The sequence below is a fragment of the Theobroma cacao genome, chromosome 6, assembly GCF_053813885.1.
Source record: "Theobroma cacao isolate CCN51 chromosome 6, ASM5381388v1, whole genome shotgun sequence".
Classification (NCBI taxonomy): Eukaryota; Viridiplantae; Streptophyta; class Magnoliopsida; order Malvales; family Malvaceae; genus Theobroma; species Theobroma cacao.
Window position 1 is genome coordinate 1,631,890 of NC_142644.1, and position 134,742 is coordinate 1,766,631.

The 134,742-nt window shown below is 31.8% G+C and overlaps 6 protein-coding genes and 1 long non-coding RNA gene across 11 annotated transcripts; 4 read left to right on the forward strand and 3 right to left on the reverse strand.

The window, feature by feature from the left end:
* Positions 1 to 979: 979 nt before the first annotated feature.
* MAD1 (mitotic checkpoint family protein) lies at positions 980 to 20,607 on the forward strand. Of its 3 annotated transcripts, XM_088807728.1 has the most exons (17): positions 980 to 1,292; positions 1,383 to 1,482; positions 2,319 to 2,479; positions 4,951 to 5,148; positions 5,237 to 5,329; positions 5,661 to 5,777; positions 6,453 to 6,700; positions 7,450 to 7,621; positions 8,433 to 8,543; positions 8,698 to 8,901; positions 9,589 to 9,751; positions 10,803 to 10,893; positions 10,986 to 11,055; positions 17,927 to 18,055; positions 18,325 to 18,363; positions 19,174 to 19,264; positions 20,209 to 20,607. In XM_088807728.1, the coding sequence occupies exons 1-16, from the start codon at positions 1,104 to 1,106 to the stop codon at positions 19,261 to 19,263; spliced, it is 2,175 nt and encodes a 724-aa protein (XP_088663854.1). In that variant the 5' UTR covers positions 980 to 1,103; the 3' UTR covers position 19,264; positions 20,209 to 20,607. The 3 variants fall into 3 exon arrangements, with proteins under 3 accessions (XP_088663854.1, XP_007023121.2, XP_088663855.1); XM_007023059.3 differs by lacking the exon at positions 20,209 to 20,607 and having other exon boundaries at positions 19,174 to 19,527; XM_088807729.1 differs by lacking the exon at positions 20,209 to 20,607 and having other exon boundaries at positions 2,361 to 2,479; positions 19,174 to 19,527.
* An 11,441-nt stretch (positions 20,608 to 32,048) lies between these two features.
* LOC18595212 (Major facilitator superfamily protein) lies at positions 32,049 to 35,734 on the forward strand. The gene is made up of 5 exons (XM_018123961.2): positions 32,049 to 32,339; positions 32,708 to 32,925; positions 33,205 to 33,645; positions 34,170 to 34,327; positions 34,579 to 35,734. Exons 1-5 carry the CDS (start codon positions 32,216 to 32,218, stop codon positions 35,474 to 35,476), a joined length of 1,839 nt encoding a protein of 612 aa, XP_017979450.1. The 5' UTR covers positions 32,049 to 32,215; the 3' UTR covers positions 35,477 to 35,734.
* A 5,138-nt stretch (positions 35,735 to 40,872) lies between these two features.
* LOC18595213 (CLP protease regulatory subunit CLPX2, mitochondrial) lies at positions 40,873 to 50,555 on the forward strand. The gene is made up of 15 exons (XM_088807561.1): positions 40,873 to 41,530; positions 42,290 to 42,351; positions 42,518 to 42,609; positions 42,706 to 42,789; positions 43,684 to 43,730; positions 44,385 to 44,459; positions 44,542 to 44,619; positions 46,543 to 46,605; positions 46,883 to 46,953; positions 47,035 to 47,134; positions 47,298 to 47,402; positions 47,619 to 47,681; positions 47,846 to 47,968; positions 48,345 to 48,503; positions 50,177 to 50,555. Exons 1-15 carry the CDS (start codon positions 41,018 to 41,020, stop codon positions 50,183 to 50,185), a joined length of 1,644 nt encoding a protein of 547 aa, XP_088663687.1. The 5' UTR covers positions 40,873 to 41,017; the 3' UTR covers positions 50,186 to 50,555.
* A 4,432-nt stretch (positions 50,556 to 54,987) lies between these two features.
* Positions 54,988 to 64,048, reverse strand: LOC18595214 (TMV resistance protein N-like). 2 transcript variants are annotated; one of them, XM_018123370.2, is made up of 7 exons: positions 63,521 to 64,048; positions 60,219 to 61,308; positions 60,009 to 60,118; positions 58,425 to 58,665; positions 57,050 to 58,306; positions 55,423 to 56,107; positions 54,988 to 55,268 (listed from the first exon to the last, which is right to left on the reverse strand). In XM_018123370.2, exons 1-7 carry the CDS (start codon positions 64,003 to 64,005, stop codon positions 55,264 to 55,266), a joined length of 3,873 nt encoding a protein of 1,290 aa, XP_017978859.2. In that variant the 5' UTR covers positions 64,006 to 64,048; the 3' UTR covers positions 54,988 to 55,263. The 2 variants fall into 2 exon arrangements, with proteins under 2 accessions (XP_017978859.2, XP_088663298.1); XM_088807172.1 differs by having other exon boundaries at positions 59,943 to 60,118.
* A 6,952-nt stretch (positions 64,049 to 71,000) lies between these two features.
* LOC108662406 (uncharacterized) lies at positions 71,001 to 72,848 on the forward strand. Its single transcript, XR_016027021.1, has 3 exons — positions 71,001 to 71,110; positions 71,264 to 71,423; positions 72,526 to 72,848. It is a non-coding gene; the product is annotated as an uncharacterized LOC108662406 (long non-coding RNA).
* An 11,078-nt stretch (positions 72,849 to 83,926) lies between these two features.
* On the reverse strand, positions 83,927 to 91,919 carry LOC18595216 (TMV resistance protein N-like). Of its 2 annotated transcripts, XM_018123372.2 has the most exons (8): positions 90,742 to 91,919; positions 88,861 to 89,956; positions 88,704 to 88,747; positions 87,196 to 87,433; positions 86,980 to 87,082; positions 85,826 to 86,838; positions 84,297 to 84,847; positions 83,927 to 84,184 (listed from the first exon to the last, which is right to left on the reverse strand). In XM_018123372.2, exons 1-7 carry the CDS (start codon positions 91,242 to 91,244, stop codon positions 84,308 to 84,310), a joined length of 3,537 nt encoding a protein of 1,178 aa, XP_017978861.1. In that variant the 5' UTR covers positions 91,245 to 91,919; the 3' UTR covers positions 83,927 to 84,184; positions 84,297 to 84,307. The 2 variants fall into 2 exon arrangements, with proteins under 2 accessions (XP_017978861.1, XP_017978860.1); XM_018123371.2 differs by having other exon boundaries at positions 85,826 to 87,082.
* Positions 91,920 to 118,059: 26,140 nt separating this feature from the next.
* LOC18595222 (disease resistance-like protein DSC1) lies at positions 118,060 to 124,136 on the reverse strand. The gene is made up of 6 exons (XM_018123351.2): positions 123,067 to 124,136; positions 122,923 to 122,966; positions 121,367 to 121,607; positions 119,993 to 121,249; positions 118,457 to 119,007; positions 118,060 to 118,344 (listed from the first exon to the last, which is right to left on the reverse strand). The coding sequence occupies exons 1-5, from the start codon at positions 124,114 to 124,116 to the stop codon at positions 118,468 to 118,470; spliced, it is 3,132 nt and encodes a 1,043-aa protein (XP_017978840.2). The 5' UTR covers positions 124,117 to 124,136; the 3' UTR covers positions 118,060 to 118,344; positions 118,457 to 118,467.
* Positions 124,137 to 134,742: the final 10,606 nt, after the last annotated feature.

Sequence of the window (134,742 nt, forward strand, 5' to 3'; positions counted from 1 at the left end):
TACATACTACCTTTAAAGAGAGCCTCTTAGCAACAATTTCCTTTACGATTGAGAAGTCAATGAGTATGCTTTATCAGAACATCCGTAAGTACTTGATCCAATTATATAGGGTTCAAATATTTTATATTCGGATTTGAAATGGATTGAAATATGAATTTTACTATCCATGTTGAGTTAAGGTAAGGTATAGGTATCACACTTTAGATACTCGATATCAGAATTCGATTATATAAATGACTCAATATTATCGAGTATGCTATATCCTAAATTCGATTATATATATAAATTATATAATATATATAAAAGAATTTGTGAATGATGAGAGTCAAACTTGTATGAGAACATAATATTGATGTGGAGGGTGAAAATATCATATGGTTACATTGTTTTATCAAATTAGCATGTCACATAATTTTCAGTTGCAATATGTTAATTTATTACATTATTATCAATTATAATATGTTAGCCTATTACATCAATGACACGCTACATAAAATGACAAATAACATTTTGACTAAGTCAATCATTAATTATAAGAGCTTGATTCAAAATAAAAATATAAAAACTTATTTGACATAAAATAAAAATATAAGACCTTAATTAAATGTAAAAAAAGTATGCAGATTTATTTTAAATTTTTTAAATAATTTAAGGGTAATTTTAGATAGTACACCTAAAAGCTTCAATTAAGTTAAACACATTAAATATGTAGAGAATATTTTAAAAATAAAAATTTATAATGTTAAAAGAATTGATAAAAAAAATGAAGTTTAAGGGTTTATAGATTAGATAAAATTTAGTTGAAATGAATTAAATAAAGTTTGTTGAGTTCTTTTATTAAAAATGAATAATAATTAAATTTAATTTGAAAATATAATTTCATAAAAAATAAATTAATAATATGTAAAGAATTAAATAAAAATAAAATATTTATATACAAAATATTTCAAGGAAGTTCTTATGTAAATTTTTACTCAAAAATTAAACGGAGCGTTGTCCGAAGAGAAATGCGCCAGTTTCCTCTCTTTCGAATTTGATTTGATTCTAAACTGGTGAGAGACAGAGAGAAACCCTGGAATTTTGAAGTTGTGGGGCGAGAGAAGATGATACTGAGGACTCCACCACCCAAGAGGCAAAGAGGGGAAGCCATAGTTCACGAGAGTCCATCAACGGTGGCCGCCTCCGAGGGACGCCTTGTCATCTACGAAGACAATCCTCCGGCGGCGCTTCCACCGGAATCATCTCAGCAGCCCTCCGATCACCTCCTCTGCACTTATCAATGCCGCCAGATGGTAACCTTGTGCTGTCGATTCATTCAGCATTCAACTTCATACTAGGATTTGCTTTTTTACTTGTTTACCTTATTCGTTTTGTTTTCCTAGGTTAAAGCGGAATTTCTAGATACCTTGAGCAATGCAGAGAAGCAAATTTGTGATTATAAGTCCAAATTGGAGGCATTAAATGAAAACTTTTCCAAAGCTGGTAGATTATTTCTACACTTTGCTCTTATATATCAGTATTGAGGACATATGTTTGTATGGTTGTGCAAATTTTGTGTAATTTATGAAATGAGGGATAGCTTTAGTTTTACTCATCTACTATTTTCTTACCACGTGATTTTCCATGTATCATAAACGTTTCCTTCATATGCTTGTTAGCTTTTGCTGCTTGTTCTTCTTGCTTCTAAGAAAAGAAAATATAGTAAAAGCAACAACCAAACAGTACCCTACTTCACAAAATTTTTTATAGCAAAAGGCTCACTATTCAATTTTTTCATACACAGTAATTTATAATTCAGTTTCTTTTTACTTTTACCAGTTGTGCTGTAGTGTCAGAGGCTTATAGAGTTTCCATGAGGGGAAAAAGGATAAATTAGGAACTGTAAATGGGGATAGTTTTGAACATCTTAACATTGATACTCAGCCGAATTTATATAAGCCTTATCTCAAACTAGTTGTGTTTGGGCCCATTAATATTTTTTTCTCCATTCTTTATGATAAAATTCAATGCTGTAATCTGAAATTTGTACAGAAATAAGCAACTAAATTCTGTCTGGATTTATCAACAGAGTTTTATGCTCAAATTCTTTGATAGGTGTTGGTTCAGAATTTTAGTTGAAATTTTGCTTCTTTGAGTCCATACTATTTGAAAAATGGGTAAAATTGGGCCTCTTGCAGAGATAATTATCAGTGCTGTATGGTTATTTGGTATTAAGTCTTGCATGATGCATTATTTTCCCTTGTGAATGTCTGAATCCTTTAGTTTATGTTTGTATTGCTTTTCATAATTTTAGCCCAAGATAATTCTAATCTTAACAGAGGCTGAGAGGAAAAAGTTTAGGGATCAGTTCCTTTATGCAGAACAAGAGCTAGCGGCTGCAAAAGGACGTGAACAAATGTTGCATGACCAGCTCTTGAACGAAGTTGATGATTCACAGGAAAGATTTAAAAATCAATTAGAATCATACAATGAGCTTCAGGTACCATTTCTCAACTTTGATGAGATTGACTGAAATATCCTTTACTTTTTGAGAGTTTAATTTCTTTTTGCTTAAATTATATATAGCATACACTAAGAAGCCTTTTAGAAAATATATAACCATTACAGCGCAGTCAACTGATAGGAAAGTTCAGCAAGTTGCGATACTTTGCTAATTGTGATTCAGGCATAATTAGTTTTTCAAGGTACAAATGTGCTAGCAAGGCATCCCTTTGCAAGATTACGTGGCCTAGCTAGAAGCAGCTATAGCTATGTTTTCCATTTATAGAAAGAAACAAACTAAAAAAGCTTATGACAAAACCTTCTTGGTATCTGGACATCCAGCATCTATATTAGTTGCACAAACCGGAAGAACCTTGTTTTGTTATATAGTAACACAAAAAGAGATTAATCTTTGAGTTCACCATCTTTGTCATTATCTTTTTTATCTAAGAATGGTCTCCCCTATCTTATAAATATAAATTGATAAACTTGCAATTTCTATAAACCTTGTCATCATAAAGGGATCAAAGACATCTCCTTAGATGCCTTGCATTATTACTTTCTCCTTGGTTGTAAAGTGTACTATTTCTTAAAAGAAAATGGAAACTAATATGTACAAATACAAAAGCCTTGGCATCTCATAGTTGTATCTTGTCTTGTAGTATTGAATTGATGAAAGAATAGGTGCTTTAATCTTGTGCACTACATGATGATGAACATGGCTTCCCAAGAAACTTTAGAGCCACATTTTGAAGCATCGGCCTAGAAGATCCTTGCTTTAATTGCCAAAATTTAGGATGCAAGACCCACTTATTTTGTAAAAATAAAAACTACCAAACACCTTCTAATATCTTGAGGATCTGGCAAACTCTTGAAGTATGACTTTCTTTCTTCCTTACAAGTACCATTTATGATATGAATATGTAATTTTTTATCTCTAATGTTTAAGGAGAATAGATATTATATCACAGCACATCTTTATTTATATGTGCTATGTTGTCCTTTATTTTGTAGATAAATAATAACAAGGATCGGGAGAATGTTGTGTAGTATCTTAGAAGAGACTTTTATTACTTAATAATCCAAATGCATCTAATATGGTATCTTTCAAGATATTATGTACACAATTGCTCGAGTTACATTTGGAATTGACCCCCCATGTATGGAATAAACCTATCTAATAGGATTTTATTTCTTGAATATCTAATAAACCAATCTAAATGAATTTCAATTATTTGTTAGAACTTAGAAGATGACATATCTTGTCACACTTGATACTTTTAATCTTGTCACTTTGACTTGGCTATGGGATGTGAAGTGAGGGTCCTTGTCAAAGCCTCAGATTGTCAATTGCCTTAAATCTATGACATGGGATATGGCTAAAAAGGGTCTGAAAAGAGGATACAAGTGAGGGACTTGTTTTTAAATTAATAATTTAGTCAATCACTCCCTTGGTATCAAATTGAGTGTAAACGTTGTAGATGGTGCAAAGTTTTATGCTTGAGGTGTTTTGTGTGTTCTAGTTTCCAACTTCTAGCCCTTAAAAGCTAAAAGGTAGCCCACTTAAAGAATTTTTTTTTTAATAAGTTGGTCAATATTTTGATGACATGTAGTATTGAGAAAATTACAACCATTTTGCCAAAGTGAACATTATGTCGAAACATCCTAAAATAGTAAGATGGACATTCAATTTAAAACAGAGGGAGTATATAAATTCAATTTGCTTAACTATAAGTGATTATGAGTGATAATTTTAATTTAGTGAAGATGTTAAAGGAGGATAGTAGTTGTTTAGATCAACAATTATGCAAGTCCTGCCATTGGCAATGGCTTTATATTGAAAACAAAAGAGACCAAATTGGAATGGGGCCTTCTTTTTTCTTTTAAATTAATAAATGGGCTCTCCAAGTATTAATTCATAAATGAGCTTGCCAAGTTTTTATTCCTACAGGGGTTTCCAAATATTAGAAAATGATATTAGACTTTAAAAGATTAAATAACCCTTAAAAAGCCTAGTTAGGGCCCAGGTTTTCGAAGATGAGGGATGACTTGTTAACATTTTGTAAAATAGAAAAAATTAATTATATTAGAATGACCATTATCAATGCTATGGTAACATGCTTTATCATCTTGCTTGAATGTTTGGATCACAGATGAGTTGACCCCATTTTAATTGGTTCACATGTCTTAACTGGACTCTTAGTGTGTGTTGTTCATGCCTTATGCAAAAAGCTGTTGTTTGTATGTGTGTTTGTGATATTTTTTATTGACCTGTCCCAGCAATGTCATTTCCTAAGTTATTGGAAATTTCCATATTGCTGTGTTTGTATCTTGTTGCAGTCGTATCATATGTTGGTATAGGTTCTTCACATTTTTGATAAATGGTTTATGCTTCATATCTCTTCAGTCTGTCAAGTCTTCTGTCTTTGAAGGCATGTTCAATGATTACCATTCTATTTTGTGTTACAGAGAAAGCTGCAGAATGAGATGAACCTTCGCAAGAAAGCTGAGTCCTCTGCAGCATCTGCTGAAGAAAAAGCAACTGTTTTGGAGGGAAAACTTAGTCAACTTTCTCAAAGCATAGAAAGGGAGAAAAAGCGACTTCACAATGAGCTTGCTCAGCTGAAAGGAGAATCAAAGCTTTCTGTTTCCAGAATAAGTGCTGATGTGATTACCTACACTTGTTTATTTAATTGATGAAAGGACATGAATTAACATTCATGTTAGTCTAACCCATGCTTTGTCTGGTTTGCAGCTTGAAAAAATGGAATTTAGAGCTAATAATGCTGAGAAGGAATCAGATATTTTAAAAGAGCAGCTGGAGGATCTTAAGAAACAATTTAATGAGGTTTATTTTCTGGTGTCCTGATTACTTACAATTCTACATGCTAATTGATTTTTGTACTTGACTTTGACTGCATATCCATGACATCAAGCCCCCTTGAATATAAATGCCTGTTGTATTTTCTATTGTCATACCCCTGTCTATCATTTTTTTTTTGCTCTTTCTTGTGATTGGTGAATTACTTAAGATGTTTGCTGTTATCATTACTCTATTTTATGATTGAGTGTTTGATTCTTGAGGTTTTGTTATTTAAGATGCAAACTGTGCATGTTCTGCTGGTTGTATATTTATTTTTATTTCATTTTGATGAACCCGTCAATTCTGTGTTCTGCAGTGCTTGCATCAAAAGAGTGAACTAGAGAAGAAGTTATCAAGTTTCACATTTCCAGAAGTTACTTCCACTGAGAGTAATATTTTGATTAAGCATTTGCAAGAGGAGCTTAGAAACTATGTAAGTTATTGTTTTCCATCCATATTTTTTGTCCGTTTTCTATGATAGTTGTCATTCTTTTAAATCCTCTATCATCTATTACTTACACTTTATGAGAAATTTTCTTATATATGTACAAATGTACTCATATATATGTGAAAATTCTCGCACTGTAAATTTGAACATACGGAGTGGTTTGCCTTTGTACAAACAAAAACATGTACATGCATCTTCGTAAAGCAATAAGGGAAATTCTGCTTGTCTACTGGTCATTTGCCTGAGTGGAGGAGGCTCTTTACTGTGCCATACAGTACTGCTTGATACATGTAAATTTTCTCTTTGGACCTGTTAGTCAACAATTTCTGTCAACTTTGTTTTTATCTTGTTTTTTTTTTCTGATGATTTTTGTTGACTTAATCTTGAAAAAAATTATATAAAATAAGTACTGTAAAAGGTTTAGAGTATGAATATAAGCCCTGTTTCTAAAGCCTAAATCAGACTGCTCATTTTAGTCAACGCAATATGGATGAGAGTCTTAATTCCTGTATGGCATATTGCTCCCTCTATATATGCCTGTTTGAACTTGCTTAGATTGGTGATTCACCTTTGATTTCATATCTGGTTTCTAAGTGCCATAGTTTTTCATGAGTTCTTTCATTACTGTTGTCCTTTCTTTCTTGGTTCAAATTTCATCAGGAGTCTGAAGTAAGAGAGGCTAGAAAGTTGAAATCATCTCATGAGAACATTGAGTTATTGAAGGCAAAATTACTGGAAGAGAAGGGTCGCAGAGAGAGGGCAGAATCAGAGCTATCTAAGTTGCAAGAACTACAGATAAGTTTTAACAAGTTGGAGGATGAGTTGTCATCGTGGAAGCTGATGATGAAGGACATACCTGGCGTGTCATGTCCTGAAGATATACCTGTCAAATTTGCAACCTTACAAAAGTATGCTAGCAGCTTATTTTGGATTCTCTTTGTTTAATATTGTGGTCCATCTTGTCAGCCAAAAATGAAAACAGTGACAAAATTGTGAAGAGAGTGTTTTTTTTTTTTTCTTAAATTTTTTTGCCCCCTAAATTTTGACTGTTTAATTTTTAATAACTATCTTGTAACTTTCTTCTTTTCATTAGGTTGGGGTGTTAACGTAGGAGATGACATAGAGTTTTTCCATTTTTTTTTTAACTTCTCCAGTGAGGGCTTTAATTTCAGAAATCAGAAAGATAGTTTTACTTGATGGTTGTAGGTTGAATTCCTCTAGGGTGAGTGAAAGCTTGTTGGAAGAATCATTTGCTACTTTATGTCTTCATCTGCCATCTGTTCCTCTGTTTAGTTTCTGTCCTAGTTGGGACCACTTGGAGTTCCTTAGCTGGCCTTTCGAGCCAACAGCCCTTTTATTTCTAAGAAATGGTTATGCTATGATATTTTCCCCTGAAATTATTTGTTTATTTTCCTCAATACACTTCATTTTGCGAGAACCAGATGCACAGGCTATTTAGTTTTATCATCATACTTTCTCGTGTTGAATGATATATTCAAATACATGCTTATTCATTCTTGAAGTCACTTAAATATTATGCATTCATGACTCTTTCTGCTTGCATGCCTGAATCATTTATCAATGAAGCGATTGTTGTTTCTTGTGTTTTATTTGTTACATCTTGTTTGTTGATGTTGGGATTTTCTTTTCAATGCAGGGAAGTGATTGACAGTACAATTAAGATAGGTGATGCAAATGCACGCTTGAAGCAAATTGAGGTAGCACTGGATGCTGCACAACTTGCTAAACATGATACTGAAACTGATGCGATGTTGGCTAAAGAGAAGGCAGAAGTCTTAAAATCAGAGGTCAAGCGGATTGAACTCATGGTAAGTGTTATATGTGAAAGCTAGATGTCATTATTATACAATAACTATCTTTTTTAGCTTTTTATTGATTACTTAATAATTTCCCACAACAGAGCGGAATCTGAGGGATATTACTTTTGTAATATACAGTTCATTTAGAACACTAGTAATATAAGGGGTTAAATTGCTAAGAAAATAAAAGGTGGAGGCCTATGGAGATCTATTCAAATTGTGGTAGGCCAGCTCACTTTGGTTTTCCCTTGGAAGCACGTAAAAGTAACTACAAGATGAAGGGCTTAATTGCTTATAGTCATGTTATTTACTTATTTATGCCCTTTTTAGGGTAAAGGGGGGTGTAGCAGATAATCCATGATTGCCCTTGGTATACTCTTTCAGTAGAACAAGTGAAGTGACTACAATCAAGGCTTATAATTTGGCGTTTAAATTTAACTTTCGTCATTGAAGGTTGATCTTCTGGCCATGTTTTACAAACTATGAAAGCATGTAGCTTCCTCCTTTGCAGATACCACAGCATATCAGGGAAATGCAAAGAGTATATATTTTTAAATATGTAAGCACATAGGCTTTGACCATGAATACTTGAGCCAGGATAGTATATCTGCTTTCACATGTATGGGGGATTGATTTGGAGCAAATGATTCTAAAATGTATTTTCTTTGGAAAACTTATTTGTTGGTTGTACCTGCACATGTTGACAATGACTTGCTGGGGTGATGAATGCAGGCTTTTCTAGTAATTTCCTATATCTAACAATTGCAATAGATAGTTTTTATTGTTGTTTTATTTTAAAAGGTGGACTGTTATATTGCAGCTTTCTGTGGTTACTGAAGAGAGAGATAAGTTGAGAAATGTTATTGATGAATTAAAGAGGCCTAAGAATGAAGAAGCAGGTGATGAAGCGGCCAGTGGAAATGTTGTTCAGGTTTTGAATTCTTTTGCTATTTCATTACTTTCAAGCCAAGTCTCCCCTCTTTTCTCCCTGAAACTAAAATAAATTTATAAAGTATCCCTCACTCTTAAATTTGTTGTCTTTCCTGATTGTTTTTGACTATATATTCCCTGGTTTTAATGTGCAGGAGCTTGAATCATCTCTTGCAAAGAAGGAATCCTGTATTAAAGAACTACAGAGTAATTTACATGAACAAAAAGAAGTTAATGATCGTCAACATAATGAGATAAAATTGCTCCATGATAGGCTAAATAATGAAGCAAGAAGAATAAAATCACTAGAAAGAGAGAGTGATCGACTTTGTTCAGAGATTTCGCTACTGGAGTCAAAGGTATGTAGCTGAAATTTTTAAAAGATTTCAGGCAGCATGATTGATCAATTATGCTTGTGTTTCTTTTATTGTTGTTGTTGTTGTTGTTGTTAATGTTGCTTTGTAAAAAAGGTTGGTTTCCTTGAAAATTCTTTTATGTGATGATGTTGGACAAGATCATGCCTGTCTATTATTAGGGCATTTAGGATCACATATGGTATTTTCCTATATATGTTAGGGTTTCACAGGTAGTCTGTAAGTACCTAGTAAGTTTTTGGTAGCAAGTCGTCTATTGAGATATTGAATATTGGCATTGGATTTTCTCTTCCTACTTATTCTCTACATTTTTTCTTTCTTCTTTTTCTTCTATTTCTATCCCGCAGCTCCTTTATTTCTTTTCCTTTTCTCCATGATTTTCGAATATTTTCTGCATCTTTCTTCCCTTGTTCTGCACCATTTGACCTTTAACTGATTTTCTGTCCCCTAGCGGGTTGTGCATTATTGATGTTGTGGTTTGTCTTGCATAGAACTCCTTGGAGTGTACATACAGCCACACAGGCAAACTCTCTCATTCCTTGATTTCTCAATAACATGAATAAATTAGGAGGGAAATTGAACATATGGTACATACATAGTGAATTGGTAAAGATGCTTGATTTGTCTTTTGGTCTTGACAAGTGGTAATAACAATTTGGTTTCTTTTAATAGCTGGGTCATGGTGATTATTCTGCTGCAAATACAAAAGTTTTGCGAATGGTAAATACTCTTGCTGTTGATAATGAGGCAAAACAAACTATTGAGGCTTTACAAACTGAGTTACAAAAAACAAAGGAGAAGTTACAAGCTCTTGAAGAATTGAAAAGTCAATCAGGTATCAAGCGTTGTTCTTTGAATTCAAAATTTCAAGTTTCATAGTTCTTTTTTTTTTTTTTTGAAAATTTCTAGTTTCATAGTTATGCTTCCATATTTCATTTCTTTTTTGTGGTTCTTGTTGCAAATTTTTATTTATAGTTGAACACTTTCTTTTTGTTTTTCCTAATTTCTTGTTGTTTATGTCAAATTTGATTCCTTTGTTGTAAAATCTTCAGTTGTGGAATTACTAGTTTTATCTTTTTGTTTCTTTTGATTTCGGGCTATTTCCCTTGAATTCAGTCCTTTTGGTGTAAAACCTATAGTTGTAGAAATGAACTTGTATTTTGTTTATGTTTGACTAATGTCAGACTTCCATGTGATTTCTAACAACTTTATCTGAATTCTATTGGCTTGGTCGGTTCATTCTTTTTCATTTAAAAAAAAAAATGCACACCAATATGCATCTCCAGGCTTTTTTTCTTTGAAAATCTAAATGATGTAATTTCTGTTAGTTTTCAAATGCTAGGAAATGTATTTCTACAAAATAAGGTAAAACAAGCAGATTGGGGCTGAACATATCTTTGTAGTCGGCAGTAGAGATGGGAAGTTAGAAATTGAAGAGCGAAGCAACTAATTCTGGCAGTTTGTTCTGGATAGGTTCTCTAGGAACACATAGGACACTTTTTCCCCTGACCAAAGAACATTTGCAATTTCTTGTTAGAGGTTAATGAACTTTGATGTCAAGTTAATCATATTCAATGAATCACTGCCCTCCATGACCCATTTATCTGCAGCCAATGTCTCATTGGCCCATAACTTTACCACCTTTTCTGAGATTCTATTTTAAGAGCCATGATCTTTTGAAGTGACAGTTTCAACACTTATTTGCTTTAGGGGAATTCATCTTCTATACCCTATGAGTCAATATCTCTATTGTTATAAAATTTTTAATAAACTGCTAGATGTGTTGCTTGGTTATGGGAATAATTTATTGATCCATATTGCAATCCGTTTCAAATACACCATTACATAATGAGGTTATCCATTCTCTGACTAGTTAATTTGTATAGGTGATACTGGGAAGCTGGTTGACTCCTATATATCTGAGAAGATAATGAAATTAAAAGAACAAATTGCAACACTAGAAAAACGTGAAGAGAGGTGAGTGGTGGAAACATTTTTGTAGTCATATTTATTGTTAATGAGTTGGATTTGTTATCACTGATGTGTGCAAAAATGCACTCTTGAAACAGATACAAGACTGTTTTTGCAGATAGAATTTCAGTTTTTAGGAGGGCATGCTGTGAGCTCTTTGGTTACAAGGTATAATGCATATGGCATTTTACATTTTAGTATTTCCTAAGCTATCTCTCACCCTTGTTCTGTTCTGAATCTGTTAACATACAAAATTTGTTTTGGTTGGTCGTGCGTGTGTTTTTATTTTTTCAGACTTGCTGCACCCTAGTGTGTTTAGACAAAAGCACCCTAGTCCTAGTGTGGGATATTGATGTAGAATAAGGAGGCAAAACAAGGAGAAAATAGAGCTTAGAGGGAAAGATTAGGGAATAAAAGAGGAGCAACAAGGGATATAGATGGAAGAGAACACTGGAGGGTGCCAAAAGGGAGGAAAAGCCTCAATACTTTAATATATCAAAATCTTAACAGTTCATATTCCAAGGCTACCACAAACTAAAATAACCTAGGATATTATGCTTAATGCTAAACCCTAATATAAATGCAAAATTCAAAACATAACATCAAATTAGAGATTTTATTAAAACTTTGATATAAATCTACAAACACTGTGTCATTCTCTTTGAAGACTAATGAAAGAAATGGGTCCCTATTCAAGTTTGGGCTTTGAGCCCATGAGTGAGATCTAAGTCAAAAACAAGAAAAGCAAAATGCTTATTTAACCTCCACAATGAAAGCAACAACTCAGCCAAAGCTGTAATAGCCAAATTGAGTTTCTTTGGTGTTATAGTTTTCCATAGCAAAGATTGAGTAATTTGTCATTATCTTAGCCACCATTGCCAAAAACTTTTAAAAGCTTAGTATTGGAAAAATGATAAAAATATGTATTTGTGTAATAATGATATCTATAGAACATAGAGAAATTAGGGAAGTCTTTGGCAAGCTTTAAGCCAATGTTGGCTACACCATAGCATTGAGCTTCTGCTATAAAATCTCAGTCTTAATGTCACGGGCTTGGAGCTTTAGCTAAAATCTATGTGGCACTTAGACTTATATATCGAAAACTAACCAAGCCTAATCTCATATTGATGTAGAATATTGTGAAAGTGTAAAGACGATTTGAAGAGAACAAGGAAATAAAAAGTGCATTATTCCTCAGAGAAAAACAAATACCTAAGATCTAAGCAAAGAACTAAATTGTTTGATTTGGTGAACTTGATTTGATTGACTTACAATGAAACATAAAGGGTTATTTATAACCCATCTTAAATCTAGAAAAATTCTAAACCTACTTGAAGTGCAAGTAAAGTAAATAGCATAAAAGAAAATAGCCTAATCATATACTTAATTGTAATGCAAGTAAAGTAATCAACAAGTAAGGAAATATAAATATGAAAAGTATTCTAATTTCTTTAGAATACTTAACTTAGCTGCTATTTTTAATAGTTAATGGACCACCCTCATATGTGTTGGCCTTTGTACACGAGCTATTGGTGTGCTGCCCATGTGCGTATTGCTTTCCTACATGTGGCCTCCCTTTGCTCAACTCACATTGCTATGAGGCTTTGTGGCGCTGTTTGCGATCTGATGGTGTGCAGTGCAAGGGTCTGTCCTTGGGTGTGCGACATTCTCGTATGAGGCCCTCTAGGGTGCGTTTTTCTCGTACGACGCTTTCAGGTATGCAGCCTTCTCGGTCGAGGTCCTTTGGTGTGCGGCCCACGAGTGAATCAATGGTGGCCTGATGCTAGTTTTCGAATGATTTATGCCCCTAGAGCAGTGTGGCACATTTGTGTGTTGCTGGTCTAAGCCTTCCATCGGCCCAAACGTGTTATGAATTCACAGATCGTGACATTTTCCCTCACTTGATTTAGGCAATGTCTTCGTTGCCTTGTGGTCTCGTTCCACCACAAGGCTTCTACGGGGTCCCCACTAGCTTCATGCGTTCATTTGAGGTAGCTCCTCGTAGCCTGTCTCATAAACAGCTCCAACTCTGGATGTGTTCGATTATGTGGATATTTGGCTCTCGACTGGCCTTTGAATCTTGCTTGGTGAGTCTGTGTAGCGTCCAAGTGCTCAAGGTCTCCAGTTACAGTACATGTAGGGAGCAAGGGGTTTGAGCTTGATATATGGGTTGTTAATCTAGTGCAAAAGCTTGGTGAATCAAATCGCCTCTGCCTAGTTTGGAAGTTGCGAGGTGCGGATTCTTGGTATTTTTCTGCTAGAAGCAACACCATCTGTTCGAGATCCTTGACATACTCTGCTAGTTGCTAGTGGTGTTGTATTGCTGCCATCAATCCATCTTGCCTAACATCTTGGTAAATTAATATACTTATCGCGTTGTACAATTTCTTGTGAAGCTCATCACTATTTGAACCTCAATTGCTCGACGTCGGTTTTGACCCATTCAAGGTTACTCCACACTTCTTCGATGGTCATCTTCATGTGAGATATGTGATCATCGAGTGCTTGTAAGATATTGTCAAACTATCTTAAACTATCTTAAACCAATGCTCATACTATCTTGCAATCATCGTGTGTGTGTAGTTATCCTGTTTACAACTCTCACACTATCTTAAACCAAGGCCTTCAAGAATGACCTGGTTTGATCACTAATCGATGTTATTCTTTTCTCCAATTCTTCAATCTCGTACTAAAACTAAATTGTAGCTCCGATATCAACTTTCCTCAAAAGTTGGGGAATTTCGCTATAATACCAACTTAGCGTATCAACAAGAAAAAAAGAAAACTAAGGATAAACTATAAAAGTTCCTTAAGAGAAAGACGCCGCACACCAATAGCCCATGAGCAAAAGAACAACTCATATGAAGGTGGTCCATTAACTTTTAGGAAGAGTAGCAGCTAAGTTAAGTATTCTATGAAAATTAGAATGCTTTTCATATTTAGGTTTTCTTACTTGTTGATTACTTTACTTTCATTATAAATAAGTCTAGAATTTGGACATTTCTTTTTATGCTATTTACTTTACTTGCACTTTAAGTAGGTTTAGAGTTTTCTTAAGTTTAGGATAGATTATAAATAACTCTTTTATGTTTCATTATAAGACAATCAAATCAAATTTGCGAATCAAACAATTTAGTTCTTTGCTTAAATGTTAGGTATTTGTTTTTCTCTGGGGAATAATACACTTTTTATTTATCTCAATTCTTGTTTTCTTAAAATTGTCTCTGTGCTTCCACAATATTCTACATCAATACAAGATTAGGCTTGCTTAGTTTTCGATACACAACTCTAAGCGCCGCACAGATCTTGGCCAAAGCTCCAAGCCCATGATAGTTGGTATCAGAGCTATAATTTAGTTTTGATACAAAATTGAAAAATTGGAAAAGAGAATGATATCAATTGGTGATAAAACCACGCCATTTTTGAATGCTTTGGTTCAAGATAGTGTGAGTATTGCAAAAAAGGAAACTGTGTACATGTGCAGCGGAGCATTACGACTTTAAGGATATCTTGCAAGCACTTGATGATTGTATATTTCGTGTGGAGATGACTATAAAAAAAAAAAAGTATGGAGTAACTTTGAATGGGTTCGAGGCCAGTGTCGAGCAGCTGGGGTTTAATAGCGATGAGCTTTGCAAGGAGTTGCATAATGTGATGGATCTCAAGCATGGGGCTAGATGGATTAATGGCAATGGTGCAACCACAATACTGACGATTAACATAGTACGTTAGGGATCTTGAGCAAACGTTGTTGCATCTAGCAAACAAATATCGGGGGAGCTGCACTTGTGACTTCCAAACTAAGCAAAGGTTATTTGATTTACCGAACTTTGACATTGGACTGACAACCCACGCGTCAAGCTCACACTTCTTGTTCCCTATGTGTGCTGTAAACAGAAACACCGTGCACATGAAGGTTGTGCACTTGGACACTACACAAGTGCACCAAAAAGGATTCAAAGGCCAACTATGAGCCGAATATTCGCATGACTGAATGCATCCAGAGTTAGAGGTTTTCACGAGATAGCCAACGAGGAGCTGCCTCAAACAAGGCCAATGGGGACTTTGTAGAAGACTTGTAGTGGAACGAGGCAATGATGGCATTGCCTAAATCAAGTGGGGGAGATTGTCATGATTTGTAAATCCGTGACACGTTCGCACTTTCCTCCCGTGCAGCACCCATGTGCATGACTTCTACGTGTGTAGTGTGCATGTGGACTTGGTGTGCAATCTTCTTGCGCGCGGATTTGGCCCACCAAGCTTGTTGGTCCACATTGCTCGACATGGCTTTTTTGTCCGTGCCTTGCTCATGTGGCCCAATGTTGCTGGCGTCTAGTGTGCCCAGAAACCCCCAATTCGATGCTGGCTCAATGGTAGTTGGTGTTGAACTTGTGTGCCATGTGGTCCTATGGCTGAATCGAGTCTCATTTGATTGTTGGGCATGCCCTTGTGTTGTTGGCTTGATGGTCTCATCAAGTTGGACTAGTCACGAAATCATGGACCGTGCCTAAGGGCCTATGGGACAAGTGATCATTTTTAAAATGAAAAATAGAAGAATGAAACAAATGCATGATATAACTTATTTTTCAAAGATATGATGTGTCACGTTGAATACTTGGGTTTAAACCCTTGTTTTCGATGCAGTTCCACTTGAATTCAAACTCTTTGATTTAATAGATCTGTTATTTATTTAAGAATGGTGTTGGTGAATTAATTAAAAGAAAAAAGTAAGCTTGGTCAACTTTTAAGAGCAAAGGTTTGAATCCTGGATGCTAGATTGGCTTGCTTTGATATGAAATTGATGTAAAACAGAGGAGGAAAAAGAGGGAAATAGTAGAGATCTAAGGGAAAATTAGGGAGAAATAAAGGAACTAAAGCAGAGAGAAAACTAGAGAGAACAATGGGGGAGGAATATTTCAAAACTCAATATTGAATCCAGTGTTTTTAGAAACTGATGTCATAGGTACTTAGAGCATGTTTGGCCTAACTTTTTTTTTTAACTTAAAAGCTATTATAAAATTCTTATGAAAAATAATAGCTTTTAAAATTAAGTTAAAGTTGTTTCGTAAATTTACTTTTTAAAAGCTTTTTTTTTATAGATAAGTTGTTTTAAACTCTAATTTTAGTTAAAATTACTAAAAAGGGTATTTAATAAATAATTTTTTATTAATCATGAATTTTTTTGTTCAAAATAATTTTTTTTATTTTTTTATCTATTTAAAATAAATTTTTAAAGATATTAAAATTTTTTTTATACAACATAAAGTTTATAATTAATTATAAATCATAAAAAAAGAGTTTTACAAATAATTTATAAGTAACACATAATTCATAAATAATTTTTTATTAAATAATAAATAAATAAATAAATAAAATCAAGAAAAAAAAATTGAATCAAATAAAAAAAATGAGAGATGAAAGAAAGCAATGAGACGACTACTGAAATTCTTAAATTTAATAACGGAGGAGAAACCAAAAAAGAAGAAGAAAAGTCTAAAGTGGTAATAATAATTCATGAAAATTACGTTTAGCTATTGATGTCCTTACTAACAAAGTTCACCTCTATAAACAATATTATCTTAACAACCATAATCAACAAATATTCTCAATTTTCATCTAATTTATCTTAATAATCGTTGACCTATTTAATTAATTATTTTAATCATAATCATCAAATATTATATTCATCATAAAGAAGTTAAGAATAAATAAACATCATATAATTGTCATATCAACTAATAAAGAGAGTTTTCAAAGTACAAAAAAAAACGATAGAAAATAAAATGAAAAACAAAATAGAAAGATAAAAAAAAGAAATAATACCTGAATGCAATTTTGAATTTTGGATTTTTTTTTTCTTAATTTTTGTAAAAACAAAAAAAACCTTACAATGATGATTTACAGAAAGGAAGAGAGAGGAGAGTAAGATCGATAAGGAGAGAGGGAGGGAGTATTTTTTGATAAAGAGGATTTTTTTGGAAAAAAATAGCTCTTTTAATAAGATGACGTGTTTTTTAAAAGAAAAAGAGAAGAGAAAGCTCCTAATTGGAACTTTTTTTTAAGCCATTTTTTTCAGATTTTATTCTTTAAAAAGAAGTTATTTTTTTTAAAAGCTTTTTACCAAACCCTATTTAGTCCAGCTTCTGCTTTTAAGCAGTAGATAAGTTAAAAATAAGTCAGGTCAAACAGGCACTTAATAAGTTAAATTTTAAGCACTAATATAAATAAAAAATGGAAAATACCAACCTTAAAATGGCATAAATAGAAATTACTGGAAAATTAACAAAGTTAATTGAATATAATCCTAAACAGTTTTAATTCTCTTCAATCAACTTTTTGTCCTGCAATGAGAAATGTGGTTGACACTTGGAAAAATTTCATGCCCCTTCCATTTTCTCAACAAACCTAAATTGGCTAAACTGAAAAGCTAATCTATTCCAAGGCATGGAGGAATCTTATGGTGGCTTACTCATTATTTTCTTTATTTACAGAAGTACTTTTGAAAAGTCTAATTCTTTCTACTCTCATCTAACCGCTTAACAATCTATTTCACAATCGTTTGTCCACTTTTCTCTCTCGTGGTTTCTTCTCATAACAACAGCTGCTTCTTTCAGCAACTGTACTTTGGTTACTGATTCTGACTAACATCTAAGTATGCAGAGATGTTTTTTCATTTCTTTTTTCTTTAAATTAAAGTCATTATCTCTCTTGTAATTTGTTTACTGAAGATTGAAGATTGATAGTATTCAATATTAGATGTAATCTGCAAGAATTTGGTAGATAACGTATCTGAGAGTGAGGAGAGGATAAAAAGAGAATTGGAATTTCTTTCCTAACTGATAAATCAAATGAAAATGGAATCAGTTTTGTAAGTTAGGTTTTGCTTTGGTTTTAGCTTCAGAATCCAATTCAACTAGATTTGGTATCATTTTTAATTTTTTAAAAGTGGAAAACCTCACTGATTGCCCCTAATTTGTACCATAGTGTGTTTTTGCACCTCACTATTTCATGGTTTTAATTTGATGATCTTTTTTGGCAGATTGTAATGGATGAGCATCAGCGTCCTAATGGAATCCCTGTGACACATTTTACCCTCCAATCAATTTACGCTCAAAGTGATGATGAGAAGCTTGAATTTGAATATGAATCTGGGAATACCAACATTTTGGTAAGCTGAGTAGTGGAATGAGATTGTTGGGTGTGAATGCTATATATGAATGGTGATAGTTTAATTTCACATTCCATCGACATGTGAAATTTTTTTTAAGCTTTAATTGACTGTCTTCAAAGGGTCAATTGCTTGCTTTGGGACCCTTAAACGGGGAGAAATTGCAATTGCATTTCCAGAGGCTGTGCTAATGTATCTCGATTATTCTATTTAAATTGATTGTAGAACCAAGAAGAAATATAAACTAATTTTGCTCTACGATCCAACAGGCAAATGATTATACTGCTCACCCTGAGATATCTCATCAGGTAACAAGTGTAAACTTTTTCTTCAATGCTTTGATGTCTTCTAGGTATAGGAAAAGTCGAATAAGAAATGAAAGCTACTTGTGAAAATGTGTGGATAAATAGCTTTATGGTTTTGCCTTGTCAACTAAAGTTTATGAGTGCAATGTGAGGAAGAAAGGCACATCTCAAATTCAAGGTGAGAGAAGGACAAATAGGAGAAAAGTGACATTAGGCTCCAGAATTTACCACATCTGCACTCCTAGTGATGTAATCAAACTGACAAGCAGATCCGATGAGAAGCTTGAGCTTGGTTTGAGATTCAATCAAGCTACTCGAGCATGATTTGATTAGGTTCAATTATCATCAACCCAATTAAAGAGCTAAAAACTCGACCTAAACTTGAGCTTGTGCTTGAGCTTGAATTTAAGAATGCAATAAAAGTTAATTATATGTATCTAAATATTACATTTTACCATGTGTATAAAAATTATTTATATATGTATAAATTATTTAAAAATTCAAAGGTTTAATACTCAAGCCAAGTATTAGAAAACTCAAACTCATCTCAGCTCATTCCTTGAGAGTCTAGAGCTTGAGGAGTAGATAGTTACTGCATTGGAAGATTCTTAACCTAAGTTACAACAGTTTGAAGTAGATTTCTTCTGGTACCGTATTTCAAAATTGTCATGTAAAAGATTTGTTTGAAATTGATAGATGTAACCACCTGTTGTCAAGAGAGTCGTGACTTATATTGAGGAAATTTAGAATGTATACTTTTTTGTAATTCTTGCTTGTGATCTTCAACTAATATAAAGCTTGTTCTTTTGGCAGGTTGATATATTTGTTCGGAAGATGAATTCGATCCCAGCTTTCACTGCTAATTTGACAGTGGAGTCTTTTAACAAGCGGACTCTTTCTTAAGGTAAATCAATGTGTCTAGATAGCATGTATAATTTCTTCATTGGGCTGGGGATGTACTCTCTCTCAAGCTGGGCATGAGTGTCGGAAATCCTAAAATTAAAGAAAGCAATGACAACAGATGTGCTGGTCTGGATTGATTTGTGGATATACTGTTTAAATGTCATTTTTGCTTGACTCTGTTTTTGTTCTCAGTGCATTTACTGTAATTGAAGAGTGCCCCGATTTTCATCAAGAAAAAAGTGAAAAAAATCACTTTTCTCCAAATTCTAACATGTAGTTGCATTTTCAACACATTTAACTTGTTTTTTGTACGTCACATGCAAGATCATTAAAGGTGAAATATTCTTCAAACAGGTTGACTAATGGTGTGTAAAAGTAAACTAGCGTGTACAAGTAATAGTGCCTTGGAAGGTGGCACTTTGTGATTCAATAATAGTGCATAGATACTATGCACGAGTAGGATATCAAATAAAAATTCTTAACTCACTGTCAAAACTCATTTTCTTTGATTCCTATTTTCGAATGTGACACTCTATTATTAAATAATAGTGCATAGATGCTACGTGTCATGGTCTTAAAGGGAATTCATGAATCTCACATCAGTAACTTATTAGAGTACGATTGAGTTTTGAAGTGTTGATATTATCTTCAACTTGTGAGGTGATTTTTATGAGATAAAATCGTGAGATCTAATAAATCAAAACGGATAATATTTTATAAATTGGTGTAAACCATGTTAGTATGCACTGTTGTGCTATCAAATATGAACTCTTAATTCGTTGTCAAAACTCATTCTGATAGATTTCTGTATAGACGGGTGAATTTGTCTAGAATAGTTAGAGCTGCAAGGTTGATAGAGTGGGGATTTAGTTTTGAAAGTGGACTTGAAATGTCTAGTTTACCAATGGGATTGGAACTGAGTGAATTAGAATTTAATATTGTCAGACTTACTAAAGCTATGTGCACGATGAACCATTGGGAGGATTCTCCGCAATGGTGGCAAAACATGAAGGCATGCCAGGTGTAAACGATATGGTGGTGCCTAAAGTGGAGGTGGTTAGAAAAAATATGCCATTTCACTCACAGCTTTTCTGACTTTCACCAGTGTAATAATCCTTTCCCCTGTCCAGCATTCGGTTTCTTTTCCTTGGTTCCATTATTAATAACATCCATCTCTGCTTGGACGTTTGCATATGCACAGTGCATGTGACACATCAAGCATTTTAAAAACAAAATAGTTAAAATGTTTCTTATTTGTATTAGACAAATGAAGAAATTCTAAAAAATTTATAAATGTGAATGTTATATGTTTATTAAATTAATCTTTCGAACAAAAGGTAATAGTCCTGTAACACATGTATTATACTAAATGGACGGATCAAAATTTGCTATAGGACAATGGCAATTGATTTTAAATGCTTAGAAAAGTTTTTTTTTTTCTATTATTTCAGTAATCTATATATATTTTATGAGGCACTTGATTGTTTTCATCTTTGGTTTTATTTTTAATAACAATAATATCCATTTTCGTTTGGAAATATGCAAATATATTATGTGACCCTTTAAACAGTTTAAAAAACTTAATTAGAATGTTTCAATCTCACGTCCAATGAACATAAAAAAATTTTAAAAAATTTATGAACGTAAATATTTTACATCATATTAAATTGATCTTTCAATAGAAGATAGTGGAAATTGATTCTAAATACTCAAGCCCTTTCTCGAATCTGGAAACACTATTCTCTCATATCAATTATATATATATATATATATTGAGGCGCATGATGGTTACATTTGGTCAAACTTTGATCTCTTATCCTTGTGCGGCGACAGTGTTTGAATTTTGGAAATAGGAAAAAAGCAGTTATGTTGACTTGTATCCGGCCATCATTGCCTGTAGAATTACAATGCTCGTTTACCTACTTTTTCTAGCCTTTTTGGCTGCTCAAACTTTCACGATTCGATTTAAGTAATTCAGTGGAATGTTAAAATAATTAACACACTGTTCAAACAGCTTTTTACTTGTTGGACTGCCGCAGACTACACCTCTTGTTTGAATTTTATGCAAAGCACCAATTTTCTTTGAACTACCTACGCATGTTAAGAGAAAAGAGAGTGAAGTCGTCTGTATGAATTACGTGGTCCAAATCTATTTTTGATAAGTTCAAGTTAATTATTACACTCAACGTAAACCTTTAAGGTTATTGGGTTTTGAAGTTGACAAAATTGAGTAAATGACAAAAAGATTAAAACTACTGAATTGAATCAGATAATGGATAAAGATTTATATCTTTGTATATCTATGAGATAATATTATGTGATTAAGTGATAATATATAAAATTTATACATTAAAATTATATAAAATGCAAATCTTTAAAAAAATATTATTTAATATATCATATTATTAATAAATTAAATACTAATATTCATAATTGAATTTAAATGCTGAATACTTATCATTATTCGAGTCTAACTTGAATTTATTATAAGTAATAGTTTTACTATTCAAATCCGAATATAAAAGTATTCTCTAATCTTCTTTTTATCGGATTAAATAATATAAAATATCCGGATACAAAATACCCAATAGCATTTCTAAATAAACCTTATAAAATACCACAAGAAAAGAGAAAGATTTCAATAAATTTGGTTCAAGCATTGGCCCATTCCTTGAATTAGCTTTGCACGCACATTTTGAGAAATCGAAGTAGCTTACGTGTCCCAATCGTCATCCTGCACGATGACTGGCCCCTAAAAGGAGATGGCATTGTACTCTGATCATGATCGAGAGATTTGATTTTTCTCCATGGGTGATCGAAATTTTTTAAAATTTTTTTGCTAAATAAATTTAATTACGAATTTATACTCAAAAAAGGAATGCTGAGTGCCAGATATAGTGAGGAGGGCAAATGGGGATGATCTTGACAGTTTCTTTGAACAAAGACAATGAAGAGGAGTTGGAGAATCATCATATGTTTAAAGACAAAAACACAGTGCAATCTTTCTGCTTGGCTTTGTCTGAAGCTGAAAGAGGTTGCATGATACTCTCGGATTTGTCCTAATTGAACATCCCGGTACTGTCAAATCAATCCCCAAGATATTCTTCTCTTCCATACGCCACAATCATCAATTCAAGAGAAGACTATTCATGTAAAAAACTATCATGTTTGTCCCTTGAAAGAATCATGAATACCCAAATCATACACAAAAATTATAAAAAAAAAATTAAGTTAAATACTAACAAGAAAGAAAAAAAATGCATATCAAAACTTAAATTTATACTGGATATATTATCAATGTATGAATTTTATATGTTATCAAAATTTTATACGTTATCAATAAATACTAAAATTTAAATAATAAAATTTAAGATTTTGGGTAAGACATGTACCACCACCCGTCACCATAACTGTTAAAAACGATAAATATTTATTTAATTATTTATTTATTTACTTTCATATAATGTAAAAATTAAGATGTCATTTAATGTCCTTTCAAAAATTATGGTTGTTGGATGTTGAAATTTTGGCAATAACATTCTCACTTCTTTGCATTTCTAAAGCAGCTCATAAGTTGAAAAAGTGTGACCTTTTCACTCAAAAGAGTAAAAAAAAAAAAAATTTCATTTTATGACTTCCTTACTCTACAGTTAGAGAATATTTAAGCCGTATTTTTGGACCTTGCATATGATACTATAATCCCAAAAAAAAAAAAAAAAGTTAAAAAACCAATGATGATAAGACCTTCACTTAATCCACATAGAGTATGCTAATGAATTAATAAACCTTATGTTTAAAAACTTTTTAATAATCAAACTACTATGTGGCTGGAAAAAGATTAAATATAAAGTAGGAACAACATGGATTTTTGAACCTTGGACGTTATGGCTGTAGGACTTGCATTGCATTGTATTTGTATTCGTACTTAATTTTTTATATGCTAAATTGACAACTTCAAATTCTAAACATTAAATTTTATAATTTAAACTTTAAACCGACCTAATATAAAAAATTTATTGACTACTTGATATAAAATTATGAAAGAGGTACTGAACAAAACACCAAACACGAATACGGGATTTATATTCCCTGCCTTAATGTAAGCGTTTTAACCATTTAACTTTATAATTTAATCATACAATTACTTCTATCTCATTAATCTTATCCCTTTCTATCTCACCATTTGAATTAAAAATATCTAAGTTACGTGGAAGTCAACTAACAAACACTTATATATGTGTCTAACCTCAAACAGAAAGGGGGGCTCAAACAATAAAATTTGCTCATGGAAACCAAAAGCCAAAGAATGTTGGAAGGGATTGCTGTTTGATTATTACATGGAAGACTAATTGCTACAAAAGTTTGATGTTGTCGGCAGACCAATGACACTTAACAACAATTACTGTCAGAGTGTACAAGATTGGAGGTGACGATATGGATGGTGGTAGACTCCATTGCAAACAACTGGTCATGAAGATTACTACGTGGCTTATAATTTTACTCTAAACTTGGAATCTTTTTGCTGCTATTGGTGGACTTTGAACTATTACTAAAAAAATTACATGTTTGGTACCCACTTTACAGTGCAATGTGCAAATTGTAATTTGAAAAAGAAAATTGTATAATTTGCACTTTCAACTTTCAAATAATGTATCATGTCTACCTAAATTTTAACATTCTTGTCTTTTCGGGGACATTCGATCAAATTTAAATGATACAAAGAAGATTTCCTTGTAAAAAGTAACATGCACAAATCAAAAAAATGACTTAAATTTTCATTTTAAAAAAAAATTGTTGACTCACTTCCCTACACTTTTTTTTTTTGAATTGATAAATATAATTGCGCCAGCTTGATCATAGCAGAAGACGTATGTGTTGAAAATCTATTTAATTTTACAATGTTATTTCGGATGTTTGTTATTTTTAGTGTTTTAATTATTTGGGTATTTTCAGGAAGACGATTATTATGTATCTTTTATTGATATAAAAAAAAACCCCCAAGTTCTAGAAGGCTTAAGCTTATGAGAGGACCCACCTTGAGAAGAGTGGTGTCACATGACACCACTCATTTAGTAAAAATTTTATTTCTTATTCAACTTTATAGAGTTTTAATTTTTTTTGGTAGAAGATCATATACTAACCAATAAGTCAACTGTTCAGGTGTAAAGTTTTATTAAGTTTTATGTAGTTAATAATACTAATGAATTCATTATTTTTTTTTTTTTACATTTTTGTAAAGAATGGGATCATAGATTTCAAGTCAAAGTAAATTTATTAAAAAGTAATTTATATATTAATATTTAAATATTACATGCAAAAATAAAAATTTTTTCTATAACATAAGATTTTATTAAAAAATTCAAAACCTAAATTACTCTCTCTCCCCAGTCTATTCTTGAGACCCGCAATGACGTTTCCTATTCTTGATCCTTGGTTGCTTTTTTTACTCTCCCTATTTAAAAATTTAAGTCCTATATCGAATGAGTGACTAATAGATGAATGATTGTTTGGTGACATATATTGAAAAATATGTATTTAATAATGTTTCTACTGATGTTACCATACACCGTTTTCAAAATATGAAAAATTATCATAGTTATTATAAATATTTTTACTTGTATTAAATGAATATATTGAATTTACATTATTTTAATTTAATGTTAAAACATATAGTTTATGGATTTTAATATATTTATATTTTTTAATAATTATTATTATTTTAATTATAACACCACTCAAAAAAATTTTCTAGGTCCGCCCCTGATTAAGCTTGTGGGAAATTTTATGACATTTTGTATAATGAGAAATAATAATTAAAGGAAAGGCAAAAGGGATGGAAAGGAAGTAAGTGGACATAAACCCCCACACAAGAAAAGGGATTGCTTAGAGCCCTAAGGAGTGCCCAACTACCAACTTTTATATCTAAGGTCTCCTTTTTGACTTTCAGAGATGGAACATTGCAACATATTTTTGAATATGGGTTGGGTGCTTTGAATCGAACATGGCTTAAAAATCGGCTTTTTATTATATGTGGAATGTGTCCATTGTCCAAGTTCATTCTAGTATATTATATGTATATTGATTTGATATATATGGGCACAGGAATGTCACCAACCAAAAGCATAATAATCAATGTTAAAATTGCTATCAAACTCCCACTGCCTTGGGGGCCTATCATTTCTATAGGCTATCTATGTACACGATGGATTTAATCAGTGGTGGTAGAATCATTTTTATAGATAATAAAAGATATAATATAGTAAAATTTTTATGAATTAATATTTTTGAGATTATAAAAATTTATTAATTAATTCGGATAGTATTTAATCGATAAATTAATAATTTTTATTTTTTTCAAAACATTAAACTTAATAAGTAAAACCTCTATAAATTAATAACTTAGGATCATAAAAATTTATTAATTACTTGAGATATTATTTAATTGATAAATTAATAATTTATTGATTTATACATTAATTAATAAAAAAATTAATTTATCAACGTATTTTTTATTTTTTATTCAAAACTTTGAACCTAATACATGTATTGTGTATTATGATTATCTAACTATTACCTAATTATCGAATTATAAATTATCATTATTCGTAATAAGCAAATTGTTGAGCATGTCATGAGAAATGACAAAAAAAATGAAGTTGAAGACGATAGTTCTTTACCGGAACTTGTCTCACACAAAGATGCATTCCAAGCAACAATCATATTGCATAATTTTCTCTTGCAATATGAGAATACTATAGTAGAGCTTCTTAATGCACTAAGAAAGCTAGAGATGAGGTCCAAAGAGACATTAATTTAAAAAAAAAATAACATTGAAATCATATTTTACAAAAGTCTCCTAATTAAGTCATGTATATATATAATTTTGATTTATAAAAGATTATTAATTTATATATTAAGTGACATCTATGTGTTTTTTTAAATGTATTATCTTATAAATTTAGCGAATTATTAATTTATTACATTGGTCCCAAGTCAAGATCAACCAAAAATATTATTTAATCGAAGTTATCAATTTATCGAGTATTAATTTATAGAGGTTTTACTGTATTTCAAAAAGTTTTTGAACTATTTAGAATGAATTTAAATAAATCTTTATTCTTTTATTTTGTATAATCAAGTTCTCATATTTTTATTTTGAGCTAAATAAACTTTTATAACTAATAGTTAATTAATTATAATTAGTTAAAATGTCATTTGTTATTTTATATTATGTGATATTGATGTGATATGATAACATGTAAAAATTGATGATATATAGCATATCAATGTGATATGATGACATGATCGTGTAGAATTTTCACTGTTTACATCAACGACATGTGGACATGTAATGATAAGAGACATTTTGACCGATGGCAATTAATCAATCATTAATCATGAGATCTTATTTAAAAATCAGTTACACAACCAGCACATATAAAAATAAATTTATAGACATTTGAGTAAATTATCAAATGAAAATCTTATAATGAGGTATGTTCAATGAACTTGTTCTTCTAATAAGCATCTAAATGTTAATTTTAACTATTTCCATACTTCAATTTATGAAATCAATTGTTTATTCTATAAATAAGAAATATTTTTTTTTGAATGGCTCATAAATAAGAAACATAATTTGTGTTAGTTTTTCGACTTTTATCAATATCTTGTCTTGATAGAGTTATTGACTAGGAACTTTTTAAAATGATAACATAATTTACTAAGAATTTCATAATTATAACTCTTATTAATTTTTTTTGTAAAGCATATTCATTATAAGGATTTTATCTTCTTAAGTTTACATCAATAATTGCAGGCATAATGGTTGAGAAAAAATCCCTAAATTATTCAAAAACTCAAACAAACCTTTTTTTTCCTTTTATTATATTCAATTAAGCTCATATATTTTTATTTTAGATCAAATAAGCTTTTATGATTAACAATTGACTAATTGTCATTAGTCCAAATGATACTTATCATTATATGCTTACGTAACGTTAATGTGAAAGTTAAAAAAAATCATATGATCATGTTATCAAACCATATTAATATGTCACGTCATTATTCATTACAACATATTAGTATGTCATCACATTAACACATGATGTAGAATAACAAATGATATTTTGACTAATAATTTATTTGATTCAAAATAAAAAATATAAAAATTTAATTAAATGTAATAAAAAATAAATATTTAATTACATTTTTTTAATAGTTCAAAGACTTTTTCAAGCATTACGTCATAATTGTAAGAACTCATTCATAAAGTACATTTTATTAGGCTAAATACACCAACCAACATCAATGTCAAAGAAGAAAAACAATAAATTTTTTTAAAAAATAAAATAACAAATAGGATTATTAGGTTACTCTAGTTTCTTAGCTACAAAAAGAAAAAAAGAAAAGGAAAATCTAGTTTACGGTATAATCATGTATCACGATCGCCGTCAAAGTGAGTTATATCAGCCTCCACAAAAACTGAATCAAGAAGCAAGTCATCATCCGCCCACCCATTGTTGCGAATCCTTTCTACTTAAACGAGACAGCTCAAGTCAAACCTTCTAGTCAGCTTAATCTTTTTCATATCAAGATTAGGATGACGAGGTCATACACGTGGCACTTCCTGATTGCATCATCTAAATTTCCTTACCTTTGATTGGAGGATAATCATGGGACCCATTTAATGGATCCACTTGGTATTATAATGCCTTTGTCTCCACTTTGTCTCCCGCTTCTTTCCCCTCCCCCTCTCAAAGCCTCAAACATCTTTTCCTTTTTGTACTTGAATATAGAAAAAACCCTAAGTCCACAACAAAGATCATCCACATGCCTCATTCTTTAACATTGACTTTTTCCTGCCGACCAACCAATATAATATTGCCAAGTGTCACGGTGAGACCCAAGATCTCGAGGTCAAATGGCTTTTTTTATTTATTATTATTCCTTATTATTTCCACTACAAATTATTTCCTTTTGGGATAGTGTTGTGAGGGCAAAGTTCTAATTCATCATCAAGTTATATAGGAAGCTGTGCTTAATTATATACTTTGCCCTGTCTACTATATATTTCCTCTGGTTTATTTAGGTGAGATCATGACCACTCATATTATTGACATTTCTTCCAACTTCATTGGAAAAACAATTTTAATAGCTAGTCTTGGGATATGTTAAAGTCCTTCTTATTGATCAATGAAAGGCTGAAAAGTGGTGTGTGTTAATTTGTTTAAGTATTGCTTAGATGAAGGAATTTTCAAGATTCTTTTGTTGTATATTTTGTATATTTAGATGGGTTTTTCTGGTTTGTTTAGGTGATGTTATCGCTGTTAAATGCATCTTGCTAACAGTCTAATTAGGATTACTTCTGTAACTTTCTAATCACCTATTAATATGGTTCTAAAAGACAAAAAAAATTTAATTTTGTCTCCCGTGTAAATCGTGTTTTATTTAGTGATCGGTATATGTGTAGGTTTTCTCACCTGATTAGCATTGACTTTGTAACTTTATGATTATCTATGGTTTTTTATATTTGTTTAAGTGATGTTATTATTGTGAGATGGATCTTGCTAAACATTTGATTAACATTGATTTGTAACATTTGAGTTACCTATTAATTAATATGACTTTGCGAGATAAAATTTTGTCTCCCATGTAGATCATGTCTTATTTAATGGTTGATATATGTGTAGATTTGATTTTGTAAATTTTTTACTACTAGGGTTGGATACACAAAATTTTTGTTTTGTCTTTTATGTAAATCGTGTCTTATTTAGTGGCCGATAAATGTATAGGGTTTGGGAAGACACATTTATTAATTTAGTACTATAATGTGGCATGAAAGAAAAAAAAAAAAGAGAGGATAAACTTCAAGCCAATCAAAACAAAAATTTGGGACATCATTCCCATTTTGTGTTCTGTTGTTTAATGACACCGACAACCTTTTGACTTTGGTTTTCTTGTCTTTGTATTCACCCACATTAAACCCACAATATAATAATAATAATAATAATAACCCCTTTACATTCTTTTTTCACCAAATGCACTGCACACCTACCCTCTCGGTCGGCATTTCCTTTTTTTATTTTCTCTAAACTTTTAACTTTAAGAATAAATGGGCCACTGCCGCTTTGTGGGTTTATTTGTTTTTTTTTTAAATGAAATAAGTAAAAATTATTACTAATTTGAGTATTAAAATTTTAATAGTTTTATTACAAATTTTAGTCTATGTTGATGTTAATATAATCCAATTTGTTAGTTGTAACAAGATGTTCGAGAAAGGTACAATCATAACAGTGTTAATGTATCGGATCTTATCAGAATTTTATAATTGAACGTGTTTAGACAAAATATTTTATGTTACATTCTTTTTTTTTTCCTTTTTATTGAGAAAAACAAAACAAGATATTTGAGAAATAAAATAATTATTATAAATATAACATGAAAAGTGTTTCATTTTGTAATTGGGGGTGTTAAGATGAGAGTAGTATTAAAATAAGTGACCTCTTGAAATGTTCTCGTATTGCATCTCTTTTATATTTTATTGAGCAAAAAAAATTCCAAAAACAAAATAATTAATTATATACATATAGCAGATTTCAATTAATTTTAACAAAAATCAAATTGATTTAAATATTTTTGTTTAAGTCTTGAGATTAATATATTATATTAATATCTTTTATTTAAATAATTAATTAAACAATAAAATTATGAATTACGAAATATATCACAAATTTATGTGTCTTAAGTCAATAGACAAAGATAAAAATTTTAATTCTAAATAATAATTTTATTTGAGTATTTAATGATGCTAAAATATCTATATGAAAAAAGAAAACAAAAAGAAGAAAATAATTGGGTTTGAGAGGTCCACATGGATCTCTCCGCTCTCATTCCTCTTTCTCTCATATTAACCTTTTTGCCACCCCATATCCTCTCCAGTCCCCACTCTTTCGATTCTCGTCTCACTTTTCCTTCACTATAATTCACACTTTCTGCATCGAAAAGCCTTCACGTTTTCTTCCTCCCTTGTCCACTTTTTTGAATCTTGGAAAAGGGAGATGAAGCAGAAAAAGAAGAAAAAGCTGTTTTTTTTTCCAAAATAATATTTCCTAATTTAAGTACTGTTTAATAAGCTGAAAACTTTAACACTGAAATAGAAGATTTTTAATGAAAAAATATTGAAAATTTCTAATAAATAAAAGCTACTTAAATGTATTTGTTGATTTCTCTTATGTCACACTTGATTCGACTTGACATATCAGTTATTTTTAAATAAAAAATAACAAAGTATAATCTTAGTGACTTGCATCTTTAAAAGCAAAAATATGGGTAGAAGTGACTTGATTGAAGGTACTTTTAGATAGATCGGATCAGACAATTTTTGTCTCGAGAGGATGGTTCGGCTAAGTGTTTACTATGTAGCTATGGTAAAGCATAAAACAATAAAAGTAACCAAAATACCACAATATTTGATAGAATAATCATATAGAACATGAAATTTATATAGAATGCTCGATGAAATGAGACTTGGAAGGTGACATTTGAACAAACATGACCATCAACGTATTGGGCTCGATTGAAATATTGGTTAGGATGATTGAGTGTTTGAAAGCCAAGGGTTAGGATGGTTGAGCTTGAGTTGGTTTGAGCTGATTTGTGTTGAGTTGAGTAGGGTTTCTGCTTGTTAAGCTTCCTCTTATATATTTATAGACGTAAGTATCAAATTTTGCACCTCAAATTTAGATAATTAATAAAATAATTTAAATTTATGAAAAAAAAAATAACTGAGAGATAAGGGTTAAAGTTGAAGGTTCAATCGCTTCTCCTCTCGTTTGGACACTGTCGGTAGATACTTTCACCTCAATGGAACTAAAAATTAATTAAAAAAAATTAAATTTTCATCTATATTTTCTTCTTTATTTTTCAAATGAAATAGAATTTTAAATAAGACAAAAAGGGAGAGGAATCTATGTACTTATATTTATATATATTTGTATGAAATGGGAAAAGGAAATAACAACCAATTCATGCATGTGCACCAAGTTTTAAAAGTGGATAAATAAAAAGGTATCCATTCCATGCTGGTTTTAAAGAAAAAAAAATATGGGCTACCACATAACAACTACTACCTTGTTACGTACGTTTAATTCAATTATTCAAGAGACTACAAACCGACAATAGAATAGTTTGACCATTAAGTATCTTCTTTATACTTATTTAAAAAAATCCAGATTTAACTTTATTTTATACATGAATAATACATCAAATATAAATAGATTTATATTTAATGCAGATCAATGTTAAATGACATAACAGTGTATCCGTGATGATACATTAAAAATATATAATTTATTGAATCTGTTACTGATTACGGTTAACCAAATTAACAATTGTCACATGGGGTTAACCATTAACAAATGTTATTTTGCATTTATTAATTCTATTCGACAATAATCATTAAAATAAATAAAACAAATATTTAATTTGAAATCGAATTAAATAGTTATCTTCGCAAATGAGAAAGGAAAGGAAATAATGGTGCTGGGAAATAAGAGGACCTATTGAATGTGGACCACAAGGGCAAAATAAAAAGGGGAAAATCATATGGCAAAGGAATACAGCGCACACGCTCCTTTTCAAAGAGTGAGGAAAACATGCCGTAATTGTTAGACTGCGTGTGGTCCACATGGTCAGAGTGCGTGTGGGGCTTAAACTCATCCGAGGCAGTTCCATTAATTTCAGTAGAATCTAGGAAGGAGGGGGAGAGGGGGTTGGCTTTCACCAGTGGCCTTGTGGGGATTATAAATTAGGACACAACCCACTTTGGCTGCCTCAAATTCAGCAGAGAGTAAGGACAACAAATCAGCTTCCCCCGTTTCCCTAGCTTATCTCTGTAAAGAGACTACTTTTTACCTGAGGGAGAGAGAGAGAGAGAGAGGAGAGAGGAGTGCAAATGGAAGAAGGTAGAAGGAATAACAAAGTGTGGGTGACGGAAGAAGAGAGCACAGTTGATTGGAGAGGCAGGCCTTCCAACCCAAACAAGCATGGCGGCATGAGGGCTGCTGCATTTGTTCTTGGTCTGTTCTCTTTCTCTCCCACTCCAATCCCTTTTTCTTTTTTTAATTATTAGTAAGAATATTTGTTTGTAACTGAGTTGAGTATCTTGTTTCTATTCAATAAAGTTGGTTGTAATCATACGTACTATTGCCCTCAGCCAACCTGTCTATATTAGTTTCCTCCATATCTGTCTATATTTTTTTCCATTGGTAACTATATATTACTACTTACTGCTTGTTTTCACTTGAAACTATAATATATTTATATCTCTTTTTACACTCCATGAGATTCAGATGGAGTAAATCTTTTTTACACTACTACAGTTGTCATATATACTCTCTGGTCAAAACTGAGTGCTAATTTTGGTGAGCGGGGATGAATTTTGCAGGGCTTCAAGCATTTGAGATAATGGCAATTGCAGCAGTAGGGAACAACCTTATAACATATGTTATAAATGAGATGCACTTCTCCCTGTCAAAGTCAGCAAACATAGTGACAAACTTTGTTGGAACTATCTTCCTGTTGGCCCTCCTTGGTGGTTACCTCTCAGACTCTTATCTTGGGAGTTTCTGGACCATGCTTATCTTTGGCTTTGTGGAGCTTTCTGTAAGCTTTCCTGATCTTCACTCCACCTTTTTCTTTTCATTTCTGATTTGCATTTTTCTCCTTCCCTTTTTGTCTCTCTCTCTCTCTCTCTAATTTCTCAGCCCTTGAAAGATAGTGGCTTAACTTTTCGTATGCAGTTGAAGTTTGGCAAGCACTGTAGCCTTTTTTGTTAAATTAAAAGTAAAACTCATATGAATTAATATTATGGCAATCTATATTAATTTGTTTCTTACACATTATTTGTGGGCAAAAAAACCCAAAAAAAAAAAAAAAATGTAGGGTTTCATATTACTGTCAGTCCAAGCACATCTTCCCCAACTAAAGCCACCAAAGTGCAACATGGTGATTGATGGAGAGCATTGCGTGGAAGCAAAGGGCTTCAAGGCGTTGATTTTTTTTGTGGCACTGTACTTAGTGGCATTAGGAAGTGGATGTGTTAAACCCAACATGATTGCTCATGGAGCAGATCAGTTCAATCAAACCAACCCCTCGCAGTCCAAGAAGCTGTCAACCTACTTCAATGCTGCCTATTTCGCCTTCTCCATGGGTGAACTCATTGCCCTCACTATTCTAGTGTGGATCCAAACTCATGCCGGTATGGATGTTGGGTTTGGAGTCTCTGCAGCCGCCATGGCGATGGCACTCATCAGCGTGGTTTCTGGGACACTGTATTACAGGAACAAGCCTCCTCAAGGAAGCATCTTCACCCCCATTGCTCAAGTAATAAACTCAATCTCATGCTTCTCATTTCTCTTTTGTTTTCCACACGCACAACGAATTTATTCTTGTGAGCATTTTAAGCTTTTAAGTTTTATTAACATAAATGTTTTTCTTGCTGTGCTTTAAATTCTTGTGATTAGTAGCCTTGCATTTTTATTCACTTGGTGCATGTTTAGTTGGAGAGAATAATTATTTTATTTTTTATTTGATTTACGGACTGATTATTCCAAAATATATCAAACTAGTTATTACTGATTTTCTTCGATAATACTTATTCCATGAGTCACGGAATATATATATTACAATTATATTACACATGTTATTTAGTTAAGGAAAAGTAATATGTGGTTTGTTAAAGAGAAAATTATAAAGTTGTCTTTTCAATTATACTATTATGAAATATAGAATCTTGCACATATAATATTGGACTATATCTATAATCTCTCTTATAATATTATTAATTATGAATACTAATCCGCTGGACTATTCTGATTTTTCTTAATTATTTGGACATATTTCTTCAGGTATTTGTGGCAGCCATATTAAAGAGAAAGCAAATTTGTCGGCCTATTTCTAACCCTCAGATGCTTAATGGAAAACAAAACAGTGTGCCCAACAGATCAGCATCAGCTTCGCATCTGCATTCTGAATCTGGCAATGTGCTTCACACCCAGAGGTTCAGGTAATTAATCTGGGATATTTGTCACGATCCCACTATCCTAATTCACTTGTTTTTCGTTAATGCTTTGAGTGTTGTGTTCTGAATCAAGATAGTTTTGGATTTTTAGTACCCCTACATGTTGTGAAAGGTTAGGTTTCCTAGCCAGTGCAACTCAGACTGGATTTTATCTTGTTTGTTAATGACTACATGCATCTTTCCACACTAAAAATTCCATAGTTAATTAGGAACTTGGGTTTCTGACATCATGGCAGGTTCTTGGACAAGGCGTGCATCAAAGTTCAAGATGGCAGTAATACAAAGGAAAGTCGGTGGAGACTGTGCAGTGTTGCCCAAGTGGAGCAAGTGAAGATATTGCTTTCAGTTATCCCAATATTTGCTTGTACCATTGTTTTCAATACCATTTTGGCTCAGCTCCAAACATTCTCAGTGCAACAAGGAAGTGCTATGGACACCCAGCTGACCAAATCTTTCCATATCCCTCCAGCATCCCTTCAGTCCATCCCTTACATCATGCTCATCTTCATAGTCCCTCTATACGACGAATTCTTTGTCCCCTTTGCAAGAAAATTTACTGGTAATGAATCCGGAATTTCTCCTCTACTCAGGATCGGCTCGGGTCTTTTTCTCGCAACGTTTTCCATGATTGCTGCAGCCGTGATGGAGAAGAAGAGAAGGGACGCCGCCGTGGGTTCGGGTGAAATAATATCCATCTTTTGGATCACCCCGCAGTTCTTAATCTTCGGAATATCCGAAATGCTTACTGCAGTTGGCCTCATTGAGTTCTTCTACAAGCAGTCCTTGAAAGGGATGCAAGCATTTTTTACAGCCATAACCTATTGCTCTTACTCATTTGGCTTCTACTTGAGCTCGGTACTTGTTTCCCTGGTGAATAAGATCACATCATCAGGTTCTTCCAGAGGCGGTTGGCTTAGTGACAACGATCTGAACAAGGACAGGCTCGATCTTTTCTACTGGTTGCTAGCGGTCCTTAGCTTTCTAAACTTCCTAAACTATCTCTTCTGGGCTAGATGGCATTCTAATTCTTCTCCATCAGGCACCGCACAGAATGAGGCAGTTGAGGCCGGCGAGTTGAGCCATTTCAGCTTGATGAGACTTTCAAAAGATGTTGGAGATGAGGATATACCATGAAATGAAACTATATACATATATATCTGATCTGAAGGCAATTATCTATTACTATCTTGTATTATAGATAAACTAGAGAATATACTTATGATACCATGCAAAAGGCTGTTTAATTAAGACGTTTACAGGCTTTGTAAAGAAGTGTAGAAGATAGAGGGCCATCTTAATTAGCTTGTTAGTTATGTTAGCTTAAGCGTTTTAGAAGAAGTAAGGTTTTTCAATTCTATATCGAACAAAAAAGGGATTCTGATAAATTATAAAGGTAAACATCACACATCCTATCAAGTTAATTTTTTGAGAAGAAGGTAATATCTCGTGACACTTAAGAGGTAGATGAAAACAAAGTAAATCTTGTTTCTAGCTTTTTCACTAAAGTCAATGTGCCGTCAACATAGTATTAATGAATATGACATCTCACATAGGTAATTTGTAGGTAATCAAGATACTGTGTTTCTATGGTTTTGTAAAGAAGATGCGCATATCCAGTCAAGGGTCCCAATAGATCTATCAATTTTGGTCTTGACTCATTTACAAGGATTCAATGCATTCTCCTAGTGTTTGGCTTTTATCCACATATATATCAACCGTCATTCGTTCTTCATGAAAGAGCACCTTATTGCTTTCTTTGAATGACAGGAAAGGAATATGCAAGTAGCTAGTGGAGACCTAGCCAAATACTTTCTTGCTATAAGGAATGAGGGGTCCTTTTGTATATTTAGAGAGAGAGAGAGAGAGCAGATCTAGCAACTATGATGTGATGCATGAATATGAAACATAATTAAGCTCCCGTTGATAAAGTCAAAAGGGGAAAAGTGACCTATGAAAAGGAAAGACACCCATTAAGGAATTAGTAGAGAAGTGGTTTGCATGTTCTTGTTACCATCTGCTGAGAAACATGTCTCAAACATGTCCTGAAGTTGGAGCTTGGCCCCCTCCTGCATGATACTTCACCATCAGTCTCCTCCTAACACCACTGGGTGTAAATATCTATCAAAATGTTTGCTAAAAGACTGACATGGGAACCCACAAATGCATATAACATTGTTGCCCCGAGGAATGGAGCTGCATTTTCTGGTCATTAACTATTTTATCATGGCTTGTATTGAACCGCCGTAAATTAACATTTTTTATGTAGATATTCAATAACATCTTTCTTCTACTGCCTCCTTGTTAACTCCTGTGAGTTAAGAATTTAATAAAACTGAAGGGTTATGTCACTTGAGACAATTGGGGAGTTTGCTACTGGTTTTTATAGTCAAGCTTGAGAACTGGCTATATAGGCATAGAGACCACAAGTCTTATTGTTACCATAAAACATGATTCGGAGATTTGAGTATGAAATAAAGAAGGAATCAAAGCTTCCTGTTTTGCCTAAGTTAACTCTAATTTTTGCTATTCTACTCTAGATCATCAACTTGATTAGGATAAGTAATGAAAAAGCATACCTCTATTTTACTTAATGCAAAAACTCATGCAATTGTGAATATTTGAATGTCTCATACTATCATGCATATATATGAAGAGATTCAGATGAGCTAATAGCATTTGGTGGTTATCGACCGTAAAAATGATGCAATCATCTCAATTATTATGTCTAAGCATAATAGTTGATGTAAGCATTCAAACATGAAGAGTTTCCATTTGAGTAAAATTTTTCATGATAGAGTCCAAGTAGAAGCAAGATTCTCTATGATGTGCATAATGATATAAAAACTTTTGGATTTTCATGTTAAATCATCATATGAGTGCAAACGATCATGTATGCATTGCATAGTAGTTGCAGACAAGCTCTATGTGTTTAGAGTCCTAGTTAAATTGAAACTTTACAAGATGGGTTTAAATGGTAAAAATACTTTACAGCTACAAGACATTTGATTATTTGATGTTTAACATGTTTCTAGATACTACAGGACTTAATAACGTTCATTTAGTTCTAAAACTAAACTTGAAGGCAAAGACAGATAAAATGTTCCCATGGCTATAGCTAGTGCAACAACTCTTCCTCCATTTTCAACACGTCACTGTTAGCCAATTTCTATTGTTTTAAGTTCCCGAATGTTATTACACAAGTAAGGACCACATTTGTCTCCGACACCCAAAGTTTTGAAGCAACAATAGACATGTTTAGCTCAATCATCAATATACTTGAGATATAGGCTTCGACAAGTTTTTTGTTTTTTTTCAAAATTGTCAAGTAAACTTTGCAGTTTCTCTTTTAATGCTTTTCCTTATCGTCATTGACGGAATTAGGATTTCAAGTTTAAAAAAAAAAAAAAAAAATTCAACATTTGAAGAGATGAAATTATAATTTTTTTAAAAAGGATAAAATTATAAAATTTCAAAACAAAACAATAATGAAATTATAAATTTTTAAAAATTTGGATGTCCTACTAGCCCCACTCCCTACGCCTCCACTTATCGCCTTTACTTGTCGTAGTGATGCTAAGTACCATTCTTGTTGTCCTTCTTATGCCCTTATTAGGCTTCTATGTCTTGCCGATTGAGCCCCTTGCATTCTTTCCATTCTTCTTCATCATCGACTTCTTACTATTAGAAGATGAAACAAGAATGTATTTAAAAAAAAAAAACAAAATGAAACAAGAAGTAATGCATTATTTTCTTTTTTGATGGACTTCTTATTTGTATCCAAGATATTCAATGATTCGGGCAAGGTAACTTCCAATCAGTTAATGCCGAAATTCATCACAAATTGTGAATCGCTGTCTTGTAGAAACTATAAAACTAAGTTAATATTGAATTCATGATCATCACAAAGTCCAATTGCCTAAGCTTTTCTATGCAACTAATCATATTTCGATCATGTGTTTTGACAAAAAATACTTCTATCATCTTGCATCGGAACGATCTGTTTGATGTCTCATACCTTTTTATATGATTTTACTTATCAAACAATTGTTTGAGGTGCAAAATCATACTTTGAGCATTAATATTTCTTATAACATCACACATATGGCCAAATCATCATCATTTTTATAAGTTTGATAAGATTCTCGCAACTCATCACTATCATCCTTAGCAGGAACTGGTCGTATTTTCGAGGGCATGTAATTTCTTTTCTTACTTTAGAACTATTCTCAAGTTTCTATAACAGTCCAATAAGTTTGGCCCAGTAAACTTATTACCATTAAGTATTCTCCAAGATGATATATTGTTACTCATTTTTACCTAGCAAACTTAAATATTAAAAATTAATTGAGTGTAAGTTATTTAAGCATTTAAATTAATATAAGACAAAATCTTTTCAAAATTATTTTTTGAAAGAAGGTGCATTTTATTAACACCAAATCATTGAAACAATACATCCAATCCATAGATAACATTTTAGGCACACTAATACAAAACTAACTCATTACACTTGCATACAAGGTGAGCCTCATTAAAAACTTTCTCATGATAAACTAATGGGACAAAATTCATAATAAGGAAAAAAGAGTACTCATCCTAATATGCACTTATATTGCCCCCATTTGCCAAGACAGGATATTACAATGAGTCTTGATCCTGACTCACAACATGGCCTATACAAGAAGGCAATTGCATGCTTTCTTTCCATAGCAATATACCATCCTGTGTATATTTTGCATGTTGTGCTATTGTGTAAGCCACCTTATTTTCCTCCCTTGAGCAATGACGGACTTGTGTACACCAAGTTTTCTCCAATAACATGATGCAGTCTACCACTATGTGTCCCAATCTTCCATTGCTACACTTGTTTTTCAACCATTTGACCAGTTGCAGACAATCTATCTCCACCTCATCAATTCGTAGTACTGTTAATCACAAAAAGATAATGCCCAACTCAATGCTTTGATCTCCACCTCTACAAATTGACACCTCCTTTTTATATGTATTTAATCCAGCAAGCAGAACTTCTCCATGATTATTACGAATAATGAAACCCACACCTATTTTTACCTCACCATTTAATTTTTTTTTTGAAAAGCACCTCACCATTTAATTTGAAGATAGCAGCATCAACTTTAGCTTTCGACCCCAACGGTATTCTTCATTTATTCACCTTACTTCTTCCACCAGTTTCAGATATACAAAGGGAAATTAGTGGTCATTCTATATTGTTGCACCATGTTTAAATATTAAATTATTTCTAGTCTTCCATATTGACCACAGAATGCATACAATCTCCTCTACATCTGTTTGCTCCACTTTATCTAACAATAATAAGAGCCATTCTGCGACAGACGATCATTGACTTTTAAAATTATTGATTACTCTTGCTATTTTATTAAAAATAATTGCCTCCCATTATTAAATAAAAAAATTCCTAATTTTTCAATGAGTTAGGATCCTATTCAAAGTCCCACAATTTTAAGTAATTCAATAAATCATGATTTATTAGATTAAGTAGATAATTGTGAATTTTTTTAAAAAATAATTTTATTAAATCTCAATTTCGAAATACCATGTCAAGTTTCTCACTTGATTGACCAAAGACTCCCAAGACATTAACGTCCGATCTGGGAAAAAAACCTGTACAATTACATCATATCTGCCACACAGAGAAGGAGGTGGCTGCGTGGAGACAACACAAGGAACCAAAAAGAGAAAGGCACCACGTGCCAAGAAGCCGAAAACATGGGCACACAAAAGGGCCTGAAAACAAAAACCAAAGGCCGAACCATCAGCTCCAAGTCCTAAACATGAAAACAAAGAAGAGATTCGCAAAACAAACTCAATCCAAGAGCCTCCAGACTTCGGCACCATGATGAAAGCTCGGGACCTCAGCCTCAGACATCAGAAGCAGCCCAAGACAAGAGCATTCCATTGCAATAAACAAAAAGGAACTGGTAACACTTCCTAGAATCCCCGCATCATGAGAACTCCAACACAGGACGCACATCAAGAGCAGATAACTGTGGTTATTAATTACATCATATCTTATCTTAGCTACGATAATAGAAGTCAAATTTCTCGTGTTCTTTGATTTTTTATATTTAAAATTTTTAATATTATTAAAAAAGCTTTTTTAGGGAAATTTATTAATAGAATACTAATATTTTCATTTTATAAAATATAATTAAAAAATTAATTTCAACTGGATTTTGGTTCATTATGAATATTTCTACAATGCAGTTGAAAAAATTAAAGCTATCGAATACTTAAAGAAAATAAAAAAGATTATTGTTTTTCATCCTTATTTACGAAAAAAAAAAGAAAAAATGGAAGAAATAAGAGTGAAATTTTACTTACTTACAAAATTTATCACCTTTTTTAAATTACATTTTTATCTAATAATAAAATATTTTTTTTTCATTTTTTGACTCAATCAAAATTTCCATTAACCCTACCAAAATATTTACAAAAAAGTATTACTTTTCCCCTCTTTTTCTCTTTTCTCCTCCACTTTTTATCTTTTTCTATTTTACTCCCCTGTGCAAAGTCCCACAGATTTTTGACTTTCTTTTATTTTTGGATAACAGCACTTAGTTTGTAGATTTTAGCTGTCTCCGTCGCCTTCTTCCGTATTCAGTTGCAATTCAACCACAAGGAACAACCACCGACGGCATGCTTTCACTTGCCAAACACACCGCCAGAGCTCTAACGACCGCCATCCGCCGCCGCAAAACCACTGTTGGGGTGACGTCATTGTGGTCGATTTCGCGCCAAAAATGGGACGGAGTGGAGTACGATCACATTAGGGCTGACGTCAACTGTCCCCGATGCTCCAACCAAATGCCCGTGCTTTTCTCTAACCGCCCACTCTCTATCACGGCTCGGGAGCCAGGCCTCTACCAGGCTCTCAATCTCTGCCCTAACTGTAAAACGGCCTTCTATTTCCGGCCGTTTAAGCTGGTTCCCTTGCAGGGGAGCTTCGTGGAACTGGGAAGGATCATGGGGGACGCCGAGGGGATTTCGGGGAAAGAACCCGGGCAGATTGGTAAACTCAGTGATGACAATGATGACGCTGATGAGGACAAAGATGACGTGGCGAGGAGGCTGGAGAGGGAATTGCCCACCCCGAAGGAGATTTGTGGGAGGCTGGATGAGTTTGTCATCGGCCAACAAAAGGCAAAGAAGGTAAGCCTTCCATACTTTTACTTTTGATGACATTCTTGCTTGGGGAATCAATTAATGTTAATAGCATTTGAATTTGAATTTGATTTCTCTGTATGTTTCTAAAGCCGACTGTTAAGAAATGAAATTGAATGACTATTTCTGGTTAAGTTTTATTGAGTTTTCAACAAATAAAACTCAACTTGGCTTCAAATCAAGGAACATTACCGAAAAATGTTGTTTGTTAGGTATGCATGCGGGTAATGAAGCTGATCATCTCAAAAGGTTTTTGAAGTTTCTTTCATTTTGGTTTGAAACAAGGCCAACATCTGCACTTTATTTGGTAGGAAGGAAGGAAAATGGAGGGAAGGAACTAGGGAAAGAAAGGAATTTGTTTTTTCCCTTGTCATGTTTGGTACAAGAGATGGAAAATGGAAGGAAAAAAAAAAGTTAAGCCTAAATTTGTAAATAAATGATTAATTTTTGTTATTTGAAGGAGAAGAAGGGTGCAAATCTGACACCTTTTCTTCCACGATTTCCTTTCCCCTTCTGCTATCTCCTAAACTTTTTCCCACATTGAAATCCTAGCTCCACCCATTAATCAAATGGATTTTTTCTTGTTAATCCATTAAAGAATAAAAAAGGTTAGACTTTCCATTGTAACTTTTTGGTGGCCTGTAATAATTGTTAGAAATTTTTTAAAAAAGCTAGCATTATGAAATTTACAAATCCAGTTATCATCCATATTTTCATTGTTTGATTGAAGGTCTACTTGTATCACAGGTGCTATCTGTAGCAGTTTACAACCACTACAAAAGGATATATCATGCCTCCCAGCAGAACGAGTTAGTACTTTCTGGTCTTCCTGTTTAACCAGTTTAATGCCCTTGGAATCCTTAATTGGTGGTTTCTATCAGTTCTTTCAGTTTCACTCACAGCTAATTTATATAACAAATTACATATCTATTTGATATTACCTTTTTAGACTGAGTATTTGCATCTCAATACTAGGGCTTGTATATTGGGTGATGATGAAAATGATGCCAATGATTTTGTTGAATTGGATAAAAGCAATGTACTGTTGATAGGTCCTACTGGTTCAGGTATAGTCATGTTCCCTTATGTGCCAAATAACTTCATGCTGCTTGTAATGATTATTGTCTTGATTTCCTCTTGTAAAACCTTGATTATGGGCACAGGGAAAACATTACTTGCAAAGACACTAGCACGCATTGTGAATGTGCCATTTGTCATTGTCGATGCAACAACTTTAACACAGGCAAGTGAACCCTTAGATCTGACTACAATATCCTTGATCATATGCAGTCACTTGTCTATTTTGAAGCATTCTATGATTATATGCTTGATTTTTTTCTTTTTCCTAATTTCCCATCCAGAGGGAAATAATAATTTCATTTTCCTATGACTGGTTTTTCCCCTCTTTTTTGAGTATCACCAAGTAAATGACAATGAGTATTAACCTTTTCCTGCTCCATCTCTCCCTCATCGACCCCAAACCTTAAACCTGGACTGTGACAATCTGAATGATTTTGTGAAATTCATCAATATATGTTCTTTCTTGTGTAGAAACATATTCATAGACCTGGGATTTGGTGATTTCTTTCTAGAGCTTCAACTTTCATACCCTACGAAGGCTATCAACCTCGCTTCTATCTGATGGCAAGCTTGTACTGGCACCTATACTTTTTCTTTGCTATTTCTTTTAACTTCTCTCACATCTGGATCATTCTTCTGTCTCTTGCCCTATAGTCTTCAGTTGGCATGCCTAACTACACCAGTTCTTGAATTTACAAGTTAACATAACCCTACTAATTGTCAGTAATGTCTCTTTTTCTTAAAGAAAAACTAAATCATGGAGATGCAAATTCAAGTTGATGCATGCCTAACTCAGTCCAAACTTATTTGGAAATAATATTCTGAGGTCATTTTACTGGCATTTGATAAAAGGTACTAAGAAAGAGATATGTAACTTATTTAGCCAAATTTTCTTTAAATATATTGTCAATGACTGGAAACTTCTCCAAGAAACAGTTAGTTCTAGGGGACTTTCTTTAATTTCAGCTAACAGCATGATCGTAGATCTTTTTCCGCTGCATATGTTTGTGCTGTGAAGTGCAATGAAATGCTGATAATTTTACCTTTCATTTTCCAGGCAGGTTATGTTGGAGAAGACGTGGAATCAATTTTGTACAAGCTACTTGTGGTATGGTTCACCATTTGTGATCATAACAATAAATCTTTCCTAATCCTAGAATCATGTATTTTTAAAAGTAGTGGTGTGTGCCTAGTCTATATATACTTTTACATAGTTACATACATACACGCACGCCAACCCATACACACAGAGACACACGCAGACACACGCGCACACACACACACATGTATATGTATATATGCATATATTTACACACAAACACATGCATACATACAAACTAGCACACACCACTATCTTCCAGCTCCCATTTCTTTTGCTTTTTTCTGTCATTTCTAATTATTCCATAATAAATATTCGAAGGTGATAAGCATAGAAAACAGAATTCAAAATTGGCATTCAGAAACTATAATCTAATATTGAGGTGTATTATAGGCTCATGTTCTAATTGTAGCGGAAATGTTGTACTCTTGTTATCAAGAAATTGCTGTGATAACTCCAAATTTGCATTTATGATGAATCAAAATTTATTTTTCCTTACTAATGTTTTTGTTCCCTTTTATTTTTACTTCCTCTGTTTTATAATCTTGAAATATTAAACTGTATTTCAGTTTTTAAGCTTTTGAAATTTCTGCCTGATCTTTGCACATCTATTCTCATCTTACATTAAGTGTTACAATTGCTTGATATTTTCTTGGTGTACAGGAAGCTGAGTTCGATGTTGAAGCAGCTCAGCATGGGATTGTATATATTGATGAAGTTGATAAGATAACTAAGAAGGTCTCTTGAGTTGTTGATATGTGAACCGAGCATACTGATACTAAATGGCCAAATTTGATAGCTTAGATTGATTTTTCTTCAGGCTGAGAGTTCGAATATTGGTAGAGATGTATCTGGAGAGGGTGTTCAACAAGCATTGCTGAAATTGCTGGAAGGAACGGTGAGCAAATCATTTTTTAATTGTTATTGTCCGTAACCATGGTTTCTTATTGCTTACCTCAATTGAAATCAGTTTTGGATCTCATTACTCTTGTCACTAATCTGCCTTACACATGGATTTTGATGAACATTGTGCTTCTGGTTAGAGTCTCCAGACAGTAGCATAGACTAAGGTTTTAGTGAAAATGTCCTTAAACATAGATTTATTGAACCTATTTTTGTTGGTTAATAGTTATTTAAACTATTGGCAAATTAAGAAAGCGATATTAAGGCTGGGATTAGTCTTCATGGGGTATATGTATGAGCTATTTATATATGTTTCCTCAGAGCAGGTAATGGTTGCTATATGTCTGTCTGGTGATGTTTTTGTTTTTTTTTTTTTTCTCCTTTTGGAAACTACAGCAAAAGTGTGTTTGGTAATAATATTCTTAATTTTCAAAAATTCAAAATAAAAAAAAATTCAAAATTGTTTGGCAGTATAAGTTTGGTGCTGTACAATGTGTAAGTGTTTTTGGCACTATCCATAGGTGAAATGCATGAATACAAACACACACACACACAAACATTTTTATATCCTTAAAAGTTGGACAGGTTAGGAAAATTTGCAATTGAAGACACTAGAACCACAGACCTCCTTGAACAATTAGTAAGGGTTCATGCTTCAATCACCATTCCTTGTTTGTTGTTAAAAATCTTATAGCAAATTTCTAATAACCAAACATGTTGTGAGTTTTAAAAAATTAAAAACTAAACAAAGTTGAAATACAAAAAACTGACAACATTACCAAATGACACCTACTATTAGTCAAATTCCATGTTGCTGTTTTATTTAAATGCATTTGGATTCATAAGGTGGGTACTTCACTCTCCATTGGAGAATGTTGTTGTTTGAATCTGGCATCTTTAGTCATGTTCCTTTGAGCAGATCTGAATTGTTTATGGGGCCAATGGTATCGTTCAAATGTGTTAAGCTTGAGATCCAGTCCCTTGCTAAACAGCCTTATCATTGTTTGGCACAACTATGTCTAAAAGGGGAGGGGATTTGAACCTTGAACCTGGACTCTCTTAAGGAGGCTAAAAACCACTTGGCTTGGTTTAGTTTGTTTAAATATCCCCATTACTTACAATGAGATCTTGATAAAACAAATTACACTGAGTTGAAGTTGTTCAGTCATTAATGTGTTTAATTCTTTTTTGTGTTTATTTATGTTTTTCACATATCCTCACAAAAGTGTAATAACTCGACAGAATGAATTGTTGCCTTATCTACTCATAATGTTCAAAGTGGCGATTGAATTTTACAATTTCATATGTAGATATCATAATACTTAATAGACCTGGCAAAGCAACCTGGATACAAAAGACCCACCGAACCCAAGCCCAGCCCAAATTGGCTCGAAATTGAAATAATACGAACCTGACCCAACCCAAATTCAAACCCGAAACAAAGACGGCATTAACTCAAAATCAGAAATGACCCAAAACATAATCTAGGAAACATTTATTTTCTTAATTTAAATTTCAATGGAATTAAAACTGATAAATATAATATAAATTATGAATTGTTGTCGAAATGACCTAAATTCTACTCAATTTAATCAATTTAAAGAAGTCTAACTTTTTTTTTTTTTGAAAGGAAAAAGTCAATAAATTGAAACCCAGCTGATTTGGAACTTGAAATACTTGAACCCAAAATGACTCACACCCGAAGTGAGCTAAATCTGAAACGACCTACCACCCAATATGATCCAAACCCAAAGCGAATTAGAGCTGAAATGATGCAACTCAACTTGCCCAATTGCCTCCTCTGCTAAAATACTTTGCACAGATCTGCCTGTGGTGGTAAAGGGAAAAGAAATTTGAGCTCTGCTTTTCTGTAATTAAGAATTCCCTATAACTAAGATTATGTATATTTTGTTCTCAGATAGTGAATGTTCCCCTTCCTGATAAAGGAGCTCGGAGGTATCCTCGTGGTGACAGCTTTCAGGTGTAGCTCTCTCTCTCTCTCTCTGCATTCTATTTATTGATTTCATCTGTTAAAATGGCCTATCATATGATTTACTGTGAGTAAAATTTACCATCTTGACAGGATTGTGTTCAATTAATTATTAGCTATGAGGATCTTATCAGTAAATAGTATATGAATAGGAATCTGAAACTTTTAATGTCTTTAGTCACCTTCAGATAATTGGGCACTTTCCACTGATGTTACCTTTTGTGTGTGTGTGTGTCTGTGTGCGGTTGGGGGGGGAAGGGTGTTGCAGATCGATACAAAGGATATACTTTTCGTATGTGGTGGGGCATTTATTGATTTGGAGAAAACCATTTCAGAAAGGTAATTTCATCATTTAATGTCTTATACTCATGGTGATTGTTTGTTAAAATTGTGCTTTTTGCTGTGGTTTAATTTTCTCAGACGGCAAGATTCGTCTATCGGCTTTGGAGCACCTGTCCGTGCAAATATGAGGAGCAGTGGCTTGACTACTGCTGCAGTTACATCATCATTGTTGGAATCTGTGAGAATCAAAACTCAAGATGGCTAAGGGAACTGTATATTTTTCCATTGCCATTATATATTTGTTTGGAAGGAAATTCTGGCTTCATTGTATATTTCTCTTTAAAATGTATTTTCTTCACTAAATCAGAAATGTAACCTCATGCTTGATTATGAACCTGCAGGTTGAAAGTGATGATCTTATTGCATATGGATTAATTCCTGAATTTATTGGGCGTTTTCCCATTTTAGTTAGCTTATCAGGCTTAAATGAGGACCAACTTGTTGAGGTGTGTTTTCCTTTTTTTTTTTTTTTTTTTCTTATTGTCGTGTTTTCTGTGGTAGGGCCTTGGACTACTATATTGTTCTGAAAAGGGTCTTTACCTTTGATGTTATATTATATAGTTGTTAAGTGATGTTTAAAAGTTCAAAATAATTGCATACTTTGAGCCACTTTATATTTGTTTAAAGAATACAGACAAAATATGACAGCTAATTGTCAATAGGTCCTCATGAAGCCAAAAAATGCTCTTGGTAAGCAGTACAAGAAAATGTTCAGCATGAATGGGGTAAGCTTTCTATCCTATTCTATCGTTGGTCATGAAACTTTGTACCTTTTTCTGTCTGGCTTTTTCTCCCTTTTTTGTTGTTTTTTGAGGTCTTCCAGAAAAAGACATGAGCATTTGATTTGTTGATGTACCTTGTGATAACTTGTTTCACCTTATTTGGTCAGGTCAAATTACATTTTACTGAAAATGCATTGAGATTGATTTCAAAGAAGGCAATGACTAAAAACACTGGTGCTCGAGGTTTAAGAGCCATACTGGAAAATATTCTTACAGAAGCAATGTTCGAGGTACGCATATGGTTTCTTTTATCTTTCGGTGTCATGACGTGAGTGCTAACTATTTTTTTTTGTTAATTGGGGGAGGGGGATTCGAACCCCGCTTTCTAGGCAGAAGATCATGCACTAACTAATGGACCAAATGCTGGGGTGCTAGCTAATTTGTTTAGATGCTTTTTCCTAAGATGCCTATTTTTTCTGAAGCACCATACAAGATGAGGGACTCTTTTCTTTTTCCCCAGAAGTAATCTGCTCAAGGACATTTTACTCTTCAAATAGAAACATAGTTTTAGTTGCAATGAGTTGGGATTAACCTTTTCAATTATACAAGGAATTTTCAAAAGTAGGTTGCTTATTTTGTGCCTGTATTTTCATTGCATTCGAACAGATTCCAGACACCAAGATGAAATCTCAAGGTGTAAATGCAGTTTTGGTTGATGAAGAAGCTGTTGGGTCAGTTGATGAAACAGGATGTGGAGCTAAAATTCTCTATGGCGACGGTGAGCTGGACAGGTTTCTTGCGAAAAGAACATGGAAGGATTTTGTGGTATGCTCTCCTGATGCACCCTCTTTTTAATTGATGTCTAACTTTGAGCGTCATTTTATCATTGTTTGTCCTGTCTTTATTAATTTTTAAAATGAAACATTTGAATTTCATTAAGTAAAGCCCGTCAGGATACAGGGTGGTTCATTTTTAACAGAATTTGGAGAGAAACATGATTTCAAAGGGTGTTCTAACTTGTAAGAGGACAATAATTCAGGTGGAGTTAAACAATTTTGAATGTCATAGGGTCCTCAGTGTTTAGGATTCAATATCATCTGGCGCATGGAACACAATGCGTAATACATATTAATGGGATGAAACTGAAGCATGTTAAATTGTGTTGGTTTTATATATACGCAGTTTGAAATCCGTCTATTACACTAAAAAGTTTTGAAATTGCATTATCTGAAACTATTCGGCTTTTGAAAGATGGAGGGAAAGAGAAGATTAAAGAAAGGTTGAAGTTTGAATTTGGTTCTATCTAAATTCCATAGTTTTAGTCCTTTATCTCAGTTCTAATGAATTTAGTTTATGCATTATTATCTAAATTCCATAGTTTATGCATTAACTTATAAGACGTGGCATTTTGGTGATAGTCTAACATAGTGAGGTGAATTAGTTTTTAGGTAAAATACCCATACTTATTTAAGTTTTAATTAAAATTACATGAAAACTCATTAATTTTCAAAATGAACATTTTGTTCCAAAAAAATGTTTTTCGCTAGACGTGCAGGTCTAACCGTTAGTCAACTCTTAGTATTTTCGTCAACTTGTTGATGTGGTAAAAGTAAAGAGACAAATTTACCCTTGATTAATTTTTATAATTATTATTATATAATTTTATTATTTTTTATTAATTTTAAAAAAAAGCTCCCATTTGATCTGGCTCCCTAAGGGCGCACCGGTGCTCCCCTCTTTTGGGAAGCACCGATACCTTGGGTGCTTCCCTTGGTGAGTTGGCAAACACCGATCGGTGCTTTCATTTTTTTTAAATATAATAATAATTTTTTAAATTAATAAAAAAAAAAGTATTTTAGTCTTTTTATCATTTTTATTAACGGTGTTTGCATTCTTAGAGTAAAGTATTCATTTCGAAAATTAATGAATCTCTTTGTAATTTCGATTAAAATTTAGAGAGATATGGATTTTTTACCCTTGGTTTTTTTGGTTACATGACACATCAGTTTAAAAAGTATCACATTAATTTTGATTAAATAATAATTAATATTTTTAAAAAAATTTTAAAGAATACCTTTTAGTATTTTTTATTAAAATTTAAAGGTTTTTTTTTTGTACTAAAGTGTGTCACGGGTTAAAAAAGTTCAATTAGAATTCCATGTCATCAACAAAGCAGTAACTACAGAAGTTTAACACTTTTATTAATTTTTCTTTAATCGACTTTTAATGAGATTAAATTCATTAAAATAGGGATAGAGGGATTAAAATCACAAAATTGAAATAGTATAAAGATCAAATTCAGACTTCAACCTAAAAGAAATCACAGTATAGGACTTCAACCTGCAATCAAGTTGTGATTGCATTGTAATTTTATTCAACTTCTCACCCCAAAATTAAAAAAGAAAAAAGAAAAAGGAACATTATGCAAGCTTTAAGAATGATTTATTGTGTGAAACATTTACTCAATTTTGCTTTTTCTTTTCTAAATGGTATGACAGACTGCTTGAAGATGCTTGTGAGTAAGGTTGGTCGGCGACCTTATGGGAGAAAAGGGTACCAGCATAGGCCCAAGTTGTACTGGGAAGTTGGGGGGATCTTGTGAATACTATTCTAGTCATATAGTGTAAGTATAGTTGGCTATTTAGGCTTATTTGATCAAGTGGTAATGCTAGGGTGATTCCTATAGAAATTTTAAGTTTGAGCTAATGCCCTCACTTGTACCAAAAATGAAAATTAAATGTGTAAATAGTAGTTTTTCATGTGTTTATCATTGCTAATCAGTGAGTAGAGTTTTTGTTGGAAGATTAATCTGAAGTTTTTCGAAATATTGTAGTACTTTTTTCAATAAAAATAATCTATGATATTTTTATTGTTTAATATCTCAGATTTTTCGCTTTTATTGAATTGATTATTATTAGTGATTTACCATGAATAATGTTAACCATATATAATATTTATTAAGGTAACATAATATGTTTGAAAGTAGGTGTCCAATTAGTTTTATTGTTAATTATTGTTTTAGTTTATGAATTTTTTATTTTTAAAGTTGTTATTTATCTATTTATTTGGTAAGAATGAAGAATAAAGTGTATATGTAAATGAAATATTTTATATATAATTGTAAAAATTTAATATAATAGAAAGAATCTACTTTTTCTGTTTCATAAATACTGTTATGTTTGCCTATCTTTGATTGCTTTGAATTTATTAAGATTATTTCGTGCATGATGTAATTATTTGTTTTAAAAACAATTACCCTTACATGATTTATGCGTGCAAGTTGATTAAATTTGCCCTTAAACAAGTTAATAGAAGTTATAAAAATTGATAAAATTTAACTAATTTAACTCATTTAAATCTGTAGACACTTATTCACCAAAAATAAAAATAAATAATAATGTAATATAGTAAAAACTAAAAATAAAAGAATAAAAAAAGAACCATCCTTCTCCAGATCATCAGTACAGGGCATTTAATGCCCAGGAATAGCCACCGCCAGCTACTAGCCCCTTTTGTGCTAGAACCATGTGAAATTATGCTTAGAAGAGCATGATTTCACCTCTGGACTGTCCAAAAATTTGGACAATTTGGACAGTCCAGTTCTTAAAAAGCGGCCTTAGACAGGCAATAGACGGGAGTTTTTTTGAAAGCCAGAAAACAATAAAAAAAATAAAAGCTAATATTTCAGAAACCAAAAAAAAAACCCTAGATTTAAATAACAAAAAACACAGCTCTTCCAAACCAAAAATCAGGAATCAAAAAATCTTAAACTACCAGCAATTTACCCTAGCCACAACCAAATAAAAATCACAACCAAAAGAAAATAATACCAAAAAGATATATATATATATATATATATAAAAGAAGAGTCAGATCTGAAAATGGTGATATGGGTCGGCAGTAGGGACGGTGAGGAGGTGAGGCTGTTGGGAGTTTGAGAGAGGGTGAGAGAAAAAGCAGTGCCGGCGAGGAAGGAAAGAGAGAGAGAAGCGCGATGCCAGGAAGGACAAAGGAAAGGTGCACGTCGGATTAAGAAAAGGGAGAATTTTTTGGGTAAAAAGGAGGGTCGAATTGCCGGAGTAAGAGAGAAAGGGAGAAAGTTTCGGCGTTGGTGGGAGGAGTTTGAGGAGAAAAGAAAAAAGAAGTTTTTTTTTAGAGACAGGGGAGGGTGTCGCCAAGGTAAAGAGAGAAAATGGAAGAGGGAAGTGAGGGGAAGAGGAGAAAAAGTGGGTTTTATACTTAAGGTTTGGAGGGCTTAAAACTACATCGTTTTGTAACTCACAAAAAATTCCTCCCTACTCCATCAAACGGTGTTGTTTTCGGCGTTTAGGAGGTGGCTGAACAAGGCATCGGCCAATGCATTTTTGGGAGCAGATCGTGGGCCAAGCCGGCATAGTTTGGGTCAGTCTGATCCAATCAGGTAAAAAGCTTATTCTTTGGTAGGCTTTGTTGTGATCTAGGCCATTTATGTTGATGTAGCTTAGTGTTTGGATGTAGCCTACTATGTTTTATTTAGATCTGTTTGCTTGGTAATATATATAGTGAACTTCATTTTATTCTAATGTTCTAAGATTTTAGATAATATTTTAGGATTAAAGAATTAAAACTCAAAGAGGAATATGAAAATAAAAATGTAATAGTCGGAATTAGTAAAAGTGTTTTAAATATTTTAAGTCATAAAAATATTGGAACTTAGTTAAAAAGGTATTAATGCATATATGTGAAAATAGGTAAGTCGAAATACATATAAATGGGGAATAAATGTCTAGATAAAGTATTGCTATAGTAATAGATTTTGGTCAATTTGAAAAAGAAAAAAATGAAAAAGAAGAAAAAGGATGTAGGAATAAATAAATGAATAATAAAAAATAAAATAAATAAGAAAAATGAAAGAATAACAAAAAAATATATAGTAATAATAATAAAATAGAAGAAAAAGTAGATGTTTGTCAACAAGGGTTCAAATGGTGGGGTAAAAAATATATTAATTATAATGGTAAAATCTATGTTTTGGGTTAATATTAATAAAGTATAAAAAGTTTGAGTCTTAAATATTAATCACAAGAATAATGTATAGGTACTACCGATGATGGGATATCCATTCGGAATGCGAGAAGTTACAATTTCAAGTGAATTTCTTTAGATTAGGGATTTCGATTAAAACTCCATCAATACGATGGGAAGGTCCTAATTCGAAATTTTAATGTTTATAACTTTAAGTAAATAAAAAAACTATATATACTCAATCTCCAATTAACCAAAATATATAAAAAAAGAAATAGGAAATTTGTTAATCATAATAATAAAAAAATTGATAAAATACATATGCATAAATAATAATAATAATTACCGATAATAAAAAAATACTTGGTCTAAAAATGTGATTTAGGGGGAGTTTCATATAGTAAAATAAATAAGTACCTACATAGTAAAATATATGGCGAGATAGAAATAGTTATACAAAAACAATAAATAAATATAAAATATTTTGTTCACGATAAATATTCACACAAAGAGAAGTAGTAAATTTTGTGAAAGATAAGAAACGAACATCAAGCTTACAAGTGCATCACGTATCATAGTTGCATTGTTCCAAATTGAGTACCCTCGTTTCTTAATTGATTACTATTTTCTTAATTAAAGCCATCATTCCTAACAAAAAAAACTTAATCCAACTTTTTCAGTTCGATTGAAACCATTGTTGCTTGATTGAAAGTTGGTTTAGAGAAATCCAATAATAGCAGAAATAATTTTGAGAATAGGAAGAGTAAAGTAAAACACAAAACGTGTATAATACTGAAACTAGCAAAGACACATAATGTTATTTCATGATAAAAGAAAGTCAAATCTTTTTCTTTTCTTTCCTAGAATCTGTAAAAGAAAGTCAAATCCTTCACTTCTTTTTTCTAGAATCTATAAGGGAAATATGATGTTCTCTTCCTTAAAATCTGTAAAGGAAATCTGATGGTGTTGAATTTTATTTACTAACAATAATAGATTCTCTCTTCATATTTTTCATAGTTTTTGAAAATTTAAGACTACTTAAAGAACAGTTTTTAAAGGAGGAATAAGAATTGTAGATAAGGAGAAGACATTTTGACTATAAAATACATTGGGTTTAAAAAATGTTGAAGAAAGTGACGGTTTTTTTTTTCTGTTAGGAATGATGATTTCAATTAAAATGATGGTAATAAGTTAAGAAATGATAATAATTAGTTTAAAGCAATTGGTTTCTTTTTTTATAATTTTTTTGTTTCAAATCTCTAACCAATAATTTTTGGACATTTGGATGGGTAAAAAAAGAAAAAACTCAATTTCTAATCAACAATTTTTTATGTCACGTCATCTACCATATGGTATTGATGTCATCAAGATGACAGATTAACATGCCACGTGGAAAATGACAGTAAAAGAAATTGTTAATTGTACCATTAACTAATGAAAGTTAGTCAATGATTAATCCGAGGGACTTATTTGATTTAAATTAAAAATTTAAGAATTTATTTGAACGAAATAAAAAGATAAGATCTAAATTGACTTTCTTGATATAGTTTGAGAGCTAATTTGTGTATGTAGCCAATTTCACTCAATTTAAACAATCCATCCGTTTCCAATTTGACTTGACTTTAGAAGTCAATAACTTAAATCCGAGATGACGAAAACCTGAAAAATCTTAATGTCAAATCAGAATGACCCGAACTTGAAAATGACTTGAATTTTCTTCTATCCAAAATGATTGTGCATCTAATTGTCTCCTCTACCTATTATGACATTATGAAATATATATATATATATATATATCTGTGTGTGTGTGTGTGTGTTTTCTTATCTTATGGAGTTTTGTTTTAAGTTTAAGTTTGTAAAATTTTCTATTTAACGCTTATAAGTATTTGTTAAAGATTCCATAAACTATCACATCTCTAATACTAAAAATGTTTTTGTTATGCTCGTTGAAATCATGATTTTATTAAGTATGGATATCCGATTAGATACTATCGTGATCTATTTCAAATAGATCATATTAAAGCGCACGTGTACACACATACACATACACACACACACACACACACACATATATATAAATACGAGTCACTCCAATACCACCACATTCAATCATCACATATAAAATATTTCAGTTCGAAGCGTTATAAGTGTAGTTAAAAAATATTACAAGAGCAATAACTTCATGAAATGTGTACACAAAAACAATATCTCTAATAAATTTCCTCAAGCTATCAATTCCAATTAAAATGTGTCACTTATCCCAAATATAAGCAACAAAACTAAAAATGGCAAGAATTAGATATCGTAGAGTAGCAACATAATTGAAGTGCTATTTTTATTCACTTGGAATACACAATTTTAAACTTTGTAAACCACACCTTTTCAAGTAAAGAACACAAACACTTATAAAAAAATGAAATATTCAAATGCACGTTACAACACAACTTAGGTTTAATTAATACTACATTCACACAAAGCTGTTAAACCGTGCACAACTAAGCTGAAATGCTAACGGCAAAGATGAGAGGGCCAAAACAATATCCGCAAAGGATTTCACCTCTGTCCTGCTTTTATGACCTTTTCAACCTGGAAATAAAGAACAAAGGTTACAAATGCAAATTAAACTTATAAGAGATAATCTTGGATCTTACTTTTCCAGAAAAAATAGAAATTATTAAAGTCCAATTTTAATCATGTATAGAAGTTGTGGGGACAAGGAATTATAAAGACTAGTGATTACCTGTTGATCCATCAAGAGTCTCTTTTCCTTTTTTGCTCAGCCCATGAGTCGCATGTTGACGGGTATGATGAGAATTTGGTGAAGTTGAAGTGCTAGGCTGCTCCATCGTTGGGTCCAAGTCCTCCAAATCACTTGGATACACTAATCGAACCCCACACTTGTTCACCTTGGTACCAATGCCGAGGGTTTCAAATAAAATCTCGATTCCAATACAACTCCGTATCCAATCTCCACTCCTTAAAATCTCAAATTGGCTGCTTCTGTTCTCAAAAAAATTCTCTAAACTGTCAAAAGAGCTTTGGTCTTCGAAAAATTTGTTGAAAAGGTCAAAAATGCATCGGACTTCCACAAAATTGTCTAAAATGTCACGAGGCAAATAGCGTAGCCAAAGGTGGTCCTCGGAGATCTGGCCTGATTTGCTATTAAATAAATACCCTGCAGTGGGTACCTCACATGCAAAATCTTCAAAATGGATTTTAATAATACAGTTAATTTCCTCTCCCGTCCAAGCATCATTATTAGAGGCAGGCACAAGAGCACAACACAAGGCAAATCCCATCCACTGAATATCATTTTGCAAATTGGGTATCCTTACTGAACATTCCTCATTCTGGTAACTAAACCATTCAAAGATTTCACTTCCAGGTATAAGAATGTCAAACATTTGTCTTGCATTCGCAACTATCTGCAAAATAAAGCTCCGTTATTAGGTACTTAATTTAAGATTTTATATGCATTTTGCATTAGAATTATATTGAAACTTTCAATGCTTGAAGTTTGAAATTCATAATTAAATACTCAAATTTTAATTCAATTAGTTGGTTTGGACATTTTGACTAATATTATTAATCAAATGGATAAGATGACAAGCAACGAGTAAGCATGCATCACTTGTCTAAAAAATAACATCATTTTATTTTTTTTCATTTTTTGTAGAAACTGTTATTCGAAAATTTAAAAAAAATAGAAAAAAATAAAAAAATTTTTGCTAAAAAATTTTACTTTAAAAATTAAATTTTTTTTTGAAAATTCAATATATAAAAAAATTCTAATTTTCTTAAAAAGGTTATCTTTAAAATTTAAGATAAAAAAATTTAAAAATATGAAAAAAATGTAAAACAAATCATTTTGAAATAAAAATTAAAAAATTGGGAGGAAAGAGAGAGAAGGGGAGGCGGCACATTAGTGCCAATCTAGCCAGTACGACCTACATCGACCCCTTCCCTCTTTTTCCCTATCTCCCTCTTTTCTCTCTCCCTGATTTTTTTCCCTTTTTGTTTTTTGCTTAATTTGTTATTTTCCAGGTTTCAAAAATTTTTATAATTTTTATTTTAATATTAAAAATAAAAAATAAGAAAACAGAAAACAAATGATGGTGTGTCACATATATACACTTTTTTTATTAATTATTGTTTTGTCACATCATCAATTTAAGTAACATTATTAATCAAAGATTCGAATTGTTCATATTCAACGAAATTAAATTGAGTATCTAATTGTTCCTTTTAAAATTTTAAGTATGAAATTGATAATTTTACTGTAATTGGGATAACAAATATGTAATTAATCCATTAATTTACTATTATAAATTCTTGAAAGTGAGAGTAAGAGAGCTTGAGAAATATACCTTAAGATGTCCTTTTAGCATTCTTAATGCATTATTATTCGCAGCCAATTTGAAGCAGTTAACACCATAATAATGTATCTTATTCAATGCAGTGTTCGCTTTTGCTAGATTTGGAACTATTTCCAATGAAGCGCAACCATCCAACCCTACTGCATTTATGCTTGATGGAAGCTGAGGCAATGTTACAAGCTTGTTGCAATCCGCCAATTCGAGAAGATGAAGGTTGGAAAGTTGACAAAGATTTGTAGGTAGGCTGACGAAATTGTTGTCCTTAAGAATCAGTTTTTCCAATGAGAATAAGCTACATATATCACTAGGAAGAGCCCCTTCACAAAGATTCCTGCCACTTATATCCAGCTCTGTTAAAGAACTAAAACCTGATAAACGAGGTAGCCTCAGAGCCAAGGAATTCGGACTTTTTTTGGAAAGCTTGTGATTCTGACTGGATAGTAGTACTCTGCAGCCGTTCCTATGTATCCACTGTAGAAAGGATGGTGGTGAATTTTCAAGTACAGAGTAGCCCGAGAGATTAAGAACCTTTAGGCTGCTGAGATTTTCAACTGAAGAGGGAAGTTCTTCAATACCTGTGGCATCTATATGCAGCTCCAGCAAATGTTCCATTTTTCTGGTAATCTCTGGAAACCTTTTAAGATTCTTGCAACCTGAAAGAATCAATGTTTCAAGAGACTCCATCTCATTATTGATTGACAAGCTCCTGAGACTTGTGCAGTTCCTTAAATTCAAAAGTTTAAGCTTGGGTAAAATTGAGATGGATGGATGGACATCTACCAAGCTGATACAACCTTCCAAATTCAAACTTTCAAGATTTTCGATCATTGTGAAGTCTGGTAAATTTTCAAGTTTAGAGCAGCTTGAGAGATTAAGAACTTTGAGATTGCTGAGATGTCCAAATGAAGAGGGAAGTTTTTTAATACTTGTCCCATCTAAATAGAGCTCCAGCAAACATTTCATTTCCCCGATAATCTTTGGAAACCTTCGAAGATTCGAGCAGCTTGAAAGAACAAATGTTTCAAGAGATTCCATTCTAATTTTGGTTGCGAGACTCTTAAGACTTGTGCAGTTTCTTAAATTCAAAAGTTTAAGCTTGGGTAGCAATGTGATGGATGGATGGACATGTCCTAAGTTGGTACAGCCTTCCAAATTTAAACTTTCCAAATTTTCAGCACTTGTTAAGTCTGGTGTCCTGATCAACTTTCGGGAGCCTTGGAGGTCAATGAATTTCAATTTATTTAAAAGCTGTCAAAGAAAGAATAAAAAGAAAAAAAAAAGTCATTTTGTAACGATATAATTCAAATTATTGGTAATTTATATAAAGACAAGCTAAAAAGTCAACATCAAATAAAGTAATTCTTACTTTGCTTCCTTTCCATAGTTGTTTAATGCAACTATCAGGTAGGAGAAGTGCAACGAGGTTGTTTGGTTGGAAGCACCGAGGCAATGATTTTAAAGGACATCCAGGCCATTCAAAAAGCCGTAACTCATTAGAAAGATACGTGAGATCACAAGATTTTAGGAGACCATGAACCATGAGCAATTTTAGTTTTTTCATCTTCAAGAAGGCATCAGCCCTCAAAGTGAAAGTCTCGTTTTGTTCCCTGATAAACGAAAAGCAAGGACAAAAACACAAATGAGCTTCACAACATATTATGGCAATCGAACAACCTACGAAGCTGGAGTATATGCTCATGAACTTGAGTTTCATCTTGTAGAAAAAATATTAAAGTCTTCAAATTTATTGATTTCTAATGCAATCAATATATGTCTCTCGCATTCTTATTTCTTGTCCACATTCAATCAAAATTTAGATTCCTTTGTCAAGCTCTTTTCTATATAACTTGATTGTCATGGTTTTTTCTTTTTGTATTTGGGTAGCATTAATTAATGTATTAATAATATATCATCAAAATCAATAACCAATAAGTAAATATACACTTTTAGGTAAAGTCATTCCAAATTTTTATTTTAGAAATTGGTTTAATGGATACATGAATATTTCTTTAGTTACCTATGTATCTTTACAATCTCCACAAATATTGTAACTCAGTACTTTTGTATAAAATGAAAATTAACATAATATCTTTAAATAAATAAAACATATTTGGCATATCCATTCCATACTATTTAAATTGGCTGCCATCTATGAAGCCCTCGGTAGGCTTAATAAGCTACCATTTGACAGCTAAGAATAATTCAGAGGAAAGAAAGAAAAAAGACAAAAAATCCTTTAATAAATATAAATTAAAAGTGTGGCATATACAGTATATAAACTTAATTAAATAAAGTTAAAATATGATTAAAAAATATATTTAAAAAAATTAATTTTTATATAATTAACAAAATTATATATGGATATTTAAATAAAAGGAATATCAATCACTTATTAATTTCATGAAACTAATTGATAAAATGTTTAATTAATATTAATAGTTATAAAGTAAATGTTAAAATTGATTTCAATTCTTTTATTTTCTTATAAAGAAAACTAATTATTTTAATTTTACATGGTAAGTGCAATATGCTTATATGTTTATTTAAATAGTTATAAAAACATTTTATTTCATACCATTATTTTTCTATATAATTTCAGAAAAGAAATAAATGAAAGTTGAAAATGTGTAACACAAAACTATTATACTTAATAAATCAAATTAAAATAGGATTAAATAATACATTTGAAGTGTTTATTTAATTTTATACGTAGTATACTATATTTTATAAGAAGTAATGTAATGCATGAGAATTATATTCATTAAGAATAAAATAGTTAATTTAATAAATTATAAAAAATAAATGTCCTTTACTATTTATATTTTTGGAATTTAAGTTTTTATAATTAATAAAGATAAAGATAAAAGGAGGTATATATTTGTACCCGATAGTGCTGTTGATGACCAGGCACTCAATCGCTTCTGTGATAAAAGGAGGTATATATTTGTACCCTATAGTGCTGTTGATGACCAGGCCCTCAATCGCTTCTTTGATAAAAGGAGGTATATATTTGTACACTGTAGTGCTGTTGATGACCATGCCTTCAATCGCTTCTGTACCCTAAACATCAAGAGTATCATAAGGCTTTACACAAAAAAGATGGATATATTGCCAAGATAAATAGAGACTAAAATAAGTATAGTCTTTATGAAATACTAACCGAATTTTGTGTTAGCACTTGATGTACATCACTTTCCTCTGACAATCTACATCGTCTGCCAGGTTCATTGGGAGACTTTTGCTGAACAATATATCTTCCCATCTCTTGTAGCAAATCATGCATCCAAATTTTGTTGTTTTCAACTGTTATGAGAGATCTCTCGATCAGAACCTGTAGTCCAATACCTGAATTATACCCACAGCCATCCAATATTTCTGTTACAAAATCTCTGTCCCACCCTTTGAAGAAATGTGCGATATCTAGAAATATATTCTTCTCTTTTTCCTTTAATCCATCAAAGCTTATTGTAAGACGACTGTGAATTTCTTCCTCAGGTTCACTTTTAAGTCTATCTATGGCATGTCTCCATTGATCTGCATCTCTACCACAAAGAAAAGAACCCAAAACTTCAAGAGCTAATGGAAGGCCACCAGCATATTTCACAACACCACGGGAAAGCAACTTGAAATCATCTTTTGGTGTATTACTTTTGAAAGCTTTCAAACTTAAAAGCCGTAGGGCTTCTAAGTCATTCAATGTTGTAGGCTTATACACATCATCCACTCCGTATTCTTGCAACAGATGCTCATCTCTAGTTGTTATAATGATTCTGCTCCCTAAACCAAACCATTCACGCTTAGCCAAGCACTCTAACTGTTGTATGTTAGCCGCATCATCAATAACAACAATAACCTTTTTATTACGTAGCTTACGACATATAATCTCATTTCCTTCATAATCAGTAGAAAATCGGAATTCTTCTCCAGGAAACATCTTAGAAAGAAGTTGTTTCTGTAAAGAATCAAGTCCGGAATTCATTGCAACTTCTCGAACACCAGCAAAAAAGCATTTACCTTCAAAACAACCAGACATCTGGGTATAAACAACTTTTGCAAGAGTTGTTTTACCTATGCCACCCATTCCGCAAATTCCTACAATGCGGACATCATCTTCTCCAAATTTTATTTTGTCACATAGCTCAACTAAACGTGAACGAATTCCAATCAAGTTATCAGGAACTCTTGAACGTATTGGAACTAACTTTTCCGATATCTTTTTAACGATGCCTCTAATGAATTGTGACTCAGAACTACAAAGTCAAAATATCAAATTAACATCTTGGATGAGAAAACAAAAATTACGATTTAGTTTATATTATACTAGATATCTTTTATTGACAATATAAAAACAATAATAAGAAATTAATTTTTTTAAATATATTTAAATAAACATATAAACATATTACATGTAACATATAAGTATTAAATTACCATATATATATATGTATGTATATATCTATAATATATATAAAAGTAGGATGTTTCAATTTGTTTCAATTGAGTCTTTAATTGAATAACAAGTGTCATTCAATTAAAACTCTTTTTTTATTTTTTTGACCTTTCATTTTCTATTGAATTAATTTTTTTCACACCTTATCTCAAAAATAAGTTGTTTTTGACATTTGAAGGGTTTTTTTTTTTACTTTTATTTATTTTAATAAAAAAACTTAAAAATAATGATTTATAACTTTTAATGCTTAGAAGATAGATTCATTTAATATTTATCAGTTACAATTTAATATTATTTTTTATCCATATTCTCTTATTTTGCATGAATTTGAATCTATAGTATATAGATATCTCTTTTATACTTAAATGTTTAAATTTCAATAAATATCCATCCAATTCATTATATAAAAATAAGATAATTGATTAGGTCAATTGATTGACATTTGTCATTCTTAATTAAATTAATTTTTTTTTACACCTTTATGTCAAAACTACATTATTTTTGACATTTGAAGGGTTTTTTTTTTTACTTTTATTTATTTTAGTAAAAAATATTTGAAAACAATAATTTTTAACTTTTAATGCTTATAAGATAGATTCATTTAATATTTATCAATTACAATTTAATATTATTTTTTTTCTATATTCTCTTATTCTGCATCAACCTGAATTTATAGTATATAGACATCTCTTTTGTACATGAATTTTTAAATTTTAATAAACATCCATCCAATTTATTGAACAAAATAGCAAAGTCAAAAAAACCTACTCATTTCTCAATATACATGGCTCACAGTGATCATTGAATAAATAAATCAATTAACTCTTTTTTAAAGGTGGAAGTGAGAGGGCATATAATTAAAGAACAATTAACTTTTTACTCAGCTAACAGTTATAGGTAATTGCAAGGGAAACGTATATAAACTGCAAAGAGATCTAATTATCACAATAGGAACTTTATCATCTTGCAAGGAGACAAAGCATTACTAAGCCTAAGATTTTAAGGCCAGCAACAATGGGTTTAGCATGTTGCGGGTGTTTTGAAGTCAAAACATATAATACTAAAAATTACTGATTATTTTATATTGATATGATCTTTACATTATACTGTTACCTTATATTCTACAACTGTTTATTTTAATATGTTAATAGTGTAGGTTATATACTTTCTCATTTCTTAATAGTTTATTATACATATAATAATCTTTGATAGGATTATCGTCTTTTTTGGATAAATTATGTTTTAAATATAATAACTAATTGGGTCAATTAGTTGTCATTCTCAATTGAATTAATTTTTTTTTACATCTTATGTCAAAGCTGCGTTATTTTTTTTCATTTAAAGAGTTTTTTTATTTTTTTTAATTTTAGTAAAAAAATACTTGAAAACAATAATTTTTAATTTTTAATGTTTAGAATATAGATTCATTTAATATTTATTAATTATAATTTAATATTATTTTCTGTTTATAACTTCTTATTTTATATGAACATGAATTTATAGTATTTAGACATTTCTTTTATACATGAATATTTAAATTTCAATAAATATTCATCTAATTTATTGAACAAAATAAAAAAGTCAAGAAGGTTTATTCATTTCTTAATATACATAGCACATAGCATCATTGAACAAATAAATCAACTAAATTTGACAATTTTTAGTCATTCATTTTATATATAAAAGATATATTATTAAAAATTAATAACTATTTTATATTAATAGGATCTTTATATTATACGGTTGCCTTATATTGTACAATTGTTTATTTTAATATACCAATAGTACATGTTATATACTTTTTTATTTTTTAATATTTTATTGTTTTATAATCATATATGTAGGTGTAAGTTTTCGGTAATTGAAACCAAAGCAAATAATTATTTTAAATGAATACCAATTTATATTTTTCTCTATTAGTAAAAATCGAACATTTATGTAATTAACTAATACAATATTGCTTTATATATATATATAAAAGGATAAACAATCTTACTGAAAGAAGGAAGTACCTATCCTTTAAATGCCATCCACTGATATTAGCTGCTTCAGATAAAGCATTTCGCCACCTTTGCGTCGCGTCTTGATTATGTCTACCTTCATGTTTAGCAAAGGCTTCTTTAACGTTCCCTCTCTGGTTTCGTAAATCAGATGGATCGATATGATAGAAAACAGGAAAAACCTTATGTCCGCTCTCATTTTTCTGTTTAAGAATCTCAACAAGCTCATTTAGACACCAACTTGAAGAAGCATACGTTTCTGAAAAAACGATGATTGAACACCATGATTCTCTAATTGCTTCAACGAGCTTTGGTGCGACGGATTCCCCTTGTTCAAGCTTTTCGTCATCTTTAAAAGTGATGATTCCATGATCTTTTAAACAAGTATAAAAATGATCTGTGAAGCTCTTGCGAGTATCTTCACCTCTAAAGCTCAAGAAAACATCATATTTCCATTGAGAAGAAGACGAAAATGATAAGGGAGAGGAAGTCGACATAGTACCAGAAGAAGGAGGAGGAGAAAGATTGCAAGGGAATTGATCTGGAGAGTAAATAATGTTTTGAGTAAAAACATGTTGCTGCATGGAATTTAAAGAGAAGCAAATAGACATGACTGAACACTTACTGTTGAACTGCGTTCACGTGATTTCCAAAATTTTGCTTCTTCAACTATTTCAATTCCAAAGCATTGGCGTGGGACCTACGTTTAGGCGTGGCTGTTTTTTCCATGTGGAAAAGTCATGCCTCCCCTGGTCGTTTCTCCTCAGCTTTTTCTACGTCCTCTAGTTCCAAAAATTAAAAAAAAAAAAACAAAAAACACTCAAATGCAAATATTCTTTATTTTGAAATTTTAAAAATTTTAAAGATTTGGATGGATTTTATTTTTAAATTTTAAATTTTATTTTTACAATAAGATGACAATATCCTCCGATCAAATATAAATTTTTTTATTTGATTGATATAAAGGACTCAATTTGGACAATAAATAAGCAAGAAATGATCATTCAAATAAACAAACGTGCCATGTTGGTGTTGCTGAATGGAATAAAAACAAAAAAAAAGCAAATTGATTGAGGCCAGCCCGACTGCTTTGACTCGTGGAGCGGCTTTGCTACTTCATTTGCAGTATGGGACCCACTTTTACGAGCTTACAAGCCCTTTTTGACGTGGTCAAGCCACCGCTCATCATTTCAAAAGTACAATAATTAAATAATCTTGACACAAAAACGAAGATTTGAAAAATAAATAAATAAATTATTAAAAATTATATCAATAAAAAATAATTTCTATTTTTTCTTATTACCCTCCATTATAATAATCCACTTTCTTTTTTTTTTTTCAAGTTAAGGGTATTTTTCAAACAAAAATTATAAATCCATAAAAGTCAAAATTTCTATTTTAAAATTAAATTTTTTTTTTGCAAAATACTTCTTAATATTAATACTTTTTTCTTTATTATTTGTTTTTATATAACAAAATTTTGCTGTTAAAGTGTAAACGTATTTCAAGAAAAATATAATTATAAATTAAAAAATAACTATTTAATTATTAATTTAATAAAAATTATTTAATTACACTAAAGTATTTAGGTCATTGGGTGATACATGATCCTCTATTTAAAGAATAAGTTTCAAATCCTCCTTCCCCACTTATAAAAAAAATTATTTGGCTTACATGATATAATTATTTGTTTCCAAAATAGTAAATTAAATAATAATTATTTATTGATTTCATAAAAATTATTTCGTTTACATGATCTAATGATTTGTGTTAAAAATAGTAAATTAAATAATAATTATTTAATGATTTGATAAAAATTAATTGATTTACATGATGTAATTATTTATTTTAAAAATAATTATCTTTACATGATCTTCGGATGAAGTTGATTAAAATTAACTTTTAAAAAAGTTAATAAAGATTATAAGAATTGATAAAATTTAACTCGTGTGAATCTAAATACCTTATTCTAGTTGAACTTAATTTGATTTTAAAAATCAATAAATAATTCAAATACTATCAAATGATTTAACCAAGATCTAATCTAAATGTAAAATAATCCAACTTTTCATTATCTGAAAACAAGGCTATCAAAGTTCATAAACTAAGTGTCCATTCTTTCGTATAAGTAGTTTTAAAGATTCTATAAGCTATCAAAGATTCTCACGTGCTTCGCTACTTCAATCATTTCAAGTCCACAGTAATGGCGTGGGTACATACGTATGGTATGGGACCGACCTTTGCGTGCTTACGACGTGGACATCAATTACCAGCCACCCGTCCCGTTCTTCTCTTTTTAATTTTTTACGTTGCAACATAAATATATGTGCTTAAGCTTGGATATTTTTTTATAGAAGATGAATTGGTTCAAAAGAAAGATAAATTGGAGGATAGTGCAATTTGGTTCCAAAAAACATTTGGTCAATTAATGAGCTTTAGAAAGCAAGGTACATGTGCCATGACTTGATGATGTAGTGATTCATTGTAAGTCTTTACATGATCTAAGGATGCAAGTTGATTAAATTTGCCCTTAAATAAGTTAATAAAAGTTACAAAAGTTTATGAAATGCAACTCCTCCAAATCTAGATGACCAAGCTTGAAGATGTTTTTAAGGGTGGTAGTCGAGGCCCAAGTTGTTGGGGATCTTGTGAATACAATTGTAGTCAAATAGTGTAGATATAATTGGCTACTCAGGTTTAGATCAATATGAGGTGATTCTAATAGTGTTCTCACTTGTGTCATACACGAAATATTTAAAATAAAAAAAATAAAAATTTGTATATAGTCGAATTTTTCACTTGTATGTGTGTATTTGTCATTTTTATCAAAATCCATAATAATATAATTCAACACGAAATTACCTAAAACATCCTATTGTCGTTTTATGAACTAAGTATAGTAACAAAATCCATGTACGCAAGTGTTTTATAATATTTGTGAAAATTTTAAATGGTGCATGTATCTCTTTCAATTCACTTAATAATAAACTTAAAAAGGGTGAGAACATGCAAGTCAAATCCATTGAAGAATATAAGACAATGCACTTGAACCTATACATGAATGGAAACCCATGTCCAATAAATATTTTCTTCAGTATTGAGTTTTCCTCCTATCAAAATTTAAAAATTTTCAGCCCCTTCTCATTTTCATACGACCACTATCTTACCACTTGCAATTTTAGCCCCCGTTACCATTTGAGTTTGTTTATATTTTTCAACATAACATATAATAACTAAATTTTCAACATGAAATATAACAACTAAGTCTTTAATATGACGTGTAATAACTATATTTTTCAACATGACATATAACAACTAAATTTTTAATATGACGTATAATAACTAAATCTTAAACATGACGTATAATAACTAAATCTTAAACATGACGTGTAACAACTATATTTTTCAACATGACATATATTACATTTTTCAATATGATGTGAAACAACTACATTTTTTAACATGATATGTAAGAACTAAATTTTCAATATGACGCGTAATAATTGCATTTTTCAACAAACCACTAACAATATTTTTTCCACAAAAAGTAACAAGAACATTTTCCAATATGCCATGTCATCAACTCATGCGATTTTCTATCGCGTGGGATACACGTTCCATTTACCTAACAATTTAGCTCTTAATTGTAAAAAATTAAAATTATTTGATTCTTAATTGTTACAATTGAAACTTTTAATCCTTATTTTTTAAAAAATCTAAATATTTAACCTCAATTTGAGCATTTAGTCCAAAATTTTTCTACTTCAATTATTTCAATTCCAAAGCATTAACATGTGTACACGCTTATCACCTTCAAAATTTGACGCGCTTGCTTGTTTTCCGACACCCAAGGCCGGCCCTTGGGTGAAGCCACCCAAGCAAGGGTTTTAGGTCTCCAATTTGGGGAGGCCTCAATTTTAAGGAACATTTAAAATTTTATAATAATTATAATATAATTAATTATATTAAAAATATATAAAATTAAAAAAATATATATAAAAAAAAAATTCATAAAATTATTTGGTATTTTACTTTTTTAATTATATGCCTAATAAATCTCAATTTTTTATTACTTTCTTATTTCTAGAATGTTATTAATTCTCAACTATATTTTTTTATTTTCAATAAACTAACAGTCATATGTATTTAATCATCTCCAATAACTATTTTTTTCTCACTTATTTATCTTATTTTCAATCAACGCATTTAATGATTTTCAACAGCTATTTTTTTCATATATATAAAATCGATTATTTTTTTAATGTATAATATCTACTTTTGAAATCTTCCTTTCTCATTTACTCTTTTTTCCTTTAACTTCAATTTTCTCCAAAAAATACACAAGAAGTATGTTTTTTTATTATCTTCATAAAGTTGTGAGCCTCATTTACGGTTTACAATAAGCATTCAACAATTAGGTACTATTGTTCTAATCTTTACATATTTTTTACTTTAATTTAGATTTATATTATATTTTTATATTATTTTTATTTTATGTGATAGTTGATTTATTTGAATTAAAAATTTTGATTGTTGATTTTATATTAGCCATTAAAAAATATAAGATAATTATAATAGTTAAATATTTTAAAGATAATATTAACAATTCCAGTAAATGTTGTTTCAGGAAAAAGAAGTTTTTCAAAACTAAAATTAATAAAATCTTATTTAAGATCAACAATGCCTTAAGAAATATTAAATGGATTGGTTATATTATCAATTGAAAAAAAAAATATTAGAAGAACTTGATTATAAAAGTTTAATTAAAAATTTTACATCTCAAAAAGTTAGAAGAATAAAATTTTAATAATTTTTTTTTAATTTTAATAAAAAAAACTTCATTTAAATATTTTACTTTAAGCCTTTAAACTTCTTGGATTGCCCCTGCCGACACCCTTGTCTTTCCTCACCTTTTTCTACATTTCTCACTTTGCAAATTCTAAAGTACAATGATTAAAGAATCTTGAAAAAAAACATAAACACATATACACTTGAGCATGGATTTTGAGTTATGGGGGATGAATACGTTGAAAAAGAAGAAGACTCATGAGGATTGTGCATTCGAGTTTCAAAAAAGGGTTTTGATTTTTAGGGTCATGTGTTGTTTAGTAATTGAATAGCATCTTGACATTTTGAAACGGAATATTTATTCTGAAATCTAATAGATTTGAGCTAAATGATGACAAAATGTTCAGATTTGAATGGATTTTATAAAAAAACCAAAGAAAGAGAAAAAAACAAGAGAGAAAAGAAACATGATCAATTAATGGGATCCACCTTTATGAGCTTTTGCGTTTGTCGACATGGAGATCACTTACAAGTCACACATTTCTCACTCATTGTCTAATTGATTCTCGTGCGTTAATGCTTTATATTCTAATCATGCGGCGGTCTGAGATGGGATAAGGTTGCTGTTTTCAGACATAGTTTTGAAAAGCAGATTGCAACGAATCAGCTTTTTGAATTTCGTGGATGAGATTAATTGGCGGAAAGTTACGAAGGGATTTTAATGTCCTAATTAAAACTCCGATATTGGTGACCTATTCTACCATTCACGCAGCAATTTGATCTTGGGACATTTTAATATCTTTCAGCCATCACGGGAGTGCTGCAGCAGACGGTTCAGCTTTGGTTTTTTTCGCTGTTAGAATTGTTGCCGTGTATATGTTACCATCAGTGGCCTAAATATCTCCAATTTTTGGGGCCGGGATAGGTTTTGAGGATCCTTTTTAGTTTCATTTATTTTTATTTTCAATGTAACATAGAGTCTAAAGTCCTATTTGAGTTTTGGCACCCAATAATAAATTGCATACTTTTCAAAAAAAAATTATCGATATCTATCAAATACTATTGTGATTTGTTTCAAATAGATCAAATTAAAGCATACAAGCACATACCAAAAGGATAAAGTTATTAAAACACAAGTCACTCTAGTATAACCACATTCTATTGTCACATATAAAACATTTCAGTTTGATCCATTTTGAATTTCGATAACAAATCTACAAAAACATTAAAATCACAAAAAGTGTATGCAAAAACAATATCTCCAATAAATTTTATCAAACTATCAATTTTATTAAAAATATGTTACTTATCCCAAATATAAGCAACAAAACTATCATTATTGGAGGGAGACACAAGAACAAAGCAGCAGGTGATTCCCATCCACTGACTATCATTCAACAAATTGAGAGGCAATGGTATCCCTACTAATTTTCCCTCACCCTGGTGACTAAACCATTCAAAGATTTCACCTCCGTCCTTCTCTTTTTTCGTTTACATTTTCCTGCTTCAAAATTTCAAAAGTAGAACGACTAAATTTTTTTTTTTTTAAAAAACACAAATATACTTGAGCTCGGATTTTTTGTTATGAAAGATGAATTGGTTGAAAAAGAAGAAAATGAAATGAGGGAGGGTAGTGCAATTTGGTTCCAAGAAAGGGTTTTAATGTTTACTGTTATAGTAGTTTAGTAATTCAATCATGTCTTGACATTTTGAGGTGAGATATTTATTTTGAAATTTAATGAATTTGATTTTTTTTTTTTGCTGAGTTAAATCGAGTAAATTCATTAAAACTTAATAAGAATTTACAATGGAAAGGATTCCTCAAGGAGAGGACCTAAGAGCAAATTAAAAAAGCCAATAGTTATGGCTGAAGCAAAATGAAAAAGAAAGACATAGCAGCTGGAAATAACACCACATAACAGGGGTCGAGAAGGAAAAACAACCCAGCAATGATCAAAAACAGAGGAATAGTCGCAGCAAAAGCAGAACAGTGGTCATAAAGAAGCAGAATCCATGAGAGAAGAAATCGAAATAAATTGATTTACTATGAGTAAATCAATTTGGAGATGGATACAAAAGATATACTTCTCATATGTGGTGGGGCATTTATCAATTTGGAGAAAACCATTTCAGAAAAGTAATTTCATCATTTAATGTCTTATACTCATGGTGATTGTTTGTTAAAATTGTGCTTTAGGCTATGGTTTAATTTCCTCTAACGTAAGATTCTTCTATCGGCTTTGGGGCACCTGTCCGTGCAAATAAGAAGAGCGGTAGCTTCACTACTATTTCAGTTACATCATCAATGCTGGAATCTCTGAGAATCAAAACTTAAGATGGTTAAGGAAACTGCATACTTTTCCATTGCCATTTCATATTTGTGTGGAAGGAAATTCTGGCTTCATTGTATATTTCTCTTAAAAAAGGATTTTCTTCACTATATCAGAAATGCAACCTCATGCTTGATTATGAACCTACAGGTTGAAAGTGATGATCTTATTGCATATGGATTGATTCCTGAATTTATTGGGGGCTTTTCTATTTTAGTTAGCTTATCAGGTTTAAATGAGTATTAACTTGTTGAGGTGTGTTTTTCATTTGATCTCATGTGTATTTTGCGGTAAGGCGTTGGACTAGTATATTGTTGTGAAAAGGGTCTTTACCTTTGATCTATACTTCAAAATAATTTCACACTTTTATATCTGTTTTAAGAAGATAAAGAAAATATGACAGTTAATTATGAATATATAGGCCCTCATGAAGCCAAAAAATGCTTTTGGTAAGCAGTACAAGAAAATGTTCAGCATGAATGGGGTAAGCTTTCCATCCTATTTTTTACTCTTCAAATAAAAACATAGTTTTTAATTGCATTAGTTTTAGTTGGGATTTACCCTTTCAATTAGACAAGGAATTTTTTTAAAAAAAAGGTTACCTTTCTTGTGCTCATATACTCATGCATTTGAACAGATTCTAGACACCAAGATTGGAATCTTATGGTGTAAATGCAGTTTTGGATGATGAAGAAGCTGTTGGGTCAGCGGATGAAACAGGATGTGGAGCTAAAATTCCTTATGGTGATGGTGAGCTGGACAGGTTTCTTGCGAAAAGAACATTGAAGGATTTTGTGGTATGTTCTCCTGATGCACCCTCCTTGTAATTGTTGTCTAACTTTGAGCGTCTTTTTATTATTGTTTGTCCTATCTTTATTGATTTTTAAAGTGAAACATTTGAATTTCATTAAGTAAAACCTGTCAGGATTAAACAATTTTGAAACAATTTTTACAGACTTTGGAGAGAAACATGATTTCGAAGGGTGTTCTAGCTGTAAGAGGACAATAATTTAGATGGAGTTAAACAATTTTGAATATCATAGGGTCCTCAGTGTTTTGGGTTCAGTATCATCTGGCGCATGGAATACAAATGCGTAATACATATTAATGGGATGTCACTGAAGCATGTTAAATTGTGTTGGTTTTATGTATATACAGTTTGAAGTCCATCTATTACACTAAAAAGTTTGAAACTGCATTATCTGAAACTGTTCTGCTTTCAAAAGATGGAGAGAAAGAGAAAATTAAAAAAAGGTTGAAGTTTGAATTTGGTTCTTCTACCTAAATTCCATCCGTTTTAGTCCTTTATCTCAGTTCTAATCAATTTAGTTTACGCATTATTTATCTAAATTCCATAGTTTATGCATTAACTTAAAAGACGTGGTATTTTGGTGATAGTCTAACAGAGTGAGGTGGATTAGTTTTTTGGTTACATGACACATATATGTCTAAAAAACATCACATTTAATTTTGATTAAATAACAATTAATATTTTTAAAAAATTTTAAAGATTAACTTTTAGTAGCTTTTATTAAAATTTAAAGTTTTTTTTTTGTACTAATGTGTGTCATGTGGTTAAAAAAGTTCAATTAACATATTATGTCATTAACAACATAGTAACTACGAAAGTTTAACACCATTATCGATTTTTCTTTAATCAACTTTTAATAAGCTTAAATTCATTAAAATAGAGATAGAGGGATTAAAATCACTAAATTGAAATAGTATAAACATCAAATTCAGACTTCAACCTAAAAGAAATCACAGTATAGGACTTCAACTTGTAATCAAGTTGTGGTTGCATTGTAATTTTATTCAACTATGTAAGCTTTAAGAATGATTTCTTGTGTGAAACGTTTACTTAATTTAGCTTTTTCTTTTCTAAATGGTATGACACAGTGCTTGAAGATGTTTGTTAGTAAGGTTGGTTGGCGACCTTACGGGAGAAAAGGGTACTAGCAGAGGCCCAAGTTGTAGGAGGAAATTGGGGGGATCTTGTGAACACTATTCAAGTCATATAGTGTAAATGTAGTTGGCTATTTAGGCTTATTCGATCAAATGGTAAAGCTGGGGTGATTCCTATAGAAATTTTAAGTTTGAGCCAGTGCTCTCACTTGTACCAAAAATGAAAATTAAATGTGTAAATAGTAGTTCTTCATGTGTTTATCATTGTTAATCAGTCAGCAGAATTTTTGCTGGAAGATTAATCTGAATTTTTTCAAAATGCTGTAGTACTTTTTTCAAATAATCAATGATATTGTTATTGATTAATATATCTGATTTTTCACTTTTATTTAATTGATTATTATTAGTGATTTACCATGAATAATGTTACAATGTAAACCATATATAATATTTATTAAAGTAACATAATATGTTTGAAAGTAGGTGACCAATTAGTTTTATTGTTAATTATTATTTTAGTTTATGAATTTTTTATTTTTAAAGTTGTTATTTATTTATTTGGTAAGAATAAAGAGTAAAGAGTAAATGGAATTGAAATATTTTATATATAATTGTCAAAATTGAATATAATAGAAAGAATTTACTTTTTCCGTTTCATTAAATACTGTTTTGTTTGCCTATCTTTGATTGCTTTGAATTAATAAAGATTATTTGGTACATGATGTAATTATTTGTTTTAAAAACAATTACCCTTACATGATCTATGAATGCAAGTTGATTAAATTTAACTCATTTGAATTTAGATGACCTGCTCAAATTTTACTTGATTTGATTTTAAAAATCAACAAATGATTCAAACACTAGCAAACAATTCATCCAAGATCTAAATTCATAATAATTGAAATCCAAATTATCTAAATTATCATTATTTAAAATTGATAAAATTTAAATTTCATAATAATCCAAACCCAAAATAATCAAAACTTTTATTATTCAAAATGATCCAACACAAAATGACTCAAGCCACTTGATTTCCATCTTATTAAACTAATAATAGAAACAAAATCAATGTATGCAAATAGTTGATAAAATTTGTAAACCACATTACATGTGAAAGGAAAATCATTAGCCTCTTTTCCGTTCTTAATAGGGAAGTTAGATGGGCTCATGTATCTCTTTCATTTCACCTAGTAATGGATTTAAAAAGGGTGAGAGAATAAAGGTCAAATCTATGGAGGAAGATTAAGATAATGCACTTGAATTTATACATGAATGAAACCCATATCCAATAAATATCTTTTTCTGTATTGAGTTTTTCTCCATTCAAAATTTAAAAATTTTCAACCCCTTTCATTTTATCACTTGCAATTTTAGCCCATATTACCATTTGAGCTCATCTATTCTTACAGGCTTGCAACTATCACAACAACAGTAATTCCCCTCTTCAAATATGATATTAAAAAAAATATTAGACGTATATATGTTACAAATTGGTGAATATATAACTTTGAATAACTTAAATATAACTAATAAAAATGAATAAATACTCAAATAAGCCTCTGAACTATATCAAGAAACTAAATTTAAGCCTTATACTCTTATGGTGTTCAAATAAATTTCTAAATTTTTATTTTTGATCAAATAAACCCCTTTCATTAACTGCTGACTAACTTTCGTTAGTCAATGGTACAATTGGCAACTTTTGATGCCACATCATCTGCCACGTGGCATGTTGATATCGAGATGACACATCAACATGCCACATGGCAAATGACATGGCATAAAAAATTATTGACTCGAAATTGGATTTTTTCCTTATCAAATGTCTAAAAATTATTGTTTAGGGATTTGAAACAAAAAATAAAAAAAACCTAACTATTTCAAACTGAGCACCCTCGTTTCGTAACTGATTACCATTTTCTTAATTAAAGCCATCATTCCTAACGAAGGGGGTAATAGGAGAGGTGATAGGGAACCAGCAATTTGCTTTTGTGCTTGGGAGGCAATTGGTGGATTGCGCGCTCATTGCAAACGAGGTTGTTGACATAATGAGAAATGATCGAGTGGGAGGTGTGTTCTTTAAAGTGGACTTCGAAAAAGCTTATGATATAGTGAGCTGGAGTTTTCTTGACTTCATTCTGAGCAAAATGGGGTTTAGGGCGAGATAGAGAGGGTGGATAAGAGCATGTATTTCCATTGCCAGGGTATCCGTGTTGGTTAACAGCGTACCGACACGACAATTTAGGATGAAAAGGGGATTAAGACAAGGATGTCCCTTATCACCATTTTTATTTAATTGTGTCTTCTGAGGCATTTAGTGTATTGATGAGTAATGCAATGAGATTGCGATTTTGTAAAGGAATTGAGGTCGGACATAAAGGATTGGTCATCTCTCACTTGCAGTTTGTAGATGATACAGTTATTATGTGTAGACTAGAGTGGGAATTAGTACACAACATCAAAAGGATCTTGATGAGTTTCCAATTAATTTTTGGGCTGAGGATAAATTTCCAAAAAAGTAGTCTGATCGGAGTAGGAACGGAGGAAAGGTTGGTGGCTGAATGGGCGAGTAGGATTAGATGCAAAGTGGAGAAATTCCCCTCGAGGTACTTAAGCCTACCTTTGGGAGTTAGAAGTAATTCAAAAGAAATTTGGAAATTGGTGGTGGAGAAATTTGAGGCTAGACTTGCAAGATAGAAAGGCAAAATGCTCTTGATTGGAAGCAAGGTAACATGTCAAACCCTATTCTATAAAATAATTACGACGTTATTTACATGCTCAATAGAATGTTTACATATTTAGGAAGTTCGAGGAGTCGTTAAAAGATGATATTGCCCCTAATGGTACCATTAAGTCAATTAAGCCTCGAACTAGTTCAAATAGGAATTTTAAGGTGAAATTAAGAGTTTCACAGTTAAGGGATGACTCAAAATGGTAATTCAAAATTCGAGGATCAATTTGGAGTCAAACCGGAATTTTCACTATCTAGGGGTAAAATGATCATTTTGCAATTTGAGGACAAAATGGAAATTTTAGAAAAAATTTTCTTAGCCCCATTTGACATGTTTGAGTATGATATGAGTATTGAAGTACAATTGGAAGATTTAGCAATGAAAAATATGAGTTTTCGGTATTTTTAGAGTATAAGGGCAAAATGGTAATTTTACCATCCGGAATCGAAAATTTAATTTTTGAAAGGATTTTGATCAAATTTAATTATTTGGAGTGTGAAATGAGTATGAGGAGTGAAAATTATGCATTATGGCAAATTTTCAAATTTTGGGACAAAAAAGGTAATTTTTAAAAAGTTTGGGGGGCAAAAGTGTAATTTTGAAAAATTTGCTCCACCAAAACTTTGAAAAAATCTGAAAATTTCACTTAAGACTTGGATAAGTCAAAGGGAATTCATGGTGGAAAAAGTAGGACAAGTGGATGGGTAGAAAAAAAAAATGAATTAATAAAATATTCAAAATATGAATAAAATAATATTATTTCATTAAACTAATAAAAAGGCATAAAAAAAAAATCAGCCCATAACCCATTCTTCTTCTTCAACATTCGGCCAAGCAAGAAACAAGAGAGAGAGAGGAGAAAATAAAACCCTAGCCAAGAAATTTAAAGGGAAAATAGGTGGAAATTCAAAAATCAAGTGAAAAAAAGGTAACATTTCTTAAATTTGTCTTGTGCTTTACCTTTCCCATGCATTTCCCATCATTTTTCATGGTTGAATCATGTGATTTGAGGATGATTTCAATTGTGGTCATATGGGTTTAGAGAGAGAAAGTTGTTAGATAAATTTGATTTTGAGCTATGTTAGTGTTTAATGTTAGTTTAACATGTTTATGAGTAAAACAATAAGAAAAATATTTATTTTCTCTCTGAATTTCTCTAGGTCGAATCTAGCCAATGGTATGTGAGGATGAGGTTGACTTTATTTTAAGAGAATTGGGTGAAAAAACGATGAATTATGAGGTTGGAAATTAAATGGGAATTTTCGGTGCAATAAATTGAAATTTTTACCTACTAGGGGTAAAAGCGTAATTTATAGTCCGAACTGATAAATTGGACCAAATTCACAGTCATTGAGGTATTGTGGATATAATTGGATAATTGAAATTGAAATGGATGGAATTGGAGTTGAATTGGGGATTTTAGGAATTTGCACCGTGTATAGGCGAGTTAGGTCGGACACCGTAATTAAGCGATTGTCCAAACATTTCAAACCCTATCTAGTGCATACGCATGGATAAGAGCCTGAAATAATTTATGATAAATTGACACAATTTATTGAATTTTGTGTCATGGATTATGGATAGATGGTGAGTCAATTGTTTTGGGTAAGAGACTGCACCCGAGGGCGGAGGATATGAGTATTTCTACTCCTAATACTGTGAGTAAACTTATTATCGTCTTAATTATCTAGAGTAGTTTTATACAATTGTGTGATTTTAGGAAAAATGGGTTTAAATGGAAAATTGCTATGTTTTAGGAGAAATTGTGATTTTATAAAATGATTTTATAAATTTTCTGGCAAATCGAATACTGATTTTGAAAATAGAGTAATTGGAGACCTCCGGCATGTTGTAAATTTATTATTTGAAATTGATGGCTTATGATATATTGTTATTGCGTTGACATAACTGGCTGGGCTGTATTTTATGAATTGTATGAATTCTTTTATTTTACCCTTGCAGGCTGGGTAGTAAAATATTAGCCTTGTCATGCTGTTAAAATTTTATTATATGGTGGGTTTAACTTGCTGCAGTAGACGGGTTCCGTGGATCAGCCTATGAGAGGGGCACGGAAACCCCGTTTATATGTGCTTACCTCGGTCGGAGAGGCGTGTAGGGTATCTCCTGAGGTATGGATAGAGTTCACGTCACACCGAACCACCTCGTGATGATGAAGTCTGCTAACGCCAAGAAATGGCTGTGTTTTTCAAACTAAAGATATGTTTTACATGTATACGAAATTTTAACAACCTTGACGGACTCGGTTGGATGCCCTGCGCAAGGTATCACCGAGTATGAGTTTTGGCATGAGCCAAATTTTATGAGAAACATAAGCCTTGAAAATCATTTTAATTGAATTATAATTGTTTTCATGGGATGGAATAAATTTCTAAGTTATGAAATGCATATTGGGATGGGATATTTTATTGTCTCCATTTACTCGGCTTTAGATACTTTAGATGGTATCTGTTTATTCACTGGGATTATAAAATCTCACCCCTTCTTCCTATATATTTTTCAAGCTCAGGACAGTTTGTAAATAGTCGAGTAGGACGAGAACTAAGCTCGAAACTGCATTATAGAAAGTAAGAGTTCACAGTATTACATCCTCTTGGTCAATTGGGGCCCACGTGTCATTGCAGATCAAATCTTATATTTTGGTTATCTGTATTTCTATTCATACAATTTTTACTTTACTTTCATGTGCGAAAAAAAATTATTTACGAATATTTCTATAAAAATTTATTTTATGAGAAAATAGAATATTTTATTTACTATTTTTGAATAGTACTAGTTGTCAACAATTTTCTTTTAAATGAACGTTTTAGATATCAAAACTTATTTCTAAGTATGAAATATGCGTTTCCACCTAATTATTGCATTTTTAACCTGTCTCAAAATTTTAGAGGAAAATGACAAAAACGCCCCTATAAGGTAGAAATTAAAATTTTATTGTTTTTGGACGAAAAAAATGATCTGTATTGTTTTAAAACATGATTTTTTGTAACGGTAAATCACAGGGTAGGTGAGAAACTGATACGAGAGCCTTGCGAGGTCTCGATAGGGTACTCGGAAGATGAGTGCCTATCAGGACATCGAGGCGGTTGTCACGAACTCGAAGGTGGTTCCGGGTCGTGACATAACACCTATCAAATCTATGCTTGCCAGTCTTCCTAACTTGTACATGTCTCTTTTTCAAATGCCGATAGGGGTAAGATAGGAACTAGAAAAGATAAAAAGAAGATTTATCTAGAGTGGGACCCAAGATGTTAAAAAAATCTGCTATATTGATTGGAGCTCCATTTGCACCTATAAAGAGTTTGGAGGGTTAGGGTGGGTCGATCTTCAACTTAAAAATAAGGCTCTACTCAATAAGTGGATCTAGAGGTTTGGCAATGAGAAGGACAACCTTTGGAGGAGGGTTTTGGTTGACAAAAAGGGTGGCGATCATGGTGATCTTCTTCCTGAACGAAAAAATGCATGCAAACAATCCTATATTTAAGGAAACATTACAAAGCCTATAACGCTTGAAGGTGATGAACACATAACACTGAGGGAGGGAATTGGCTACATTATAGGAGAAGGAAAAAACGTGCACTTTTGGACGGAGGAATGGATAAAATGGAGGATTCTGAAAAAAGATTTCCTGAGGATTTTTGCGTTAGCTACTAACAAAGAAGGCAAAGTGAAAGAGTTTGGTGTTTGGGTTGATGGCTTATGGCAGTGGAGGATTAAATTGAGACGCATGTTATTTGGGTGGGAGAAAGAGCAGCGGGAAAATTTACTGAAAGTCATAATGGAGAACCCAGTGATAAGTGGGTATGATGATAAGGTGATTTGGAAAGGGAGTACAAGTGGGGAGTATTTGGTGAGCTCATTTTGTAGAACAATGGCATCTAAGGAAAAAACCTCAGATGATATTTGGAAAAAGGTCTAAACCAGAGCTACTCTATTGAAAGTTGAAATTTTCTACTAGAGGGTAATCAGGGGTAGGGTAGCAGTTAAAGCGAAATTGGTGAAAATAAGGTTATTGAGAGAAGATTTAGCTCTTTGTATGCTTTGCCAAGAAAGGAGGAAACAGTTGATCATCTCTTCTTTGAATGCAAAGAAAGTTGAAAAATCTGGACTAGATAAGGGTGTAGATGGGGTATACAATGGGCAACGCACTCAAAGGCGTATTTCTTCCTCCTTGGTTGGGGAGAGCTAAATAGATATGGGGATAAAAAAATATGAAATCTAGCAGTTTTTGTGATTATTTGGACTATTTGGTTAATGAGAAATGACATAGTCTTCCAAGGTAAGGTTTGGGATGGAAAACAATGTTTAGACTTGGTAATGGCTAGAGTTACGTGGTGGACAAAGGCTAGATGGCCAGAGAAATGCCATCAAACAGTAGAACAGTCTAGGAACTTTGATATTGATAAAGCTAAAATTAGAAATGAGAACAAGAAAGAAAAGATGAAGTGGCAACCACCAAAGAAGGGATCCCTCAAGTTTAATGTAGATGGTGCAACAAGGGGTATGTCGGGGCAAGCAACTATAGGAAGGGTCCTTAGAGATGAAGGGGGGGCTATCAAAGTGATGTTCTTGAAATTTATTAGAATAGCGGATGCAAACACAGCAGAGGTTCTAGCAATTAGAGAAGCCTTCAAGATTTTTGGAGCTTCTAAATGGGTGAGGAGTCATGTGTTAATAGTGGAGAGCAACTCAAGCAATGCAGTGAGTTGGTTATACAACCTTGAAAAAGCGCCATGAAATTTACGAAAGGAGTTGTTGATTCTGGAGGAGATTAAAAGAAAAATAGGTGAGTATAAGGTTATTAAAATTAGTAGGGAAATAGGATGGTTGATGAGTTGGCAAAATCAGGAGTTATGAAGGAAGAGGAGATGTTGTTTTGTTGTGAATAAAAGGGTTGGAAAAGAAGGAAAAGGACTGGGAGGAAGAGCAGTGATTCTTCCTTTTTCTCCCACTCATGCTTAGGCGTGTAGTTTCTAACACAACCTGAGTTGATTGCTTTCTAACAAGTGTGCGAAATGTGTGAAGGTGGTTTGCTGGGAGTTAGTTGCTTCTTTGGTAGAGTAAAGGAGATTTTTCATTTAGAGCCATTTCTTAAGTAAGGAGGCTTTTATCACTTGGTGCCAGGTTCTAAGAGAGTTTTTCAGTTTCTGTAATGGATCCCATGAAATAATATGGCATAAAAGCTTTGGAAAAAAAGAAAAAAAAAGAGGAAAAAGAAAGGAAAAGAGCTTGGAAAAAAGATAATTTAGTGGAAAAATAATAAAGAAAAGAAAAAAAAAAGAGGAAGGAAGAGAGAGGAGAGGAAAAAATGGAAAAAGAATAAAAGGAAAAAAGATACGAAAAAAAGAAAGAGAAAAGAAAAAGTTACAAATATCTTAAGGCAAAGTTGAAAAGGTCCCATATCTTCTCAAAGGTTTGTGGATGAGGGAGGGTGGGGTTCGAGTTCATTGTGGGAGTGTTTGTTGGTTGGGGCAGGTAAGTGGTTTCATAAGGCATAATTTATTTCCTCTTGAGTTTGTGCTTGTTTGCTTGTCATGGATGGTTCCTTCAAGGTCTAGAAAGGAAATGATGGTCTTTTGATTAGTTGATAGGGATTAGTGGGGAAAGTGGGGTCATGAGAGATTTACTTGCTTTTGATTTATTGTTTCCTTCTCTAGTTTTTCGGCCTTAGGTTTTCTGAGGGTGAGGTTAAGAGTAAGGTAGGTGTTTTAGTTTTCATAAACACTATGTTAACATCTTTGGTCCTTAACGCTTGGGATGGATGAAACGAAAAGGAAGGAAAAAAAGAAAAAAGTAATAGTAAAAAAAAAAAAGAGAGATAGGGAGAGAGAAGAAAAAAAGAGAAAAAGGGATAGGAAAATTTGTCATGACCAAACCGAAGGAAAGAGAGTGGAAAAGGAAAAAGAGAAAAAAAAAAGGAAAAAATAAGAGAAAAGAGAAAAGGAAAAATGAAGTAAAAAAAAAGAAAAAAGTGGAAAAAAGAGGAAAAGGTTAATAAGAAGAGAGGTGGAACGGATAGGTATAAAGGTGTGAGTTTATCCTTATCCTTATCATCTTCCTCAAGTATCTGTGCTTCTTATGCTCTTTGTGTGTGCTGAGAGAATCAAGTTGTTTCTTTTTGAGCCATCCAAGGCAAAGGTTAGGCCATCAAGCACGGTGGTTCGCCTGTTTGAGTCTCACGGTTGCTTCAGATGGTGTGCCATGGTTTTATGGAGGATTCGATTCTGGATGATACACTTCAAAGAAGCTGTGAGAGGCAACTCTTATGAAGGTTCGTGAGCTGTTGAGGGAGTTATGACACTTAATCGATGATTAGAGACTATCATGATAGTGGAAAAGTAAAGTGTTGGTGTATGGTAGCTGGTATGTGTAAGGGATATCTTGGTCAGTTGAAATGAACCTGAAGGACAAAAGCGAGAACACGTTGTGGAGGAAACTTTGGTGGATTGTGAGAAGTCAGGTCCATGGTTGTTCGTGGGATGTAGAAGGGAAAATTATCAAAGAAGTAAGAGGGAAGTTTGCTATTGGTGGCTTCATGGTGTGACCTTTGTTTTGCCTATCTTGATAGACTCGAGGGGGTTTCGACTAGAATATTTCTTCTGTTTGAATCGAAAATGTATTGGTCAGGGCCATAGACGCTCTTCTTCGTTTTTCACTCTGCTTGAGTTTTGTAGTTTTTGATTTTTGTGTAGGGGCTTTTGTTTTCAGAACACTGCGTGTCTGTGAGATTTGGTATGTTGAGATACTACGAAGTGCTCTATGAGCGGCTGCTACTTTTGTAATTGTACAAAATAGGCTTTTTCCAAGGTAGTGTTATGCTGACAGGAGTCTCCATGCTTGAGACTCCTCATGACATTACAACTTATCTACAATAAAACTTATCTTTCAAAAAAAAAAAAAAAAAGCCATCATTCCTAACAAAAAAAAACTTAATCCAACTTTTCCAGTTCGATTAAAACCATTATTGCTCGACTGAAAGTTGGTGTAGAGAAATCCGATAATACTAGAAATGATTTTGAGAAGAGAAAGAGTAAAGTTGAACATACAATATGTATAATACTGAAACTAGCAAAGACACATAATGTTATTCCATGATAAAAGAAAGTAAAATCTTTTTCTTCTCTTTCCTAGAATTTGTAAAAGAAAGTCAAATCTTTCACTTCTTTTCCCTAGAATCTATAAGGGAAATCTGATGTTGTTTTCTTCTTTAAAATCTGTAAAGAAAATCTAATGGTGTTGAATTTTATTTATTAACAATAATAGATTCTCTCTCCATGTCTTTTATAGTTTTTGAAAATTTAAAATTACCTAAAGAACGGTTTTTAAAAGAGGAATAGAAATTTTAGATAAGGAGAAGACATTTTGACTATAAAATACGTTGGGTTTAAAAAATATTGAAGAAAGTGAAGGTTTTTTTTTTTTGTTAGGAATGACGATTTTAATTAAGAAGATTGTAATCAGTTAAGAAATGATGGTAATCAGATTAAAGCAATTAGTTTTTTTTTTTAATTTTGCTATTTAAAATTTCTAACCAATAATTTTTGTACATTTGGATGAATAAACAAGGAAAAAACTCAATTTCTAGTCAACAATTTTTTATGTCAGGTCATTTACCACATGGCATTGATGTCATTAAGATGACACAACAACATGCCACGTGGAAAATGACATGGCATAAAATATTGTTGATTGTACCATTGACTAATGGAAGTTAATCAACGGTTAATCTAAAGGACTTATTTGATTTAAAATAAAAATTTAAAGATTTATTTGAATGCAATAAAAAGATAAGATCTAAATTGACTTTCTTGATATAGTTTGGGAGCTAATTTGTGTATTTAGCCAATTTCACTCAATTTAAACGATCCATCCATTTCCAATTTGACTTGACTTTAAAAGTCAATAACTTAAATCCGAGATGACAAGAACCTAAATAATCTTAATATCAAATCAAAATGACTCAAACCTGAAAATGACTTGAATTTTCTTCTATCCAAAATGATTGTCCATCTAATTGTCACCTCTACCTATTATGACATTACGAAATATATATATATATATATATATATATATATATATATATATATGTGTGTGTGTGTGTGTGTGTGTGTGTTTATATATATATATGGATTTTCTTATCATATGGAGTTTTGTTTTAAGTTTAAGTTTGTAAATTTTCTATTTAAAGCTTATAAGTATTTGCTAAAGATTCCATAAACTATCACATCTCTAATGCTAAAAATATTTTTGTTCTACTCGTTCAAATCATGATTTTGTTAAGTATGGATATGCGATTAGATACTATCGTGATCTATTTCAAATAGATTGTATTAAAGCGCACACACGCATGTACACACATACACACACACACATATAAATACAAGTCACTCCAATACCACCACATTCAATTATCACATATAAAACATTTCAGTTCAAAACATTATAAGTGTAGTTAAAAAATTTTACAAAAGCAATAGCTTCATGGAATGTGTACACAAAAACAATGTCTCTAATAAATTTCCTCAAGCTATCAATTCCAATCAAAATGTGTCACTTATCCCAAATATAAGCAACAAAACTAAAAATGGCAAGAATTAGATATTGTAGAGTAGCAACACAATTGAAGTGCCATTTTTATTCACTTAGCATACACAATTTTAAACTTTGTAAACCACACCATAGGATTTGAATCTGACTTTTCAAGTAAAGAACATAAACAACTATCAAAAAATGAAATATTCAAATGCACGTTACAACACAACTTAGGTTTAATTAATACTACGTTCACATAAAGCTGTTAAAGTGCGCACAACTAGGCTGAAATGCTAATGGCAAAGATAAGAGGATCAAAACGATATCCGCAAAGGATTTCACCTCGGTCCTAATTTTATGACCTTTTCAACCTGAAAATAAGGAAGAAAGGATATACATGAAAATTAAACTTATAAGAGATGCTCCTAGATCTTACTTTTCGAGATAAAATAGAAATAATTAAAGTCCAATTTTAGTGATTACCTGTTGATCCATCAATCGTGTCTTTTTCTTTTCTTGCTAGGCTGCTCCATTGTTGGGTCCAAGTCCTCCAAATCACTTGGAAACACTAATCGAGCCCCACACTTGTTCACCTTGGTACCAATGCCAAGGGTTTCGAATAAAATCTCGATTCCAATACAACTCCGTATCCAATCTCCGCTTCGTAAAATCTCATATTGGCCACTTTTGTGCTTCAAAATATTGTCCAAAATGTCACGATGCAAATAGCGTAGCCAAAGGTGGTCCTCGGAGATCTGGCCTGATTTGCTTTTAAAATAATACCCTGCAGTGGGTGTCCTACATGTAAAACCTTCAAAATGGATTTTAATAGTACAACTAATTTGCTCCCGCCTCCAAGCAACATTATTAGAGGCAGGCACAAGAGCACAGCACAAGGCAAATCCCATCCACTGAATATCATTTTGCAAATTGGGTATCATTACTGAACATTCCTCACTCTGGTGACTAAACCATTCAAAGATTTCACTTCCAGGTATAACAATGTCAAATTCTTGTCTTGCATTCGCAACTGCCTGCAAAACAAAACCTCGTTATTGGGTAATTAGCTTTAGATTAAATACACATTTTGTCATAGAATTATATTGAAACTTTCAATGCCTGGAGTTTGAAATTCTTAATTAGATGCTTAGACTTTAGTTCAATTAGTCTGTTTGGACAGTTTGATTGATATTGTTACTCAAACGGATGAAGTGATCAAAGCAACGAGTAAGAATGCATCACATGTCTAAAAAAAAACATCATTTTACTTTTTTATTTATGTAAAAATTGTTATTTCAAAAATTAAAATTAAAAAATTTAAAAAATAAAAAACTGTTTTTGTTACAAAATTTTACTTTTAAAATTAAAAATAATTTTTTTGGAAAATTCAATATATTAAAAAAAATTCCAACTTTCTTAAAAATGTTATCTTTGAAATTTAAAATAAACAAATTTTAAAATATGAAAAAAAATATAAAACAAATTATTTTTGAAATAAAAAATAAAAAATTGGGGGGAAAGAGAGAGAAGGGTAGGGGGCAAATTAGTACCAATCTAGCCAGCACGAGCTACATCGACACCTTCCCTCTATTTGCTCCCCACCCTCTTCTTCCCTATCTCCCTGATCAATTCCCCTCTTTTCTCTCTCCCTGATTTTTTTTCCTTGTTTTGTTTTTTTTTCTTAATTTGTCATTTTCCAGGTTTTAAAAATTTTCAGAATTTTTATTTAATATTAAAAATAAAAAATAAAAACAAAAAATGATGTGTCACATGTATACACTTTTTTGTTAATTATTTTTTTGTCACATCACCGGTTTAAATAACATTATTAATTAAAGATTCAAATCATTTATATTCAACGAAATTAAATTGAGTATTTAATTATTACTTTTAAAATTTTAAGTACGAAATCGATAATTTTACTATAATTGGGATAACAAATATGTAATTAATCCATTAATTTACTATTATAAATTCTAGAAAGTGAGAGTAAGAGAGCTTGAGAAATGTACCTTAAGATGTCCTTTTAGCATTCTTAATGCATTATCATTCGCAGCCAATTTGAAGCAGTTAACACCATAATAATGTATCGTATACGATGCAGTGTAAGCTTTTGTTGGATTTGGAACTATTTCCAATGAAGCACAACCATCTAACCCTACTGCGATTATACTTGATGGAAGCTGAGGCAATGTTTCAAGCTTTTTGCAACCCCCCAGTTCGAGAAGGTAAAGCTTGGGAAGTTGACAAAGATTTGTAGGTAGGCTGACGAAATTGTTATCCTTAAGAATCAGTGTGACCAATGAGGATAAGCAACATATAGCACTAGGAAGAGCCCCTTCACAAAGATTCCTGTCGCTTATATTCAGCTCTCTTAAAGAACTCAAACTTGATAAACGAGGTAACTTCAGAGCCATGGAATTCAGACTTTTTTTTAGAAGCATGGGATTCAAACTTGATAGCAGTACTCCGCATCCCTTCCTATATATCCACTGTAGGAAGGATGGTGGTGAATCTTCAAGTACAGAGCAGCCCGACAGATCAAGAACCTTTAGGCTGCTGAGATTTCCAACTGAAGAAGGAAGTTCTTCCATACTTGTGCCATCTAAATGGACCTCTAGCAAATGTTCCATTTTTCCGGTAATCTCTGGAAACCTTTGAAGATTCTTACAGCCTGAAAGAATCAATATTTCAAGAGATTCCATTCCAATTTTGGTTGGGAGACTCTTAAGGCTTTTGCAGTTTCTTAAATTCAAAAGTTTAAGCTTGGGCGAAAATGCGATGGATGGATGGACATGTGCTAAGCTGGTGCAGCCTTCCAAATTCAAACTTTCGAGATTTTCCATCATTCTGAAGTCCGGTAAATTTTCAAGTTCAGAGCAACCCGAGAGATTAAGAACTTTGAGATTGCTGAGATGTCCAAATGAAGAGGTAAGTTCTTTAATACTTGTCCCATCTAAATAGAGCTCCAGCAAACATTCCATTTCCCCGGTAATTTCTGGAAACCTTCGAAGATTTGAGCAGCCTGAAAGAATAAATGTTTCAAGGGATTGCATTCTAATTTTGGTTGGGAGACTCCGAAGGCTTATGCAGTTTCTAAAATTCAAAAGTTTAAGCTTGGGTAGAAATGCGATGGATGGATGAACATGTACTAAGTTGGTACAACCTGTTAAATTCAAACTTTCCAGATTTTCGGTCGTTGTGAAGTCTGGTGTCCTGATCAGCTTTCGGGAGCCTTGGAGGTCAAGGAATTTCAGTTTATTTAAATGCTGTCGACGAAACAATAAAAGGAAAAGAATGTTATTTTTTAATGATATTCAAATTATATGTAATTTATATGAAGCTAAGTTAAAAGGTCAACATCAAATAAAGTAATTCTTACTCTGTCTCCGTTCCATAGTTGTTTAATGCAACTATTAGGTAGGAGAAGCGCAACAAGGTTGTCTGGTTGGAAGTCCCAAGGCAATGATTTTAAAGGACATCCAAGCCACTCAAAAAGCCGTAACTCATTAGAAAGATATATGTGATCACAAGCTTTTAGGAGACCATGAACCATGAGCAATCTTAGTTTTCTCATCTTCAAGAAGGCATCAGCCCTCAAAGTGAAAGTCTTGTACACCCTAATAAATGATAAGCAAAGGCAAAAAGACAAATGAGCTTCACAACATATTTAGAGCAATCCAACAACCAAAAAAGTTGGAGTATGTGCTCATGAACTTGAGTTTCATCTTCCACAAAAATTATTTAAGTCTTCAAATATATTGATTTCTAATGCAATCAATATATGTCTTTCGCATTCTTATTTCTTGTCCAAATTCAATCAAAATTTAGATTCCTTTATCAAGCTCTCATGGTTTTTCCTTTTCGTATTTTGGTAGCATTAATGTACTAATAATATATCATTGAAATTTTTAGGTAAAGTCATTCCAAATTTTTATTTTAGGAATTGGTTTAATTGATAGATGAATATTTCTTTAGTTACCTATGTATCTTTACAATCTCCACAAATATTGTAACTCAGTTCTTTTATATAAAATGAAAATTAACATAATTTCTTTAAATAAATAAAACATGTTTGGCATATCCATTCCATACTACTCAAATTGGCTACCATTTATGAAGCCCTCGGTAGGCTTAATAAGCTACCATTTGACAGTTAAAGATAATTCAGAGGAAAGAAAGAAAAAAGGAAAAAAAAAACATTCTTACTAAATAAAAATAAATTAAAAGTGTGGCATATAAAATATAAAAACTTAATTAAATAAAATAAAAATATATTTAAAAATTTTAATTTTTATATAGTTAATAGAATTATATATGGATATTTAAATAAAATAAATATCAATCAATTATTAATTCCATGAAACTAATTGATAAAATGTTTAATTAATATTAATAGTTATAATGTAAATGTTTAAATTGATTTCAATTCTTTTATTTTCTTGTAAAGAAAACTAATTATGTTATTTTTACATGGTAAATGTAATATCCATGCTTATATGTTTATTTAAATAGTTAAAAAAAACATTTTATTTCATACCATTGCTTTTATATATAATTTCAGAAAAGAAATAAATGAAAGTTGAAAATGTGTAACATAAAACTATTATACTTAATAAAATAAATTAAAATAGGATTACATAATACATTTGAAATGTTTATTTAATTTTGTACGTAGTATATTGTATTTTATAAGAAGTAATATAATGCATGAGAATTATATTCATTAATTAAGAATATCTCAATTTGATAAGAAAATCAATAATTAAGAATAAAATAGTTAATTTAATAGATTATAAAAAATAAATATGTGGTTTACTATTTGTATTTTTGGAATTCAGGTTTTTATAATTAATAAAGATAAAGATAAAAGGAGATATATATTTGTACCCTATAGTGTTGTTGATGACCATGCCTTCAATCGCTTCTGTACCCTAAACATCAAGAGTATCATAAGACTTTACACAAAGAAAATGGATAATTTGCCAAGTTAAGTAAAGAGTAAAATAAGTAAATAAATACATTATACTCTTTATGAAATACTAACCGAGTTTTGTGTTAGCACTTGATATACATCACTGTCCTCCGACAATCTACATCGTTTGCCAGGTTCATCAAGAGACTTTTGTCGAACAATATTTCTTCCCATCTCTTGTAGCAAATCATGCATCCAAATTTTGTTGTATTTAACTATTACGAGAGATCTCTCTATGAGAACATCTAATCCAATATCTGGATAATACCCACAACCATCCAGTATTTTTTTTACAAAATCTCTGTCGCGCCCCTTAAAGAAATGTGCAATATCTAGAAATATATTCTTCTCTGTATCCGTTAATCCATCAAAGCTTATTTGAAGACAATTGAGAATTCTATTGTTAGGTTCACTTTTAAGTCTATCTATGGCACTTCTCCATTGAGCTGCACCTCTACCACAAAGAAAAGAGCCCAAAACTTCAAGAGCTAATGGAAGGCCACTAGCATATTCCACAACGCTTTCGGAAAGCGATATGAAATCATCTTTCGGTCTATCACTTTTGAAAGCTTTCAAACTCAAAAGCTGTAGGGCTTCGGAGTCATCCAATGTTGTAGGCTTATATACATCATCAACTTCGTAGGAGTGCAACAACAGATGCTCATCTCTAGATGTTATGATGATTCTGCTCCCTAAACCAAACCAATCACGCTTTTCAACCAAGCATTTGAAGTGTTGCATGTTATCCGCATCATCAATAACAACGAGAACCATTTTATGACGTAGCCTACGTCTTATAATTTCAATTCCGTCCTCAACACTAAAAAATTGGAAATCTTGTCCAGGTAATAGCAAAGAAAGAAGTTGTTTTTGTAAAGAAAGAAGTCCGGATTTCATTGCAACTTCTCGAACATCAGCAAGAAAGCATTTACCTTCAAAATAACCAGACATCTGGTTATAAACAACTCTTGCAAGAGTTGTTTTACCTATGCCACCCATTCCACAAATTCCTACAATGCGAACATCATCTTTCCTAAAGCATATTTTGTCACGCAGCTCAACCAAACGTGAATTAATTCCAATCAAGTCATTACGAACACTGGGATATGTTTGACATAACTTTTTTGATATCACTCTAACGACATCTTGTATGAATTCCGATTCGTATCTATAAACCCAAAAGGTCAAATAAACATCATAAATCAGAAAACAAAAATTATTGTTTGATTTATATTATATTTGAATTTTATCAACACACGTTGCTGCAGGGACAAAATTTTTTATTAATATATATATTAACATCAATATATCAAAAAATTATTCACAACATTATTTAGTTTATTTGCAATTAACATTAATTAATTTTTTTTCTTTTTTGTCCATATTAATCTTAATATTTTTGATATAACCAATTAAACTTCCTACGAATTTATTTTTAGATATAACACATAGAAGAAGATGTAATGTAAAAAATAAAATTAGTACTTAACTATTGTTGATATTAATATACGTTTTATGGACCTCATATCAGTAAAAAATAAAATAAATTTTAAAATTATAAATTAAACTTTTCTCTAATTAATAGGCATGTTGAGTTGGAAAAGTGAACTCATGAAAAGTGATATTATAGTTTATCTAAATCTTCACTGATCTGAAATCTCTTACGAGAGATACTAAAAAATTAAAGTAAGCTCATGTCAAAATGGATCTCTCTCCTCTATGCTATTATTCTTGTGTTAGACATTCTCCATTTTCATTTCTTTTGTTATTGACAATATAAAAATAATAGTAAGAAATAAATAATTTTTTAACCTATTTAGATAAACATATAATAAGCATATTAAGTTAAGATATAAATAAAACATATAATCATATTATAATTGATTTTCAAAAAATATTATATTACCATGTCAAAAAAAAAGGTCAAACAATGTTAATGGAAGGAGGAGGTACCTATCTTTTAACTCCCATCCAGTGATACAAGATGCTTCAAGTAAAGCATCTCGCCACCTTCTTGTCTTGTCTTGATTATATCTTTTTTCATGTTCAGCAAAGGCTTCTTCAACGCTCCCTTCCTGTTTCCGTAGCTCACGTGGCTCGACATCATAAAAAACAGGATAGATCTCATGTCCACTCTCTTTTTTCTGTTTAAGAATCTCAACAAGTTCATCTAGACACCAACTTGAAAAAGCATACGTTTTTGAAAAAACGATGATTGAACACCATGATCCTCCAATTGCTTTAAGGAGCTCTGGTGCGATGCTTTTGCCTTGCTCAAGCTTTGGGTCATCTCTGAAAGTGATCAATCCCTTCTCTATTAAACAAGAATATAGATGGTCTGTGAAGCCCTTGCGGGTGTCTTCACCACTAAAGCTTAAGAAAACATCATATTTCCATTGAGAAGAAGATGAAGATGATGATGGAGAGGAAGTCAAGACAATACCGTCATCTTCCATGAGGAGAAGCAAGATAGGAAAGGAATCAATTTGGAGAGTAAATAATGCTGGAGAGAAAATGAAAAGCAAATTGACTTGACTGTTGAAAAGCGTTCACATGAATTCCAAAAGTTTGCTTCTTCCACTATTTCAATTCCAAAGGCATTGGAATTCCAAAGCAAATAGTGTCAAGTAAAAACATGTCGCTGAATGGAATAAATGCAAAGCAAATTGACTTGACAGTTGAAAAGCGTTCACGTGAATTCCCAAATTTTGCTTCTTCGACCATTTCAATTCCAAAGCATTGGCGTGGGATCTACTTTTACGCGTGGTTGTTTTTTCCATGCGGAAAAAATAAAAAATATACAAGTCACGCCTCCCCTAAAGGAGACCGTGGATCCTAAAGGAATACGACTTTGGAGGAAATATTTGAGGTAATGAGGCAAGAAATGCAAGAGATGAAGGTATGGCCAAGCTATGGCCTTTGCCTAGCTTTTGAGCTTTTATTATATCAAATTAAAACATATAAACACGTATAAAAAAAATCAAATTAAAACATATAAACACGTATCAAAAAAATAAAACTATTAAATACTAAAAAATCAAATTACCATTAAAACTCAAGAAAACATCATATTTTCATTGAGAAGAAGATGAAGATGATGGAGAGGAAGTGAAGATAGTACCATCATTTTCCATGAGGAGAAGGAGGAGGAGGAGGAGGAGGAGCAGGACGGCAAAGGAAACAATTTCGACAATAAATAATGCAATAAAATGAAAGCAAATTGACTTGACTGACTTTCCTATTTCAATTCCACAACATTGACGTGGGTACGTCTTCATCACAAAAGACCTACTTTTACGCGTTTTTGACGTGAAGGTACTTACGGGTCAATTGGAGTGCATCTTTTTCTACATATCCTCATCTTCATCGTGGATTTTTGAGTGATGGAAGATGAATAAGTTTGACCAAGGAAGATCGTGCAAACTGCTTTCAAATTTTTTATCGTATATTATGACAAAATTTAATATTTCATATTTGATATTAAAAAAATAATATTTTGATACATTAATGTAATAATAATCAAAATATCTACCAAGTCTTATATTTATACATTTTGTTTAATTTAATTTTTATATTTTAAATTAAATTAAATTAATTTTTTTATTTTAAAAATTACTTTAATTTAATTTCTATCGTATTCAATATTTATATTAAAATGTTGACATCAATGTTGACGTATAGCCAAAGTCACCGTAGAAAATGCGCACTCTTTGTTGGGATGGTAACATTTTCTTGACTTTTATTCTCATGATAAAGACTTATTCTTGGAAGATGTGTGTATGCCCATCTTTGAGCTTTGGAAAAATTAGGCCAAACACAAATATTTTCTTTTTGAAGGGCAAGACAATATTATTACTCAAAGCTGGAGAGAGAAAATACGTAGGAGGAACTGTAAGGGCCAGTTCCTGAAAGGGAAGGTTTAAAGAGCATAGCATTGAAGCAAAAGAAAACAACCTTACAAAAGATGCCACTCTACTAAAAAACAAACAAAATGGAGAAGGAATCAGCATGAGAAACGCATGCGGGAAGAAAAACTCAGCATGATAAACAGAGGGTTCCATAAGTAGCCCAAAGTGAAACTCATCAAAGCAGAATCGTAATGCATGGCAAAGCATTTTGAGAGTCCGTGTAGATTAGAGCAGACCCGAGAAGTGATCAGACCTGATAATCGCAGCTTTAGCAAGACCATCAGCTAAGCTGTTAGCTTCTCTATTGACGTGGACAAAGGATAAATTTCTGATATTAGTTGAAGAGCTTCGATGGAATTAGACAAGTTCTTCATGTGCCAAGGGACTGGTTTCAAAACAGAATTAGACAATTTCTGATATGGAGGATGAATACGTTGAAGAAGAAGAAGAAGATGAAGAAAGAGGATCGTGCAAGCTGGTTTCAAAAAAGAGTTTTGATGTTTAGGGTTACGAGTAGTTTAGTAATTCAATTACATTTTTGACATTTTGACCTGAGATATTTATTTGAAATTTAATGAATTCGATTAATATCTGATTTTGCCTTTTTATTGAATTGATTATTATTAGTGATTTACGTACCATGAATGATGTTAAAAGGTAAATCATGAATAATATTTATTAAAGTAAAATAACATAATATGTTTAAAAGTAGGGACTCAGTTAGTTTTATTGTTAATTATTATTATAGTTTATGATTTTTTTCAAAGTTATTACTTATTTTATTATTTGGTAACCGGTAAGAATAAAGAATAAAGAGTAAATAGAAATAAAATATTATAATAATATATATATATATATATATATATATATATATATATATATTTGCTCAGCTAAAAGAAAAGATTTGTATGAATGATAATTAGATGTACAAAATGTTTTATATATAATCATAAAAATTGAATTTAATTATAATAATCAAAAGAATATACATTTTTTTGTTTCATAAGTACTGTTTTGTTTGCCTGTCTTTGGTTGCTTCAAATTTATAAAGATCATTTGGCTTACATGATGTAATTAATTTTTTTAAAAAACAATTATCTTAACATGATTTACAGATGCAAATTCATTAACATTGTCCTTAAATAAGTTGATAAAAGTCTTATAAAAATATAAGTTGATAAAAATTATAAATAAGTTGATAAAAGTCTTATAAAAATATAAGTTGATAAAAATTATAAATAAGTTGATAAAATTACGACATGTTAGAACAACAGAAATTGGTGTCTGTTTAGCCAATAACAGTTAGAACGACAGCTTCCCCTCTTGTCCTCCTTTCCTCTACTTCCCTATCTCCCCAAATCTCCTTCTCTCTCTCCCTAATTTTTTTCTCTTGTTTTTTTTTTTAAATTTTGTGGTTATCAAGATTTTTAATTTTTTAGAAGTATTATTTTAATATTAAAAATAAAAACATTAAAACGAAAACAACAGATAAAAACAAAAAGATGATTAAAAAGAGTATAAAAGTTGTGGGGACAAAGAATTAAAAAGAGCTGCAATTACCTGTTAATCCATCTGTAGTATGTTGACGGATGTGATGAAAATTTGGTGAAGTTGGAGTGCTAGGCTACTCTATTGTTGGGACAAAGAATTAAAAACAGTAGTATGTTAATCCATCAGTAGTATTTTAACATCGTAATGATCTGGTAATGATAAATTTCTTTTTTTTTAAAAAAAAAATGCACTCTAATGGGTATAATAAATCATCTCATCTTATTACTATACATATATAATTAAATATAATGACTGAATATACAAAAAATTTTTTAACCACAATACAATGGGGGAACATACTCGCCATCAACTTATTGATTTCATATGTTAAAATGGCCTATCATATGATTTACTATGAGTAAAATATAACCGTTTTAAACAGGATTATCTTCAATTAATTATTAGCTATGAGGATCTTATCAGTAAATATAGAATCTGAAACTATTAATATTTTTAGTCACCGTCAGATTTTTGGTCACTTTCCACTGATGTTACTTGTTTTGGGGGGGTTATTGGGAGCCGGGTGTATTCGGTAACCTTGTAATAATGCTGCAGATAGATACAAAAGATAGAGTACTGTTTATATGTGGTGGGGCATTTATCTATTTGGAGAAAACTATTTCAGAAAGGTAATTTCATAATTTATTGTCTTATACTCATGGTGATTGCTTGTTAAAATTGTGCTTTTTGCTATGGTTTAATTTTCTCCGACAGTAAGATTCTTCTATCAGCTTTGGAGCACCTGTCCGTACAAATATGAGGAGCAGTGGCTTTACTACTTTTACGCGTGGTTGTTTTTTCCATGCGGAAAAAATAAAAAATATACAAGTCACGCCTCTCCTAAAAGAGACCGTGGATCCTAAAGGAATACGACTTTGGAGGAAATATTTGAGGTAACGAGGCAAGAAATGCAAGAGATGAAGGTATGGCCAAGCTATGGCCTTTGCCTAGCTTTTGAGCTTTTATTATATCAAATTAAAACATATAAACACGTACCAAAAAAATAAAACTATTAAATACTAAAAAATCAAATTACCATTAAAACTCAAGAAAACATCATATTTTCATTGAGAAACAGATGAAGATGATGGAGAGGAAGTGAAGATAGTAGCATCATTTTCCATGAGGAGAAGGAGGAGGAGGAGCAGGATAGCAAAGGAAACAATAGGACAATAAATAATGGAATAAAATGAAAAACAAATTGACTTGACTGACTTTCCTATTTCAATTCCACAACATTGACGTGGGTACATTCTTATCACAAAAGACCTACTTTTACGCGTTTTTGACGTGAAGTTACTTACGGGTCAATTGGAGTGCATCTTTTTCTACATATCCTCATCTTTATCGTGGATTTTTGAGTGATGGAAGATGAATGAGTTTGACCAAGGAAGATCGTGCAAACTGCTTTCAAAATTTTTATCGTATATTATGATAAAATTTAATATTTCATATTTGATATTAAAAAAAAATATTTTGATACATTAATTTAATAATAATCAAAATATCTACCAAGTCTTATATTTATACATTTTGTTTAATTTAATTTTTATATTTTAAATTAAATTAAATTAATTTTTTATTTTAAAAATTATTTTAATTTAATTTCTATCGTATTCAATTTTTATATTAAAATGTTGACATCAATGTTGACGTATAGGCAAAGTCACCGTAGAAAATGCGCACTCTTTGTTGGGTTGGTAACATTTTCTTGACTTTTATTCTCATGATAAAGACTTATTCTTGGAAGATGTGTGTATGCCCATCTTTGAGCTTTGGAAAAATTAGGCCAAACACAAATATTTTCTTTTTGAATGGCAAGATAATATTATTACTCAAAGCTGGAAAGAGCAAATGTCAAACCCTGCTTTGTAAAATAATTATAATGTCATTCATATGCTCGATAGAATGTTTGTATATTTAAGAAGTTCAAAAAACTATTAAAAGACGATATTGCCCATAATGGTATCATTGAGTCGATTAAGCCTCGAACTATTTTAAATAGAAATTTTAAGGTAAAATTAAGAGTTTCACAGTTCAAGGATGACTCAAAATGGTAATTCGGAGTTCGAGGATCAATTCGAAGTCAAACCAGAATTTTCACTATCTAGGGGTAAAATCGTAATTTTTTCACCCATGAACAAAATTTGAGATTTTGAGAGAATTTAGATCACATTTGACAAATTGGAGAATGGTATGAGTATAAGGGATGAAAAATATGTCTATGGGTAATTTTTCAGTTTTTGGGGTAAAAATGTAATTTTTCACTTTACGAGGGTAAAAGTGTAATTTTTAAAAAATTTGCTCCACCAAAACTTTGGAAAAGTCTTGAAATTTCATGGAAGACATGGATAAGTGAAGAGGATTGAGTGATAGAAAAAGAAAGTCAAAAAGATGGCTAAAAAAAATAATAAAATAATAAAATATTCAGAAGGTAAATAAAAAAATAATATTTTATTAAGCCTATTAAAAGGCTTGAAAATTTCAGAATTCTTCATTAGGAGGGTCAGCCAAAACCAGCAAGAGAGAGAGAGAAATAAGAACAAACCCTAGAGTGAGAAAATTCAAAGAAAAAGTGTGATTTTTCAAGGAATCAAGTGTTTAAAGATATGATTTTTCAAGCTTAACTTAAGATTTATCATTTTCATGCATTTCTCCTTATTTTTCATGGTTAAATTATGTGTTTTGATGATGGATTCAAATCTGATCATATGGGTTTAGAGAGAGAAAGTTGTTAGATTAATTTGATTTTGAACTATGTTAGTGTTTAGTGTTAGTTTAGCATGTTTATGAGTAAAACAACAAGAAAAATATTCATTTTCTCCATGAATTTCTCTAGGCCGAATCTAGCTAATAGTGTGTGAGGATGAGGTTGACTTTATTTTAAGAGAATTAGATGAAAAAATGATGAATTAAGAGGTTGAAAATTAAATGGGAATTTTTTGTGCAAAAAAATTGAAATTTTTACCCACTAGGGGTAAAAACATAATTTATGGTTCGAATTGATAAATTGGACCACATTCACAGTCATTGAGGTATTGTGGATATAATTAGATAATTAAAATTGAAATGGATGGAATTGGAGTTGAATTGGAGATTTTAGAAATTTATACCGTGTATAGGTGAGTTAGGTCGGACACTGTGATTAAGCGATTGTCCAAACATTTCACACCCTATCTAGTGCATACGCATGGATAAGAGCCTGAAATAATATATATTGATTTGAAACAAATTATTGAATTTTTTGTGTCATGTATTGTGGATAGGTGGTGATATATCTGATACGGGTAAAAGACTACACCCGAGGACCGAGAATAGGAGTATATCTACTCTTAGTACAGTGAGTAAACTTACTATCATCTTAATTATCTAGAGTAGATTTATTTAATGGTGTGATTTTATAGAAAAATAGTTTAATTGGAAAATTATTGTGTTTTATGAGAAAATGGGATTTTATAAAATAATTTTATAAAATTTTTAAAAATTTAATAATGATTTCAAAAATAGAGTAATTGGAGACTTATACTATGATTGTGTTGTTTATCTATAATTTTACATTAAATGTCTTATGATAAATGTGGGTATGACTGGTTATTTTTATGATTTAAAGAATATGTGAACTGCTTTAATTTGCCTTGAATGTGCTAAGTGAGCCATGTCATACTATTGTGATTTTATTGGTTGGTGGATCATAAAGTGGGCATTGCAGTAACGGGGGTTCCGTGGGCCAACCTAATTAGAAGGGCACGGTTCCCAATTATTGAGCTTATCTCGATTGAAAAGACGCGTAGGATAACTCCCGAGGTAGGATTTGAGCACACTTCACGCTAACCACCACGTGAAACTGGGACTCAACTAACGCCGAGGAACGGCTGTGTTGTCAGAGGTGAAATGTGTTTGTGTGTGTGACAATAAACAGCCTTGGCGATTTCGGTAAGATGCCTTCGCGGGGTATCCCCGAAAATGGATTTTTGGCAAGGGCCAAGTTTTTGAAAAGTACGTAAGCCATGTTGAGTAATTGGATGAAATCCAATTATTTATATGGGTTGAGATGAATTATTTTAATTATCTCCTATTACTCGGCTTTAGATTATTTTGATGATGTTTGTCTACTCACTGGTATTTTATAATCTCACCCCTTCTTCTTATATATTTTTCAGGCTCAAAATAGGCAATAAACTGTCAATTGCATCGAAAAGTAAATTTCGGAGTTGTATCCTAGAAAGCAAGGTTATAGACTTAAACCTTCTCAGTTATTTGGGGCCCCACGTGTCATTGTAATTTAAATTGCATACTCCAGTTTTCTATATTACAGTATGTATAAATTTATTTTGTTTTTTTGTACAAAAAATTAATTTTTGGATGTTTCAAAAAAAATATATATATTTTGTTTTACATTAAAATAGATTATTTTAATTAATATTTTTATTTTATTTTATTATTCAAAAAAGAAAAGAAAAAAGAGAGAGGAATGGAAAAACTAGTACAAAAACCTTGCAAGGTCTCGAAAGGCATTTGGGGGAAGAATATCTATCGAGACTTCGTGATGGTTGTCACGAGCTCGATGGGAGTTTCGGGTCGTGACAGCATATACGTAGGAGGAACTGTAAGGGCCAGTTACTGAAAGGGAAGGTTTAAAGAGCATAGCATTGAAGCAAAAGAAAACAACCTTACAAAAGATGCCACTCTACTAAAAAACAAACAAAATGGAGAAAGAATCGGCATGAGAAACGCATGCGGGAAGAAAAACTCAGCATGATAAACAGAGGGTTCCATAAATAGCCCAAAGTGAAACTCATGAAGGCAGAATCGTAATGCATGGCAAAGCATTTTGAGAGTCCGTGTAGATTAGAGCAGACCCGAGAAGCGATCAGACTTCAGACCTGATAATCCCAGCTTTAGCAAGACCATCAGCTAAGCTGTTAGCTTCTCTATATATTTGGGCAAAGGATAAATTTCTGATATTAGTTTTAAGAGCTTCGATGGAATTAGACAAGTTCTTCATGTGCCAAGGGACTGAGTTTAGGGTGTTTGTTAGTTATGGAGGATGAATACGTTGAAGAAGTAGAAGAAGATGGAGAAAGAGGATCATGCAAGCTGGTTTCAGAAAAGAGTTTTGATGTTTAGGGTCACGAGTAGTTTAGTAATTCAATTACATTTTTGACATTTTGACCTGAGATATTTTTTTGAAATTTAATGAATTCGATTAATATCTGATTTTTCCTTTTTATTGAATTGATTATTATTAGTGATTTACGTACCATGAATAATGTTAAAAGGTAAATCATGTATAATATTTATTAAAGTAAAATAACATAATATGTTTAAAAGTAGGGACTCAGTTAGTTTTATTGTTAATTATTATTATAGTTTATGATTTTTGCAAAATTATTACTTATTTTATTTTTTGGTAACCGGTAAGAATAAAGAATAAAGAGTAAATAGAAATAAAATATTATAATATAATATATATATATATATATATATATTTGCTCAGCTAAAAGAAAAGATTTGTATTAATGATAATTAGATGTCCAAAATGTTTTATATATAATCATAAAACTTGAATTTAATTATAATAATTAAAAGAATATACATTTTTTTTGTTTCATAAGTACTGTTTTGTTTGCCTGTCTTTGGTTGATTCAAATTTATAAAGATCATTTGGCTTACATGATGTAATTAATTTTTTTTAAAAAAATTATCTTTACATGATCTACAAATGCAAATTCATTAACATTGTCCTTAAATAAGTTGATAAAAGTCTTACAAAAATATAAGTTGATAAAAATTATAAATAAGTTGACAAAATTACGACATGCTAGAACAACAGAAATTGGTGTCGATTTAGCCAATAACAGTTAGAACGACGGCTTCCCCTCCTGTCCTCCTTTCCTCTACTTCCCTATCTCTCCAAATCCCCTTCTCATTCTCCTTAATTTTTTTTCTCTTGTTTTTTCAAAAAATTTTGTCATTATCAAGATTTTTAATTTTTAGAAGTATTATTTTAATATTAAAAATAAGAACATTAAAACGAAAACAACAGATAAAAACAAAAAGATGATTAAAAAGAGTACAAAAGTTGTGGGGACAAAGAATTAAAAAGAGCTGCAATTACCTGTTAATCCATCAGTAGTATGTTGGCCTATCATATGATTTACTATGAGTAAAATACAACCGTCTTAAACAGGATTATCTTTAATTAATTACTAGCTATGAGGATCTTATCAGTAAATATAGAATCTGAAACTATTAATATTTTTAGTCACCTTCAGATTTTTGGTCACTTTCCACTGATGTTACTTGTTTTGGGGGGGTTATTGGGAGCCGGGTGTATTAGGTAACCTTGTAATAATGCTGCAGATAGATACAAAAGATAGAGTACTGTTTATATGTGGTGGGACATTTATCTATTTGGATAAAACTATTTCAGAAAGGTAATTTCATAATTTACTGTCTTATACTCATGGTGATTGCTTGTTAAAATTGTGCTTTTTGCTATGGTTTAATTTTCTCCGACAGTAAGATTCTTCCGTCGGCTTTGGAGCACCTGTCCGTGCAAATATGAGGAGCAGTGGCTTCACTACTGATGCAGTTACATTATCATTGTTGGAATCTGTGAGAATCAAAACTCAAGATGGCTTAGGGAACTCTATATTTTTCCATTGCCATTTCATATTTGTTTGGAGGGCAATTCTGGCTTCATTGTATATTTCTCTTAAAAAAGAATTTTCTTCACTATGTCAGAAATGTAACCTAATGCTTGATTATGAACCTGCAGGTTGAAAGTGATGATCTTAATGCATATGGATTGATTCCTGAATTTATTGGGCGCTTTTCTATTTTAGTTAGCTTATGTGGTTTAAATGAGGACCAACTTGTTGAGGTGTGTGTGTGTTTTTTTATCTCGTGTGTATTTTGTAGTAAAGCCTTGGACTGGCATATTGCTCTGGCAATGGTCTTTACCTTTGATGTTATATTATACAGTTGTTGAGTGATGTTTAAAAATTCAAAGTAATTGCGCACTTTGAGACACTTTGATAGACAAAATATGACAGTTAATTATCAATAGGTCCTCGTGAAGCAAAACAATGCTCTTTGTTAGCTTTCCATCCTATTCTATTATTGGTCATGAAGCTCTGTACCTTGTCATACTCAAAATACGACAGCTTTTTCTCCCTTTTTCGTTGCTTCTTTTATGTTTTCGAGAAAAAGACTTGAACATTTGGTTTGTTGATGTACCTTGAGATACCTTGTTACAGTTCACCTTTCCAGGTCAAATTACATATTATTGAAAATGCATTGAGATTGATTTCGAAGAAGGCAATGACTTAAAATACAGGTGCTCGAGATTTGAGAGCCATTCTGGAAAACATTCTTACAGAAGCAATGTTTGAGGTACATAGGATATATGGTTTCTTTTTATCTTTCTGTGTCATAATGTGAGTCCAAGGCAATTTCTTTAGATGCTTTCTCCTAGTCTGCCTATTTTTTCTTAAGCACCATACAAGTTGTGGGGCTCTTTATTTTTTACTCTTCAAATAAAAACATAGTTTTTAGTTGCAATTAGTTTTAGTTGGGATTTACCTTTCAATTAGACAAGGAATTTTCAAAAAAAAAAAAAAGTTACTTATTTTGTGCCCATATACTCATGCATTTGAACAGATTCCAGACACCAAGATGGAATCTCATGGTGTAAATGCAGTTTTGGTTGATGAAGAAGCAGTTGGGTTAGTGGATGAAACAGGATGTGGAGCTTACATTCTTTATGGTGATGGTGAACTGGACAGGTTTATTGCGAAAAGAACATTGAAGCATTTTGTGGTATGTCCTCCTGATGTACCCTCTTTGTACTTGATGTCTAACTTTGAGTGTCTTTTTATTATTAATTTGTCCTGTCTTTATTAATTTTAAAGTGAAACATTTGAATTTCATTAAGTAAAACCTGTAAGGATTTGGGGTGGTTAATTTTTAACAGACTTTGGAGAGAAATATGATTTCAAAGGGTGTTCTAACTTGTAAGAGGACAATAATTCAAATGGAGTTAAATAATTTTGAATATCATAGGGTCCTCAGTGTTTTGGGTTCAATATCATCTGGCGCATGGAATACAATGCGTAATACTTATTAATGGGATGTCACTGAAGCATGTTATATGCAGTTCGAAGTCCATCTATTACACTAAAAAGTTTTGAAACTGTTCTGCTGTCAAAAGATGGAGAGAAAGAGCAGATTAAAGAAAGGTTGAAGTTTGAATTTGGTTCTTCTATCTAATTCCATCGTTTTAGTCCTTTATCTCAGTTTGAATGAATTTAGTTTATGCATTATTTATCTAAATTTCATAGTTCATGCATTAACTTAAAAGACGGGGTTTTTCGGTGATGGTCTAACATAGTGAGGTGGATTAGTTTTATGGTTATGTGAAACATCTCTGTCTAAAAATATCACATTTAATTTTGATTAAATAATAATTAATATTTTAAAAAATTTTAAAGAATAACTTTTAGTATTTTTATTAAAATTTAATTTTTTTCTATTAATGTGTGTCATGTGATTAGAAAAATTCAATTAGCATGCCATGTCATCAATAAAATAATAACTACAGAAGTTTAATACCTTTATTAATTTTTCTTTAATCGACTTTTAATGAGATTAAATTCATTAAAATAGAGATAGAGGGATTAAAATCACAAAATTGAAATAGCATAAAGATCAAATTCAGACTTCAACATAAAAGAAATCACAGTATAGGACTTCAACCTGTAAGCAAGTTGTGGTTGCATTGTAATTTTATTCAACTTCTCACCCAAAAATTAAAAAAAAAAAAGAAGAAAGAAAATTATGTAAGCTTTAAGAATGATTTCTTGTGTGAAACATTTACTTAATTTGCCTTTTCGTTTCTAAATGATATGACAGAGTGCTTGAAGATGTTTGTGAATAAGGTTGGTTGGCGGCCTTATGGGAGAAAGGGGTATTGGCAGAGGCCCAAGTTGTGTAGGGGGGAGTTGGGGGGATCTTGTGAATGCTATTGTTGTCATATAGTGTAAATATAGTTGGCTATTGAGGCTTATTAGATCAAGTGGTAAAGCTGGGATGATTCCTATAGAAATTTTAAGTTTGAGCCAGTGCTCTTACTTGTACCAAAAATGAAAATTAAATGTGTAAATAGTAGTTCTTCATGAGTTTATCATTATTGCTAATCAGTGAGCAGAATTTTTGCTGAAAGACTAATCTGAATTTTTTCAAAATTCTGTAGTACTTTTTTAAATAAATATAATCAATGATATTTTTATTGATTAATATCTCTGATTTTTCACTTTTATTGAATTGATTATTATTAGTGATTTACCATGAATAATGTTACGATGTAAACAATATATAATATTTATTAAAGTAACATAATATGTTTGAAAGTAGGTGTCCAATTAGTTTAATTGTTAATTATTATTTTAGTTTATGAATTTTTTATTTTTAAAGTTGTTATTTATTTACTTATTTGGTAAGAATAAAGAATAAAGTGTTAGTGGAAATGAAATATTTTATATATAATTGTAAAAATTGGATATAATAGAAAGAATTTACTTTTTCCGTTTCATAAATACTGTTTTGTTTGCCTATCTTTGATTGCTTTGAATTTATAAAGATTATTTGGTTTACATGATGTAATTATTTGTTTTAAAAACAATTACCCGCATCAATGGGAATGCGGGTTTTGGAGAAATTTTACATAATTTTAAAGGAGATATCATCTTTGGCTTCTCTAAGTTAGTGGCAGTGTGTGATGCAAATTGTGTAGAAATTTTGGCTATTAGGAAAGTGTTTATATTGTTCTCTAAATTTTTAAAGCACTCATCTTCTATTTTATGGGTTGAAAGTGATTTAAAGAAGGCAGTGTTATGGCTAAATAATCCTTCAAAAGTGTCATGAAGATTTAGGAAGCATATGGTACAATTTGGATGTCTTCAGAAATTTATTAATCTTTAGAGGGTAATACACACGCTGCGTGAAGCCAACGATGGGGTTGGTAGGCATGACTAATTGGTTCATTATCTTGCAGTTAATGAGGAAGGTTTATAAAATGCAACTCCTCCAAATCTAGATGATCAAGCTTGAAGATGTTTGTGAGTAAGGGAGGTAGCATAGGCCCAAGTTGTAGGGGGATCTTGTGATTACAATTGTAGTCAAATAGTGTAGATATAGTCGGCTACTTAGGTTTAGATCAAGTGGTAAAGCTGAGGTAATTCCAATAGTGGTCTCACTTGTACCAAGCATGAAATATTTAAAAATAAATAAATAAAAATTTGTATATAGTCAAATTCTCCATGTGTATACGTAGATGTGTGTGTTTATCATTCCTATCAAAATCCATAATAATATAATCCAACATGAAATCACCTAAAACATCCTATTGTCATCTTATAAAACTAAGTATGCTAACAAAATCCATGTATGCAAGGCTTTAATAATATTTGTGAAAATTTAAAATGGTGCATGTATCTCTTTCATTTCACTTAACAATATTAAATTTAAAGAGGGTGAGAGCGTGAAAGTCAAATCCATGGAAGAAGATTAACATAACGCACTTGGACCTATATATGAATGGAAACCCACATCCAATAAATATCTTCTTCAGTATCGAGTTTTTTCTCCAATCAAAATTTAAAAAATTTCAGCCCCCTTTCCATTTTCATACAACCACTAAAGGAGCAATAAACCTTACCACTTGCAATTTTAGTCCCCATTACCATTTGAGCTCCTCTATTCCTGCAGGCTTGCAGCTATCACAACAACAATAATTCCCTTTTTGGGATAATCCAAACCTGCTCTACACATCTCTCACTCAATATTTTATATATAATTGTAAAAATTAAATATAATAGAAAGAATTTACTTTTTCCGTTTCACAAATACTGTTTTGTTTGCCTATCTTTGATTGCTTTGAATTTATAAAGATTATTTGGTTTACATGATGTAATTATTTCTTTTAAAAACAATTACCCTTACATGATCCATGAATGCAAGTTGTTTAAATTTGCCCTTAAATAAGTTAATAAAAGTTATAAAAATTGATAAAATTTAACTCATTTGAATCTAGACGACCTGATTTGAATTTTACTTGATTTGATTTTAAAAATCAACAAATGATTCAAACACTTCCAAACAATCCACCCATAATAATTCAAATCCAAATTATCTAAATTATCATTATCTGAAACCGATAAAATTTAAATTTCATAATAATCCAAACCCAAAATGATCTAAACTTTTATTATTTGAAATGATTCAATACAAAATGACTCAAACCACTCAATTGCCATCTTATAAAACTAATAATAGTAACAAAATCGATGTATGCAAATAGTTGGTAAATTTTGTAAACCACATTACAAGTGAAAGGAAAATCATTAGCCTCTTTTTCATTTTTAATTGGGAAGTTAAATGGGCGCATGTATCTGTTTCATTTTACTTAATAATGGATTTAAAAAGGGTGAGAGAATTAAGGTCAAATGTATGGAGGAAGAATAAGACAATGCACTTGACCTTATACATGAATGAAACATCCAATAAATATCTTCTGTATTGAATTTTTCTCCGATCAAAATTTAAAAATTTTCAGCCGTTTTCATTGTACCACTTGCAATTTTAACCCCTATTACCATTTGAGCTCATCTATTCTTGCGGGCTTGCAACTATCACAACAATATTCCCCTCTTCAAATATGATATTAAATATTAGAGGTATATATGTCACAGATTCACGAATATGTAATTTTGAATAACTTAATTATAACCGATAAAAGTGACTAAATACTTAAATAAGTTCCTATACTATATCAAGAAAGTTAATTTTTCTCCTATCTTTTTGTTACATTCAAATAAATCTCTAAACTTTTATTTTTAATCAAATAAGCCTCTTTCATTAACTGTTGACTAACTTTCGTTTGTCAACAATACAATCAGCAATGTTTAATGTCACGTCATCTATCACATGGCATATTGACTTGCCATCGTGATGACGCCAATGCCATGTGATAGATGACATGGCATAAAAAATTGTTGACTCAGAATTGAGTTTTTTCCTTTTTAAATGTTCAAAACTTATTAGTTAAGGATTTGAAGCCAAAAATTAAAAAAAAATACTAATTGTTTTAAATTGATTTTGTATCTTAATTGATTACTATCTTTTTAATTGAAGCCATTCTTTCTAACAAAAAAAACCTCTACTTTCTTTAAAATTCCCTAAATCCAACGTATCTTATAGTCAGAATGTCTTCTCTTTGTCTGCAATTTCTATAAGGTACATTGGGTTTAAGTAATGTTGAAGAAAGTGAAAGTTTTTTTTTATTAAGAATGATGGCTTCAATTAAGAAGATGATGATCAGCTAAGAAATGATGGTAATTAGTTTAAAGTAATTAGGTTTTTTTTTTAGTTTTTGTTTTAAATCCTTAACCAATATTTTTTGGGCATTTGGATTGGTAAAAAGGAAAAAAAACCTAATTCTGAGTTAACAATTTTTTTGTGTCATGTATATGGCATTGATGTCATCAAGATGATATGTCAACATGCCGTGTGGAAGATGACACGGTATAAAAAATTACTTATTGTACTGTGAAGGGCTTGTTTGATCTAAAATAAAAGTTCAATGGCTTATTTGAATGCAATAAAAGAATAGGAGCTAAATTGACTTTCTTGATATAGTTCAGGGGTTTATTTACATATTTAGTCAATTTCACTCAATTTGAATGATCCATCCATTTCCAATTCAACTTGACTTTAAAAGTCAATAACTTGAATCCAAAATGAAGAGAACCTAAATAATCTTGATGTCAAATTAGAATGACTCAAACCTAAAAATGGCTTGAATTTTCTTCTATCCAAAATGATTGTGTATTTAATTGTCACCTCTACCTATTACGACATTATGAAATATATACATACATATATATATATATATATATATATATATATATATATATATATATATTGGGTTTTGTTATCCTATGGAGTTTTGTTTTAAGTTTAAGTTTGTAAATTTTATATTTAAAGCTTATAAGTTTTTGTTAAAGATTCCATAAACTATCACATCTCTAATACTAAAAATATTTTTTTTGTTCGTTCAAATCATGATTTTATTACGGGTATCTGATTAGATACTGTCATGATCTATTTCATATAGATCATATTTGTAACACCCCTTTTATTTTAACAAAAAAAAAAAAGCAAGTAGGGGCCAGCCTAAAAAAACAAGGAAGAAAGGAGAGAGAAGAAGAAAAAGAAAAGTTAAGCTGGCATTGGAAGAAGGAAAAAGGGAGAAAAGACAAGAAAGAAGGAGAAGAAATGATGGAGGGCCGGTTAAGAGAAAGAAGAAAGAAAGAGAGTAGGGACCCGAGGGAGAGAAAGGAGAAAGAAAGAAAAGGAGAGAGGGGAAGCGGCGTCTCGAAGGAGAAGAAAAAGAGAGAAGAAAAGGAAGAAGAAAGAGAGGCGGAGCGACGGTGCCGGAGGAGCCAAGGGAGAAAGGAAGAAAAAAAAAGAAAGAGAAATGTCGGCTGGAAGGAAGGCCAACAACAAGGGGAGAAAGGAGAAGAAAAAAAAAGAAAGAAGAAGAAACAGGAAAGGAAGAAAGAATAGCTAAATACACGCACGAACTAATAGCGAAGTAGCGTCCTGCTATTGTGAGGTGAATGGGTGCTAAATTTCAAAAACTGTATCCCTATAAATATATTATATATATTACATTTGATGGTTTATGAAATTGTGGAAAGCATGAGTTGGTAGAAAGCCCTAGGTTGTGTGATTGCAATCAAGGATTTTAAATTCGATTTGTTTGTACTATACATAAGTATATATCTCCAAGTTTTAATTATGGGGAAACAAACCTTTGACTGGCTTTTCACTTCAAAATCATACCTTGCAAGCTTGTGTGATGTTTGGGCCAATGGTCATTACTTGATTCATGGGATTTGATAAGAATATTTTTGATTTCACGTAGCATGCTGATTTGATGGATATGTCATTCTTTGAAATAAATTAAGCATTACATTCAAATTATGATTATATTGCTTTCGATCTGTCATGTTTTGCAAATGCATTAAATTGCAACGATTTCCATTTTAACGTGATTGAGATACTCTGGGGTAGTACCTATTACCACACCAGGTAAAGTGTGGTATTTGTGCACAAAGTAGTAATTGTTGATAATCGATATTTGATTGAAAAAGGGGGACCTGAAGCCCCGATTTATATTGGGTGTTGTGAGTAGTTCCCACGAGTAGGTAAAGAAGGACCTGAAGCCTCGATTTATATTGAGTGGCATGGGTAATTCCCACGAGTAGGTAAAGGGGGACCTAAAGCCCCTATTCATATGGTGGCGTGGGTAGTTCCCATGAGTAGGTGATGATGTCTGAGAGAGTAAGCCTAAGAGCTATACTAAACCTACCCGAGGATGATGCTCACTTGTGGATTTTTATTACACTATACATGGTATTAACACTTGAAAATTTGTATTAATGGCAAGTGAAATTTACATATTCATTGGTGATCAATTATTCTGCATTTTTATATTTGAGACTCTTCATTCCACACTTGTCATTGGATTTACTGTTGACTGGATATTAGAGTTGAAAGATTTTCTAGTACTTTAAATACAACCGCTTTCATATATGTTTACTTGTGATTTATTATTTTTAAGACTTGCAAGGTATAAAAAAAAACAAATCTCTTAGTTTTATGGAGTGTGTTTTCTGTGCTTACTCGTGGATTTATAAACATTCCATCTTCATGTTTGTTTCCCCTCATCGCCTGCTCAGGGGGTCGATGATCACTAAATTTGTGAGACTCACACCCCTTTTATTTCTCTTTTTTCCAAATAGAGATCAGTCTAACGTATAATCGTCGGTGCATACGGTCCACCGCAGATTAGGTAAAGGCATCTCTTAACCCGTTTCGAGTCACTCCGCTGCCTAGGGTTGTGTTACAAAGAAATTGTAAGATGTTGAAAATATTGTTAACTCATGGTCATGAATTGTTAAAGACCTTGTAATTGATGTTTAATTGTTATTATTTTGAATGGAGTAAACAATAGTTCAATTATTAATATTCACTTACGCATGTGAATATATATATTTAATGAATCTAACGAAAATCTCAAATGAGGCTTGTTCGGGACTTGACAAAAATTTTTCGAAAGTCTTGGACGTCGGTAACGACCTAAGAGTGGTCGTTACAATGTTGGTATCGAGCAAAGGGTTGTAACCCAATCCTTGAGAACTCTCGCATGTGAACAGTGGGCGAAGCATGACTCTCTGCCTAGGGGCTATAGAGGAAAGGGCTACCTCTATCAAATAGTGTGGAGCCACCTTATGAATCCTCTAATAGGTACCCTTTGTTGCCATCGTCGAAGGAGGAATGAGTTACCCAAAGAGGTGGAGGTGCCCCTAGTGACAATATTGGTATCAGAGCTCTAGGTTTAGAAAAGTCATAAGATTTCTTATGTTGTTAGTGGAGTGTCAAGGGTAATGTAGAGTCTTATCCATGGTTCATGATTGCAGCATGGATTATGGATAGGAAGCTACACGAACTTCCTAATCTTAGTTAGCCACCTTTATTAATAATTTTTAATAGTTATTTGAAGGGTGTTTGTTGCTGTCTAGGTATCGAGATGCCGTCTAGGATGCAAACCGCCTCAAGAGGAATTAGAGGGTTTAATGCCCTAGATGACACTATGAAAGGACCACATGCATCTTTCTTTAGGAACGATGGGAGAAGTGGACTTAGAGGTCGAATTGTCGGGCCTCAAAGCAGTCAAAATTCCAGTGAGAGGAGAGTCGGTACCAGTTTTTGGGATACGGGAGGTGATTATCCTGAGGAACCCATTGCCACCCTAGAGGAGATAGCAGCTGGATTGCAAGGGTTAACCTAGGAGTTTGCAGAGTTTAGGAAACAGAGAGTGTATCAATCAAATGAAACAATGGGTTCTAGTTTTGAAGATTTGGATTATCAACCTTATAGGGAAATAGATCGAGGAAATGTCATGGTGACTCTAGGTGATTTTATGAAATTGAAACTCCCTTCTTTTTTGGGTACTAAATCAACAAAGGACCCACAAGTATTTTTAGATGAGATGGACAAAATTTGTACTGCATTGGGTTGTTCTAGTCTCCAGGTAGTTGAGTTGACAGGCTTTAGATTGACGGAGGTAGTGCAGATATGGTTCGCTACGCTCAAACGTTGTAAACCTCCTAGTTCCGCTCCATTTACTTGGGAAGAATTCACACAGGCTTTCATGGACAGATTTCTACCTGAAAGTGTGAGAGACGCTAAGACACAAGAGTTTGAAACTTTAATGCAGGCGCTTGGGATGATAGTGTCAGATTATGACATCCAGTTTACTCAATTGTCGAGATATGCCTTGTATCTGGTTCAAACTGAAAAAGAGAGGATCAAGAGGTTCATTAAAGGGTTACATGAGCCAATATACAAAATCCTAGTCTCTCAGAGATTTCAATCTTATCCCGAAGTAGTTGATGCCGCTAGAAAACTTGAGGCGAGACGTAAAGAGGTTGGGGCGGAAAGAGAGAGGAGTAAAAGAAATCGGGGTGAGGGATCTTCCAAATATAGAGACCCTAGTAGGGGTAAAGATGCTAATATAGTTGGACAACAAGGTCGAAGGGATGGTAATTTACTCAGAAGGTTAGCATTCTCTAGTCCACCGAATCAATAAAGAACTTTTCAGTTCCATAGTCCCCTACGTAGCAGTAATTTTAGTGGGATTAATTTCAAGCAGGCTATGAGTAGTGGAATAACTAATTCAAATCCTAGACAGATGGTCTGTCTGAACGCTTGATCCAAATATTGGAAGATATGTTAAGAGCAATCGTGTTGGATTTTGGAGTTTCTTAGAACTTATACTTGCCTTTGGCAGAATTTGCATACAATAACAGTTACCAGGTAAGTATTAAGATGGCGCCGTTTGAGGCACTGTATGGGCAAAAGTGTAGGTCACCCATTGGATGGTTGGATGTTGGAAAAAAGAAATTATTGGGGACGGAGATGGTACAAGTAGCGGTAGAAGGAGTACAAATAATTCGGGAACGAATGTTGGTCTCTCAAAGTAGACAAAAGTCGTTTGCTGACAACGGACGCAGGCCCCTAGAGTTCAAAATAGGTGATTATGTGTTTCTAAAAGTGTCACCATGTTAAGGAATATGGAGATTTGACAAGAAAGGGAAACTCAGTCCCCGATATATTGGCCCGTTTGAAATACTGGAACACGTAGGAACTATTGCTTATCGATTGGCATTACCACCGGATTTTGAAGGGATTAATCTAGTGTTTCATGTATCCATGCTTAGAAAATATGTTCAAGACCCTTCGCATGTGATACAACATGATACAATACTGTTGGAAGATGGGTTGAAGTACCAAGAGCAGCCTGTAGCTATATTGGACTATCAAGTAAAAAGGCTTCGCTCTAAGGACATCGCCTTAGTGAAAGTATTATGGTGAAACCACTCGATAGTCGAGGTGACTTGGGAACCAGAAAAGGAAACGCGAGCAGAATATCCATATTTATTTAAAGGTTAAATATACTGTTAAGTGTCTCTATGTTGATGTAATTTGAGGACGAATTTGTTTTGAATGGGGGAGACTGTAACACCCCTCTTACTTTAATAAAAAAAAGAAGTAAGTAGGGGTCAGCCTAAAAAGACAAGGAAGAAAAGAGAGAGAAGAAGAAAAAGAAAAGTTAAGCTGGCATTGGAAGAAGGAAAAAAGGAGAAAAGACAAGAAAGAAGGAGAAAAAATGATGGGAGGGTCGGTCAAGAGAAAAAAGAAAAAAAGAGAAGAAGAAAGAGAGTGGGGACCCAAGTGAGAGAAAGGAGAAAGGAAAGAAAATGAGAGAGGGGGAGCGACGTCTCGAAGGAAAAGGAAAAAAGAGAAGAAAAAGAAGAAGAAAGAGAGGGGGAACGACGGTGCCGGAGGAGCTAAGGGAGAAAGAAAGAAAGAAAAAGAAAGAGAAAAAGAAAGAGAAACGTCGGCTGAAAGGAAGGCCAATAGTAAGGGGAGAAAGGTGAAGAAAAAAAGAAGAAGAAGAAACAAGAAAGGAAGAAAGAACAGCTAAATACACACACAAACCAATAGCAAAGTAGCGTCCTGCTATTGTGAGGTGAGTGGATGTTAAATTTCAAAAACTATATCCCTGTAAATATATTATATATATTACATTTGATGGTTGATGAAATTGTGGAAAGCATGAGTTTGTAGAAAGCCCTAGGTTGTTTGTGATTGCAATCAAGGATTTTAAATTCGGTTTTTTATACTATAAATAAGTATATATCTCCAAGGTTTTAATTACGAGGAAACAAACCTTTGACTGGCTTTTCACTTCAAAATCATACCTTGCAAGCTTGTGTGATGTTTGGGCCAATGGTCATTACTTGATTCATGGGATTTGATAAAAATATTATTGATTTCACTTAGCATGTTGATTTGATGGATATGCCATTCTTTGAAATAAATTATGCATAACATTCAAATTATCATTATATTGCTTTCGATCTATCATGTTTTACAAATGCATTAAATTGTAACAATTTTCATTTTAACGTGATTAAGATACTCTGGGGTAGGACCTGTTACCACACCAGATAAATTGTGGTCTTTGTGCACAAAGTAGTAATTGTTGATTATCGATATTTGATTGAGAAAAAGGGACCTGAAGCCCTGATTTATATTGGGTGGCATGGGTAGTTCCCACGAGTAGGTAAAGAGGGACCTGAAGCCTCAATTTTATATTAGGTGACATGGGTAGTTCCCACGAGTAGGTAAAGGGGGAACTGAAGCCCCTATTCATATGGTGGTGTGGGTAGTTCCCACGAGTAGGTGATGATGTCTGAGAGAGTAAGCCTAAGGGTTATACTAAACCTAGCTGAGAATGATGCTCACTTGTGAATTTTTATTACACGATACATGGTATTTGATGGGTTTGGATATGGACGACATGCTCAAAATACGTAGCGGAAAGAAAATTAAAAGTTTTATAACTAAACAACAAAACATGCCTCCACCCATGGATCACCTTGGTGATATTTAACACATAAAAGCACAAAATAAATTATTATTTAGAAAGTTACCTTGTCATGTAATTTCGTAATCACGATGGCACTTTCCGAAGCAATCCCGTGAACACCACAAGGAGCAAAAACCCTAGCCAATCAAGTGCTTGACCTCCAATGGTAGTACACACGATTGCACTTGAACCTTCAACAAATGAATGAGTTTTTAACTACATTTTGTGCTAGCAAAGAGGACAATAATTGCCCTTTTCTTCTTATTGACAATCTTAGCCGAACCTCTCTTGAAAATTGCTTCATAAGCAATTTTCTCTTTCACACAAAGGGAGTGGTGGCAAAGAAAGAAAACGTTTTTCTTTTTTTGACAAAAACTACGTTTTCATCAATTGTGAAAAACTCTCATATGAAAAATAGTTAAAAGGTGACTTATATAGTTAGGTTAAAATAACTTCAATTTTGCAATTAAGCCCTTAATATTATAACACATTATAATATTGGACCCATTACTTAATTAAACTCTTTTAATTAAGTCATTGGAAATTAAAATCAAAATTAATTTCCTTTATATTTTGCAATCAAGGCCTTATAGTTGTAACTATTTATAATTATACCAAAAAACTTAATTAAACTTTTTAATTAAGTTTATAAAAGTTAATTACCAAGCATATGATTTAAGTCTAACTTAAATCGTCACTCTCCTAATTTAATTCAAATGCAATCATTGTGTGTGACCTATTAGATTCTCAACATGTTGGCAATAGAGTTGATTAATGACTTAATTGATTAATATAAATTTCAATCAATTAGTTTATAATCAATTCCATAGACCAAGATTGGGACCTAGCAATGCATCATGGCCACTCAATTGTTGGGAAAGTTAAATGGTTCTTTGACAACCTTTTAGTGTACAGTCTATCAATGTAATTCATTCCCTCATCATATATCCCGAAGATGATAAGAACTTGGTACAGTGTCTACTCTTATTGACCTCCATATTTGTTCCTACAATTATAGCATTAGCTTTATAGAGAATTATGAAACCTTTTTCATAATCTTCATGTCGCCTTTGCCAAGTACTTCAATAAGCTAATGTTAACCAAGAACGGATAGGATATGTCCTCTAAAACACTCAAGGTGATGATTCCTATCTTGACCACTCATTTGCCTTCACATGCTTCATACTATACCCAAAAGTATCCTGTTTTGGCATCCTTGGTTAGGCACCCATAGGGATTAAATCAAAGCATAGCACTCCACACATAAGACAACCTTGTGTCTCAAGTCTAGAGAGTATTTACACAACTGATACATGAGAAGAGTTGCATAGACACTAGAGTGTATTATCAAATGCACTTCTCATGGCGGGTCTGTTCAGTGAACTTGCTCTCCTAGGCAAGCACCTATATTCTAGTTCCAAATATCTCTATACTTCAATTTATGAGATCGATTGCTTACTTCCAAAGTAAAGAACATAGAATATACCAATCTCTAAGCATCATCGATGTCCAGTCTCAGTGATACATTGACCAGAAACATTTTGAGATTATGCTTTGATGCATAGGAATCTCATAACTGCAACCCATTACAGTTTCCTTGCAAGGCATATTAATCTCATGGACTTCATCCAATTAGACTTATAGCTCATTATAACTAATGTCAAGCCCAGCCCTAAATTATCTACGATGTTACACATGAGACTGATAGAGTGATTGTATATTTGAACAGCCCCGGAAGAATATTTAAAAGTCAGTACTATGCTTAGAAGTACAAGTAAGTCGATTAAGCCTCGAACTAGTTTAAATAGAAATTTTAAAGTGAAATTAAGAGTTTCACAATCTAAGGATGACTCAAAATGGTAATTTGGAGTTCGAGAATCAATTTAGAGTCAAACTGAAATTTTCACTATCTAGGGGCAAAATGGTCATTTGCCACTTGGGGACAAAATGAGAATTTTAGAAAAGATTTTTTTGGCCTCATTTGACTTATTGGAGTATGATTTGAGGTTTAGAAGTGAAAAATTTTAATTCCGGTATAATTTGGAGTATAGGGGTGAAATGATAATTTTGCCACCCCGAGGGCAAATCGATAAATTTTCACCCTCGACACTTGTCAAGACCAAGGGATTTTATTCATCATGGAAATGGATAAACATAAGAAATGTGTAGTAGAAAATTTAAGAATTAAAAGTCAAATATTTAAAATTTGGACCAATGGAAACATGCCATGTGTCAAGCTTAGAATATATTATTATTTAACTTAAAAATCAGCCCATTTCTCCCATTGTGGTCAGCCAAACCAAAAGAGAAGAGAAACCAAGGAAGAACAAACCCTAGGTGGAGAAATTCAAGGAAAAATTGGTGAAAATTCAAGGAAACAAGTGACAAAAGGTAAAATTTCTTGATTTTGACTTGTGTTCTACCTTTCCCATGCATTTTTCCTCATTTTTCATGGTTAAATAACATGTTTTCATGATGAATTCATGGCTGGTCAAAATGGGTATGGAGAGAGAAAGATGTTGGATTGAATTGATTTTAAGATATGTTAGTGTTTTTAGTTAGTTTAGCATATTTAGAAGCAAAACAGTAAGAAAGGAATCCATTTTTCCCATGAATCTTCATGGCCAAATCTTCCTTGATGTGTGTGGGTGATGGATTGTTATTATTTCAAGAGAAATGGCTTAGAAAATGATGAATAATGGTGAGAAAATTAAGTAGGAAAAATCACGGTGTTAGTGCACTGTAATGGCTGAATTTTTCTATGAAGAAAAGGGAGGGTTTTGATGCTAAAATTGATGTTATTTGAATTGTATTTAGTGAATTAAGATATTAGAAATGAAATGGAGCAATTTGGAGCCAAATCGGACACAATTGTCATTTAATCGGGTAATAGACCGAATTAAGTCAACACCGCATTTAAGCGGTAGTCAGATAAGTTGCATATCATATCATGCATATACACCGAGCTTGAATTGATTTTATAATAGTCAAGCATTAATGTGGTGAATTATGTATTGTACGTTGTGGATAGGTGGTGAGCAAATTATACTGGTAAAAGTACAGAGATTGTGCTTGAAGATTGGGATTAGGAGTACATCGACTCCTATAACTGTGAGTAAACTTATTATTGTCTTAATTATCTAAAGTAGTTTTATACAATTGTGTGATTTTATAGAAAATGGGTTTAAATGGTAAATTGCTATGTTTTAGGAGAAATTGTGATTTTATAAAATGATTTTATCAATTTTACGAAAAATTGAATACTGGTTTTGAAATTAGAGTAATTAGAGACTGCCTGCTTGTGTTTTAAATTGTGTTTTAAATTATATGGCTTATAGCAATATGTTAGCATGAATGGCAAATTCGGTATTTGAATCAAAATTATATGTACTATGTATTCAGCCTTGAGAGGCTAGATTGCGATAAATTGCCATGTCATGCAGATAAAGTTTTTATAAATCAGGTGGTAGATAAAATAATCCATAAGCCCTGCAGTGGAGGTTCTGTGGACCAGCCTAAGAAAGGGGGCACAGAATCAGATATACCTTACCTCGATCGGAGAGCCGTGTGGAGGGTATCTCTGGAGGTAAAGATTTAAGTGCACTTCACGTGGACCACCGCGTGAGAGTGAGACTCAGCCAACGCCAAGGCATGGCTAGAATTTCGGATGTAAAGACATTTAACAGCCTTGGTGGTCTCAGTCAAATGCCTAGGCCAATGCATCCCGAGAATGATTTTGACAGGAGCCAAGTTTTGTGAGATATATAAGCCATGTTGATTAATTGAGTAAACTGAATATTCATGTTATGAAACATATATTGGAAAAGAATATTTTAATTCGTCTCCATTTACTCGCCTTTAGATAGTTTAAATGGTGTATGTTTACTCACTGAGATTTTATAATCTCACCACCCTCATTTCCTCACATTTCAAGCTCAGGGAATTCCATAGTTAGCTGACTTTGTCAAGGACCTTTATTTGGACTTGAATCGTCAAAAGCTGTAGGTTTCCAGCTTCAGATGCATTTTGGTTAGATGTGGGCCCACGTGTCGCTGTAAAAGTAATTTTATGCTTTGGTTATTTGTTTTATAGTATATATGAATATAATTAACTATTACGCTACAAGAATTATTTACCGATAGCTTTATAAAAATTATTTTACAAGAAAATAGTTTATTTTATTGAATATTTTTATTGTATTCAAATGGTCAGATTTTCACTTCAAATGAACGTTTTAGATACTTAATTTGTTTTAAATCACTAAATATATATTTTTTACTTACTTACTACATTTTTAGCAAGTTTTGAGATTTTCGACGAAAAATGACGAAAATGCCTCATTGATGCTAACATATTGCTTATTGATGAAGGAAAACCTCTAATCATTCAACATGAATGATGCTATTGCTTGATTGGAATCAAGCCTCAATCAATCCCAATTGGCTACAGGGCTTATCCCAACATCTCCCACTAGCACAAAGCTAATTGCTACCTCATCGTATGTGGATTCAATCCATCTAGCAATCATGTCTGTATGTAGACTCGCTTGTGCCCTTCAATATGGTTAATTACTTTTATCTATCTTCGTGATGTCCATGCATTGCATCATGTCATATTACTGTATCTAGATCCAATGAGACCCAGGTTTTGCTTGTATGTCTCCATTGTTACATTAACAATGCTTATCCCAAATATAAGCAACAAAACTAAAAATGGCAAGAATTAGATATCGTAGAGTAGCAACACAATTGAAGTGCTATTTTTATTCACTTGGCATACACAATTTTAAACTTTGTAAACCACACCATAGGATTTGAATTCGACTTTTCAAGTAAAGAACACAAACACTTATCAAAAAATGAAATATTCAAATGCACGTTACAACACAACTTAGGTTTAATTAATACTACATTCACACAAAGCTGTTAAAGCGTGCACAACTAGGCTGCAATGCTAATGGCAAAGATGAGAGGATCAAAATAATATCTGCAAAGGATTTCACCTCTGTCCTGATTTTATGACCTTTTCAACCTGGAAATAAAGAAGAAAGGATATAAATGAAAATTAAACTTATAAAAGATGATCCTGGATCTTACTTTTCAAGATAAAATAGAAATAATTAAAGTCCAATTTTAGTGATTACCTATTGATCCATCAATCATATTTTTTTCTTTTCTTGCTAGGCTGCTCCATTGTTGGGTCCAAGTCCTCCAAATCACTTGGATACACTAATCGAGCCCCACACTTGTTCACCTTGGTACCAATGCCAAGGGTTTCAAATAAAATCTCGATTCCAATACAACTCCGTATCCAATCTCCGCTCTGTGAAATCTCATATTGGCCACTTTGATGCTTCAAAAAATTGTCTAAAATGTCACGAGGCAAATAGCGTAGCCAAAGGTGGTCCTCAGAGATCTGGCCTGATTTACTATTAAAAGAATACCCTGCAGTGGGTATCTCACATGCAAAACCTTCAAAATGGATTTTAATAGTACATTCAATAACCTCCCCCCTCCAAGCAACATTATTAGAGGTAGGAACAAGAGCACAGCACAAGGAAAATCCCATCCACTGAATATCATTCTGCAAATTGGGTATCATTACTGAACATTCCTCACTCTGGTGACTAAACCATTCAAAGATTTCACTTCCAGGTATAATAATGTCAAATGTTTGTCTTGCATTCACAACTATCTGCAAAACAAAGCTCCGTTATTGGGTAATTAGTTTAAGATTTTATATGCATTTTGCAATAGAATTATATTGAACCTTTCAATGCTTGAAGTTTGAAATTCATAATTAAATATTCAAATTTTAATTCAATTAGTTGGTTCGGACATTTTGACTAATATTATTAATCAAATGGATTGGATGATGTGAACAAAGCAACGAATAAGAATGCATCACATGTCTAAAAGATAACATCATTTTATTTTTTTCATTTTTTTGTAGAAATTGCTATTTGAAAAATTAAAAAATTAGAAAAAAATAAAAATACGCTTGTTGCTAAAAAATTTTACTTTTAAAATTAAAAATAATTTTTTTAGAAAATTCAATATATAAAAAAATTCTAATTTTCATAAAAAGGTTATCTTTGCAATTTAAAATAAAAAATCTAAAAATATCAAAAAATGTAAAACAAATTATTTTTGAAATAAAAAGTAAAAAAATAAGGGGGAAAGAGAGAGAAGGGGAAGGGGCAAATTAGTGCCAATCTAGCCAGCACGACCTACATCGACGCCTTCCCTCTATTTCCTCCCTACCCTATTTTTCCCTATCTCCCTAATCAATCCCCCTCTTTTCTCTCTCCCTGATTTTTTTTTCCTTTTTTGTTTTTTTTTCTTAATTTGTCATTTTCCAGGTTTAAAAAATTTTCAAAATTTTTATTTTAATATTAAATATAAAAAAAAAAGAAAAAACAAAAAATGGTGTGTCACATATATACACTTTTTTATTAATTATTTTTTTGTCACATCACCGATTTAAGTAACATTATTAATCAAAGATTCAAATCATTTATATTCAATGAAATTAAATTGAGTATCTAATTGTTACTTTTAAAATTTTAAGCATGAAATCGATAATTTTACTGTAATTGGGATAACAAATATGTAATTAATTCATTAATTTACTATTATAAATTCTTGAAAGTGAGAGTAAGAGAGCTTGAGAAATATACCTTAAGATGTCCTTTTAGCATTCTTAATGCATTATCATTCGCAGCCAAATTGAAGCAGTTAACACCATAATAATGTATCTTATCCGATGTAGTGTACGCTTTTGTTGGATTTGGAACTATTTCCAATGAAGCGCAACCATCCAACCCTACTGCGATTATGCTTGATGGAAGCTGAGGCAATGTTTCAAGCTTTTTGCAATCCGCCAATTCGAGAAGATAAAGCTTGGAAAGTTGACAAAGATTTGTAGGTAGGCTGGCGAAATTGTTATCACTAAGAGTCAATGTTCTCAATGAGGATAAGCAACATATATCACTAGGAATAGCCCCTTCACAAAGATTCCTGCCGCTTATATTCAACTCTCTTAAAGTACTCAAGCCTGATAAACGAGGTAACCTCAGAGCCATGGAATTCAGACTTTTTTTGGAAAGCATGTGATTCTGACTTGATAGTAGTACTCTGCAGCCCTTCCTACATATCCACTGTGGGAAAGATGGTGGTAAAATTTCAAATACAGAGCAGCCCGAAAGATTAAGAACTTGTAGGCTGCTGAGATTTCCAATTGAAGAGGGAAGTTCTTCAATACTTGTGCCATCTAAATGGAGCTCCAACAAACGTTCCATTTTTCCGGTGATCTCTGGAAACCTTCGAAGATCCTTGCAGCCTGAAAGAATCAATGTTTCAAGAGACTCCATTCCAATATTGGTTGAGAGACTCCTAAGACTTGTGCAGTTTCTTAAATTCAAAAGCTTGAGCTTGGGTAAAACTGAGATGGATGGATGGACATCTAATAAGCTGGTACAACCTTGCAAATTCAAACTTTCGAGATTTTCAATCATCGTGAAGTCTGGTAAATTTTCAAGTTTAGAGCAGCCTGAGAGATTAAGAACTTTGAGATTGCTGAGATGTTCAAATGAAGAGGGAAGTTCTTTAATACTTGTCCCATCTAAATAGAGCTCCAGCAAACATTTCATTTCCCCGGTAATCTCTGGAAACCTTCGAAGATTCGAGCAGCTTGAAAGAACAAATGTTTCAAGAGATTCCATTCTAATTTTGGTTGCGAGACTCTTAAGACTTGTGCAGTTTCTTAAATTCAAAAGTTTAAGCTTGGGTAGAAATGTGATGGATGGATGGACATGTACTAAGTTGGTACAGCCTTCCAAATTCGAACTTTCCAAAATTTCGGCCCTTGTGAAGTCTGGTGTCCTGATCAGCTTTCGGGAGCCTTGGAGATCAAGGAATTTCAATTTATTTAAAAGCTGTCAAAGAAAGAATAAAAAGAAAAAAAAAGTTATTTTGTAACGAAATAATTCAAATTATTGGTAATTTATATGAAGATAAGCTAAAAAGCCAACATCAAATAAAGTAATTCTTACTCTGTCTCTGTTCCATAGTTGTTTAATGCAGCTATCAGGTAAGAGAAGTGCAACAAGGTTGTCTGGTTGGAAGTCCCGAGGCAATGATTTTAAAGGACATCCAGGCCACTCAAAAAGCCGTAACTCATTAGAAAGATACGTGAGATCACAAGATTTTAGGAGACCATGAACCATGAGCAATCTTAGTTTTTTCATCTTCAAGAAGGCATCAGCCCTCAAAGTGAAAGTCTCGTTTTGTTCCCTAATAAATGAAAAGCAAGGACAAAAACACAAATGAACTTCACAACATATTATAGCAATCGAACAACCTACAAAGCTGAAGTATATGCTCATGAACTTGAGTTTCATCTTGCAGAAAAAATATTAAAGTCTTCAAATTTAGTAGCAATCAATATATGTCTCTCGCATTCTTATTTCTTGTCCACATTCAATCAAAATTTAGATTCCTTTGTCAAGCTCTTTTCCATATCAACTTGATTGTTATGGTTTTTCCTTTCTGTACTTTGGTAGCATTAATTAATGTACTAATAATATATCATCAAAATCAATAACCAATAGGTTAATATCCACTTTTAGGTAAAGTCATTCCAAATTTTTATTTTAGAAATTGGTTTAATGGATACATGAATATTTCTTCAGTTACCTATGTATCTTTACAATCTCCACAAATATTGTAACTCAGTACTTTTATACAAAATGAAAATTAACATAATTTCTTTAAATAAATAAAACATGTTTGGCATATCCATTCCGTACTACTTAAATTGGCTGCTATTTATGAAGCCCTCAGTAGGCTTAATAGGCTACCATTTGACAGCTAAAGATAATTCAAGGGAAAGAAAGAAAAAAGGAAAAAAAACATTCTTATTAAATAAAAATAAATTAAAAATGTGGCATATACAATATATAAATTAATTAAATAAAGAAAAAATATGATTAAAAATATATTTAAAAAATTAATTTTTATATAGTTAATAAAATTATATATGGATATTTAGATAAAAGGAATATCAATCAATTATTAATATCATGAAACTAATTGATAAAATGTTTAATTAATATCAATAGTTATAATGTAAATGTTAAAATTGATTTCAATTCTTTTATTTTCTTATAAAGAAAAATAAGTATTTTATTTTCACATGGTAAATGTAAGATGCTTATATGTTTATTTAAATAGTTTAAAAAACATTTTATTTCATACCATTACTTTTATATATAATTTAAGACAAGAAATAAATGAAAGTTCAAACTGTCTAACATAAAACTGTTATTCTTAATAAAATAAATTAAAATAGGATTAAAAAAATACATTTGAAATGTTTATTAATTTATACGTAGTATACTGTATTTTAGAAGAAGTAATATAATGCATGAAAATAATATTCATTAATTAAGAATATCTCAATTTAATAAAAAATCAATAATTAAGAATAAAATAGACAATTTAATAGATTATGAAAAATAAATGTCGTTTATTATTTATATTTTCGTAATTCAGGTTTCTATACATAATAAAGATAAAGATAAAAATAAAAGGAGATATATACTTGTACCCTATAGTGCTGTTGATGACCATGCCTTCAATCGCTTCTGTACCCTAAACATGAAGAGTATCATAAGACTTTACACAAAGAAATTGGATAATTTTCCAAGTTAAGTAGAGAGTAAAATAAGTATACTCTTTATGAAATACTAACCGAGTTCTGTGTTAGCACTTGATATACATCACTTTCCTCCGACAATCTACATCGTTTGCCTGGTTCATTAGGAGACTTTTGTCGAACAATATTTCTTCCCATCTCTTCTAGCAAATCATGCATCCCAATTTCGTTGTATTCAACTGTTATGAGAGATCTCTCGATGAGAACATCTAATCCAATATCCGGATAATACCCACAGCCATCCAGTATTTTTGTTACAAAATCTCTGTCCTGCCCCTTAAAAAAATGTACAATATCTAGAAATATATTCTTCTCCGTATCTGTTAATCCATCAAAGCTTATTTGAAGACAATTGAGAATTGTACTGTTAGGTTCACTTTTAAGTCTATCTATGGCACTTCTCCATTGAGCTGCACCTCTACCACAAAGAAAAGAGCCCAAAACTTCAAGAGCTAATGGAAGGCCACCAGCATATTTCACAACACTTTCAGAAAGCGATATGAAATCATCTTTTGGTGTATCACTTTTGAAAGCTTTCAAACTCAAAAGCCGCAGGGCTTCGGAGTCATCCAATGTTGTAGGCTTATACACATCATCCACTCCGTAGGAGTGCAACAACAGATGCTCATCTCTAGATGTTATGATGATTCTGCTCCCTAAACCAAACCAATCACGCTTTTCAGCCAAGCATTTAAAGTGCTGCATGTTATCCGCATCATCAATAACAATAAGAACCCTTTTATGACGTAGCCTACGTCTTATAATTTCAATTCCCTCCTCAACACTAAAAAATTGGAAATCTTGTCCAGGTAATAGCACAGAAAGAAGTTGCTTTTGTAAAGAAACAAGTCCGGATTTCATTGCAACTTCTCGAACACTTGCAAGAAAGCATTTACCTTCAAAATAACCAGACATCTGGTTATAAACAACTCTTGCAAGAGTTGTTTTACCTATGCCACCCATTCCACAAATTCCTACAACACGAACATCATCTTTCTTAAAGCATATTTTGTCACGCAGCTTAACCAAACGTGAATTAATTCCAACCAAGTCATTACAAACACTTGAATATGTTTGACATAACATTTTTGATATCACTCTAATGACGTCTCGTATGAATTCCGATTCGTACCTATAAACCCCAAAAGGTCAAATAAACATTATAAATGAGAAAATAAAAATTACTATTTGCTTTATATTATATTAGAATTTTATCGACACACGTTGTTGCAGGGACAAAATTTTTTTGTTAATATATATAATAACATCAATATATCAAAAAATTATTCACAACATTATTTAGTTTATTGGTAATTAACAGTAGTTAAATATTTTTTATTTTTTGTTCATGTTAATCTTAATATTGCTGATATAACCAATTAAACTTCCTAAGAATTTATTTTTAGATATAACTAATAGAATAAGATGTAATGTAAAAAATAAAATTAGTACTTAACTAATATTGATATTAATATATGTGTCATGGACCTCATATCAGTAAAAAATGAAATAAATTTTAAAATTATAATGAAAGCTTTTCTCTAATTAATAGGCATGTCGAGTTAAAAAAATGAACTCATGACAAATGATATTAAAGTTTATCTAAATATTCACTGACGTGAAATCCCTCATAAGAGATACTAAAAAATTAAGCTAGGCTCCTATCAAAATGGATCTGTATCCTCTATGCTACTATTCTTATGTTAGACATTCTCCATTTTCATTTCTTTCTTTATTGACAATATAAAAATAATAGTAAGAAATAAATAATTTTTTAATCTATTTAAATAAACATATAATAAGCATATTAAGTTAACATATAAATAAAACATATAATCATATTATATTTGATTTTCCAAAAAACTTATATTACCATATCAAGAAAAAAAGGTTAAACAATGTTAATGGAAGGAGGAGGTACCTATCTTTTAACTCCCATCCAGTGATACAAGACGCTTCAAGTAAAGCATCTCGCCACCTTCTGGTCTTGTCTTGATTATATCTTTTTTCATGTTCAGCAAAGGCTTCTTCAACGCTTCCTGTCTGTTTCCGTAGCTCACGTGGCTCGACATTATAAAAAATAGGGAAAATCTTATGTCCCCTCTCTTTTTGCTGGTCGAGAATCTCAACAAGTTCATCCAGAGACCAACTCGAAAAAGCATACTTTTTTGAGAAAACGATGATTGAACACCATGATTCTCCAATTGCTTTAAGGAGCTCTGGTGCGATGCTTTTGCCTTGCTCAAGCTTTGGGTCATCTCTGAAAGTGATCAATCCTTTCTCTATTAAACAAGCATATAGATGGTCTGTGAAGCCCTTGCGGGTATCTTCACCACTAAAGCTCAAGAAAACATCATATTTCCATTGAGAAGAAGATGAAGATAATGAAGATGAAGATGATGATGAAGAGGAAGTGAAGACAGTACCATCATCTTCCATGATGATGATCAATAATGTATTGATCAAAGTCAAATCTTAAGAAATAAAGAGGATGAGAGATTAATGAGAAGGGACATCAATGTTAAGTAACGAATTTGTGAATAAAAGATTACGACGATGGCATAGAAAATGAGTACTATAAAGGATTACTATGAGTATTTATAATTCTTGTATTAACTCAGTTGAATGAAAAGTGATTAAATGAAGCAACTCTTGTGGTAAACAGCGGAATAGTAGAGTTGACGTAGAGTCTTGTTTATAGTCAGTGACTGCAGCACCGATTATAGAGAGGAGGCTACGTAGACTCTTTATCTTGGGAAACTATTTAGTATAATCCTAAATGACGTAAAAACTCATGATTAAGAGGATTATTACTGATCAAATTCTAAAGAATAATAATAGATATAAGTGAAGTATTCAAGTTGAGTTGGAAATATATACGATGAGAAACTCAAGATTCCCTATAAAAGAGATGATAGGAGAAGTTGAGCATCGAATAAGAAAAAGTAAAAAAACAAATTGATTGAAGGGCGCCACTGCTTTGACTCGTTGAGCTGCTTTGCTACTTCATTTACAGCATGGGATCTACCTTTACCCGCTTACACGTCGTTTGTAACGTTCACATCACTTACAATAAATTATTAAAAATTTTCAAAATTACAATAATCAAAGAATCTTGACAAAGAAAAAAAAGAACAAATAAATTATTAAAAATTATATCAATTAAAATTTTTTTATTTTTTCTTATTACCTGCAATTATAATAATCCACCTTCCTTCTTTTTTTTTTTTTTCAAGATAGCAAAGGAATCAATTTGGACAATAAATAATGTTCAGTAAAAACATGTTGCTGAATGGAATAAAATGAAAAGCAAATTGACTTGACTGACTTTCCTATTTCAATTCCACAACATTGACGTGGGTACACCCTTATCACATAAAACCTACTTTTACGTGTTTTTGACGTGGAGTTACTTACAAGTCAATTGGAGTGCATCTTTTTCTACATATCCTCATCTTTATCGTGGATTTTTAAGTGATGGAAGATGAATAAGTTGGACCAAGGAAGATCGTGCAAACTACTTTCAAATTTTTTATCGTATATTATGATAAAATTCGATACTTCATATTTGATATTAAAAAATAATATTTTGATACATCAATTTAATAACAGTCAAAATGTCTATCAAGTTCTATATTCATGCATTTTATTCAATTTAATCTCTATACTTAAAATTAAAATAATTTAATTTTTTAATTTTTAAAATTATTTCAATTTAATTTTTCCCTTTAACGATATTTAATTTTATTATTAAAAAATTAACATAAGCACTAATGTGTAGCCAAAGCCACCGTAGAAAATGGAGAATGGTATGAGTATAAGAGATGAAAAATATATTTATGGGTAATTTTTCAGTTTTTGAGGTAAAAATGTAATTTTTCACTTTACGGGGGTAAAAGTGTAATTTTTTAAAAATTTACTCCACCAAAACTTTAGAAAAGTTTAAAAATTTCATTAAAGACATGGATAAGTGAAGAGGATTGAGTGGTAGAAAAAGAAAATAAAAAATATTGCTAGAAAAAAATAAAATAAAAAAATATTCAAAAGATAAATAAAATAATAATATTTTATTAAGCCTATTAAAAGGCTTGAAAATTTCAGAATTCTTCATTGGGAGGGTCAGCCAAAACCAGCAGGAGAGAGAGAGAGAAATAAAAACAAACCCTAGAGTGAGAAAATTCAAAGAAAAAGTGTGATTTTTCAAGGAATCAAGTGTTTAAAGATATGATTTTTCAAGCTTAGCTTAAGATTTATCATTTCCATTCATTTCTCTTTATTTTTCATGGTTAAATTATGTGTTTTGATGATGGATTCAAATCTGATAATATGGGTTTAGAGAGAGAAAGTTATTAGATTAATTTCATTTTGAACTGTGTTAGTGTTTAGTGTTAGTTTAGCATGTTTATGAGTAAAACAACAAGAAAAATATTCATTTTCTCCATAAATTTCTCTAGGCCAAATCTAGCCAATGGTGTGTGAGGATGAGGTTGACTTTATTTTAAGAGAATTAGATGGAAAAATGATGAAATATGAGGTTGAAAATTAAATGGGAATTTTTGGTGCAAAAAAATTGAAATTTTTACCCACTAGGGGTAAAAGCGTAATTTGTGATCCGAACTGATAAATTGGACCACATTCACAGTCATTGAGGTATTGTGGATATAATTGGATAATAGAAATTGAAATGGATGGAATTGGAGTTGAATTAGAGATTTTAGAAATCTACACCGTGTATAGGCGAGTTAGGTCGGACACTGTGATTAAGCGATTGTCCAAACATTTCACACCCTATCTAGTGTATACGCATGGATAAGAGCCTGAAATAATATATATTGATTTGATACAAATTATTAAATTTTTTGTGTCGTGTATTGTGGATAGGTGGTGAGCTATCTGATACGGGTAAAAGACTACACCTGAGGACCAAGAATAGGAGTATATCTACTCCTACTACAGTGAGTAAACTTACTATCGTCTTAATTATTTAGAGTAGATTTATTTAATTGTGTGATTTTATGAAAAAATAGTTTAATTGAAAAATTATTGTGTTTTATGGGAAAATGGGATTTTATAAAATAATTTTCTAAAATTTTTAAAAATTTAATAATGATTTCAAAAATAGAGTAATTGGAGACCTATATTATGATTGTGTTGTTTATCTATGATTTTACATTAAAATGGCTTATGATAAATGTGGGCATGACTGATTATTTTTATGATTTAAAGAATATGTGAACTGCTTTGATTTGCCTTGAATGTGTTAAGTGAGCCATGTTATACTATTGTGATTTTATTGGTTGGTGGGTTATAAAGTAGGCACTGTAGTGACAGGGGTTCTGTGGGTCAGCCTAATTAGAGGGGCACGGTTCCCATTTATTAAGCTTACCTCGATTGGAGAGGCGCGTAGGATAACTCTCGATGTAGGATTTGAGTACACTTCACGCTGGCCACCACGTGAAACTAGGACTCAGCCAACGCCGAGGAACGGCTGTGTTGTCAGAGGTGAAATGTGTTTATGTGTGTGACAATAAACAGCCTTGGCGATCTCGGTAAGATGCCTTCGTGGGGTATCCCCAAGAATGGATTTTTGGCAAAGGTCAAGTTTTTGAAAAGTGCATAAGCCATGTTGAGTAATTGGATGAAATTCAATTATTTATGGATTGGGATGAATTATTTTAATTGTCTCCTATTACTCGACTTTAGATTATTTTGATGATGTCTGACTACTCACTAGGATTTTATAATCTCACCCCTTCTTCCTATACATTTTTCAGGCTCAGAATAGGCAGTAGACTGTCAATTGCATCGAGAAGTATATTTCGGAGTTGCAATCTAGAAAGCGAGGTTATAGACTTAAACCTTCTCAGTTATTTGGGGGCCCACGTGTCATTGTAATTTAAATTGCATACTCGAGTTTTCTATATTACAGTATGTATAAATTTATTTTGTTTTTATGTGCAGTAAATTAATTTTTGATGTTTCAAAAATATATATATATATATATATATATATTAGTTTACATTAAAATAGATTATTTTAATTAATATTTTTATTTTATTTTATTATTCAAAAAAAAAGAAAAAAGAGAGAGGAATGGAAAAACTGGTACAAAAGCCTTGCGAGGTCTCGAAGGGCATTCGAGGGAAGAATGTCTGTCGAGGCTTCGCGACGGTTGTCACGGGCTCGATTGGAGTTCCGGGTCATGACAATTTATGTGGTATCAGAGCATGGTTTAAAGATCAAAGAATTTGATTTTAAAGCTTTGGATTTTAAAGTTTTTGGTTGTAAAGTTGTTTTAAGAAATCCACACTGACACTACGTGGCCCCGGATTAAGTTAAATTAAGTTGAATAGAATGCATGAGTCTGTATATAGAGACCTGTTTGTTTTCAGGGTGTATAAGAGATTAAGTGATTGTCGTTAGACATTTTCTCCCAAACTGTGGGAGCAATGTAAGTAAATGGTAAGAGAAGAAAAAGAGAAAACTTAAAACAGACTCGAAAAAGGATCAAGATGATAATGATTATAAAGATGTTTAGTGCCTCGTTGAAGCTTGTGATATTGTAATCCTAGACAGATATAGTATAAAAGGATAATAACCCTTTGTATAAAAGGCTTAGGAATTGACTTTTGTCTTGTATAATATAAACGAATGATGTAGTAGTTGTTTAAATGATAGAAAGAGTATAAAAATCTTTCAGTATGACAAAAGTAGATTAGTAATATAAGTATTGAGGATGAATAATTATCTTAGTGGCAAGATCGATTATTTTAAATAAGTATTGAAGGTTGAAATAGAAAGCCATTAATGGTTTCACCAATTATTAGATTTAATAACGAACAAACCTTGCAGTACTATGAATTGATCACCAGTTAACGGAGTTAAGTCAAGGATTATAAATTTGAGTATGGAGGGAATTAGAAGGTAATACCGTAAAATTTTAAGATGAGGAATATAATCGGTTACGACTATGAGAATAGTGGGATACTATCAATAATAAATCATTAAGCGTGTGATGAAGTTGTGATCTATTGAACCATATGGGAAGACTGTCCTAAGGTGGGACATAGGATATGAGGATTTTTGGAGATGCTTATAGAGGGAGATATAAATTGTAAAGTATATTTTTCCCCACAAGTTTTAATTTATTTGAGAAATTATCATGGTAAAGATATGTGACTATTGGTAATGAAATATGCCCTAAGGGATGACAGTGGCATATCACATAGATAATATAGATATGTTGGGGTCAGTATCTCGATCATGAATCTGTGATAGAAAATTTACTTTGCTAATTGTGGTATAGACTCAAAAAGGAGCCAAGCCGTTGAGAATGACTAAAGTAGGAACTCCAAAAGTAAAAGATTTGTTTTAATTAAATAGATTCCAACGGCTACATTGAAATAAATTACCTTGTGGAGTATTAAGATCAATAATGTATTGATCAAAGTCAAATCTTAAGAAATAAAGAGGATGAGAGATTAATGAGAAGGGACATCAATGTTAAGTAACGAATTTGTGAATAAAAGATTACGACAATGGCATAGAAAATGAGTACTATAAAAGATTACTATGAGTATTTATAATTCTTGTATTAACTCAGTTGAATGAAAAGTGATTAAATGAAGCAACTCTTGTGGTAAACAGCGGAATAGTAGAGTTGACGTAGAGTCTTGTTTATAGTCAGTGACTGCAGCACCGATTATAGAGAGGAGGCTACGTAGACTCTTTATCTTGGGAAACTATTTAGTATAATCCTAAATGACGTAAAAACTCATGATCAAGAGGATTATTGCTGATCAAATTCTAAAGGATAATAATAGATATAAGTGAAGTATTCAAGTTGAGTTGGAAATAAATACGATGAGAAACTCAAGATTCCCTATAAAGGAGATGATAGGAGAAGTTGAGCATCGAATAAAAGATAATACCTCGCCTTTTCTTTGAGTTGATAAGTGAAATTTTGAGGATAAAATTTTATTTTAAGGGGGGTAGTGTTGTCAAGCCCTGCTTTGTAAAATATTTATAATGTCATTCACATGCTCGATAGAATGTTTGTATATTTAGGAAGTTCGAGAAATCGTTAAAAGACGATATTGCCCCTAATGGTACCATTGAGTCGATTAAGCCTCGAACTAGTTCAAATAGGAATTTTAAGGTGAAATTAAGAGTTTCACAGTTCAGGGATGACTTAAAATGATAATTCGGAGTCAAACCGGAATTTTCACTATTTAGAGGTAAAATCATAATTTTTTCACCCGCAAACAAAATTTGAAATTTTGAGAGAATTTAGATCACATTTGACAAATTGGAGAATGGTATGAGTATAAGGGATGAAAAATATGTTTATGGGCAATTCTTCAGTTTTTGGGGCAAAAATGTAATTTTTCACTTTACAAGGGTAAAAGTGTAATTTTCAAAAATTTACTCCACCAAAACTTTGGAAAAGTCTAAAAATTTCATGGAAGACATGGATAAGTGAAGAGGATTGAGTGGTAGAAAAAGAAAGTCAAAAAGATTGCTAGAAAAAAATAAAATAATAAAATATTCAAAAGGTAAATAAAATAACAATATTTTATTAAGCCTATTAAAAGGCTTGAAAATTCCAGAATTCTTCATTGGAAGGGTCAGCCAAAACCAGCAGGAGAGAGAGAGAAATAAGAACAAACCCTAGAGTGAGAAAATTCAAAGAAAAAGTGTGATTTTTCAAGAAATCAAGTGTTTAAAGATATGATTTTTCAAGCTTAGCTTAAGATTTATCATTTCCATGCATTTCTTATTATTTTCCATGGTTAAATTATGTGTTTTGATGATGGATTCAAATCTGATCATATGGGTTTAGAGAGAGAAAGATATTAGATTAATTTCATTTTGAACTATGTTAGTGTTTAGTGTTAGTTTAGCATGTTTATGAGTAAAACAACAAGAAAAATATTCATTTTCTCCATGAATTTCTCTAGGCCGAATCTAGCCAATGGTGTGTGAGGATGAGGCTGACTTTATTTTAAGAGAATTAGATGGAAAAATGATGAATTATGAGGTTAGAAATTAAATGAGAATTTTTGGTGCAAAAAAATTAAAATTTTTACCCACTAGGGGTAAAAGCGTAATTTGTGGTCCAAACTGATAAATTGGACCACATTCACAGTGATTGAGGTATTGTGGATATAATTGGATAATTGAAATTGAAATGGATGGAATTTGAGTTGAATTGGAGATTTTAGAAATTTACACCGTGTATAGGCAAGTTAGGTCGGACATTGTGATTAAGCGATTGTCCAAATATTTCACACCCTATCTAGTGCATACACATGGATAAGAGCCTGAAATAATATATATTGATTTGACACAAATTATTGAATTTTTTGTGTCATGTATTGTGGATAGGTGATGAGCTATCTGATACGGGTAAAAGACTACACCCGAGGATCGAGAATAGGAGTATATCTACTCCTAGTACAATGAGTAAACTTACTATCGTCTTAATTATCTAGAGTAGATTTATTTAATTGTGTGATTTTATAGAAAAATGGTTTAATTGGAAAATTATTGTGTTTTATGGGAAAATGAGATTTTATAAAATAATTTTATAATATTTTTGAAAATTTAATAATGATTTCAAAAATAGAGCAATTGGAGACCTATACTATGATTGTGTTGTTTATCCATGATTTTACATTAAATGGCTTATGATAAATGTGGGTATGACTGGTTATTTTTATGATTTAAAGAATATGTGAACTGCTTTGATTTGCTTTGAATGTGTTAAGTGAGCCATGTCATACTATTGTGATTTTATTGGTTAGTGGATTATAAAGTGGACATTGTAGTGACGAGGGTTCCGTGGGTCAACCTAATTAGAGGGGTACGGTTCTCAATTATTGAGCTTACCTCGATTGGAGAGGCGCGTAGGATAACTCCCGAGATACGATTTGAGTATACTTCACGCTGACCACCACGTGAAACTGGGACTCAGCCAACGTCAAGGAACGGCTGTGTTTTCAGAGGTGAAATGTGTTTGTGTGTGTGACAATAAATAGCCTTTGCGGTCTCGGTAAGATACCTTCGCGGGGTATCCCCAAGAATGGATTTTTGGCAAAGACCAAGTTTTTCAAAAGTGCATAAGCCATGTTGAGTAATTGGATGAAATCCAATTATTTATATAGGTTGGGATGAATTATTTTAATTGTCTTCTATTACTCGGCTTTAGATTATTTTGATGATATCTGTCTACTCACTGAGATTTTGGAGACCCACGTGTCATTGTAATTTAAATTGCATACTCCAGTTTTCTATATTACAGTATGTATAAATTTATTTTGTTTTTATGTGCAGTAAATTAATTTTTGATGTTTCAAAAAAATATATATATAGATATATTGTTTTACATTAAAATAGATTATTTTAATTAATATTTTTATTTTATTTTATTATTCAAAAAAAAAAGAAAAAAGAGAGAGGAATGGAAAAACTGATAAAAAACCTTGCGAGGTCTCGAAAGGCATTCGAAAAAAGAATATCTATCGAGGCTTTACGACGGTTGTCATGAACTCGATGAGAGTTTCGAGTCATGACAACCATCATCTTCCATTGAGAAGAAGATGAAGATAATGAAGATGAAGATGATGATGAAGAGGAAGTGAAGACAGTACCATCATCTTCCATGAGGAAGAGCAAGATAGGAAAGGAATCAATTTGGAGAGTAAATAATGTTAAGTAAGAACATGTTGCTGAATGGAATAAAATGAAAAGCAAATTGACTTGACTGACTTTCCTATTTCAATTCCACAACATTGACGTGGGTACACCCTTATCACATAAAACCTACTTTTACGTGTTTTTGACGTGGAGTTACTTACAAGTCAATTGGAGTGCATCTTTTTCTACATATCCTCATCTTTATCGTGGATTTTTAAGTGATGGAAGATGAATAAGTTGGACCAAGGAAGATCGTGCAAACTACTTTCAAATTTTTTATCGTATATTATGATAAAATTCGATACTTCATATTTGATATTAAAAAATAATATTTTGATACATCAATTTAATAACAGTCAAAATGTCTATCAAGTTCTATATTCATGCATTTTATTCAATTTAATCTCTATACTTAAAATTAAAATAATTTAATTTTTTAATTTTTAAAATTATTTCAATTTAATTTTTCCCTTTAACGATATTTAATTTTATTATTAAAAAATTAACATAAGCACTAATGTGTAGCCAAAGCCACCGTAGAAAATAGAGAATGATATGAGTATAAGAGATTAAAAATATATTTATGGGTAATTTTTCAGTTTTTGAGGTAAAAATATAATTTTTCACTTTACGGGGGTAAAAGTGTAATTTTTTAAAAATTTACTCCACCAAAACTTTAGAAAAGTCTAAAAATTTCATGAAAGACATGGATAAGTGAAGAGGATTGAGTGGTAGAAAAAGAAAATAAAAAAGATTGCTAGAAAAGAATAAAATAATAAAATATTCAAAAGATAAATAAAATAATAATATTTTATTAAGCCTATTAAAAGGCTTGAAAATTTCAGAATTCTTCATTGGGAGGGTCAGCCAAAACCAGCAGGAGAGAGAGAAATAAGAACAAACCCTAAAGTGAGAAAATTCAAAGAAAAAGTGTGATTTTTCAAGGAATCAAGTGTTTAAAGATATGATTTTTCAAGCTTAGCTTAAGATTTATCATTTCCATGCATTTCTCCT

What these genes read in the sequence shown, in the direction of transcription:
- MAD1 (XM_088807728.1), top strand. Translation starts at nt 1,104, where the DNA reads ATGATACTGAGGACTCCACCACCCAAGAGGCAAAGAGGGGAAGCCATA. An exon ending in AAATTTGCAACCTTACAAAA is followed by an intron (nt 6,701 to 7,449) that starts GTATGCTAGCAG and finishes TTTTCAATGCAG; the next exon opens with GGAAGTGATTGACAGTACAA. An exon ending in GTGAGCTCTTTGGTTACAAG is followed by an intron (nt 11,056 to 17,926) that starts GTATAATGCATA and finishes CTTTTTTGGCAG; the next exon opens with ATTGTAATGGATGAGCATCA.
- LOC18595212 (XM_018123961.2), top strand. Translation starts at nt 32,216, where the DNA reads ATGGAAGAAGGTAGAAGGAATAACAAAGTGTGGGTGACGGAAGAAGAG. An exon ending in GGCTGCTGCATTTGTTCTTG is followed by an intron (nt 32,340 to 32,707) that starts GTCTGTTCTCTT and finishes TGAATTTTGCAG; the next exon opens with GGCTTCAAGCATTTGAGATA. An exon ending in TCTTCACCCCCATTGCTCAA is followed by an intron (nt 33,646 to 34,169) that starts GTAATAAACTCA and finishes ATATTTCTTCAG; the next exon opens with GTATTTGTGGCAGCCATATT.
- LOC18595213 (XM_088807561.1), top strand. Translation starts at nt 41,018, where the DNA reads ATGCTTTCACTTGCCAAACACACCGCCAGAGCTCTAACGACCGCCATC. An exon ending in GCCAACAAAAGGCAAAGAAG is followed by an intron (nt 41,531 to 42,289) that starts GTAAGCCTTCCA and finishes CTTGTATCACAG; the next exon opens with GTGCTATCTGTAGCAGTTTA. An exon ending in TTTTGTACAAGCTACTTGTG is followed by an intron (nt 43,731 to 44,384) that starts GTATGGTTCACC and finishes CTTGGTGTACAG; the next exon opens with GAAGCTGAGTTCGATGTTGA.
- LOC18595214 (XM_088807172.1), bottom strand. Translation starts at nt 64,005, where the DNA reads ATGTCGACTTCCTCTCCCTTATCATTTTCGTCTTCTTCTCAATGGAAA. An exon ending in GGATGGCATTTAAAGGATAG is followed by an intron (nt 61,309 to 63,520) that starts GTACTTCCTTCT and finishes TTGACTTTGTAG; the next exon opens with TTCTGAGTCACAATTCATTA. An exon ending in TGCTAAAAGGACATCTTAAG is followed by an intron (nt 56,108 to 57,049) that starts GTATATTTCTCA and finishes TTTATTTTGCAG; the next exon opens with ATAGTTGCGAATGCAAGACA.
- LOC18595216 (XM_018123371.2), bottom strand. Translation starts at nt 91,244, where the DNA reads ATGGAAGATGACGGTATTGTCTTGACTTCCTCTCCATCATCATCTTCA. An exon ending in GGATGGGAGTTAAAAGATAG is followed by an intron (nt 89,957 to 90,741) that starts GTACCTCCTCCT and finishes TTGGGTTTATAG; the next exon opens with ATACGAATCGGAATTCATAC. An exon ending in TGCTAAAAGGACATCTTAAG is followed by an intron (nt 84,848 to 85,825) that starts GTACATTTCTCA and finishes TTTGTTTTGCAG; the next exon opens with GCAGTTGCGAATGCAAGACA.
- LOC18595222 (XM_018123351.2), bottom strand. Translation starts at nt 124,116, where the DNA reads ATGTTATGTCAAACATATTCAAGTGTTTGTAATGACTTGGTTGGAATT. An exon ending in AAGTGCTAACACAGAACTCG is followed by an intron (nt 122,967 to 123,066) that starts GTTAGTATTTCA and finishes CTTCATGTTTAG; the next exon opens with GGTACAGAAGCGATTGAAGG. An exon ending in GTCATCAACAGCACTATAGG is followed by an intron (nt 121,608 to 122,922) that starts GTACAAGTATAT and finishes TTCATTTATTAG; the next exon opens with GGAACAAAACGAGACTTTCA.